Consider the following 137673-nt stretch of genomic DNA (forward strand, 5'->3'; position numbering starts at 1 on the left):
AAGGAAGAATAATATAACTTTCTAGAGTTATTTCTATGAAGGTAAAGGCAGAACGACATATTGTTATATACAGGGGCGTAGCTAATGTCTCCTGGGCCCTGGTGCGAGAGGCCAACTTGGGCCCCCCCCCCCCCCCTCCTTTCACGACCAAGTGATGCTATTGGTGTGTGTATATATATATATATATATATATATATATATACATATATATATATATATATATATATATATATATATATATATACGCACACACACCAAGACAGATATTACCACTAACACCAGCATATTGGAAGAGAAAGTATTATCACCGTACATATTACTGCCATACTGTTACCGACCAAATCCTGTATACTGAGACCTATATTACCAGTAATACCAGTATATAGGAAGGAAACATTACCGCCACACCACAACCACTACCATCACCACCATATTGTTACTGACCAAATCCAGTACACTAAATCACCTCATCCAGTCATATAGAGGTGGCCCCAGCTCTACACAGGCTCTATACACCATATACATTACAGTGCAGTTATATCAGGTGACTCACAGGAGACGTCTTTTCTGATCGGAGTTCTTCCCTTTTCATCTTCTTCTCCATTTGCCCTGGGCCGTTATGAGAACTTCTCCGAGCCACGAATCCACAGAATCTGCCAGACAGACATATTAGTCTCCTCACTCTGGCACCATCCTCATCTATATACACACTGCACATCTGTATTGTCCCCTTTAGTGGGTAGCCTGACTCTATGTGACCCCCTAATAATATATGCCCCCCTCTGTGTATTCCCTCTCCCCCTATGTTGCCCCCCCCCCAAATAGATGGCCCCTCTCCCCCCATGTTGCCCTCCTTATAGATGGCCCCCTCTCCCCCCACCCTCCCTTATAGATGGCCCCCTCTCCCCCTCTCCCCCCCTCCCTTATAGATGGTCCCCTTCCCCCCCTCCCTTATAGATGGTCCCCTTCACCCCCCCTCCCTTATAGATGGTCCCCTTCACCCCCCCTCCCTTATAGATGGTCCCCTTCACCCCCCTCCCTTATAAATGGTCCCCTTTACCCCCCCCCCCTCCCTTATAGATGGTCCCCTTCACACCCCCTCCCTTATAGATGGCCCCCTTCACCCCCCCTCCCTTATAGATGGCCCCCTTCACCCCCCCCCTCCCTTATAGATAGTCCCCTTCACCCCCCCTCCCTTATAGATGGTCCCCTTCACCCCCCCCCCCCTCCTCCCTTATAGATGGTCCCCTTCACCCCCCCCTCCTCCCTTATAGATGGTCCCCTTCACCCCCCCTCCCTTATAGATGGCCCCCTTCACCCCCCCTCCTCCCTTATAGATGGTCCCCTTTCCCCCCACCCTCATAGATGCCCCCCTCTTTCCCCCCACCCGTACAGGCTGATAAAAAACAAAACTTAACTCACCTGACAACGCGCTCCCACGTTGATCCTCACTCCTTCGGTCTGTCCCCGGCTGCTGCTCGGCTGCCGGGGGTGTCGCGTCTTATCCCCGGAAGCGCGCGTATCCCAGAGCTCCCTGCGCGCCGGAAGTCAGGGCCGCAGGGAGCTCTGGGATGCGTGCGCTGCCGGGGATAAGACGCGACATCCCCGGCAGCTGCGCAGCAGCCGGGGGAAGACAGAGTCGGACTCTTGTGACCGCAAGCAAAACAATGCTTTCGGTCACAAGAGTGATTGAAAGGGAGGGCCTTGCGGGGCCCCTTTGTGGCGGGCCCGGTCGCGGCGGCGACCCCCGCGACCACGGTGGCTACGCCACTGGTTATATATTACACTCCCGGACAAAAGAAAGTGGGCAATATGCTCAAAGGGCCCCTGGTGCAATACCCTATGACCTATAGATGTGACCCACTGTTTATTATTGATAAAACAGTCCTGTATAGCTGTGGACAATACACAATTTACATTAGCTGCAGTAATATAAGCTCAGAGCTAGCACTGAGACCAACTGCAGCAGATGTTGGTAAGCTTTAGTATTATATACTGTATTAAATATCCTCAGCTATAGATTTCATAAACTTCCCAATAGCAATTGTCTACTCACTCACAAACCCTGTGGTACATCGGGATCCAGCTTGGGGCTGTAGCATTTCAGTGCAGATGGGGTGAGAGAATTATCTCTTCTTCTCTGGTAGGTGTCGGGGTCTCTTATGTCAGGCCCTAGGGTGGCACTTATGAAACTCTGTAGAGTCTTACAGAGTTTCTTCTTCTTCGCCTAGCCGTGTGGTTCGCACTTCTTCTTTTCTGCGCGACATCTATCCACACCAGCATCAGCTGTAGCATTTACGGCATACAATGACAGTTGGGTTTTTGCCTTTCTATCTGTAGTTCACTAAGGGTGGGTTCACACTGCGTTTTTGCAATCCGTTTAACGGATCAGTTTTTTTTAACGGACAAAAAAATAGTGTCAGCAACGTTTTTATGTCCGTCCAAAAAAAAACGATCTGTTTTGATCCGTTTTTTTTATAATGAAAGTCAATGGAAAAACGGATCAAAACGGATGCACACAAATGCATCCGTTTTTTATCCGTTTTTTTTGCAAAAAATGGATGAAAAAAACGGATTGCAAAAACACAGTGTGAACCCAGCCTTAGTAGCAGGCGGCATTTCTTGACTGAGCTCAGAGAACCAAAGATCCCTAAGTTTCCATAATGCACGGCACAGCCCTAGGAGTTCCTCTAGGGGGGTCTGGGGGACACTTTTGTTTCATGTGCTTTGACAGGTCAGTTGCTTTTTGGTAGACTGTGAGTGCTTGAAAAAAGCATCTGTATAGCTAAATCGTTGCATCTTGGGTGACTAAAAACATCACAATTTTATTGAAACTGCTGTCTTGTACCTTGGATTGTACTACAAAGACCTAGTCCAGTCTGGTGAGGTAGGCATTGTATCTGTTGGTATCATCCACCAAGCAGAGGAGCTCACCAAACTTATCTTCAATACAGCAGTTTATTTACTTCATCAAAACAGGGATACGAACGAGTGAACAGGCAAAAGACTGTTTCGCACTCACCTGCGTGCTTCCTTTTGGCCCTGAAAGGAAGCACGCAGGAACGTGTGAAACAATTAGCCACTCGTTCACCGTTCACTCGTTTGTGTCCTTGTTACCTTTTTTGTTTAAGAAAATAAACTGCTGTATTGAAGATAAGTTTGGTGTGCACCTCATCCTTTAACCCTCTTCTTGGATGGAAAAAAAAAACGGACTGGAAAAACACAGTGTGAACCCAGCCTAGAAGAGCTTGGCTACGCTAGGGTAGGATTTTGAGCAAAAAATAGAACACCCCTTCCCCCTTGCAAACATTGAAAAAAGGTGCAGGCATTGGAAACTGATGTAAAATTGTGCAAAACCCTTAATAAGTCTTGCACAGATATTTAGGAAGGGCACAAAATCTCCTTATTGGCTGGGGGCCTTTTACACTGGGACAACTCTTCAGATGTTTTCATTGTATCTATTAGTATAACTGTCCTGCTAGCCCTTTTTAGAAATACTCAAAGCAGTGACTGTGAGAGCGGCAAGGAGGTCACAGCTGGGACAGGTCAGACCTGACCTCTGCCCCTTGGGTTTTCAATCTTTTATAGTTTATGCTGGAGTCAGAAAGTGCATAACTTGAGGCAGTGGGCCGCAAATACATAGGTAGGGAGACGCCTGGTGGGCAACATTTGCAAAAATACACACAATTAAAGGAAAAGTCTGGCAAAAATTTTTATGAAAGTATTGTATTGCCCCACAAAAGTTATACAAATTACCAATATACATTTATTACGGGAAATGCTTATAAAGTGCTTTATTCCCTGCACTTACTACTGCATAAAGGCTTCACTTCCTGGATAACACGGTGATGTCACGACCCGACTCCCAGAGCTGTGCGGGCTGTGGCTGCTGGAGAGGATGAAGGCAGGGGGACACTGATGGACACAGGGCACTGGAGAGACACTAAGCATCCCTCTGCCATCATCCTCTCCAGCAGCCACAGCCCGCACAGCTCTGGGAATCGGGTCGTGACATCACCATTTTATCTGGGAAGTGACATCACAATTTTATCCAGGAAGTGACATCACCATGTTATCCAGGAAGTGAAGCCTTGATGCAGTAGTAAGTGCAGGGAAAAAGCACTTTATAAGCATTTCCAGTAATAAGTGTATACTGGGAATTTGTATAACTTTTGGGGGGCAATACAATACTTCAATAAAAATTTTCACTGGACTTCTCCTTTAAGTCATTGATACTGAAAAGTGTTTTTAACCTCTGTATTTTATTTTGCAGCACTCATCAAAATGGCAGTAACTGTTTAAACAGGAAACCTGGGCCTGCAAATAATAAAAAAAAAAAACATGTATTCTTACCTACCATGCTCTCTCGGGGGTCCTCCTGTGATGTCTTCGGGTTCCCCACTCAATTCTCTGGCTGCTACTTGCAAGATGGACTTGTCGTAGCAGTGGTGGCTCGCATAGACAATCACTGGGCACTGGGCCTGCTTCAGTCAGTGATTGACAGAGGGAGCATGGTAGATAAGTATGTTTTTTTTATTGTTTTCTTTGCAGCCCCAAAAACAAGTAATGTCTGTGCACCCATGTGATGATATAGTGCTGTAACAGGGAAGCATAACATGGTAAGACACTAACCCCAATACCCTCAACTTGTGGGTGCTAGGTGTAATGTATAGCGAAACAGCTAAATAGTTTGTTCTTAATACTCAGCCAAGTGTCATAGGGGAGCAATATGTAGAAATAAACAGACAGACGGCATTGAAGAGATCCAGAGAATCAGCTCTTCCTTCTCTTCTATATCACTGCAATGACTTTTCCTTCAATACATGGTGCAGGTCCAGATGAGATGTATTCTCTGCAGCAGTTTTTGCAGGAGTGCTACAGATTTTCGATATTTCCCAATGGGTAGTTGCACACTCCCATTGAGATGATATGACACAGTGAGTAAGGCGAATTATGCCTATTTTACTCAGTGTGAACATACTGAATTCTTCACTCACCTGTCTATGACAACTTCTGAATATCGATCAGTAACGCAAAGTAAATGACCCATAGTGCTCACTGGACATTAAACCTCAATACTGACGCCAAATGCAGTTACCAAGCGCCTCACTTTATAGGGGTTCATCAGCTGTAAATCAGTGTTGGTAGGGTCTGACTTTTAAAAAACAAATGACCCTAACACCCTGATGTCGAACCTATGACACGCGTGTCAGCACTGACACGCGTAGCCATAGATGCTGACACGCGGCCGCCATGCGGCAGCATAGAGAAAAGTGTGCTGAACTGCCTTGGAGCTTGTATGCAGCCGCATACAAGCTCCAAGGCAGTTCAGCGTCCTTACAGTGCACCCTGACCCCACCTACTCCCCGCCCCACGTACCGCCCGGACGCAGCTACTGTGACGTCACCCGGCACAATAGCTGCGTACGGCCGGCCGGAGCGGTGTCGCGCTCCAGCCCCGCCTGCTCCTGCCTGCAGTGTCGACTCCTGGTGCCACAGCATGATCCTGGACGGCAGCAGGATTGTAAGTGTGTGTGGGGAGGGATTGGGGTCCGGGGATGGGTCAGGTGATAAGTAAAGTTTGTGTTTGCGTGAGGAGGGATGGGGCCAGGTGGGGTATTGAGTGTGTGGGGGAGGGATAGGGCCAGGTGGGGTATTGTGTGTGTGTGTGGGGGAGGGATAGGGCCAGGTGGGGTATTGTGTGTGTGGGGGAGGGATGGTGCCAGGTGGGGTATTGTGTGTGTGGGGGAGGGATGGGGCCAGGTGGGGTATTGTGTGTGTGTGGGGGAGGGATGGTGCCAGGTGGGGTATTGTGTGTGTGGGGGAGGGATGGGGCCAGGTGGGGTATTTTGTGTGTGTGGGAAGGGATGGGGCCAGGTGGGGTATTGTGTGTGTGAGGGAGGGATGGGGCCAGGTGGGGTATTTTGTGTGTGTGGGAAGGGATAGGGCCAGGTGGGGTATTGTGTGTGTGGGGGAGGGATGGTGCCAGGTGGGGTATTGTGTGTGTGGGGAAGGGATGGGGCCAGGTGGGGTATTGTGTGTGTGGGGGGGAAGGGATGGGGCCAGGTGGGGTATTGTGTGTATGAGTGGGGAGGGATGGGGCCAGGTGGGGTATTGTGTGTATGAGTGGGGAGGGATGGGGCCAGGTGGGGTATTGTGTGTATGAGTGGGGAGGGATGGGGCCAGGTGGGGTATTGTGTGTATGAGTGGGGAGGGATGGGGGTTAGGTAGGGTAGTGTATGGGGAGGAATGAGGGTCAGGTGGGGTAGTGTATGGGGAGGAATGAGGGTCAGGTGGGGTAGTGTATGGGAAGGGATGGGGCCAGGTGGGGTATTGTGTGTGTGTGGGAAGGGATGGGGCCAGGTGGGGTATTGTGTGTGTGGGGGAAGGGATGGGGCCAGGTGGGGTATTGTGTGTATGAGTGGGGAGGGATGGGGCCAGGTGGGGTATTGTGTGTATGAGTGGGGAGGGATGGGGCCAGGTGGGGTATTGTGTGTATGAGTGGGGAGGGATGGGGGTTAGGTAGGGTAGTGTATGGGGAGGAATGAGGGTCAGGTGGGGTAGTGTATGGGGAGGGATGAGGGTCAGGTGGGGTAGTGTATGGGGAGGGATGAGGGTCAGGTGGGGTAGTACGTGTTTGTGGTTTTTAGTTTAGTTAACACAGTAATTATTATAATAGTAGTTATTAATAATAATAGTTATTTAAACTACAAATAACACAAAATTATGGTGTTTTTTTCGCTATACTCGTTTTTTTGCCGAAAACTGACACACCAAGCTCAAAAGGTTGCCCATCACTGCCCTAACATGTACTTTATATTAGCATGAGAACAGAGTGCAGACCATAGCCCTATAGTCACAGTGTAGCCTTCTCATCACTCTTATTTTTTCACACACGGGTAGAACAGAATTATAGAGAGGTCCAGGCAGACTTTGCCTATAGCAGTGCCTCTCAATTCCAGTCCTCAGGCCTCACCAACAGGTCATGTTGAGTATTTCCTTAGTATTTCACAGGTGATATAATTATACTCAGAGCATCGGGTATTATCACCTGTGAAATACTAAGGAAATACTCAACATGACCTGTTGGTGAGGCCTGAGGACTGGAATTGAGAAGCACTGGCCTAGACTGTTCTGCCACCTAGAGGCAAAGACAGGCTTTACAAGTGAAAAGAAAAAAACTGCCCGGGAGCGTGTGGGTGAATAAAAACAACTGGTGGCGTGCTGGTGTGCTCTGTTTCGGTCCCCAGCCACTTCCCGGTCTAGGGACGTGACGTTCCAAGCTCACACAGAAAGTCAGTGGCTGTAGCAGGGTCCTGCCTCATCAGCGCCGATTCTAGGTTTTCTGCTGCCTGAAGAGAAACCTGAAATGGCAACCTATGTCTTAGAACAGGTATGGGGAACCTTCGGCCCTCCAGCTGTTGCAAAACTACAATTCCCATTATGCCTTGACAGCCAAAGCTTTAGCTGTCCGGGCACGATAGGATGTGTGGCTTTGCAACAGCTGGAGGGCCGAAAGTTCCCCATCCCTGTCTTAGAAAATACTTAAATCTAAGGGTGGTATTACACGGGCTGAGCAGGGCCCGATAATACCTGTAAACGAGCGCCGATCTGCTAGATCGTTGCTCGTTTACTGGCTTTATTACATGGTCCGATAATCGTTTGACAAGAGCTGCAAGGACATTGTTACCGATGTCCTTGCAGCCCTTGCTAAACTGGCATACATTACCCATCCACGTTCCAGGGCTGCTCCTGCCGTCCGCTTCTCCCGGGGTCCCGTGCGCGCTCTAGCTTCACAGCGGCCTGTCAGCTGGTAGGCCGCTCAGCCAATCACAGGCCGGGACCGACGCGGCCTGTGATTGGCTGAGCAGCCTATCAGCTGAAAAGCCGCTGTGAAGCTAGAGCGCGCACGGGACCCCGGGAGAAGCGGACGGCAGGAGCAGCCCTGGAACATGGATGGGTAATTTATATCGTTAGTCGCCGGCCACGCACCTCTATTACACGCAGCGGTGCGCAGTCGGCGCCCGACAAAAATAGGGTCTAACCTATATCAACGATCAGCCGATGATCGTTGTCATTGGCTGATAGTTGCATTTATTACATGGAACGATAATCGGCCGAATTGGGCCAATTCGGCCTATTATCGTTCCGTGTAATAGTACCCTAAGACTGTATGCACATGTCCACGATATACGGTCCGCGAGATCACTGCATACCGCGGACTGCTCTCATGACCTCTAATGGAATTCTCGGCATCACAACTTATTAGGATGCCCGAAAAACATATAAAGTTCTGTACTCCTGTATTGATACAGCCATGTCAGTTAAGAATCATAGAGCTTTATGCAGCCTAAGCAGTGTAGCGTTTCGGAGATCCAGGCATAATAATAAATTATGATTCTGAGAGTTCCATAACAGGTCAAGGGTGTAGGCCGTGGTATACAGTCAGCTTACAGACCTCATATCATGTACATATGCATGCCACCTAAAAGTGTTGTCCCCTTCAAAAATAATCTTGGCGTAATGGCAGAGGATGAGAAAAAGAACAATCTACTAAATGTCTGTATTAATCTTGGAAAGTGCATTGACAGATGACATGAGTAAAGATAATGTAAATTCTCCAGCAAATCTCATGTTTAACCTAACCAGAATAAGGACTTGGTGGAAGTTGCCATTGACCTTTTAAATTGTTTTTTTTAAGAAATATGTTTTTTTCATTCTTAGGGTGCGTTCACACCTACAGGATCCACAGCAGATCTGCAGCAGATTTGATGGTGCAGATTTGATGCTGTGTTCAGCTGTTTAAATGAAATCTGCTGCGCATCCGCGGATCCGGTAAGTGTGAAGTACCCTAAAGGTCAGGTAGTGCAATGAGGACACCTGATAGCAGTCGGTCCTCACCCACTATGAAGCAAGCTCAGCTTCTTAGCTCACTTCATAGCACTGTAGCACACAGTGTTGTATTGGTACGGTACGGGTCGTCTGGTCACAGGCACCTATGCCATACCCTTACGCCTAAAGGTTAAACACAGATTGTTTTTACCTACAGTATCTGTACAGCACACCCAGAGAAGTAACTGAAGTATCTGCAGGATCTTTAGTGATGTCCCATGATGGACATCACTCAAGGTCCTTCAGCTACCGGTGTGGGTAGGTTCCCCGGGGCTTTTAAATGCAGGGATCTGGACATCACCTCCAGATTACTCTCCTGCCCGGCAGACAGAATAGTATGCAGCTATGAGTAGCTGCACAGCTGATCCAGCAGCCGGGCATAGTGCTGAATCATCTCTGTGCCCGACCATAAGGGAAGGAGTCAGGGCCGAAAGATCGGCCATCAGTTATCTCTCCCGACCTCCCCATACATGACTGGGCACAGTTAAGCGTTCCAGTGTTCTCTATGAGGAGGGGAAAGAAAGCTCTAAAACAAAGTAGTGACTTTCCTGGCCCCTATTCCCCACCAACGTCATCTGTTAGTGGACGGACAGAAGAGGCCCATACACCTTATACTTATGGCCAAACCCACTGCGGGCAGCGGGCACAGTATAAGGACATGTTCACATGGCATAAGACTCAGGCCAGGTCACAGAAAGGCTGGTGTCAGAGAAGAGAGAAGGGCGCATCCTTGCGTGTCCGCATCCCAATTCCCCACCGCACGCCCCATTGTGTGCACTGTCAGTTTTTGCGGCACTGTCACTATACTATGGGTATACACTCCAGCCGGGATCCCTTAGCCTGTAGCACAATTTAGGTTCAGTAGTAATCACGGCCGTTGTTAAAAATCGTCAACAACGGCCGTGATTACTACTGAACTTACATTGTGTGAACATAGCCTAAAGTATAAAGTGCATGAGGACCTTAAGGCAGGTAAAAGTATCTGAGCAAGAGCACCAAAGTATTGTGTGTGGTCTTACAGGCCATGCACTTCTCTATTAATAAAAATAAATAAACACAAATCCTGAATAACATAATCAAGGTTTATTCCAATTGGACTGAACAGACATGAGAACCACAATTAAAAAGCCATACAAAATGTTAGTTACAATTCTGAGAGAGTTGATTGTTGTTAGGATATTGTACAAACAGTTGGTTTGCATAGAGCCCACCCCTCCACAATGCAGTGTCTGGGGGAGCACCCGTGTGAGAGAAACCTTTGTGATTGAGAAATAACCAGGAACCGATGAATGTGAATAAAGATCCCAATGCACACCAATGATTGTAATATTAAGAAGTAATGGGGTTCTATGTTTCTATGTGTGCACAAACCTGCTAATAAAATTTATTATCCCATGCTTGACTGCTGCTCTATTCACATGGAGGTGGCATGAGGCCTTGTTCCCTGGATTAGTGGGGGTCTCGGACCCCCAAACGTTCAGACAACAGTGGAAGCAAAGTTTAATTCTCTATTGGGCACAGTGATTAGAGTCTATAGAGGACTCAATATATTCTTGCATTACACACAGCACAGTGTTTTTAATGGGAGTTATGCAATACTTAAATTATCCTGCAGTGGCGCTGCAGGGGAACCGAACACTTGTTCCTAGGGATAGCCCAGAGTGAGCAACCCCTTTAACCAAGGGCCTTACACTACTCTGCACAACCCTGTGCTGTAAACTAGCACCCATTGTGTAGATCAGCACTCATTGGCAGAGCCATGGCTTGAGCACCATGTGGGGACGGCCACAAAAACAATTGCCTGAAATGGTCATCGGCCACAAATCCCCTTTTACAAGGGCAGATACATAGCCAATAACATGACAGACAAGCTTGTTTGCTGGCTGTATTACACAGGAGTTATCCGCCTGTTCAGTTGATACTCACCCCATGTAATAGGGTCCTAACCTGTGTATGCATAGAAATGATCTCTGTAACAAAGCAAAGAACCTTATATTAAGCTAATACATATAAACTGATTCTTTCCTGTAAGAAAGTAAAAACCTAATAATGAATAGAAGCAGATCTGTCATACTTTATCATGTAACGTGCCACTCAACCTTTGGAGCAAATGCCCATATCCAATGCACCTCTATCATCTACATCACTATGTACAAGCCAGGGCAATGTAGGTAAAGTACAGGGGCACCCAAACCCTCCTGGGACAGTACGACAGCTATTGGCTCCAAAGGTGGCAACTCGGCAATCCACAGAGAATATGCATTGTTATGTATTGTCCTGGTAACCAAAAGGCATTTTATTACCTTATGAAGGAGGCATAAAAGGCAAAAAATATGGCAGCACAATTAAAGGCGCAAGCTGTAAAGAAAAAAAAATTAAAACACATCATCAAATGATTGTCTATTCCTAAAATCTATAGTAATGGGTTATAAAAATTCCATCGTTCAGTTCCAATAAAGCTGGTATGAAGTAATAGCGACAAGAAATCTTCACTGCCCACCATCATCCAGATAACAAAGGCTGTAAAGCATGTGGCTGAGGTATAGTGGTATCAAGTATTTGTCCAGTAAAGTTCATCATTGCACTGACACATCCATCTACACCTTCTACTTGTAGAAAAAAAAAAAAAAAGAAAAAAAAATACACAAAAAAGTAAAATAAATAAAAAAATAAAAAAATTCTACAAGAACTTTAATAAAATATAAAGATGACAAAATTCACAGATGGGATTGAATATTTTTTTTTTCCAATATGGCTTCTTTTCCTATGTATGTCCATCACAACACATAAGTGGTTATACATTCACAAAAAGTGACCACAGCTTGGAATTTTTTCTTCAATACAGAATATAAATTATCCTTTTTTTTATTATGTCTTATGAGACATATTCTAGATTTTATATATTTTTTTTTGTAGAAAGCATTTTGACACAGAGCTCCTTACAATATACCAATACTGATATTGATAAAGCTATACTGTTCCCAGAGACACCAGCTATACTGCCCATAGCCATTAGGTGGTGCTGTTTCCACATTCACTACAGAAGCAACGTCTACATAAAAAACAGCATACACTGCAATAATAAAGGGATTTTATACAGATAGCATAAAATGAGAAGAGACGGCTGATTTCTTTTAGAAAACGTACCATTTTTGCAATTTTGGGTCCTTAGTTTTTTTTGTTTTGTTTTTTGTGGATCTAGGCTACTTTATTACACAAGTTTCAGATGAATGTCATTTGGCTGGAGTTATGTGACCATATCTGACCACAGGTCCAGATCTAATGGTGCTTTTACACAGAAAGATTATCTGACAGATTATCTGCCAAAGATTTGAAGCCAAAGCCAGGAACAGACTATAAACAGAGATCAGGTCATACAGAAAAGCCTGAAATTGTTCCCCTTTATGAATCCATTCCTGGCTTTGGCTTCAAATCTTTGGCAGATAATCTTTCTGTGTAAATGGACTCTTACTGAGGGTCTGATGAAATATACTGAAAGCAGCTTGGCCAGGACTTTCAGCTTTATTACACTCGTCTACAACCAGCCTTACTTTTCATGCATCTACCTACACAACTGCAAGGCAAGCCTATAAGTTTGTGCGGTTTCACAATGCAAGCACACATTGTACCCCCATATATCTATTACTGTACTACTTCCTAGTCATGGTATGGTAGCTAGCATTATGGGACAGATGGATGCTAGCAAGACATGACTACACTGTAGTCTGTTACCATAGAAATACACAGGAGTTGTAAACAAAAAAAGAGGGGGAGAGGTGTCATTCACAGTGTTTGCAAAGTTGTTTGCATTGGAGCTATGAGTTAATGATAGTGGACAGTGGATAGTTGAAAAACCTACACCCAAACTGGATACAAGAGTGGTGCTGTCTCGCTGGATAACCCCTTTAATGCTGCCTGAAACGCAAGTGATCAGAGCAGTCTCCAGTGAGTTCTCCCCTTCCCTTCATCCGTGACTGATAGATCTCTCCCTCTACCCAAACAGGAGGAGATCTATTGGTGCACAGAGCAGGCAGAAGCCACTGGTGACCACCTAGATGACACACAGTTCAGGCAACACGAAAGTGATGACTGATTCCTTCTGAGCCAAATGTAAATAGCTTTTTTTGTGGATTACAATACATAGTCGTCAGGACATACAAAGGAAAAGCCATTTCACCCTACAACCAGGTATCAACACCTACAAGACTGGCCAGTTTCACATTTGGAGACAGCCATGTCAGAAAGCAGCATTTCACCTTCTACACTCCGGAACCTATGACAACACTGCGTTATGGATACGGACATGCGACGCTGCTTTGAAGCGGTAACCATTTTCCCTTTTCTTAAATAACGGAATTTATCCACTTAAAAAGGTGCAAACTCAGCAAAAAAACAAAACTAATCCAGCAAGCTCGGGACACTGGGGATAGGAGCACATTCCTCCATGACTGTCCTCCCCTCCGACACTGATACCTTTGTTTCTATATATAAAGATGCAGAAAGGGCACAAATTCAAGTATTAAATCAAACAAGGCTTATTAAAACCATTTTAACTATTAAAAAAGGCACATGTTTTAATGTAATAAAAAAAAAAAGGGAGGGAAAATTAAAAATGATCCCAAAACTGGCGCCAGTGGCCACGCAAGAGCTGTTCGGGTGGAGTGTGGTGGAGTCCCTGATGGAAGCACTTGCTTTCAAGCTGTCGTCAATGCTGGAGTAACCGGGGTTAAAGTTTGTGCTTCCGGATGTAAAATACAAGCCTATGAGAGGTTTAGGAAGGCAAGAGAAGTCTTAAGAATATTTCCAGATGGCAACAGTGGCAGTGAGAACACCAGCTAGGAAGACCCCGATGGTTTGCCAGGTAGGTGTGCCAAAGTAAGAGAGAAGTCCCTCCTGTGGAAAGAGGAAAGAAAAGGTGTCAGAGTTAAGGAATAGATGGTTCAAATATTCAGGGATCTTGATGATGTGTAAAAGGAGGTGCCCTGCTGCAAGACATATTATATATAGATTATACATACACAATACTCTGTATAAACCACTACTTTGCTATGCCCAGTCTTTATAAGGCAAGCAGCTGAAGGTAGAAGATGCTAGGCTCCTTTGGGCGGACGGCGGAATTTGCTGGCAAATATCATCAAGTCTATGGAACGGGCAGAACTTCAATTGAAGGCTGCACGGTGGAATCTACTTTAAGTCTCAGCGGAAATCCGTAGTGTGCACGTAGCCTTAATAGGTTATTGGGATTGCAGAAGCCTCTGCTTAGGTGGACTCGATGCTTGTTGCCTTAAAATCTAGTGAACCCTACAACAATCCAGTGTTGTTATTACAAAGGCACATTAATAAGTCACTCACCCATCCTCCTTGATCCCGTATCCACTGGACAACATGGTCTCTAAGGTACTCCATAGTCCAGTCTATGATTGTGCGAATCATTTGTGGAACATGTGAACACAGTGCCTAAAGGAGAGGGACAGTGATCAGCCCTCTCATAACATCCCGAGAAAAAGGGGTCTAACTACCTCATGTAAAATCTGTAACCAGACAGTATAAGAAGCCCATAACACATAAATGTGACCGTCTTGTAGAAGAGTTAACCAGATGAAATAAAACCACAGAAAGACAATCTTGGAGGCCATACTCATGGGGGGGGGGGGCTCTGACCTCCATTCCCCCTGGCTCCTTTGTTTTGTATACATCCGCGAGTACAGCACGGGACACCCGGCTCTATTCATTTTCTATGGAGCCATCGGAAAGACTGTTGTACTCAGCTCTCACCGACAGCTCCCTAAAGAATGAATGGAGCTGCCAGAGAGAGAAGAGTACAGCACTTGGCTCTTTCCGACAGCTACATAGAGAATGAACAGAGCCGCTGGTCACGTGTAAATTCTGCCGGGAGGTAGGGTGCTTGGACCCCCCCACGATCTCTTACTTGTCCCTTATCCTGTTGATAGGGGAAAAGTTAGTTTTAAGAGGAAAACCCCTTTAAGCTTAAGGAGGAAACATTATTTAATATCTCTGCAAATAGCCATCAGGTAGTATTTGTCTTTTCTGGCCATCTGCAACTACGTTCTGTCCATTTCCAGGACATATGCCATGTTTGGGTAGGACTCAAAAAAGTGGAAAACATTTGAGTCCTTCAAACACAAGTATGTGGACAGAAAATGCACAGAACAGTCACAAAATGACTATGCCCAGCCCAATCAAGTCAATGGGACCATCTGCAACAATTTAGACTAGAATAAGTATCAGTATTTTTTTAATAGCCTGGCTTGGAGCAGAAAACAAGGCGTCAACATAGCCTTGCTCTAAGCATTTGTAATGATATACTGACATGACTATAAAAATAAGACGCTCACCTTAAGAACCAGCTTGCAGGCAAAATAGAAGAGAGCTACCACACGTCCCCAGTTAAAATTGCCATCTGCAAACATTTCAGTAGCCACTTGTAAAAAGACTTCCTTAGGAGGTGTGCCGTGGACCTGCTCAATCATCCTACCAGAAAGCAGCAGATAAGAGTGTCAGGTACATGATACATGAAGATAGAAATATGTTGGAGGCAACGAAAAAGAATATAATGGCTGCAGGACCTCAGCTGGGATCAGAGATCACAGTAATTTATATATATATATATATATATATATATATATATATATATATATATATATATATATATATATATATATATGATCGCAATACTCGCACCTTGAGTTAGACATTGACAAAAGGGGCCACCCTGTTGTTTCCCTGTCTATGTTCCAATACTCGCAACCGAGTGGGACTTAAGGGGCTATTTATCAGGGTGGTGTGGTGCTCTCCCCATCATGGAGGCACCCCGTTGGCAACAGGCTAGAGATATCTGGCTATCCCGTGTTTTGAGACTCGTAACTGAGGCTCCACGGACTCTTGTTTTGCATATTTAAATTTTTGGGGGCATCAGTGGAGACTCTTGATTGAGTACTTCATTGGAATTTTTTTCGCTGTTCTCCTTGAGTTCAGTGATTACTGTGTTTTTATATATATATATATATATATATATATATATATATATATATATATATATATATATACACACACACACACACATACATACACACACACACATACGTATATATGTGATATAGACATATCAGATTGCTTACAATGCTATAGTATTGCATAGTACTGATCAGCCAGATCAGTGCTCCACTAGTAGATTTTGCCTAAGCCAGGCTCTACTAGCAGATCCCTGAGTCGGCCACACAAGGGACTCAGTCTACGATGGACAATGATCAACACCCTTGCAGTCACAATGCAGGACTGCAAATCTGTCCTGTCATTGAAACACCTTAATACTGCAATCAGTATTGTTTGTGGCATATGAGGGTTTAAACTCACACCTGTGTGATCGCTGATAACCGTCATTAACCCCTTAAGGTCAAAGCCAATTTTCGTTTATGCACTTTTGCTTTTTCCACTTTATGTTTAAAAGTCCATAGCGCTTGCATTTTTTCACCTAGAGACGTATTTGAGCGCTTTTTTTTTTGCGAAACCAATTGTACTTTGCAATGACAGGCATTAATTTTCCATAACATATGCTGCGAAACCGGAAAAAAATCATTTGCGATGTCAAATTGAAAAAAAAAAAGGAATTTGTTTTGATTTCGGGGAGTTTTGCATTTACGCCGTTCGTCCTATGGTAAAACTGACTGGTTATGCATGTTCCTCAAGTCGTTACGATTACAACGATATGTAACATGTATAACTTTTATATTATCTGATGGCTTGTAAAAAATTCAAACCATTGTTAACAAATATACACTCACCGGCCACTTTATTAGGTACACCTGTCCAACTGCATGTAACTGTGTGATGCCATCATGTCAATATGGACCAAAATCTCTGAGGAAGCTTCCAGCACCTTGTTGAATCTATGCCACCAAGAATTGAGGCAGTTCTGAAGGCAAAAGGGGGTCCAACCCGTTACTAGCATGGTGTACCTAATAAAGAAGCCGGTGAGTGTATGTTCCTTAAAATCGCTCTATTCCCAGGCTTATAGCGCTTTTATCCTTTGGTCTATGGGGCTGTGTGAGGTGTCATTTTTTGCGCTGTGATGTGTTCTTTCTATCGGTACCTTGATTGCGCATATATGACTTTTTGATCACTTTTTATAAAAAATTTTTATTACATTTGATGCAACCAAAAATGCGCAATTTTGCACTTTGGAATCTTTTGGCGCTTACGCAGTTTACCGTACGAGATCAGGAATGTGATTAATTAATAGTTTGGGCGATTAAGCGCGCGGTGTTACCAAACATGATTGTTTGTTTATTTATATTTGTAAAATGGGAAAAGGGGGGTGATTTGGACTTTTAATAGGGGAGGGGATTTTTTTATTAATAAAAAAACATTTTTACTTTTATTTTTACTTTAACTAGAAGTCCCCCTGGGGGACTTGTATATAAACAGCACTGATCTCTCATAGAGATCAATGCTGTGTATATACACAGCAAAGATTGATTAGATCAGTCATAGATTGCTATGGCCTGCTGCAGGCCATAGCAATCTATTGCTGAGCCGGGATCAGCGTCATTCCGACACTGAGGCCCGACACAGGCAGAAGAACGGATCTCCACCCACCCCACCCCCCCACCCTGCACAGCTGCACTTAGAGACTTAATTAGCCGGCGCGGCAACGGGACCCGCGCCGGCTAACAGAGGCACTGCCCGGCTGCACATGTCAGCCAGGATCAGCGCCGTTCAGAGCGGGGTCCCCGTACCAGATATGTCATGGGTTGCTAAGGGGTTAATGGTAGTGTCAACTGCTGGTACTCATAGTCAAGCCCTGAGCTTGTTTTATAGACTTATGGTGCGTTTACACAGACAGATTTATGAAGCCAAAACCAGGAACAGACTATAAACAAATAACAGGTCATAAAGAAAACACCAAGATTTCTCCTCTTTTCTAATCCATTTCTGGCTTTGGCTTAAAAAATCTGTCAGATAAATTTGTCCACTAGGCTATGTCCACACACTGCAAGAGACCGGCCGTTCCGTGACCCGGCTGGGTCACTGAACGGCCAGTCTCTGCAAAGATCATCCCGGCCGTTACTGCAGTACTGACTGGATGATCTTTAGCGCCGATTAGTTCTGATGCGGGCGCATCCATGCGCGCCCACATCAGAACTCCCCACAGCACACTATGGAGTGTGCGGCCGGCGTCGCGCGCTTCATTGTGTGCACTGACGGGTTCTCCTTAGCCTGAACCATAGACAGGTGTACTAGGGAAGGCTGTCCCTGTCTCCGCATGAATCTGATGACAGGTTGCCTTTAAGTACCGCTCAGGGGTTGTGTGACCTGTTCTAGCTTTACTGCTGATTTAGATATAAGTAACAACCCACAAGGGTCAAATCCATACCTCTGCAGCTCCATGTTCCCGTCTAATTCGTCTCCTATCTTTCGCAGGCATTCACACAGTCTTTTTGTGGAAGGATTCACCTGCAGCTGTTCCACCCCACCCAGCTCTGGAACTCTTTCGGTATCCGGAACTGAACTGCGCTGCACACGATCCGATATGAACCTGGCGAGGGAGAGGACATTCCACATAAAGATAGGACAAAACGTGTAAGAGGATACAGCCCTTCAAAATAGATGGAGGAGGAAAAGCACCAACATGGCTACTCACCCGCGCAGAAGTAAGTTGCCGGTCTGCATGATCTGTTCTGTAGAGACGCCTACAATGAAAAAAAAAAATAATTGAATTATATGCAAAGCAGAAATCATTTTGAAGATCTAAGGAAAATGGCCACATCGTCATATGTGGATGAACAGAATATGGACATGAATTACCCCACATCCTGAACAACTTTACAGGTCTAATCTACAGTGATAGAATACTGCAGGCCTTATAATCATCGACACCATAAGGTGGCAAAAAATAATTACACGGGGGGATATCTGCTTGATGGGGGAGGTAATCATCCTATGTAGTAGAATCAATGTAACTGAATCAGCAGTCGATTCCTTAGGGCCTGTTCACACTGAGTAAAACGGACATAATTCTGTGGCAGAGCTCCCCGCCTGCCTCAGTGTCACACAGTGTCTCTATGGGATGGCTTGCATTGCTCCACTTCTGTTGCTATCTGTTTAAAGAATTGACATGTAAACTCTTTCAGCGGAGAGCGGCGCGCAAGCCATCCCCATAGAGACACTGAGGCTGATGGGATTCCGTCTGTTTTGCTCAGCATAATCATACCCTTGAAGTGTAACTAACATTTTCTGCTGACATGTCATAGCATCCCCTTCATTCTAGCTATCAAAGGGGTTCACAGCAACCAGACCCTGACCGATTTACACTTCTGATATGTCAAGTTTTTTTAAATGGTAGTTACACTTTCAATGTGTGTTCTGTGTGTCCTAAAGAGGTATTCCTATCTGAAGTTATCCTCCATTCAGGGGATTACTAGCTCACTGGTTGGGGTCAAACTGCTAGGATCCCCTGAACCTGAAAACAAGAACAAAACTGCCCCCAGCGGACACTCTGCTCATTCTGTATAGGGCTTCAGTAATAATGGAGCGGCACCATTCTGTAGAGGGCTTCAGTAATAATGGAGCGGCACCATTCTGTAGAGGGCTTCAGTAATAATGGAGCGGCACCATTCTGTAGAGGGCTTCAGTAATAATGGAGCGGCACCATTCTGTAGAGGGCTTCAGTAATAATGGAGCGGCACCATTCTGTAGAGGGCTTCAGTAATAATGGAGCGGCACCATTCTGTAGAGGGCTTCAGTAATAATGGAGCGGCACCATTCTGTAGAGGGCTTCAGTAATAATGGAGCGGCACCATTCTGTAGAGGGCTTCAGTAATAATGGAGCGGCACCATTCTGTAGAGGGCTTCAGTAATAATGGAGCGGCACCATTCTGTAGAGGGCTTCAGTAATAATGGAGCGGCACCATTCTGTAGAGGGCTTCAGTAATCATTCAGAAATAATGGAGCTGCAGCTTCCATTCTCAATATCAGATAGGTGTCCCAGCAGATGAACTCCCACCCATGAGCTGGCGATCCCCTATCCTGTGGATGGAGAATATCTTCTTTAGAAAGGAATAACCTTTTATTAATGTAGATGTGCTCAACTCTCTTTGCCGGATCCACAGAATCAACAAAAAAAAAAAATAAATTCTCAGCATTTTATACAGAAACATATCAGTAGAGATGAGCACAGCTCGAGCGTGCCAAGTCAGATCGTTCAGCAATTGGCTGAAGAAGTTGCATGCAGCCCTAGGGAGTCCTGGAAAACATGGATATAGTCTATGTCCTATCCATGTTTCCCTGGGGCAGCATCCAACTTCTTCAGCCACCAGTAATCAACTGCTGGATGAGGGGGCTCCGTATGTTCAAGCTGTGCTCATCTCTAGTCAGCAGAATATTTTTCTGCAGCTGTTGACTAAAAAAAAACATTTAAAACACCAAATACAAGAAGCAACAAAACACACTGCAGACACTGGTTGCTCGGCTGAGTTTCCTGGTATGAGTCACCTTCCTATCTCTCTATGTTGACGTATAGACATCTCGTCTCCAAGACCACAGACTCTACCTGGACCTGACTGCCGACCTCCAGCGCTTACATCTCCAACAACACCGAGCTCAAACTACAGGGACGTCCAGGAGGAGATGCTGCCATCACTGCAAGGGGGAAGGATGAGGACCCGGGACCCCCATAATGAAGGGGCCATAATGGATTTTAAGGCAGAATCTACCTATATATTCACATACACTCACACTACAGATACCACAATAGACATGTAACAACCAAAATGTGCCTAATGGAAAATTACAAATGCCAGTCTAATGATCTAACTTGGGCATACTGGGAGTTACAGTTTTACACCAGTGCCAGGTTAACCGGTGGGTAAGGAGACTCATTCAAAGTAGTATTCCAGTACTATTTAAAAGTTCCTATGTTTTTGGTGCTGTGAAAAAACAAAAAACCCTTATACTTACCCAGCCTGATCCCCCACAGCTCCCATTTGACTGTCCATTCCCCCAGATCTTCTACCAGCTTCCGATATGAGCACTTAGAGAAGGACCTGCCTGCTCAGCCAACCAATGGCTGGGATGGGACACTTCTGCGGCCTATGATTGGCTGAGCTGGCAGGTCCTGCATGGAGTGCTCATCTCAGAAGATGACAGGATAGACAAACCAGGGGTGTAGGGGACCGGGGCCAAGTAGCTTTTTTACCCTAGTTCTGCACTGTCCTAATAGCATTTACATATTTCTAGAAAAATCAGAATACCACTTCAAGTAGACAAACTTCGATTTTATCTGCTGACCAAGGCGATTTGGGAAAAGTGATTTTGAGCACTCCACCCCTTGACAGGAGGTCTCCCGGACTTCAGCCAGTGTCACATTTTCTGCTTTCTACTTGAGCTTTTGGAGTTTCACATTTAAAAACAGCATGGACTAAACTAAAAGATGCAGAGGAACGACTGCCAAGTATAAAACCCGGATTAAGTTTCAATGAAATTCAGTTACATAAGACTTAACGCCAAAGAGACTGAGACAAACATCTCGAGTGTGGGTGACATCACTGCGTGTATGACAACACCCCTGGGTGTAAGCCACAGCGGCCATTTTTGAAGGGAATTTATTGGCCAAGTGTGATATAGCCAGCGGGCCGGGATATTCTGCAGACACCTGACAAATGGGCCCAGTGACCTTACTGGATCATGTCACGTAGCATGTATGATCATCTGTCATATTACATTATGCCGCACAACGTTCATAGGATGGAAATACAAAAAGCAAACACCAATAAAGGCAACTCCAACATCATAAAAAGCACAAACTAAAAAAACTATTAGGAGGTATCAAGAGAAAGACCCCAAAACAAGAGAAGGTCATACTACATAAAGTGGCTTTAAAAATAACAAAATACTTAAAAAAAAAAATCAGTATGCACCTTCTAAACTAAGAAAATAGAGTCCCTACAAATAGTAAGCATTTTAAAAGGGTTTCCAGGTAAAACAGATTGATGCCCTGTCCACGAGATACAGAGGGGCCGGGCTGTGGAGAATCCAATAATATTACATAGAGGAATTCAGAGTTATGCAACCCCCAAAGACTATGACAGGGGAGACCCACACCGGCAGGGCGCTGTACAACTGGTTCTACTTTCAGTATGACTCCTGACTGTATATGACGTGCCCATAACTACAGATAAACACTTATAATATTACACACACACCGTTTCCTTTTTTACAAATAAGAAGTAATGAATGGATTAGAACAAAGCGGACCCACAAGTCTGTTCTCTATCTGGGGGAAATTTAATGCAGTCTATTGTTTCCTGTTATCAGCCATGATGCAAGAATGTGCAAAGTCCTGCAAGTGAGGGTGGTCCCAAGCAGAGGAACGACCCCCCCCACCCCCCCACCCCCACCCCCCCAAACTATATTCAAGTCCTAACAGACACGGGCGAGAAACAGGAAAACTGCAGAGTTACTGCGGGGGTGCAATATGGAGGAACCCCCGTGGACTTCTCTTGAATATTCATGTAGCCATATAGGGGGAGATTTATCAAACATGGTGTAAAGTGAGACTGTCTCAGTTGTCCCTAGCAACCAATCAGATTCCACCTTTCATTTTCCAAAGAGTCTTTGAGGAATGTAAGGTGGAATCTGATTGGTTGCTAGGGGCAACTGAGACAGTCTCACTTTACACCATGTTTGATAAATCTCCCCAATAGACTCCTGGAGAGATGCAGATCACACCAGGGAATCAGCATGCCGAGGTAACACCCCATGAGTTTAGAGCATGAGCCCCATTCTAATAAATAGAGCCGACGCACAGAACCGGTCTGGTATTGGATAGTTGTCTTGTGGCCGCCCATACCCAATCCTCTATGCACCAACATAGACAAAGCAATAGCATAACCCATACACATAAGAGTCACAATGACGTCACAGTGTTCAGCAGACATTGATATGTATATGAGCACCTTAAGGGGGCACTCTGGTCAAATCTAAAAATCTGGTGCAGGCGGAGGATGTATGTGTGTGTGTGTGTGTGTGGTGGGGGGGGGGGGACATAAAAAATCCTCCAGACTGGGAGAGTGGGGATTCCCAAGCTGGGACATGACGTACCAAGAGCTGCAGGAAGCCGGCGGCGGCGGTCTGTGAGCTGGTGACGCTGCAGCTGATAATGTCCAGGCATGATGGGAACTGTAGTTTGGTGACAGCTGGAGGGCCTTGGAGAATCTGAGTATTGATTAACCAGTGACCTATATCCATCAACTTTCCCTCTCCAGCAGGATTTCCCCAGAGCGGCATTCTACTTACGGGAATTCCCTCCTGTATATCCTCAGACTTATTCTTAAAGGGGACCACACATACAAGATAGAAATACACTAAGGGTCCTATTACATAGAGCGATTTTTAACGATTAATGACTAACGATAAACGATCGCAAACGAGATTGTTTATAGTTAACCGGAAATTGTTCACCAAATTACACAAAACGATAATCGTTACGTTACCGTTATTGCGATCGTTACTATGATCGTTTATACCTTCTGATCCCAGCTAAACAATGAACAATGTGCAATTACACTGAACAATTAGTGAACAAATGCGGAACTTGAGCGAACGAGTGTGGAATTACAGCGAACGATTAAGGACAATTTTAGGTCCAGATCTAAATCTACGATTAACGACATACGCACGATTTTTCGATCATTGCCTAAAATTACACAGAACGATTATTGTTTAAATTCGAATTTAACGATTTTTCGCACGATAATCATCCCGTGTAATAGGGCCCTAAGTCTGAGTGAATACAGTAAGAGCGCAAATGGTGGGCTAGTGCTGCAGTCACTCACAATAACCATGACATACGAGTCCCCCACTGATCAGACCCTCATCTATGCTGCGGATAGGGTCACACGAACGCTGATCATAAAGCTGAAGATCACAGCCTGGCACTGGTGGCATTGTACCGCATGGCGGCTCAGGTACGTGAGTGGGGTCACACGTACGCTGATCAGTGTGTCACACTGGTGGTATTGTGCGTGGGGTCACACGGGGACCCACAGATGGCCACCACCCAAGCTGACAGTAACAAGAAATCTTGGATGGATCTCATGTAATTGTGGGGGTCACATGCAATAACTTACATCTGCCGCCATGTGGTGCAATGTTGTCATATCTGGTCACATGACCAGTGTCGCTGCCATAGACGCCATACAGCGCTTACCTATACCTTGGCATAACCTCTTTGGCTGTTCGCCACAGTCTATTTACCCCATTGGGGCAACTATGACAGGTCGGACCCACTCAGTGTCACCAGTGAACCCCATTATGCCACATTTCACCAGCAGGGGCGCTATACAGGCACCAGCCACATCATGTGGCAGCTGGGCATATCAACAGCAGCAGATAACCCCAGTACACTGCCTAATCTGGTGACACTTACCACCTCACTGCCCCCGTGCCATCACCACTCACCAGGCTGATCACTTACATAGGACTGCCTGCCCCCAGGACACTATGCCCCCCCCCCCCCCCAGGACAGAAGCACAGGGGCTGTACCTAATCTGGTGACACTTACCACCTCACTGCCCCGGTGCCATCACCACTCACCAGGCTGATCACTTACATAGGACTGCCTGCCCCCAGGACACTATGCACCCCCCCCCCCTCTAGGATCATAAGCGCCTGTTCACATTACTTGATGTTCAGTACACACCACTGTGCAGCCAGGGGCCCTGCAGGAGGGGCCACACCAGCCTTATCACGTGACCATGTCACCCACCCAATGACCACCAATCTGTAAGACAGGACAAGGCTGGGCCCTGTAGTTCCACAACAACACGTATGACGTCATAAGTAAGATTTACCACCAAGTGACGTAAAGTGGCAGTAGCAGAGGGGAGAGGCCTGGGCATGTTATAGGAGGGACTCCCCCCACCGCTGTATCCATACACCTCACCTGTGCTGCTGCTGCTCCCCCTCCGTCCTCCTCCCGCGGCCCCTCCGCTGGCTCCTTCCTCCTCTTTCCGGGGATAGTCCCCGCCGGCTCCCTGTTCCGCCATCCCCTTCTTCGAATAGCGACTACACAACTACGCTCCTGCCGCCAAGACAGCACAGAGCGGCTAGCTAATGCCCCGCCTCTCGAATGACGTAATGCGGCGCCCTACGTCAGCACGCTTTCCTGAGTACGCGCGGCCGCCATTTTGACTACTGGCAAATTAAGTGTTAGTGCTGTGTCATTGTCTGCGCAGGAGGGCCGCTGCTTTACACCCTCCCTGACCCTGACCCTGACCGTGGTGGTGTTGTTGTTGTGTGCCACCAGATCAGGAAACAGGAAACTAAATAAGCACCTCGGGGCAGGGTAGATGTGTCAGTGCTATGATAGTGATATGGAGTGCGGATATGTGGCTGATACTTTATCAGGGACTCTGGTGGAAAGTCTAGAATAGGATTTTTAGGAAGTTCATAGTTGTCACACAACTTTCCTAGAGTAAAAAAGAAAAAAAAATGTTCCCCATGGCAACCAATCACAGCTCAGCTTTTTATTTTCAAGAGCACTACAAGAGATAAATCGTTGCTATGGCAACAGCAACCAATCACAACACAGCATTTATCTCCTATAGTGTGCTTGAAAACGGAAAGCTGTGCCGTGATTGGTTGCTCTGGGCAGTGGATCAGGGACATGTCACTTGTTCCAGCGGAGGAATTCCGCCTGATTTACTCAGTGTGAACCTACCCTAAGGCATACCTCCCAACTTTTCCAAAGAGCAAAGAGGGACATGTGCGCCGTGGTCCCCATAGCCAACCCTCCATAGCCACGCCCCCATAGCGACCCTCCATAGCCACGTCCCCATAGCAACCCTCCATAGTCACACCCCCATAGCAAACCTCCATAGCCACGTCCCCATAGCAACCCTCCATAGCCACTCCCCTAGTCACCACATGCTGCTGACTGAATAGTGCCTTAGTATCCAATCCCGCCAAAAATGCCCTATATAGTATCCAATCCCCCATTATAGTGCCCCACATAGTATCCAATGCCCCCATATAGTGCCCCACAGTGTCCAATCCCCCACATAGTGCTCCACATAGAATCCAATCCCCCACATAGTATCCAGTGCCCCACATAGTAGCCAATGCCCCCATATAGAGCCCCACATAGTAGCCTATGCCCCCATATAGTGCCCCACATAGTAGCCAATGCCCCCATATAGTGCCCCACATAGTAGCCAATGCCTCCATATAGTGCCCCACATAGTAGCCAATCCCCCATATATGCCCACATAGTAGCCAATCCCCCCATATAGTGCCCCACATAGTAGCCAATCCCCATATAGTGCCCCACATAGTAGCCAATCTCTCCATATAGTGCCCCACATAGTAGCCAATCCCCCATAGAGTGCCCCACATAGTAGCCAAACCTGCATAGAGTGCCCACATAGTAGCCAATCCCCCATATATGCCCCACATAGTAGTCAATCCCCCATATATGCCCCACATAGTAGCCAATCCCCCATATATGCCCCACATAGTAGCCAATCACCCATATAGTGCCCCCCATAGTAGCCAAACCCCCATAGAGTGCCTACATAGTAGCCAATGCCCCCATATATGCCCCACATAGTAGCCAATACCCCATAAAGTGCCCCACATAGTAGCCAATCCCCCATAGAGTGCCCACATAGTAGCCAATGCCCCCATATATGTCCCACATAGTAGCCAATCCACCATAAAGTGCCCGACATAGTAGCCAATCCCCCATATATGCCCCACATAGTAGCCAATGCCCCAATATATGCCCCACATAGTAGCCAATCCCCCATATATGCCCCACATAGTAGCCAATGCCCCCAAATATGCCCCACATAGTAGCCAATCCCCATATAGTGCCCCACATAGTAGCCAATACCCCCCATATAGTGCCCCACATAGTAGCCAATCCCCCATATATGCCCCACATAGTAGCCAATCCCCCATATAGTGCCCCACATAGTAGCCAATGCCCCCAAATATGCCCCACATAGTAGCCAATCCCCATATAGTGCCCCACATAGTAGCCAATCCCCCCCACATAGTAGCCAATACCCCATATAGCGCCCCATAGAGTAGCCAATACCCCCCATTAGTGTGGCCCCAGCGGAAAAAACAATAAACCAGTAACTCACCTGTCCGCCGGTCCCAGCAGCTCCTCTCCCGGCAGAGCGCGCTGTCTCCGCTGTGGAACGCCGCCAGCCTCCCTGGCATAATGAGAGTCTATGGGAGGCTTGCGCGCCTTCTCTCCCCGCGCTGCAGAATGAACGCCACTTTTGCTACGTGTGAACGTAGCCTTAGGGTAGTCATAGACGTAGGATAGCTATCTCTCCCGATCACTCCATAAACATGAACGTGCGCTTCAGCCTATGGACCAGTATGCAACATGGAAAGTCAGATCTGTTCTGGTCATGGTTCCTGACTTGGTGACCACATATGTGATGTGCATGTGGTCTAAGGGTAGCTTCACACATACCGACTCGCAGCGTTAATAACGCTCCGAGTCTGGCAGGTCCTGGCAGATCACTTTCACTACATGCACACAGCGGTCTGAACGACCGCTGCGTGTATGTAATTCTGCGTGGCTCCCGCTCTGTATACATTACCTGTCCTCGCTGCACGGGGTCCCAGCGTACTGCTCTCCCGCCCAGCCAATCAGTGGCTACGGCACGGCAACACACTGATTGGCCGGGCGGGAGAGCAGTACGCTGGGACCCCTTGCAGCAAGGACAGGTAATGTATACAGAGCGGGAGCCGGGCGGCAGCTAAAGGGGTTAAGCGGCCGCCAGAATTACATACACGCAGCGGTCGTTCAGACCGCTGTGTGTATGTAGTGAAAGTGATCTGCCAGGACCTAGCCGACTCGCAGCGTTATTAACGCTGCAAGTCGGTACGTGTGAAGCTGCAAGTCGGTACGTGTGAAGCTACCCTAAGGGTGGGTTCACACTGAGGAATTCTCCAGGAATTGAAGCGCTCATGGACGCACGCCTTTCCGCCGGCTCCATAGACACTATTCTATGGGCCGGTTGATTCCGCATTCCGCTGAAAAAACTGACATGTCAATTCTTTCGGCGGAATGCGGAATCAGACGGCCCATAGAATGGTGTCTATGGAGCCGGCGGAAAGGCGTGCGTACAGACGGTGGAATTCCGCAGAGTTTATCCGTGAGAATTCCTCAATATGAACCCACCCTTCAAGCAGAATTAAAGGCCCATTGACTTCTATAGGATTCCTCTAGCGGAATCCGCTCAAAGAATTGACATGTCAACTCTTGAGGCGGAAAGCGGATCCACAGCGGAATTTTCAGAGCGGAAATTCCGCTGTGTGAACAAATAAGCGTAAAGCCCATTAAAGCCAATGTACATTCACAATGTTCATTCTTTCCGCGCGGATTCCGACCACATTTTGCCAGGGAATCCGCCTGAAAATCAGCGAGAATTCCTCAGTGTGAACCCACCCTAAAAGAGGAAAAAACATCATGGAAAAAGAAAAAAAAACTTTTAAAACTTTTTCATTCAGGAATCTGAAGAACTGGGCGACCAGTCAGCTTTCCAAGAAATAGCTTCATTTACTGTAAGGGGAACTAGAAAATAATGAAACGGAGGCGTTCCGGCTTCTTATTTCCTTTGGCGATGGTTGAGTAACATGCAGGCGGTCAGAAGGGTTTGTTATCACAGATGATAAGCGATGCAGTATAATGCACAGTACAACTTCTCGGGAGCATTCCTTGCATTACTGAGTCACCCTGTCATGACTAATGCTGTTGTTTGTCTCAGTTTCAGGCACAGCCATTAACCCTGTTCATGAGGTAATATTTATATAATACTTCCTAACACGATGATGTATCTGTCTGCGCCGAATAACATTGGGCATAGGAGTGCCTGGGAGGGTGTGCCAGGTGTGCCTAAGGGTCCCTTTATACACAAGTAGATTCAATGCTCCATCTGACAATAAAACATAGTAGTAGCACTTGTTCACATTCATGTCATACATTGAAGAAATTCAGCATTTCCGCAACTGCCCATTTTGTGCCCATTTTGATGCAAATTTGGCCCAAATCTCCCATTTTGCATTTCGGGGATTATTATTTAATTATTTTTTTTTTTACATGGAATAGTTGGTGTATTTCAGATCCGCAGTTACAGGTTTTACAGTATATTGAGGGTCCCACTGACGTCAGGCTGTGTCCACACACTGTTTTGGGCAAACAGAGGAAAACAAATCATCAGTTTTTCAGCTGTTTCAATTCAGTTGAACCTAATAGTAAAAAAAGAAAAAAAGTTTTTTGGCTGTTATTTTCAGCCATAAAAAAATACCAATTTAAAAAAAATAAAAATTTGCCTTTTTTAAATTAGCAAAATTTAGAAAATATTATTTTACCCAAAGTTGAAAAAAAAACCACTACTTAATTCAATGGTTATTGTTATTTTACTTTATTTTAGCATTGAAACTGCTATCACCGCCAATTTTACTTGATGTAAACATACCCATAGACGGGGTTCACACTGCTTTTTTGCAATTTTATTTTTTTTATCTGTTTTATGCAAAGAAAAAAAAAAAGAAAAACGGATGCATTTGTGTGCATCCGCTTTGATGCATTTTTCCATTAAAAATAATAATAATTATTATTTATATAGCGCCAACCGATATCACAGCACTTAAGAATTTTATCCATTATAAAAAAAGGATCAAAACACATCTGTTTTTACATACACAAAAACATGGTCAACCACGTTTTGGTGTACGCTAAAAAAAATGGATGCGTTTTGATCCGTTTTCTGATCTTTTTTTCAATGGAAAAACACATCAAAACGGATTGCAAAAATGCAGTGTGAAGCCAGCCATACAAGCATTTTACTTCTCAAAAAAAAAAAAAAAAAATAGGCGAAATTACTGTTATCGAATATGGCCAACAAAGTTTATATCAGTTGGAGTCTGAGTGTTCAGACCATGGCCGATCAGGGGGGTTAGCAGGGAGAAATCCACACTCCAGCGTGTTCTCTCCCAGCTGTCATCTGACTTAGATGGCTGCATAGTATAATGGTGCGTTTACACTGAGAGATTTATCTGACAGATTTTATCTGAAAGATTAATCAGTACAGTATTATTTCTGGCTAAATTAAATATCTTGAGGAATTGTCTCTCCCCTACTGGTCAATCAAGGCAAGAATGGCTCAACCCTTAAGTGTCTAGAGGGTTGGTCCCATAAGGTATAAGGGAACAAGGTTGCAAAACATCTAAAAAAAAAAAAATGGGACACCTGGTAAGAGCCATAGTAGTTAAAGGGGAACTCCACATAAGGAAAATTAGTTTTCTATTAAAAGTACATTAAAAGTTATATAGATGTGTCTATATAATGTATTACCATATCTGTACGGTTCTGCCACACTGGTAGCTGATAGAAATCCAGGAAGTGAAGAAAAATGGCCTCACATTTACATTGTCTCCTGCTCCCACTGCTCTTCCACCTTAGGAGACAAATATTCCATGCCTTTGTCTCACAATGTGTGTGTTTGCTGAGCACAGGCTGATGATGCAGACAGAGGGCAGGGCGTGATGTCACAGGAGGCGTGGCTGGATCCCCCAATCCCCTGAGTGATCCACCATCTCTGACCGGCAAGAAGCAGCTGCTGCAAGGACTGTGGACTGTGATGAACAACTGAGGGAAAGCATTGCATTCTGGAACCAGTACTGCATTCTGGGATCTGCTCAACCAGGAAGTACAGAAACACAATACAGAACAAAAAACCCCAAAACAAATGGATTTTTGGTAGTTTCAAAACTGGGATAGACAGGTAAGTAATGCGTTTTGTTTCTGCAGAAGTTTCATTTTTTTAACCTCTACCTGCAGTTCCCCTTTAAATATTGATTTTGTTAGGCCTTTAACTTCCCCCCCCCCCCCCCTCCTTCTTTCTCTTTCTTTTCGCTCCTGGCCTGGGTGGGAGAAGGTGGGAATGGTCATGAGGACAAGACGACATAAGCCTTAATGTACTGGTAAAATGTCTTTATTGATGATATGTACTGTATATATATTGTAAACTCATATGATATATGCTAATATGTTAAATTTTTAGTGAAAAGCTGTGCATTTGGAAATCTTTATACAATTTCTTGTCCTCTTTTTATGTAAAACTATAAATAATAAAGAATTTAAAAAAAAAAAAAAAAACAAGCATAGCTGGATCTCAGCAGAGGTCTGTCTCTCTGTGAGGGGGTCTGCAGTGTCCCAGAACATGCAGACTACTACTCCTATTATGGTCATTTCTATTGCTGTGTCCATGCCTGTTCTGGTAAGTGTTTGCACTGCAACTGCTGCTGGTTTTCCCCTAGTATTCTCTGGTAATGTGCATTCTCATGTGTATTCTCATGTATTCCTGTATATTATTACAGTGTACAGTGGTATGCAAGGCTGTTGATCACGTGACCTGTAACCATGGTTCCTCCAATGGCCGACTAGCTCTGGCCAGGAGCAACCATGTGACCTCCCACTTCCTCCTAACAAGTTAGTCTTCCCCCTGCTTCCAAGCAAGGAGGATGTGTGTCGTCCCTCTCCTGCCTCAGAGGAGTTGGGCTTCTTCTCTGCAGCCTTTTCACCATAAGAAGAGTGACTGATTCTGCTGCTGTATTCAAGTCTTCGGCTGTATCTGCCTGCTCAAGTGACCGGATTCTTCTCTCTCATCTGGGTGTCATTCCGTTATTTCTCCTCATCGCTGCAAGGATTCACAGCAAGTATTATTCTCAAGCTAATCCACCCAGCAACGCTATTTCTCTCATACTCCTACTCCCATCATCCGGCACGTATTCTCACAGCCTATGCAGCACCACTCCTGCCTTATTTGTCAAAGCCTGCTATATACCCGGTTGCATCCGGACAGAACTGTTGCTACTAGTTACCTTATCTATAATAAAACCGCTGTTACTGAACCCTGGCATTGGTGTCCACTAACTGGTGCCCTGACTAAGTGCAGCGAAGAATCGCATGCCCATCATCACCCGCAGATTCCTCAGACCGGCCCTACAGCTGTGCCGCCCTCAGGCCTATACCGTGACAAGTATAACCCCGGCAGCTGCACCGGTCATTGCCCGCTCATAACACCAGCACTGCGGAAGTGGCCCCCAGGGGCCAGGGCATCGCATTTGGCGTCACGAACAGGATCTACCCGCCACGCGGTGTACCAGATCTACAGTTTACTATCGTCTCCAGAGACTGTGCTAAAATTGCCATGGGAGTTCTGATAACTGAGTCGCTGCACGGCTGGGACTGTACACAAAATGGCCGCTTCTTGCTGTTATTTCTACCTGCGCCATCCCCCAGTGACGAGGGGGTTAACTGCCATGCGGCCGAGAAGCGGGAATTGTTTGGCGCCATTGATAATGACTGTGTCTCTCCTGATTGGCCGGCCGCTTCCACTGACGTCATTGTTGCTGGGCAGACTTTGGAGCCTGATCCTCCAGCCTGGCGCTCCTCCCCTTCCTGCTACAAGTTCCGGCCAGTGGAACGCAAGATGGCGGCCTATGAGGAGCACCTGCCTGCAGCCCCAGCGCTTGTGATGCCTACACTGCCTGAGAGTCTGCCTCTGCTCAATCCTGTGTGCCTGCTAATGCCGCTACCCTCTGACAGCGATATCAGTTGGGGCTCTACACCAGTCTCCAACGGTCCGGACAAAGAGCCTGTCTCCATCGCCAGCGTCTCACCGGGATCTCGTTGCTCCAGCACTCCAGAGTTTTCCTTCTCCGGAGGGTCCACCTTGCCAAAGAGGGATCTGATCGTAAGTGGACCGACTTCCCTGCCTCCATTCCCTGGCGCTAAAGGGGAGACCTCCGCCAAGGCCTCAGTGTCCCCGGGTCTGTGGCGGCCTCCAGGGCGTGATTCGCCGCCCCTGCCGCAATGGATGCTCGGGCATGGGCCTAAGATTATGCAGCTGATCCAGGACATTCAGCAGGCCCTTGCTGCCCTGTTGCCTGCCACTCCAGCTGCCACGGCTATGCCTAGCGCTGCTCCTGCAGCTTCCACTTTGGCGGGCCCTTCTACTACAGCAGCCCCCTCTACTGCTCCTACTGCCGTTGCTAAAGCCGCTTGTGCCACCACTACTGTCACCTTTAATGTGGCCCCTGTCATTTCACCTATAACTACTGTGACCCCCAGCGATGCTTCTGCTTCAGGCCCTCCACGCTTCTACTACCCGTGGCAGAAGAAGAAAAAGAAGAAGCCTACTCAGGGTCCTCCAGGACATTTCTGTTAAGTATCCGTTACAGAGATGAGTCCTTAACTGTTTCTGTTGTCTAACTGTTTTGTTCCAGTTCCTGCAACGTTCAAGGTTCGTGCCTGGTCCTCCTGACCAAGTTCCCTGTACTAACCAGCCATGAGCTGATGGACACTTACAGTAACAAAAGGTTCTCTAGTGCCTGTCCCAGAGCCTTTTACATGGACGATGTCTAATTGCTTAAAAGAGACTCTACCTCACAGAGACACTTAACCCATTCCTTCCTAATGCACTTTCCTGTGATTGTGTGTTCCACACAGGGTATTATTGCACTTATTTCATTATTGCACTTTTTTCTACTATTGCATTCCAGTGTTATCAAAGTCTTTGTATTTCCTCCTCTGAGTAAGCACAAGGTTACATAGATTGCCTCAGAGTAGAGTGCCTCTTTTGTAAAACAGTATATTTTCCAGGGTCTAAGTCAGATAGCTCCTCCTCTGAGTAAGAGAAGTTAGTTTACATATACCTCAGAGAAAGTCCAGTTTATGTAGGAGTGTATTTTCTCATCCAGTCTCATTATTGTGTATTATTATCATATCTATAGCTGGAAAGATTTAGTTGAGCCAGTTTGTATGCAGATTTTTCTCAGATTTTTTTTCTCAGATTTTCATTCAGATTTCTCTCAGGTTTCATTCAGATTCATGTGAGCCAGTTCTCCTCAAGACCTCGCAGTATTTGTTGTCCCTTGTGTTTCCCTTCCTTTTGGTTCCGGTATTTGTTCACCTCTGTCTTGTCCCAACACAGTAGTTATCACACATAGTCATACCTAACATTCACACTGGTCCATACATATTGCACCTTGGATACCCTTTCGTGTGTTTGGCCTATTGAGTAATTGTGTTGTATGATTGACCGGTATGTAAGGGGCCCCCATGTATGTTTGCTTTTATTATTTTGTTCTTTTCTCTTCCAGGTATCCAAGACACTACTCAGACCCGCCAAGATAGTACACAGGTCTTCACGTTCTCCTCCAGTAGGGTAACACATTTAACAGAAAACCTACTGTCTAACTGGCTGGAATATGGAGGGTCACCCGCCAGCAGTTAAGTTGTCCTGGCTTACACGTCAGATGGTTCACGCACTAGCTACCTGGTCGCCAGAGTACGTTAGGCACCCCTAGGTGAAGTCCTGCCACTAGGGTTTCTCATCTTCTCTCTCTTCTCACCTGTGCCTTGGGCGTGGGAAACACACACCTCATCACACTCACTCTCATCATTCATTCCTGTTGTTTGATTGTCCAGTCTATTCATGTTTGCTGCCTTCTAGATTCGCCGAGGTCGGCTCAAATTTGCTAGGGAGGTATGCAGTGTCCCAGAACATGCAGACTACTACTCCTATTATGGTCATTTCTATTGCTGTGTCCATGCCTGTTCTGGTAAGTGTTTGCACTGCAACTGCTGCTGGTTTTCCCCTAGTATTCTCTGGTAATGTGCATTCTCATGTGTATTCTCATGTATTCCTGTATATTATTACAGTGTACAGTGGTATGCAAGGCTGTTGATCACGTGACCTGTAACCATGGTTCCTCCAATGGCCGACTAGCTCTGGCCAGGAGCAACCATGTGACCTCCCACTTCCTCCTAACAAGTTAGTCTTCCCCCTGCTTCCAAGCAAGGAGGATGTGTGTCGTCCCTCTCCTGCCTCAGAGGAGTTGGGCTTCTTCTCTGCAGCCTTTTCACCATAAGAAGAGTGACTGATTCTGCTGCTGTATTCAAGTCTTCGGCTGTATCTGCCTGCTCAAGTGACCGGATTCTTCTCTCTCATCTGGGTGTCATTCCGTTATTTCTCCTCATCGCTGCAAGGATTCACAGCAAGTATTATTCTCAAGCTAATCCACCCAGCAACGCTATTTCTCTCATACTCCTACTCCCATCATCCGGCACGTATTCTCACAGCCTATGCAGCACCACTCCTGCCTTATTTGTCAAAGCCTGCTATATACCCGGTTGCATCCGGACAGAACTGTTGCTACTAGTTACCTTATCTATAATAAAACCGCTGTTACTGAACCCTGGCATTGGTGTCCACTAACTGGTGCCCTGACTAAGTGCAGCGAAGAATCGCATGCCCATCATCACCCGCAGATTCCTCAGACCGGCCCTACAGCTGTGCCGCCCTCAGGCCTATACCGTGACAAGTATAACCCCGGCAGCTGCACCGGTCATTGCCCGCTCATAACACCAGCACTGCGGAAGTGGCCCCCAGGGGCCAGGGCATCGCAGGTCCTCTCTACTATATTAGTTGTTTTGCAGTGCAGCAGCAGTCAAGATTCACGAGAGCACTAAGTTTTCACGGTGATTAAAGTACTGTCCTACAATTTAAAGGAAAACTAATGGCAGGTTAGAAGGTTAGCACTACCATGTGTAAGAGCACCCTAAAAGACGAAATTTGGGCAGTTTGCTATTACAATACCAAGGTGGAAATAAATCAGCAATGATCTTAGAGAAACAAATGTTGCTGCCCATCATTATGGAAAGGATTGTAAGGCCATTGCCAAACAATCTGAAGTCCATCATTGTACAGTGAGAAAGATTCTTCATAGGTGGAAAACATTCAAAGTGGTAGTTCATCTTCCCAGGAGTGGACGTCCCAGCGTATTCACCTCCAGTCTGTGCAATCATCAAAAAAATTGCAAAAATCCACAAGCTATATCAGACTGTATAGACCTTAGTTATCATGTTACTCGTTCAAGTTCATGACAGTACATTTAGAAAATGATATTTGGCTTTTTTGTCAGGGTTGCCTCTTGTTTCTAAAGAGAACATGGTAGCACAGCTTAAGGCCCCCTTTACACGTCCGGAAAATCTACCCGAATTTCTTATCAGGAATTCCAGACGGATTTCTGGACCCATAGAATTACATTAGTCACGGACACCCTTCAGGATTTTTCCTAAAGAGTGTCCATTCCGTAAAATAGGTCAGGATTTTTTAGATCCTGTCCTATTTTACGGAATGGACGCCCCCATAGAAGTCTATGGGAGCGCCGGAGCTCCGGGCGCTTTCCTGATGCACATCAGGTAAGCGTCCGGACCTCCGGATGGCCTGGAAAAGCCCCCTTCCCTGCTGCCTTAACCGACACCCCCCGGTCCCCGTTTTCCTGCACCGATCGGCCGCAGGGACTCCACAACCGCTCCCCCAACAACTCAACACCCCAGGTTCCCTGCCGCCCCCGGTACTCACCACCTGCTGCCTCTACTGCCAGACTGCTGGGCAGCCCTCTTGGCCACCACCCTGGGCAACGGACACCGGGACAGGTGAGATCACCCATCCCCACCCCAGAACTAAAACTCCCACCATGTCCAGCTAAAAGGCCATGATGGGAGTTGTAGTTCTGCAACCTGTGGCCATTCAGGTTGCAGAACTACCACTGCCATCATGTCCTGTTAATAGTCCATGATGAGAGTTGTAGTTTTGCAACATGTGGCCATTCAGGTTGCAGAACTACCACTCCCATCATGTCCTGCACGGTACACGAGGGGGACATAGTGGCAGGGTACATGAGGGGGACACAGTGGCAGGGTACACAAGGGGGAAGCAGTGGCAGGGTACACTAGGGGGATGCAGTGGCAGAGTACACGAGGGGGACGCAGTGGCAGGGTACACAAGGGGGAAGCAGTGGCAGGGTACACTAGGGGGATGCAGTGGCAGAGTACACGAGGGGGACGCAGTGGCACGATACACGAGTGGGGCGCAGTGGCACGATACACGAGTGGGGCGCAGTGGCAGAATACACGAGGGGGACGCAGTGGCAAGGTACACGAGGGGGACGCAGTGGCAGGTTACACGAGGGGGACGCAGTGGCAGGTTAAACGAGGGGGACGCAGTTGCAGGGTACACAAGGGGTGATGTGGATACTAGTGATGTATGCTGGCATACTAGATCATATTGAAATCATTTTTTTCATCAGGAAATCCTGAAGGCTTTTCCTGATGGTTTCCTGAAGGTAAAAACTGATTACTGTTAGGAAATCCTGATGCTTTCCTAATGCCATTTGACGCCTCCTGATCAGGATTTCGTGTGAAGGGGGCCTGAGTTTGCAAAAATCTAAACAAACCCGAAGACTTCTTGATCAATGTCCTTTGGACAGATGAGACCAGAGAGGTAATGCTTGCTGTAGTGGATAGAAGGACAATGAAATGGGTAATGGTCACAGACCAGCTCTTTTTAGAACATATAGTATATATGAATACATATAGTATATAAAAGACTAAACATATAAATATAAAAGCAAACAATCCAAAGCAATATACAGAAGTCAGTACAAAAAAGTTAAAGTACAGCTGAGGACAATACACCAGCAACCCACAGAGGATATGGGAAGGTTTCACCTTATTACCAGAACCTGTCTAACAGGTTTCTCATTCATAGATATCATCCAGTTTATTGCAAATAAATTATGGTTACTACTGCTCATATTTGACAACTTGTTATCAGCAGTATAGCCAAAGGCCAAAGTGAAAGGAACGGGACAGGAGCCCATATCAAGAGATAATACTGGGGACGGGTCCAAATGAAGGGTGTAGAATGAAGAAGTACAGCACCCCTACTATATCACTACTATCCACATCCAGTGAGGAGTAGCAATAGCACAGCTCTCCAGTGTCCCTTTGTTGGAGGAAAAGTCCCTATATTTCACCTAATATGCAAAAGAGGAGCCCGTGGAGCCTCATTGAAGAGTCTCAAAGCACAGGACTAGCCAGACATCCCTCCGGGAAGGACCCAGCCAAGGGGCAACTCCTGTTAGGAAACTACCAAAGCCACCATATTAAGTGGCCCTATAAGTCAATGTAATGACAAGGGATAAACCAAGGCTAGGTTACCATCCACATACAGCTGTTTCGGGGTGTTGTCCTTCATCAGTGTGGAGCAGGATTCTGGCTAGGTGGGAGCAATGCCTAGTAGAGCCATAAGAGAAACAGATTGCTGAACTCAGGGAGACCAGCCAAACGACAACACTGCCGGCTGCTAGTGAAAGCGCTCAATGCAGTTGAGTCCTAGGTGCATTGCCCCCTGGGAAACATGAATATGCAAAAGAGGAGCCCGTGGAGCCTCATTGAAGAGTCTCAAAACACAGGACTAGCCAGATATCCCTCCGGGAAGGACCCAGCCAAGGGGCAACTCCTGTTAGGAAACTACCAAAACCACCATATTAAGTGGCCCTATAAGTCAATGTAATGACAAGGGATAAACCAAGGCTAGGTTACCATCCACATACAGCTGTTTCGGGGTGTTGCCCCTCATCAGTGTGGAGCAGGATTCTGGCTAGGTGGGAGCAATGCCTAGTAGAGCCATAAGAGAAACAGATTGCTGAACTCAGGGAGACCAGCCAAACGACAACGCTGCCGGCTGCTAGTTCCCAGGATCTTAGCTATATTGGGTCCAGTGGTAGCCATCACACCCAGGCCCTGGTGCCGTTCCTTTTCCTATTAGGACTATTAATGTATGACTAGCCAACTGGGTGTTACCAATTGGGGGCGTGTCCATACACTATCTGACCATTTCCAATCAGAACTGACAGTGTAGGTACACACCCCCAGCTGGTAACACCCAGTTGGTTATTGGGTCATATATTTCTAGTAAGAATAACAGAAGAGCTGCACATCACAGAGCTATAAGTAAAGATGTTCCAAAATTGTTATTTCATAAGACTTGTTATTGTTATTTCACAGTTAGACCCTTTCTTTTCCCCAGACAACCCCTTTAATGGTATGGAGAGGAGGGATCCAGCAGCATCCACACAGGCTTAATTGCTTTTAAGTTTTATTGTAGCATCCATGAAAAATGCAACGTTTTTACTCACTTAGGAGCCTTTTTCAAGTATACTGACATCTGGATACTGACTCCTAAGTGAGTTGAAACGTTGCATTTTCTGCTGTATGCTGCTGGATCCCTCCTTTCCATACGTCTAACTGTGGACCACTACTGGGATTGTGGTCCTACCAGTGTGCTTTCCTTGATTGACTGTAAGGGTATGTTCACACTGAGTAAGTACGGCGGAATTCTGCAGCGGAACTCTCCGTTGCGGAACCCCACCATGCTCAGTGTCCCACTGTCAGTGAATGAGAGGGCGTGCGCTCCTCGGCAACCGCCACTCTCCGCTCGAAGAAGTGACATGTTGGAGCGGAGAGCGGCGGATGCAGAGGAGCGCACGCCCTCTTATTCACTGACAGTGGGACACTGAGCACGGCGGGATTCCGCAACAAAGAGCTCCGCCGCAGAATTCTGCCGTACTTACTCAGTGTGAACATACCCTTAGCCTTGGGTCTATTGGTGCTGCTTAAACTCCCTTTCTTTTCCAACCCCTTTAATGATGGCTTCACACAAAGGGTTTTTTTTTGTGGTATTTTTCTGGCCTCCAAAAAAATACCAGAAAAACGGCCAAAAATTATCTTGGCCTTTTTTTCTGGTGTTTTTGCCTTTGGTAGTTTTTTTTTGAGACAGACAGAAGAAATTGCATTGGGAGGTAAACAAAGAAAAAAAAAGCCAAACCCTCATTTTCTTTTTTTAGTCATTATTCTTAAGAAGAGATTACTGGGTTAATGTATATCTTCCAGTGTACAGATTGGTATAATACTGAAGCGCTGAAAGGAACTTTAGGCAGATTACAATTGCACCATTATGGGTGACTGCCTAGGTTATCACGTGGTAGTGTTTTTCTCCTTTTTTTCCTCTTAAAGGGGTTATCCAGCACTACAAAAACACGGCCACTTTCTTCCAGAGACAGCCCCACTCTTGTCTCCAGCTTGGGCGGGGTTTTGCTGCTCAGTTCCATTGAAGTGAATAGAGCTTAATTGCAAACCGCCTCTGAACTGGAGACAAAGTCATGCTGTCTCTGAAAGAAAGTGGCCATGTTTTTGTAGCACTGGATAACCCCTTTAGGCTACAAACCCACTTGGCGGGTCTGCAGCGAGTCTCCTTGCTGCGTTTTTGCAGCGAGACTCGCTGCAGATCCCGGCCCTATACTTTCATTAGCAGAGAAACTCGCAGCAGGGATGTACATCCCTGCTGCGATTTTGTCTGCAGCCCTTCCCATTAACCCCCTAGCCGCCGGACATTATACATTACCGGGTCCCCGTTCCTGCTTGCTTCGGGGCTCCCGGTGTCTTCACGGCCCGCCCGGCCAATCAGTGCGCTGCGGCAGGGCAGCGCACTGATTGGCCGGGCAGAACGTGTCGGGAGCCGCCAAAGCAAGCAGGAGCGGGGACCTGGTAATGTATATTCTGCCCGCCCCCGGCCGCAGGATCGCCCCCCGCACCCCCCGGCCGCATGATCGCCCCCCGCACCCTCCTGTACATCCCTGCTGCGAGTTTCTCTGCTAATGAAAGTATAGGGCTGGGAACTGCAGCGAGGTTTGTACCCTTAAGGGGTTTCTTCTTTAACACGTTGTAGCTATACACTACTACATTTAATAACCTGCATATCTGCTGGTCCAGCCACTAGCTAATGATTCATAGGAAAGGCAATAAAAAATGATCAGCTAGAGGAGAAGCCTGTAAAATGTCTCCATGGCATGTTAGCAGATGTATTCTGTGGTTTTGGAATACTGTTGTATACCAAGAACGTCCCTATTACTATTGTACTGTCATTTTGTCAATCCTGGAAAGCGATAAAGGCCCTTTATAAAGTAAAGTAAAGTTTTTCATACGTCTTTTATACAAATATTTTTTATTTTTATTTATATTCTTATTTTTATTTTCATATGCTGTATAAGAAATATTTCAATGCACCAACAATGCGTCGCAAACAAATAATGTACACTCCTCTAAAAATATACTGGTATTTATGCATCAGACAATATCCCTCTTGTAATAAAGCTACAAGACTGACACAAATCCGGTCCGTCTATTAGCTAGAACCCGAAGAACTCCAGGTCAGCAATTAACATCATCTTAACATATATTAAAATGCTGGACAAAGGAACAGAAGCCATTTGCAACTCATTACTGAGGAAAGAACAGAGCATTGTTCTGAAACATGTCTAGGAGTTGCAATAACTTGTGGAATACAATATAGAGATGCACTGTGTTTCATATATTATCATTAGTCCTCATTTCTCACCTATTTTGTCCAGATTGGATGCACTGAGAATACCTCCATCTCGGCAGCAGCTATGGGAGAAACACCCAGCAAAGGGTGATTACCTGGCCACACTGGGAGAGGCAGCCAGATTCCAAATACACTGCCTTGAATCTAACAGCTCCCGACATAAGAACTCTGCCGTATACCCTAAGGGTATATTCACACGAACGGGCTCGCAGCGAGATTCTCGCTGCGAGCCCGGCAGGTCCTGGCAGTTCCCATACACTACATACTTGCTGCGGTCTAAACGACCGCAGCGAGTATGTAATTCTGCCGCCCTTAACCCCTTCTGCTCCCTCCCGGCTCCCCCGCTGTAAGCAGCATACTTTACCTGTCCTTGCTGCACGAGTCCGGCGTCCTGCTCTCCCGTCCGGCCAATTAGTGGCTGCAGCTGGGCAACACACTGATTGGCCGGACGGGAGAGCAGGACGCCGGACCCGTGCAGCAAGGACAGGTAAAGTATGCTTACAGCAGGGGAGCCGACCGGGAGCAGAAGGGGTTAAGGGCGGCAGAATTACATATTGTAGTGTATGGCGGCAGAATTACATATGTAGTGTATGGGAACTGCCAGGACCTGCCGGGCTTGCAGCGAGAATCTCGCTGCGAGCCCGTTCGTGTGAATATAACCTAAAAGAGAGCTCCTACCGAGACATCTACTAACGGGGGAAGCTGCAAATTCATCTACATGCTCCCCACAGTCTACGGCCGTAGACAGCGCAGACCTAGAGCCACGGGACTGGTGAGAGGTGGACATCCACCAATTCTTTATATGATATACATCTTATTTATTAAGGGAAACAACAATCATTAACCATTACAATATTCCAGAATATTGAATAGTGGACTGAAAACTAACCCAATACAAACACAGTGGTCATAAACATCGGCGACTTGGCCCTGCAAAGTCGCCAATAGATAAAACTATGTATTTCTCTATGGACATTACAAGAATCATGCTATAGATATTTTATATTTTACAGATACGTACGCTTTTAACCTCATATGTTTTTTAATTATTATCTTGCTCTACGTGATCATTTTTTTTTGGCTCTATGTGATAATTTTTGCATGTATATGGTGTGATATACGTTTTAGTAAATTTTACCGATATTTACCAGTATTGTTTGCATTTATACACTACCATAGTAACGCCATATTGTTTCATAAGATAATATATATTGATCTACGCAATACTAAGAGTTATGGTTTAGCCGTTCTAAGGGGGCATGCTAGAGAGCCTACTAAAAATACATATATTTATTGGTTTTCCGGTGCCAACCAAGTAGTGCACTCGCAATACACCCACAATACCAATTGTACTACTAGGTAGAGTTTTTACTATCCAGATAATTCGATGCCCTTTATAAAGGCTCATTGGGGCCACTTTCAGATGTACATCTTGGTGTGAGATTGGTTATTGCCAGATATGTTTCTACGATGCACTCAACAACAGTTTGCTCAGTTGACAGATTGCAGGGGGCAAATATAGGCTGAGATAGGTAGAATGATTGTTTTAATAAATTGTCCTTCGTCTAGGCCATTCTGACCAAGCTGGTAGGAGAAATTGGAAGCCGTGGTTACATGAGGGCACCCGGAGTGAACAGTCCCTGGATCGCCTAGACGGATCACAAGTAGAGAGGGTGATTTGCCAACAAGCACAAGAAGCTCCTACAATCTCCTTGTCCACCATCCAGCCTCTTCATTACACCCCCTGTCTCTGCCTGGACCTCTTGCCGGCACTTAGCAGAATGAAATTTAAAGTGACTGTACCACCAGGCCCAGGCTGAAGCACTGGAGGCGGGCCGACCCACCCTTAGTGGGAAGAAACCCCAGCCTCTCCATGACGTGACTCCATTAGAATCAATGGAACCCTATCATAGAGGGGCAGGGGTTTCCTCCCACTAAGGGTGGGTCGGCCGCCTCCAGTGCTTCAGCCTGGGCCTGGTGGTACAGTCACTTTAATGTCACTCCCCATTACATGTCCTATGAATGACAGCCATCCCCTTAGTTTGCAGTGGAGTTGTGAATGAGAAACCTGAATTGCTATTGACTAGAACCAAATAATTTGTCCATTAATCCAGGTTGTGTTTGGAATCTGACGACTGTTGGGTTGGAGTATAGAAGCCTCATGGTAATATGAGGACATATGTACATGTTGTCTCTCTTGGCTTCCAGCTAAGGGATAATTCTCCACACCAACAAGCCTTTCCCAGAAATGTCTCCACCAAATTGCAACACTTCTTGGCTGCCTCAACGTCAGATTTATCACAAATCGATCATTTTTTAGCGAGCCAACTTTGGCAACCTACAAGTGTGCAGGATTTACAGACCTAGCTACAACATCTGTGGGCAAATGTACTGCAGGATGCCATACAGAAACTGTATCCTCCATGCCAAATCATATCTCATCTTGTATGCAGGCTAGTGGCATCCAACTTCTATTATACAGTTTTCCCCAACAAACGTATGTTTTGTGTCATGTTTCATGTTCAGTACCAGAGCCAGGAATAATATTTTATCCAATCCTTCCATTCCTACAGATCCCTCGGGAATGTGACATGACGCAATCACAGAAACTGTGGTGTTGAGGTCAGCGGAATCATCCAGAAATAAACCATGATATCAATCACATGGAATGCGGGATTTCTTTTTCTGCTGCGTAATACTACTGCCCTACTTATCCGAAAACCAGTGTATGCCCTGTTACACACAAGGATGACACACAATCTGATGACTAAAGATATTAGTGTGTATGTTATTGTGTTGGAGATGCATTAGATGCTAATAATTGTAAAGGTGTTTCCCTGGTGTCCATAGTCACGGTAATATTACTCATCTAAAACAAGAATGGTGGTCACAGCTGATACAGTGGGTGAGATAAAGATTCAACTGCAATATTCTGCAATGGCTGATGATGGTGTTTGCTTATCCACTGTTATACATTACCTTCTCATCAATCCCACCTATACATATAGGTGGAGATTTATCAAACATGGTGTAAAGTGAGACTGGCCCAATTGCCCCTAGCAACCAATCAGATTCCACCTTTCATTCCTCACAGACTCTTTGGAAAATGAAAGGTGGAATCTGATTGGTTGCTAGGGGCAACTGAGCCAGTTTCACTTTACACCATGTTTGATAAATCGCCCCCATATTGTCTATTGGCAATAAATGAATTAAACTCTATATGACCCCTCTAAGGTTACATAATTTGGGGGCTGCTCCAGCCGAGCTGTTAGAGAGGAATGTTTTCTCCAGCAGAAGTGTGATATGGGATTGTACAAATTTGATCTCCTCACGCTTCTTCTTAATACTTCAGTTCCGCTAGACACACATAGATGTCTGTTCACTATTCTGCCACCAACTCTGAGATACATTGTTTTTTGTAGGGAAGTAAACAAGCAATCCAGTATCCAGAATGTAAAATGTGTTAATGCACCAACATCTATATTAGAAGATGGGTGGAGAAGCCGGGGCAGCTTAGGGTAGTAGCCCTTCAGGCAAAATCTGTTATAACGTCACACATGGCTTTTTGCCAGATCCCCTAAGGACCTTTGCAACTTTTTGCCAGTGGTGGCTGCACAACATAGGAAGTCTGTGACCTTAAATGAGGTGTTTGGAGGTGTACCTGTAATGTTCTTTGTGCGACTGATACAGACTTATAACTTGCAGACAGAGCTAAACTTAAAGGAGAAGTCCGGCAAATTATAAAAGCCAGCAGTAGGGAAATTGATTACAAGTACTAACCTATCTCTTCTCATGCCCGCGGTGAGTGGCAGGACCCCTACCGGGCTTCGGGATTTCCAGAGCTGACACATTGTGACCCAGCTCATGAACTGGCCACTCAGCAAATCAGTGACTGAGGCGGGACACTGCTTCAATTACTGATTGGCTGATCGGCCAGTTCATTAGCCGGGACAGGCCTTTTCCCCTGAGTCTTGACAAACTCTGGGGAAAAACTCCAGCAGGTTCCTACAGCCAGTCCTGCCGCTTATGGTGGGTAAGTTTGTATTTGTAATCAATTTCCCCCCTGATGACTTTTATAATCCACTGAACTTCTCCTTTAATCAAAAGTGGCCATACATCTTCAATAACTGAAGGCCGAATGATCATTCAGCCGTCAGTTATCTCTCACATCCTCCCTTCATATTCCCCATACACAAAAATGTTCGGCACAGTAGATACTTTAAAAGTCTTTACTCCCATGCATATGGCATGATTCTCTATTGCAGGGTTGTGATGTCACAGCCGCACAGCAATTACTCCATCCAGAAGCTCACAAAGAGTTTATTGATAGCAGAAGAGTCCTTGCACAGCTGAATTCTCTCTTCTGACTAGACAAGACTCCCTCTTGGAGCAGTTACAGAATTTTTGAGTTTATGTGTCCTCTTGACATTGACTGGATATATAGTAGTCTTGGGTAAATCTTCCTAACCACTATGGTCTTCTGTCTCACGCTTTATCGACTGGAACAAGATTTTGGTTTCTGGAGCAAACAAGTCTCAGTTACCTTGCTTGCAGCAGGTTTTATCTGGGAATTGGTTTCTAACTAGTCTGAAACTTTATCATAGGTCCTAGAAAACTGGAGTAGATGTTCACACACCTCTGGTCTAACCAGAACTAAGTAAAGTCTACTAAGCTGCAAAGCTGGCTGACACTTCCTTGCACTTCTCTGCATAATGTTAAAGGTTTTTCTTAAAGTGACAGGTACATTTTAAATAAGAATGTGTGAGAACAAACATAGAAGATTGTCGGCAGAAAAAGACCACTGGGTCCATCTAGTCTGCCCTTTTAGTATTTCCTTTCTTATTATCTTAGGATAGATATATGTTTATCCCAGGCATGTATACATTCTGTTATTGTAGACTTACCAACCACATCTCCTGGAAGTTTGTTCCAAGCATCTACTACTCTTTCAGTAAAGTAATATTTTCTAACGTTGCTTCTGAGTTTACCCCAAGTAACCTTTCACTGTGTCCTCTTGTTTGTGAGTTTTTTTTTTATTAAAAAAACCTTCCCTCCTGAACCTTATTTAGTGCTTTAACATACTTAGAGGTTTCCATCATGTCCCCCCTTTCCCTTATTTCCTCCAGATTATATTCACATCCTTAAGTCTTTCCAGATATGGTTTATGCCTGACACCCTCCACCATTTTTGTAGCCCATCTTTGGACCCTTTCTATTTTATCAATGTCCTTTTTTTTGCTGAGGTCTCCAGAACTGGACACAGTATTCCAGATGTGGCCTCACCAGAGCACTATACAGCGGGATCACAATCTCCCTCTTCCTACTGGTTATACCTCTAGCTATACACCCCAGCATACGATTTGTTTCCCCCACTGTCTGGTTGCACTGGTGACTCATTTTTAAGGCTCTCAAAAATCACTACCCCTAAATCCTTCTCTTCTGAAGTCTTTGCAATCATAAAACTTATATGATATGATACTCAGATAGAGGATTCCTCCTCCCCAAGTGCATGATTTTACATTTGGAAACATTGAGAAGGACCATTTTTCCAACAGAACCCATTGGGAATAATGCAGATGATTTCATGGCCCCAAAATGGTCCACTGTGTGAGAACATAGCTTCAGTCATTGTTTTTAAGAGAGAATATATCTGTACTCACAAAATCAGACAGAACGTGTATGATTCCATGCACTGCAATACAGGCCTAAACAGTTCTTTGCTGAAATTCCGACAATATAGTTCTTTAATTTTAACAGATGCCAGATTATTAGAGGGTTGTCTGGATTATCAGATTCCAAACGGAAAAAAATTTACTATATCTCATATAATAAAAATGAAATAGGTGAACAGTTGTGGAAGCTCCCGAACAGATTGACCTCTGAGATTTCCATCCACGTCATAACCGTCTGCATACCAACAGCTGCGTGGTCATATAAACATAGCTAGCCCTGAATTAGATGCATATGTAACTATATATACGGCCTCTACCGTCTAGGCTTGCCTTCTTGATTGACAGTTATACCAGGGAACGTAAAATATGTACTGAAACATGTATTAAACTTCCCCTCCCTACATATATATAGTAAATCAGCTGCTTGCCTGAGTTTTTCCTTGATTATATATTAAAACCAGTAACACGAGATGAATAGCTTTCATTTTTTCTTTTCTTAATTAGATGGAAGGCGACTGACTTCATACACCTCCACAGGAAACCATCACATGTACTGGGCACAATCAAGGCTGTATTATCAGCTGCTGCTGCCCTAGGCACTAAACCTGAAGACGCCCCATCTACACGCACCTATTGGCGATACCAGACCTGACCAATACCACTACACCCCCCACCCCCCTGGAAAAGACACCAGATTTACTGGCAAGTCTGAACGGGAGGAGGGAAACCAAAAAAATAAAAACAAAAAAATTAGATTTTTCTGTCCCCCTGCTCCCTGCTGCTGCCCCCCTGCAAGGTGCTGCCCTAGGCACCGGACCACAAGTGCCTAGTGGTAAATATGGCCCTTGGCACAATGTCTACAGTGGAGGTGGTAAAATATGCAACTATCTCATTAGGAAATGTTCTTGAGTGTTCAGGTGCCTCAAAACAGTGACAGCAACAAGACCCCCATTGCAGCAACTGTTTATAGGACCCCCCCCCCCCGATGGTGATAGTTTACCTAGTAACTCTGACAGCTGCAGGGCCCCCAGTGACAGCTGAATGACCCCCAATAACAGTGACAGCAACAAGACCCCCATTGCAGCAACTGTTTGTAGGACCCCCCCCCCCCAACAGTGATAGAGTACCAGGTAACAGTGACAACTGTAATAGCCGAAGGCCCCCCCCCCATAAAAATATCAGCGACAAGACCCCCATAACAGTAACTATTTGTAGGACTTCCCTGACAGTGAGCGTGTACCAGGTAACAGTGACAGCCTTAGGAACCTTAATAAAAGAGCCACAAGACCCCCATAGCAGCAACTGTAGGACCCTCCTGACTGTGACAGTATACCTAGTAATTGTCAAGAGAATGATGGTTAACCTCAGGGTGACACCATCACAAGCTTCTTAACGTCAGCGAATCTAGGAACATTGCCCCTTTGAAAATCAAATATGCAGAAATACTGCAGACACCATCACATGTTTCTCAACGTCAGTGAGCTAGCCAAAACTTCTCAGGGAAAGAACAACCAAGCCAAGTTGAATCCCTAGACAAGGAGACCACCTTCTAACAAGCCACAATCAAAAAATGACAGTACTTGCGAAATACCTCAGCAAGGCATCCATCCACAGACAGCTGTTTTGGGGTATTTGCCCCTCATCGGTGTGGAGTAGGTTTCTGGCTAGTGGGATCAAAGCCCAGTAAGTGCATTCAAGAGAATGATGGTTGACCTCAGGGAGATCAACCAAAACACCGCAGAGACACCATCACGTGTTTCTCAACTTCAATGAATCTAGGAACATTGCGAAATCAAATATGGTTGTTCCTTCCTGGAGAAAGGTCTGGCTAGCTCACTGATGTTCAGAAACACATGATGGTGTCTCGGCATTTTTGCATACCTAGTAACTGTGACAGCTGCAGGCCCCCCAATAACAGTGACAGCCACAAGACCCCAATAACAGTAATGTTGCAGGACAGCACTGACTGTGAGAGTGTACCAGGTAGCAGTGACAGCCAAAGGACCCCCAATAACAGTGACTGCTGCAAGAGAGCCGTAGACCACCAATAACAAGCAATGGATTTCCAAAGCAGCCAAGGATTCCCAATAATAGGGACAGCCAGTAGCAGTAAAATACACAAAGTACATATAGTATCCTTATAGAAAATGCCGGCATACAAATTATGACGATAATGATGATGACGCAATGATCCATTAACATAACAAAATCATTATAGGCAGTAGCGGATTATAATAGGTCCGTTTCGGCGGTAGCCCGGGGCCCTGAGCTCCTGGGGGGCCCATGGCTACCCAAAAAGACTTAGAATTTCAGTCGTGTATTGTCTCTTGGCTACAGTTCTGCCATGATTTGTAAAAAATTAACTTCTTTTTTACCACAATTTTGAGCAACATGACATTATCTATTCCGTCTTACGAACACCACGCTTGGTGAACAGCCCAGGGCCTATGGTAAAGTTAATCCGCCCCTGATATTACAGCTATCAAATTCTGTACACCACTTTTGGTCTAGTATATCTTCTAGATCCCATCTGTAACAGAATCCTGAGCTATGGTGTCAGGCAGCCTAGCCTTAGCTGGACATGCACATAATATAGCCCCCCCCCCCCCCATACACATGCATGCTCAGCATTGATGCATTTGTTCCCAGTAGATACAGGAGGGGTGGCATTAAGTTCATTATTAGAACCGCATCAAAGTTGTAAGTCATAATATTTTGAGTGATCAATCTTACCTGTCATTCCAAAAGAGTCTTATAAACCTGCCTGGTGGTGTGGTGACAAGGTAATGTTAGTGCTTGAGTCCCTAAGAGTCTTCTACATGGTGCACAGCCATTTTTAGTTTACTTAGGCTGGGCTGCCAGTAGTACACACTCAGTACTTCCCTTCCCTTACTTCTCTAACCAATCACATCCCACACTGCTCTGTGCTATGCCATAGAGAGAGCACTGGACTGAACAGGCTTCTAGGCGCTGGGCTGATGATTTAGACAATACAATACTATAGACGTGGAGGGAGAAGAGGTTATTGATGCACTGGGTTTACTAAATCTGGGTTGTCAATCCTGCTGGGAGTATGTTTTCTCATAGAAACTAACAGGCAAGGGATCTGCAGCGGATTTCGCTGGGAGAAATCCGCTGCAGATGCGGTACATATGTTTGTACCCTAAATAAATGACGCAGAATTTAAGTGAATCAGCTGTAATCTGAAGGAAATCCTTGCTTTAAGTGTTCGATTGCACAATGTCCAGTCAAATCATGTGCTGCCTGTGTAATGTAAGACTGGACAGGTCCTCCAGAGTAAGAGACGCTCTTTATTTTCTAGGTGTGTTTTTTCATTGTGTATCTGTACATCAGCTTTATTAATTCATTTACATCACAACAGAAAACACTGATTGAGTCAGAAGACATGGATCAGGGTGAACCCCATTGACCTTAATAATCATTCACCTTCCCTACATACAGTTCACAATTCATACCCGCTGCTCGGCCTGACCTGTATAACTAGTAGCATTGACAACTTTTAATTCCTTTCCGGGTGACAGACCTAAAGACAAGGCTTTGCTAAGACCGTGTTTTCCAGGGGGTGGAATCTGTAGGTTTTAGTAGGTGGTAATCATCTAGGAACATTAATGGAGGGTATATATATATATATATATATATATATATATATATATATATATATAAATAAAATATGTCAATTGAGAAGACAGAGTCCATTTCCTGCAGCTCCCATGTAACACCTACAGTATATGGTACAGGAAGCTGCTGAGATAACAGAGGAGCACTCACTGATAATACCAGGGCTCAATAACCTTTGGCTCTTCAGCTCTTGCAAAACTACAGTTGCATCTATCAGTGGTAGAGACACAGGTAGGAGACTGCTAAATTGCTTTAACAAAGTCATATTACTTTGTACCGGATACAAAAAATGGTGGCTATGTCGCCCCTTATTGCTGGCAGTCAATGAAAGTATATATGTAAATTAAAAAAAATCTTCATTTTAATAGTTATATTACAAAGAAATATAAATTAATTAAAGAAATGATTTTTTTTCCCTCCAGATTACCCCTTTAAGAGGGTTCAGATGAATGTGCCAATCCATTCTGCCACAGGTTGGGGAACACTGGAAGAACCTAGACGAATTATAGAGAAAATGCAGACTCAGATCCAGTTATCCAGATTACTTTACAGCGCTTGGTGAAACGACTACAACTCCCAGGATATATGTCACCAGGAGATTCCAGCTCTGCAAGCAGCAGAATTGTGAATTCAGCTCTCTACTATAAACAGACTCTGGGACTGTGTTCACACTTACATAAGAGCAGGGATAGGCTCCAGCGCTTCTGCTAAACAAATCCGTAGACCCCATGACCTGACGGAAGCCAATAGAATGCCATTTTGGCTTATGTTCAGGTTGGATCAGTCAGGGCTTCTAATTAGCCGAGTCCCGTTAAAAAAAAAAAATAATAATATGTAATGCTGTACTTTTTTAACATCTAGGACTTCACTGCATTGAGCGCTTTCACTAGCAGCCAGCGTTGTTGTCGTTTGGCTGGTCTCCCTGAGATCAGCAATCTGTTTCTCTTATGGCTCTACTAGGCATTGCTCCCGCCTAGCCAGAATCCTGCTCCACACTGATGAGGGGCAACACCCCGAAACAGCTGTCTGTGGATGGTTACCTGGCCTTGGTTTTTCCCTTGTCATTACATTGACTTATAGGGCCACTTAATATGGTGGTTTCCTTACAGGAGCCACCCCTTGGTTGGGTCCTTCCTGGAGGGATATCTGGCTAGTCTTGTGTTTCGAGACTCTTTGATGAGGATCCACGGGCTCTTCTTTTGCATATTCATGTTTCCCAGGGGGCAATGTACCTAGGACTTTACTGCATTGAGCGCTTTCACTAGCTGCCGGAAGTGTTGTTGTTTGGCTGGTGTCCCTGAGATCAGCGATCTGTTTCACTTTTTTAACATGGCACCCATCATAAGTATACGTTGGATGTGTATGTCAGGAAGCTCGCCCCTCCATATATACATCCAACAGGCACTTATTAACGCAGTTTGAAAGATACACCGAAGGGTATCCGAGAAGAACCCCAGGCCAAACAAAAGGAAGTCTACAAGTTTTAGGAAAGTAAAAAAATCTAACCTACATCTAAGTAAAGGATGAAATCTGCAGTAAAAATCTGTGGCTTTCCCGCACTGGCATGGCCATGCAGCGGACTGGACTATCTGCGGCACATTGATTCCCTGTATGGATTGAGAGCTCCAACCATGTGTACTGTATTAACTTGCTGCTGATCTTGTCGCTGAATCTAGTCCTAGAGAGGAAACAAAAAGACACTGGGAGATGCACACGGCGTAATTCTGCAGCATAGGGACAGAACAATCCACAAATCGCTCACTTTTGGCAGTCATGCTCCAAGAACGGCACTGCCAGTAGCATGTACAGGGTTAAAACCGCCTTCTCCCCTGGATAATGGGTGGTAGTTGCAGGATACAAGATGCTCAAAAGAAACTCTATGGGCAATGAAAATATTAGGAAGCTCGGGTGTTGATTGGCAATGTGGGTCTGTTGAACCTGATAAAGAACGAGACCGCTCAAAACGCATTGTCCGTGTATTAAAGTGTTGTGTGTTGCTCCCATCTCACTCCACACCATACCTGCATTGCCGATCAGCACCCAAGCTTACTGCTATGTTCATTGCTCATGGAGTTTCTCCTTAACATCTTGTCGCTGAATCTGTATCACATATAGTATCTGCCATGTCTGCACATGACCCTATAGTAATATATGGCAGCCAGGACAGAACAGTATTGTTGTATTGCTCTAAAATCTTCTATAAAGTGACTCCAGACAAAACAATTACGCTTCAAAACATATATTCATTTATTTAAAAAAAAAAATGTACATTTATGTCCAGTTCACACTTGAAATCTCAGTCATATCTGAACAGTTTACAGTGTTAGGCCTGGGCTAGACTGGAATCTCCAGGTCACACAGTATATGCACCTATAGGAATGCATTAAGTTGGACAGTATTAGCAATATAAATGGCCAATGTCACTGTAAAAAAATGTTGACACATCATAGAGATGTAAAAAGTTTTGATACCATTGTTCAGTCCCCGACCTCTGTCTCTCGAAGTAGAAAGAAGTAGCACCTCGGTCTTGAGTAGGAAGAAGTGCAAGTTAAGCGCATTCTCGCCTGGTCCTGTGCTGTGTGACCGAGACAGTACCCTAATGGAAGTCAAGGGGACTGTTAAGGTCTAAACACTCAAACCTCAACCAGATCAAAACTTTTGACATGCCAAAGTTTGACAAAGTTTGGTGACAAACACTTTAAAGTGTACCTGTCATTATAAAAAGACATGTCAAAGGTTTTGATTGGTCCAGGTCCGAGAGTTCACACCCATACCGATAGCAAGAACGAGCATTGAGAAGACCGCCCTGAGCGCGATCCTCTCCCGGCTTTGTGTCGTGTGATGAGTTGGGTTCCTAATGTAAGTCTATGGAGCCCGACTCTTTCTTTCTGGCACAGAGTGGGGAGTGAATGCGCTGCAGCATGGTCCACTCCCCACTGGTCCTGACAATCAGTACCGATCAAAACTTTTGGTATGTCTCTATGATATGTCAAAAGTTTTTTATGATGACAGGTACACTTTAAGTAGGTGTTAACTTGCTAGGGTGACCCCATTTCTCCCAGCATATTTTTCGACAATGAGTGCGCTGACTGCCAGGGTTTCAGCTTCTGTGGACAAAGACGCTATATGTATATTGTGTAGAAGCTGCAATTTCACACACAGTAGCTTACTCTTCACCAATCAGGAGACCCCATGACATGCTTATGCCCTACTAGTAAATTTATATGGGGTAGGTATACCGGCTCTTTCAAAGGTTGCAGCCGACTTGGTGAATAACAGCCACAAGAATGTGGTAAAAGTGATTTCAAGGTCCAAAATGCAGCATAAGCTTACATCCAGGAGACATTGCATGAAAGAATTCACAGTGCTGCCTGGGCCTTCATGATGAGAGGTGGACATATCAAGCAGCCAGACTATGAGAACAGAAATGAACCAAAGACATAGGCACCAGCAGCACATTTCTATGCACATCGGCTCCTTAGCTTGGATGACCATAGTGTCTCTGTAAACCCTGTCAGTTACTTCATGATTCTCGTAGAACCGAGGACCCACGTATACAGTAGAGACATGGACGCCCTAATACGACTGAGAACACAATAGCAAGCATTGTATATTACAGTAAGAAAATATATAGCATCCCGGTGGTGTGAGACAAATAAAATAAAGAAAGCTGACTCCATAAAATAGACACATAATTTACTCCTAAAAGCCAAAGCCATAAATAAAAAATAACTACAGGTCCATGTGAACAGACGACTGGCTTAGTACCTGCGTACCGCGATCTCCTGGAATCTGTCCATTTGTTCTTCAGTATTGTCTTTCAAGCATTTGGAAATCACAATAAAATCCAATTAAAAAAATATGTACATATATTACATACGAGCAATACAAAAACTGATGTTGTAACAGGTAGGTCCCTTTCTCATAGGATCAGTAACTACAATCCAGCGGTTATGTATAAAATTGGCTCCGACCGCATTACCGCAATCTGAAAATCACCAGATCTGCTCCGTTTCATCTGCCGCCTGCATTAGGCGAGGACTTCTCAGATCTGTGGCAAGGAAAAGTGCTCAGCGTTGGGGGAACCATATGATAACATGTTATATACCAATCCCCAGATACGATTAGGTAAACCTGTACCATTGGGTGAGAGAGGTAGGAACTGAAAATACTGGCAAAAGCAGCTTGGACCGATTCGGCCTTTGGATAATTGGCACAGTAGGATTTTCAGCATGGCACTGCCAGGCACCAATTTCCCCCTCCTAGGTAATGAAGACTTTGTTCACCAGGCAGACTAAGCCCGCTCATCTGCTTGGCACCACTTGTTTCGGAACCATCTGAAGGTGCTTCAGTGACCTTGATCAACTTCTAAAATCCCATAAACCATCTCCCTGTGTTTTCCTTGTATTTAGGCCGCTACATTGTCATTGTCCTCCTCATCGGTAAGCAGTTTGCCGCTCTCAGCAAGATCTTCCATCTCCACATGTAGGTAGCCATTTGGGCGCCTTGGAATGCCGTCTTCGATGGGCTCCAGCACTTCATCAACCGTACATCCCTGACTGTATTCACACTGTCCGTAAGCCTTTGATCTCCGATTCTGTAACCAGTCTTGCATTGTTTGCTTCAGGAATACTGCTGGGATGGGAAAGGCAGCCAATACGATTAAGCTGATCAGCATGGCCAGAGCCCATGGTGGATACTCCAGCTTTTCTTCAGCTGCCTAAAGGATAGAACAAACAGAAGAAGAAGCATTCATTATTAAAGGGATTATTCCAAGAATAAAACATTTGATCTATTCACTGGATATGTGATATCTGATCATTACAACTGCTAGGACACACACCAATCACGAGTCCCTAGTGTCCTCATGTGAACCATTGAGCAGCCCCTGTTGCTTCAATCATCCTCTCTCATCAGCGCCTCTTCTGTCCTCAGTTTGGATGTGGGTTTTACAGCTCAGTTCTAGTAACGTGAATGAAGCTGAATTGTAATACCACACGCAACCTGAGGACAGGGGTGGTGCTGTTTTTGCAAGAAAGTAGCTGTGATTTTTCTAATGCTGGATATAAAAGGGAGAAAAAAAGAGAAGAGAGCGGGGGCGCCTCCTGGTGCAATAAAAGGTGGCAAGAGTATCTAACACAGAAGGAATGTGTAGCACTCACCTAGAAGAGTTGTGCTAGATTATAGGCACAACTCTATATCAGGCATAGTAGAATGAACACCGCAGCTCCTGCCGGGGTACGTCCAAGGGAGTCGTACGATAAGTGGTATAGTATGCCGGCCACAGCAGGCTTTAGGACCATGTAAAATCCCGGCTTGTATAGGGCGCTGGTGTCCAGTAGACCACAGATTGAAGTGGTTATCTCATAGAAAGGAGTTTTATTAAAATGCAATGTTGCATTTTAATAAAACTCCTTTCTATGAGATAACCACTTCAATCTGTGGTCTACTGGACACCAGTGCCCTATACAAGCCGGGATTTTACATGGTCCTAAAGCCTGCTGTGGCAGGCATACTATACCACTTCTAATGCTGGATAATCCCTTAAAAAAACACACAACTGTGTTCAGCCTGTGAAACATAGCCTGTATGCTGCCCGAATTTCATAGACTGAAACTGATTGCAAGAGGTGGACACCAGAGTCTATGAAGTCCGTCTCCTGCAATGAACCTAAGTGATATGGCTTGTGCCACCCATCAAGATTTTATTTAATGGCAGTAAAGGCTTAACAGAGTTAAAGCTGTATACAGCTCCTGCAGCAGCCTCAGCACGTACCAGCCCCCGGGTGTGTGACAGGCAGTGGCGGGGAGGTAGTCATCTGGGCGGCTCCCCGCCTGTATCTAGTCACCACTCTCTGCCTGTCATCGCGCTAGGAGGGGATGACTGACAGGCAGAGAGGCCAGTAAGGGACCTCTCTGCCTGTCATTCATCTCCTCCGAGCACGCTGACAGGCAGACTAGACACAAGCGAGGAGCTGCCCAGATGACTACCTCCCCGCCGCTGCCTGTCACGCGCCCGGGGGAATAAACAGTTTTTTTTTGTGTGTGTGGGGGGGGGGGGGGGGGGGGGTGTTATACAGCTCCTGCTGCAGCCGCGGACGGAATGTGCTGCGGCTGCTGCAGGAGCTGTTTGCAGCGGTTCAGGGAACCATATCAGCCCGATTGGGATGATTGGTTCCCTTTAAGGGCTTGAGCACAGCTATTCCCAGCATCCACGGCTCAAATCTACCATGAACAGAAGTCTTCTTTTGTGCTAGCTAGGGCTTCCCCTGGATTGTGGTTCATACCACAGATGCTGGGCATACGTGTGGAAACATAAAAAGACAAATTATGGTCCATTGTTGTTATTGTATTTTGTTTTTAAAAATATGAAATAATTTTTTTTTTTTTTTTTAAAAAGGACAAATTATTCAATTATTGGACTTATTTGATATCTTTAGGATCCCAAAAACAAACCGCAACACACAGTCTTACCTCCTCCATGTTCCAGGCCTGGTATGTGGGGTGTGCAATACACATTCTAATCAGGCTGGCAAGTAGGAGACCAATCATAGCCAGGATGCTGAAGTACTGCCACATATACTTGTATAACCCGCAAGGACGGTATCCTAACATTACTTGAATGTCATCCATAAACCTAAACACAGACAAAAAATAAATAAATGTACAGTTGACTTCATATCATGTGCAAAAAAAGTAGGCACACATCAATAGGATTGTCCACCCTTGAATAAATGCTCTGACCCACACGACTTTACTCTGATAAAGTCATAACTGCCCCCCCCCCGTTCCCTAAAATTCTCCCGTTTTATCCTAATGTCTAGCAGATGGGGTGTTTCTTTATATGGGTGACTAGCTGATCGAGGACAATACTGACCAGGTGTTGCCAAGAACCTCAGATATCTATGCAATGTGTGGAATTAGCTTAAAAAGGGTAATTCCTATTAACTGGGTAAAGAACATGACAAAATAAAACATTTATCCTAAAAAAGAATACTGTCCACTTCTAACAGCTCATATGTTTAACTAGTAGCTCAAAAATAGGAGAAGATTGTTATATATGGAAGCGCCATACACCATGGTATTCGTCAAGATGCCAGTATTTTATTGCAAGGAACAGACAATGCGTTTCAGGGACAGCTTAATAGCTTCATCAGGTCATCCTGATGAAGGGGCTGATCCGGCCCTGAAACGCATTATCCTTTTCCTAAAATAAAATACTGATGTCTTGAACAATAGCATGGTGTATGGTGCTTTCATATATAGAGATCTTCTCCAAGTTTGGACTTCTGGTTACATCCTTTCCTTGGATCAGGCTAGGAAGCTGAGGGAGCTGCAAATATGGTATTATATTCATTTCCAAGCTGTGTCTGATTATGCAGAAATACTGTTGAGCGTCATTTTTTTTCAATGCCTGTTAGTTTCTAGTGTAGACTACACATTATTGTCCTTCTATTACAGTAAACTGGAGGCTAGATTTAATTTGGCACTAAGACATTACAAAGTCATCCCCAGCGCCACCTAGTGGTAGTCTTAAAGTACAGGAGCAGATAACTTGAATGGATTACTAAACTGCAGTGAGCTTGCCAGGGGCTGTGACGCATATGATGGATCTGGTATGATCAGGTTATTCCTTTGTTCAATCATAAGGAGTCAGTCAGGTTTTTGTCACATATACAACGCAGTAGCATACTATACTAAACCAGCTAAAGCTATAGAAAAGAACAAATGCTAGTGTGAACAGCGCATGCAAGCTCAGCCCCCACTCCATTCACTGTCTATGGGACACTGCTGAGTTAGAACGGAAATGGATTTGATAGACCAACATCTTACTATATATACTATATACCTAGTGACAACCATTACTGTGATGGGACTGTACAGAAATCAGTGTGGGATCAGGCAAATGACTACAAAAAAAACATCCTTTCTCTGCAGTGTCTTTTCAGTAATATGACAATGATTGAGAAGTAGTACCTGTCTGTCCCGTACACCCAGGCCACAGCCACATTTTCAAATATCACAACAATAATGAGAGGCAAAGTGGCCGAATAGTCATCAAACATGGAGACGAAATAGGATCCAGATCGCTGAACGAAGATCAACCCAATCAGGAGGCCAATGATACAGCAGACAACTGAAACAAAGAATGAACACAACGTGAATGAATATTATTGTTATAGAATTATAATAAAATTCACATTATTATAAATATGTTACAGAATTTGTAGTATTATTCATGATTTTACATGGAATGTAAAGAGCTCCCATAAAGCAATCTATGTGGGGGGGGGGGGGGGGCTAGCTAATAGATCACTGCAAAGTAAACACCTGACACGGCTGTGCAGCCGCATCGCAGGCACAAGCACCGTGACCCCTTCAGACAGCTAATCCTCAGCGCCAGGACTCTGACCCTCACCAGTATAATACTGATGACCTAAATCACTTGGCCTCTTTTCATAAAGAACTGTGTGGTTTTGCCGCTAAATAAAATTCTATATATTTTTTTACATTTCTGTAGTAAAGACATAAAAAATTATAATAATAAAAAATAGAAAAACTATGTATGTGTATATATATATATATATATATATATATATATATATATATATATATATTTTTTTTTTTTATTTTTTTATTATTTATTTATTTTTTTTCATTTAACTGGCAGCAGTAAGGGCCGATTCCCAGAGCTGTGCGGGCTTTGGCTGCTGGAGAGGATGATGGCAGGGGGACACTGAGGGACACAGGGCACTGGAGGGGCACTGAGCATCCATCTGCCATCATCCTCTCCAGCAGCCACAGCCCTCACAGCTCTGGGAGTCGGGTCGTGACATCACCATGTTATCCAGGAAGTGACATCACCATGTTATCCAGGAAGTGACATCACCATGTTATCCAGGAAGTGAAGCCTTGATGCAGTAGTGAGTGCAGGGAAAAAAAACACTTTATAAGTATTTCCCAGGACTTCTCCTTTAATGCAGGGCTAGAGATACGTTGGTCTCAATTAGAGATGAGCGAACCTGGAGCATGCTCGAGTTCATCCGAACCCGAACTTTCAGCATTTGATTAGCGGTGGCTGCTGAACTTGGATAAAGCCCTAAGGCTATGTGGAAATCATGGATATAGTCATTGGCTGTATCCATGTTTTCCAGACAATCTTAGAGCTTTATCCAAGTTCAGCCGCCCCCGCTAATCAAATACCGAACATTCGGGTTCGGATAGACTCGAACCCAAACCCGGTTCGCTCATCTCTAGTCTCTATGTCAGAAGTTGAACCTAAGTAGAAATAAGGATATAGGGCATATGACATCACTTACTGAACAAGGGTTGTCCGACTCCCAGGACCCCCACTAATTCTTAAAATGAAGTAGCTGCAGTGTAGGCAAAAGCTGTTACTAAGATACTTCCTGCACTTTATGATGGCAATAAGTGAGGGGGAATTCCCCACTTCAGTTATCAAGACCGATAGAGGGCGGACCTCAAACAAATATGATATTATGGAAAGACCTTAAGGTTTACCTAGGAGTGGTCGATATGGGTAAAAATAAAAGTAAGATTTTTTTTTTTTTTAACATTATGGATGATAATGGATGATCGCCCAGTCCTAGGTATACCATACCACTATAATGATTGAAATCATGGACAGCATATCCACCATTAACAACAACTTTAGAAGTATAACACCCATCCTGTAAGATGCTACATGAAGGGTGGTAGACATGCTTGTATGACAGGACCCAAACAAAAAACAATCAGCCAGGTGTGAGTATTCTGAGGAGCATGGTGGCTCGTTGGGATCCTGGTTTTGAACTTTTGCTCGGAATTTGTAAGTTCTTTGCGTTTTCCCTGTGTACACAGGTTTCCTTGCACACCCTAACATCATATAGATAGGTTAACAGGCATCCCATATGTATGTGTGTGCCTTTAAGGGGAACCCAACATTACTTTTATGCTGCCTAAATCACAAGTCATTGCGGCAACCCCTGCAAACTTCTCCCCGCACCACCAGCCTTAATGGATAGATCTCTCTCTGCACCCAAACAGCTTTTGAGGTGGGGGAAGGTCACTGGGGACCATCCTAAAGGCCCTATTCCACCAACAGATCTGACGACAGATTATCTGCCAAAGATTTGAAGCCAAACCCGGGAACAGACTATAAACAGAGAACAGGTCATAAAGGAAAGACTGGATTTCTCCTCTTTTCAAATCCACTCCTGGGTTTGGCTTCAAATCTTTGGCAGATAATCTGTCGTCAGATCTGTTGGTGGAATAGGGCCTTTAGGACTTCCAGGTTCTCTTTAAAATCTGGGGACAAGTTTGGATGAAGGGTGACAATTTACATACAGCACTGCAGAATATGTTGGTGTAATATAAACAACATTCATAAATATTCTTCTCACTTGTGAATATGGTTTTCCTCTTGCGTAAACAGGTGAAGTTGTCGAGCAGCGGGGTGATTATTCCTTGCATGGTTCCGAACATAGTGCTGAGACCCAAATTCAGTAACATGAGGAAAAATAATAAAGACCAAAATGGGGAAGCAGGGAAACGAGTCATTGCTTCCGTGAAGGCGATGAATGCCAACCCTGTCCCTTCCACACCCTGCAAGATAGAAGAGTTAAAGTTTTACAGACAGGCAAAAATTTGTAGGAACAATACAGAGAAAGTATCACCAATAGTTCTCACACCTTGTTCATCTCATCTTCTGCCCGGCAATTCGTAATATTATACAGTGTCAGGTTAACCACAGCATCCTCCCTTGTGTACCAGTCGCTGTACTCTTCATTGGTCATGTTGTGCAGCAATGAAGGGGACAAAGTGCCTACCTCAACCAAAGTCTTTATCTTCTCCAGGTTTCTAAAAAAGAAGAGTGATGAAAGGGTGTGTGCAATAAAACATGTCACCGCAAGACTGTTACTTCTGTGTGCCCTCAATCTAGGAGACAATCAGAGTCAGATCTTGCACTGATCTCATGTCAATGGCAGAGGAGGCATGTACCATATTGCAGTTATTGCAATTATTGTATGTAATAGCCAAAAGACTCACAATGTTGTGGCATCCCCTCCCTAGCACCCCACTTCTTCTCTGCATTTGTTTCCTTTCTGAGATGAGTGCAGGAACAACTATTAAGTATGCACACCTTTATGCTTAGGTGGCAAGAGTCTAAGCTGCCAGATGACATATATCCACAGGCTATAGAGATGTAAAATGATTACTGTGAACAACTATACCTCCAGCTTTACTAAATACAGAATCAGAAATAGATGACTTACTCCATAACGCAGTGCTTTGCAATGTCATTGGCACGAAATCCCAGGACAGCGAAAACCACCAGTGTTGCCAGTATAGAGGTCATGAAGTTGATAAATGACACCAGAATGGCATCAAAGTGGCAGTTATTGCCGCGATCGTTGTAACTGGAGTAGGCGATCACGCTTCCAAATCCGAGGCCTAAAGCAAAGAAAACCTGGGTAGCTGCCTGTCGCCAAACCTGTATGTCTCCCCAGATTTCCAGCTGAAAGGAAAATACAATTTTTTTTTTTTAGTAAAAATACATTAAAGGATACTTCTCACTTCACCACTGTGTCAGGACTGTGTATGGAAATGGGCTTTTAACCTCTTAATGACCGATGTCATTGCTTCCCGGATGTCCGGGTCAAATTAATGCAATGTTCCTCCCCGCCTTCTAAGAGCCATAGCGCTTTTATTTTTCCATCTACAGGGCTGGTTGGGGTGCCATTTTCTTGCGCTATGTCTAGTTTTGGTGTAAAAGAAAAATTTTGATTGCTTTTTATTAATTTTTTTTTTTTAAATATGGCTACGGAGGTCCCGGTCAGTGACAGATGCTTAACCCGTCACTGACTTCCTTAAAAGCTGCGATCGCTATAGATTGCAGTGTTTAAGGGGTTAATGACAGGCAGCTGCCTGTCATTATCTCTGGCCACGGACACATTGATGTGTATGGGACCGCTCACACTGCAGTGGTCCTGCATACATCTGAAGCCCCTGAAGGCAGGAACGTTTATATACACTACTGCTGCACAGGGCATCGGCATCAGGAACATATATAAATGTATTGTGGACGCGAAGGGGTTAAAACCCAGACATCCCCTTTAATTCTCAGCACTATACCTTTGGTGTAAACATGATTCGGATCCCATCCAGAGCACCGTCCAGTAGAAGTCCACGTATGAGAAAACAGAACAGGACAACGTAGGGAAAAATTGAGCTGAAATACATCACCTGAAAATACAAATGAGCTGTACATTAGGTTGAGGGTGAAATGCCTCATGCAGTCATCAATATTGCACATACCGTAGTACACGGATTGGGCTCATCAAGTAAAAAGTCCCAAAAATCATGCAGCTACTGGATGTACAAAAAGACCCAGGGGTTGGCTATCAAATACAATCTGTACACAATGTGATTTACTAGTTTAACCCTAACAAGCTATCTTTATGTACAAAGCTTTATCCTGGTACATGACATCAGGGTCAGCGGCCAGCTGGACTGCTGTAACTCCTCAATAGTATGAACATGGGGGCGGCAGGGATAGATGTAATATAGCAGCCTTTTCACTGAGGCACTTCCAACCAGATTGTGTGTAGCGCCCGCCACATTTTCTGTATGATTGTGAGTGGTGCTGTGTTAGAAAAGAGGTATTACTTGGGGGTCCAAAGGTCAGACCCCACTTATGATATTAACAGCATTACCTATTAATATGCCATAACTGTATAAGATGGGAAAACAGATGTCCATCTGCTGCTGCTCTATTTACCTCTATGGGACAAAGGAAGATACAGCAGGCAGTGGACATTCTGGGGGACACGGGAATAACCACACTATGGTCTTACTTTTCCAGAAGACTTAATTCCTTTGATCATTCCTCCACACACAAGAACCCAGGCAAGGACCAGGCATCCAGTCATTGGCCCGTTCATCTCGGAAGCCCCAATGGAGTCGGTGACATCTAAAGCCTTCTTGTACCAGAAGTATGTAGTGGGTGAACTCTTGACGCACTCTGCGTCTATAAGGGATACAAATATAGATAATGAGAAGTTTATTTCCTTAAAGGAGATGGTCATTTTATAGTAAAACTTCTTTAAAAGGAAACTCAGAGGCATCTAACCTGCTGATATCTCACCTATAGTGCACAGGGTGCTGAAGATGAAGGCAATTTTCTTGTAATCCATATGCAAATAAGGCACCTTGGTGCACGGGGGGCGGGATTACCCGCTCTGCTGATATCATTAGGAGGTGCGGGCCAGCTGGGGGCAGATTGGTGCACCAAAAGCCTCATTAGCATATTGATTACAATGCTAATTAAAATATTACAGAAACTGCACCGAGTATACAGGTAAGAAACGTACCTTCATCCTCAGTGCCCCGATTCTTCTAACCTGCTGTTTCCTTTAACCATTTGTACTTTTAGGGTAGCTTCACACGTAACGGATTTGCAATAGATTTCACGCTGCGAGTTTGCAGAGAAATCCGCTGTGAATCCTGCTACTGTTATTTTCAATGGGGTTACATACCCTCACAATTTTCATTCCGCTGCAAGTATGTAGATGCCGGCCCCTTTAACCCGCTGCCGCCCAGAGCATGTGTTACCTGCTCGGCATTGCAGCTGCATCTGAGGCTCCCGGCTTCCATCGGTCCCACTCAGCCAATCAGTGCAATCAGCTGAGCAGGTAACGTACCCGGGCAGTGGCGGGTTAAAGGGGCCAGCGTCTACATACTTGCAGCGGAATGAAAATTGTGGGGGTATGTAACCCCATTAAAATCACAGTAGCAGGATTCACAGCGGATTTCTCTGCAAACTCGCAACGTGAAAAGCGCTGCAAATCCGTAACGCGTGAAGCTACCCTAAAAGCTATTTACCTGGGCATCATCAGACAATTTTTATGTGATCTGTCTCTCCAAAGGAGTAATTGGAATTAACCTATTTTTCCAATTGCTTTACATACTTTTGCTTATCCCACACCTAGGAAGTATTAGAGATGAGAGGGGGCAGGAGTATGCTCTGATCACTGCGTGCAAGCAAAACCATGTCTGTACACAATCACCAATAGCTGCACAATGTTGGGACAACACTGTACAGCTATTGGACATCACATGCGGGTGTGGTTTCGACCACCCCTAATGATTAGGACCTACAACCACCACTTCTTGTCTCGGAGGTAAATGACATAAGCCAGAAAATGACTTTAAAGGGGAAATTAATAGGTGGGAAGACGCTAAACTGCTATTATGTTCCTATAGGGCTTGTCTGGCCTCAGAATAAACCATCAACTGGTCAACTGCCCGGGCTGCCCGCAGTGTCCACATTACCTAGTGAATGGAAAGGTGCACCCTTCATTGTGTAGTGGGTCGCACAAGGCTACCACCTAAGCTCCTATTCACTTCACTGTAGTAACCCGGCACCACCAGCTCACACAGAAAGGTGCATGGATTCTGGGCCTGTTCATGGTGGTGTGCAGGCACTGTGGCTGTCACAAACAGATGAATGGTGTGGGTGTCGGGTGTCAACACAGCACCATACGGCCATCGTTCATTTAAGTCCAAAAAAAAGCCCTTTAATAAAAAGTTGCACGATTAGGTGAACCCTCTTATGCTACTTACCTTTTAGTGTCTGGTTGACCAGGGTGGGGCAGTTTTCCCATGGCAGTGGGTACTGGAAGGAGTTGAACATGTAAAACAGACTCCACCCGATGATGACATTATAGTAAAGTGCCACAAAGGAACACACCTAAGGAGGAACAGACAAGGTATCTTATTCATCTGCATATTTATCTACATATTATTAGTCCATGGTTGAGGTCAAGCAATAACCTGCATACAGCCCCAATTAATACTAAGAACTATATATACTACTGTGTATATACCATTACATGTATTCCAGCACCTATCCTGCAATGCCACACTTCTCCAGCAGAGGCTGCTGCAATGTTATCGAGGGGCCAGATGTGGCATCCTCTGGCGATCACAGCTAATTAGCACAAGGTAGACGAGCCAGATCATAGACAATTACCAGGTCAGTCAGATTTTTTTTTGCAATTGGATACACACCTATATATGGTATATTATAACAGAGAATCTCCGTTAAAAATAATTTTATATAACAGTGTCCCACATGTAATGTTTAAATTTAGAGAAGGAAACAATTGGATAACAGTGTTTACCATTTGTGACCAAGAAGTAAACGTTGGTCCATGAATTATATGCTTCCTGACTTATAGAAGCCATTGTAGAAATGATGTTTAAGTGCCATAGACATAACTACTGATGTCTGGATTAGTGAGGATGATGATGATGCTAATGATGTCTATGACCAGATTTAGTATCTGATATTTCTATGGCTGACTTACCACACAACTAGCAAAGCCAATCCCAGCTAATCGTGGGTGGATGTGCTTCCAGACCCCAATGCTTCCCTGCCTAATACTCTGCCCAGCAGCCAGTTCTAAGAAGAATAGGGGGATGCCGATGATGAGAAGTAACAGAAAGTACAGTAACAAGAAGGCACCTGCAAGACAAAGAATACATATTAGGCATCTTATTGTCATTTACATAGGTCTAGCTAAACATCAAGCCATCAGATGCCCTCTAATAATTTTCCTAGTGTGCACTGTGGACCATAGACCCCTGGCCACTGACAACTACAGACTCCCGGCCAATAATGACTAGGGTCTATGTGAATGTCTCCAGTTAAAAAATTACATATCTGATAGTAAGATTATATTGCACAATGGCAACATATACAATTTCCTGCCTTAGCACCAGTACGTAAAACAGACTGCATAGACTTAGATAGACCACTAGGTGGCAGCATTTTACCTATGCTTGGATGATAAAAGTGTACAATGATGGCAGGAAACATAGCCAACAATGCGGCCAACATACAAGGCATGAGGTCTCCCCTGCAAAGCTGCATTCAGCTGCTAGCCTTGGTCATACAACAATATGTCCTATACACAATTATGTCTGTCCCTTTATGAGGGAATATAGCAATCCGCTATACTTGTCTATGCATCTATTAGGGATGTTTTTTTCTAGAAGGCATCTTTAAAGACCAGGTACATACACAGCGAATGCCCATGGTCATGTAAGGTTTTGGGCATCTGAAAAACAGTGAAGTTCCATCATTGTGAAGAGGATTATCAGAGGTTCCATCATTGTGAAGAGGATTATCAGAGGTCCAGTGACACAATTATACTGAAAGCCTGGGGGTTGAGTGAGTATAAAGTAAGTAGAGGTAGGGTGGTGGGTGTAGATAATAGAGGGGCGCCCTGCAAGTTTAACCACACGGAGAAAATGAAAAATTTTGTACAAAGGCTAGGAATGTCTGGTTGACATTAGACAGGAGTAATTGTTATTTTAGATTGGAGTTGTTGCTTTATGAAGTTCCAAATTGATTGTGGGGTTGGGATAGGGGGGTATTGTTTAGGTTTGTTTTGGATTGTGTAAAATAAAAAAAATATGCAAAACAAAAAAAATAAATACTGAAAGCCACACATAAGGGCATGCTGTCATTTTTCTACCAGGGCTGTGGAGTCGGAGTCGGAGCTAGTTTTGGCTGGAGTCGGAGCCGAAAAAAAAAGCATACCGACTCAGACTCAAGCTTTAAAAAAAAATCTTTAAACAATGTAGAATTTAATTTTGATATGAATTTTACAAGTTTTGCTCATGAATATATATTATGAGCAAGATTCTAATAGGACACTGGCCCTATTACATAAGGGTGGTCCGGGAATATATCAGTAATAGGACACTGGCCCTATTACATAAGGGTGGTCCGGGAATATATTAGTAATAGGACACTGGCCCTATTAGATAAGGGTGGTCGGGGAATATATCAGTAATAGGACACTGGCCCTATTAGATAAGGGTGGTCGGGGAATATATCAGTAATAGGACACTGGCCCTATTACATAAGGGTGGTCAGGGAATATATCAGTAATAGGACACTGGCCCTATTAGATAAGGGTGGTCGGGGAATATATCAGTAATAGCACACTGGCCCTATTAAATAGGGATGGTCTGAGAAAAGTTGTCGGTCACTATTTGGCAGTTTGTTTCTGAGCTGGAAGAGTCCATTGTGTGGGGGAGATCTGTGCTGTTCTCTTCCTGGATGCTGGATGACTGTATATGAGCAGCAGTGTAATATAAAGATATCCTGTGTAATGTAGAGGAGGAGGAGAAGACATAAGTAGTGTAGCAGTAACCTCTGTCCTCAGTGTAGTGTTATCACTATGTGTGACCCCTCTCAATATCACTATGTGTGACCCCTCTCAATATCACTATGTGTGACCCCTCTCTATATCACTATGTGAGACCCCTCTCTATATCACTATGTGAGACCCCTCTCTATATCACTATGTGTGACCCCTCTCTATATCACTATGTGTGACCCCCTGTATATCTCTATATTACAGGTATCTGGCACTGTTAGCAGTGTTTCTGTGTGTATGGTGAATATTTAGTTAGAAACATAAAAGACTGTCAGCAGGAAAAGACCACCTGCTCCATCTAGTCTAGTTGTGAGTAGTTCAGGACATGGAGGCTGGAGACTGGCTGCATCCACTGCACACACAGGAGAAGCTGCTTTATATACAGTATCCCTTTATTCCCTCAGAAGTCGCCCCAGGATCATGTAGGACATTAGGGAGAAGCTGCTGAGCCAGTGTGATAAATAACTCCCCTGGTATCTGACTGGTCATTTATGAAGGAGTCAGAGTCGGTCCTGATAAAATTCAGGAGTCGGAGTCCTGTTTTCTAGACACTGCACTTTTTCTTGACATCATTTCTGGTGATTTTTCTCCTCTAAAAACGAGGAAAATATTTCCTACAGAACAATTGTTGTATGGGATTCAGATGGATAAAGCCCAGGCAGAATGTGCACCAGCCTTTTGTATGTGACCGGTAGTGAACCCGGAACTGATATACTAAATAGGGTATAATATATACATATTTACTCACTGAAACAGAGAGTAAAATAATTGAAGGTTGGAGACTTTAGATAGTGTAAGTCAATAAAGCAGCGTAGATGTAAATGTTTACATGCGTGTTACATCCACACATGTGACTTACTCCTTACTAGATCACACTCAGGCTTATAAGCTTAGATGAACACAGCATACATATTGGTAAGGAAATGAGGGGAGACAGCAGCCAACCAAACAAATATTCAGCTGACAGTTAGCTCACTGTGTATGGCAGGTTTAAAGGGATACTCCAGATAAAAGCTTTTTCTAAGTAATTGAATCACATTACAAAGTTATATAACTTTGTAATATGCTTCAATCACCTATCTGCCCCTCTTCCTTATGTTTCCCCCCCTCAACCTCCCACCAGGAAGTGAAGTAAACTCATTCTTACCTAATGACTGTTGACCTTAGGTTGCTCTGTGAAAGCCATTTTGTGACAATGACATCATCGAGGGAGACGGGTCTAACCGGGTTAGGCCAGCCTCCCTTTGTCAGATGACTCAGGTTGCTCAGCTCTGATTTGCTGAGCAAGCTGTGAGCCATCTAACAGTTTTACAGAGTCAGGTAGACATCACAGGAGACAAAGTGCATCATGGGAAAGCCCAAACCAGGAAGTAAACAAAAAAATGAAGACACCAACTGGAGCTTCAGGGACCTGCAAACAGCAGGAAATTCAAACATATTCAAACAGAAAGACTCCCGAGGGATGGTAAATGTAAAAACTATGTTTATGATTGATTTGTTTTTGTTTTTTTTATTAGCGCCGGAGTACCCCTTTAATGTAAAACCTGTTTCCAACATCTTACATCTATTTAATAGTCAGTATGAATCCTTATAATTGTCTAAATCCCTTCATTTACAAAAAATGACTCCTTAACCTAGAAAAGTCTTGGCCACTAGGGGTCTCCCGTCTTTGCAACCTGCTGTCCACTGCCTGTTGGCAGGGAAAATCTGACTCTAGTAACAGCTAGAGCAGAAGATGACACAAGTAGTGGACATGGGGCTTAGGCTGGTTTCATAGTGCGTTTTTGCAGTCTGTTTAACATATACATTTTATGAAAAAAACGGATGCAAATGCGGATGCAATTGTGTGTAATTTGTTTGGAACAGTTTTTGTATTGACTTCCATTATAAAAACTAACAAAAAAAACATGCATTTTTTTTACCGTACACAAAAACATGGTTGACCACATTTTTGTGTACGTTACAAATAACCATTTAAAAACGGATCCTTTAAAACAGACTGCAGTGTGAACCTAGCCTTAGCAGCTGTCTGTCTCTGATCTTTGTGTGACCACATTAAATATGTCACCAAAAAGGCGACAAGCTACAGCTTTACTCATCCAAGAAGGATTGAGAACATTTACCAGAGATATGTAATACAGAACCAGAGCCGCAGGTCTTACCTCCCCCATTCTGGTGACACAGATATGGAAACCGCCAGACATTTCCAAGACCGACAGAGAAGCCAACCTGGGCGAGGATGTACTGCACTTTACTGCCCCAGGCGGGGCGGGAGGTGGGTTCCGGTAGCAGATCACGGCTGGACTCCCCTGCGACGCTGCCCTCTAAGACATTAAGGGATTTTTCCATTGGGTGATGTCACTATAATGTAGCTTTTGCTAATGTAAGGTTCAAGTTATAGTGTCTTTAAAAACCTGCAAAAAAATAAAACAAATGGTTAGATCGTCTGCTGTGAAGACACATGAAAGAAAGGATGAGGGCTCAGATATGTGGCAACCTAAGGGAGACTCGCCTCTTTGGCCAGGGGGCTCGCCTCCTTGGTTATTATCACAAGTGTCCCTCCATCTATCTAGAGTCCATCCATGCAGGGCCAATACTAGCTTGTCTGCTGTTCTACTGTATACCTCAATGTAATCGTCGTACATCTAATAAATAATTACTGCATTCCCAGTTCTGACTGCTCTGCATCTGTGCCTAGCTGCCATGGGGTCAATGAAGCCAACAGTACAGAACAAGATGGGCAAGGGGAATGGTGTGTAGCAGAAGGTGATTTATGGTCAGCCTATAGAATATGCCACCTCTCAATGAATCTCTAATCTGCCTCCTGAGGCAAGCCACTCATCTCGCCTCACAGCAGATATGGCCCTGCCTCCAGGCATACTTTCCTGTCTAAACAGACATTGGTTGTGAGGAAATGCAACTGCAGATTGGGTGGTTTCTGAGACAATGCTTAGTAAGTATCCTGCATGCGTCCTAGTAGTCTAAATGGTAGGACCAATGCAGAATACTCACTAGGTGTTATATGTTGTCTCAAAAACTAACCTGTACCATGCAGTCACATCTCTCCTTGCTTAATGTCAATTAATCCTCCAGGATACCGATCAGCAAGGTGCCAGACTAAACTAGCAGATCACAGTCGTGCTGTGGCAAGTCGTCCACCTATAATATAATACTACACCAATGATCCAGCCTTGCTCACTTTCATTAGTCTTTCATCTGCAAACAATGGCCCAAACTGCATATGTACAATCCGCTTAATAGTCAGGCTCCACAGATACAGGACTGTCAACAACCTAGGGGAAAATGCAGGATTTCCTAATATGAAATAATTGTGTAAGGGCAAGCCAAGAGGAAGCGGCACTTCCTAATAGAGCAGCTTCTTATATTGGTAATCATCCCCTTGAAGGATAAGGGCACATAAGAGTAGTATTGTCCAGAATATGGCCAATGAATTGTATGTTGGATCAATTCCATCAGACCATCAACATACTGGGCTACACCGGACAACCAGGGAGAGGGCTTAAAATGTCGATCACCACAGTGGGCTTGTGCAAAGTGGCAAATGATCACAGCTGACCAGGTTTTAGCTTCAGCCAACAAGGGGGAGAAATAATCCAACCTGGCTAGTGATGAGCAAACTTCAATTGCTCTCGGGTTTGTCTAAACCAGGGTTGGGGAACCTTCGGCCCTCCAGCTGTTGCAAAACTACAATTCCCATCATGCCTGGACAGCTGAAGCTAAAGCTTCGGCTGTCCAGGCATGATGGGAATTGCAGTTTTGCAACAGCTGGAGGGCCGAAGCTTCCCCATCCCTGGTCTAAACCCAAACTTTTGGCATTTTATTACCGGTGGCTGAAGTCGGATGCAGCGCTAGAGAGGCCTGGAAAATATGGATACAACCTGTATGATAGGCCAGGTCTAGGGATGAGCGAATCTTGAGTGCTCTTGGGTTCGTCTGAACATAAACTTTTGGCATTTGATCACCAGTGACTGAAGTTGTTGGATGCATACAACTAAGGCTAGGGCTGCATCCAACTTCTTCAGCCACTGGTAATCAATAGAGATGAGCGAACCGGCCGAGGTTCGGGTTCGTATGAACCTGAACTCTTAGCTTCTGATCCCCGCTGTCTGCCCGCTCCGTGGAGAGGGTGGATACAACCTTGAGGACCGCCTGGAAAACTGGGTTACAGCCATAGTCATAGGCTATATCCCAGTTTTCTAGGCGGTCCTCAGGCTGTATCCACCCTCTCCACGGAGCGGGCAGACAGCGGGGATCAGAAGCAGAGAGTTCAGGTTCATACGAACCCGAACCTCGGCCGGTTCGCTCGTCTCTAGTAATCAAATGCCGAGATTCAGGCTCGAACCCGAGAGCACTCAAGGCTCACTCATCTTTAGATGACATATCACAATATGCCATCAGCCATCAAACAATGGTCAGCCACATGGTCAATCTTGACCATTTTAGCCAACTTTTATACTATGTACATGGGCAGCTTTAGTGACAGACGCCTACAGGAGAATATATATATATATATATATATATATATATATATATATATATATATATACAGTGAGTCCAAGAAGTATTTGATCCCTTGCTGATTTTCTTTGTTTGCCCACTAATAAAGACATGATCATTCTATACTTTTAATGGTAGATGTATTCTTACATGGAGAGACAGAATATTAAAAAGAAAATCCAGAAAATAAATCTAAGGAATATATATTAATTGATTTGTATTTCATGGAGTGAAATAAGTATTTGATCCCTTAGTATTCATTAGCAGTTCTGGCTTTTACAGACCAGTTAGACACTCCCAATCAACTTGTTACCTGACCTGAAGCCACCTGTTCTCACTAATCACTTGTGTGAAAAACAACTGTCCACAGAATCAGACAGATCACACAGATTTCAAGTCTCCAACATGGGTAAAACCAAAGAGCTGTCACAGGACCTCAGAGTCAGAATTGTTGACCTTCACAAAGCTGGAATGGGCTACAAAAAGATTAGTAAGGTGTTGGATGTGAAAGTAACAACTATTGGTGCAATTATCAGAAAGTTTAAAGAGTATAACATGACAATCAACAGACCTCGGCCCGGTGCTCCAAAGAAGATTTCGCCTGGTGGGGTGGCAATGATGCTGAGAACAGTCAGAAATCGTCCTGCAACCACTCGGCAGGAGTTAGCAAATGACCTGAAGGCAGCTGGGACCACAGTTTGCAAGGAAACAATTGGCAACATTTTGCGCAACAATGGATTCACATCCTGCAGTGCCTGAAAGGTACCCCTGCTGAAGAGAGCACATGTGGAGGCGCGCCTCAAATATGCCAATGATCATTTGAAAGATGAACCAAGTTATTGGGAGAAGGTTTTGTGGTCAGATGAGACCAAAATTGAACTTTTTGGCCTCAACTCCACCCGCCATGTGTGGAGGAAGAAAAATGCTGCCTATGACCCCAAGAACACTGTGCCCACCGTCAAGCATGGAGGTGGAAGCATAATGTTTTGGGGGTGTTTCTCTGCCAAGGGTACAGGGCTACTTCACCGCATCACTGGGAAGATTGATGGAGCCATGTACCGCACAATCCTGAGGGACAACCTCCTCCCCTCTGCCAGGGTTCTGAAAATGGGCCGTGGTTGGGTCTTCCAACATGATAACGACCCTAAACATACAGCAAAGGCAACAAAGGCTCAAGAAAAATCACATTAAGGTCATGGAGTGGCCCAGCCAGTCGCCAGACCTCAATCCGATCGAAAATCTATGGAGGGAGCTGAAGGTCAGAGTTGCCAAGCGACAGCCCACCAACCTTCATGATTTAGAGAGAATCTGCAAAGAAGAGTGGGCCAAAATTCCCCCTGGTGTGTGTGCTAAACTTGTGGTTAACTACAACAAACATCTCACCGCTGTGCTTGCAAACAAAGGCTTTGCCACTAAGTATTGAGTGTGTTTGGCAAGAGGGATCAAATACTTATTTTCCTCATTGAAATACAAATTAATTAAAATATATTCTTTAAAATTATATTCTGGATTTTTTTCTTGATATTCTGTCTCTCCATGTTAGAATATATCTACCATTAAAAGTGCTGAAGGATAGTGTCTTTATTAGTGGGCAAACAAAGAAAATCAGCAAGGGATCAAATACTTCTTGGACTCACTGTATATATATATATGACTCCCTACCTTCCACTACGTGTATACCCATAAAACATCACAATTCCTAATTCCTAATTCAAAATTGTCTCCTATTTGTGGCAAACATCTTTGCTATATTGAAAGCTGCATTATATATAAGGGGACTAATCCAATATACTCTCCACCCAATCCACCTAACACCTATGTAAGGTCATGCCTACAACCACTCCAACCTGATACCAATACTGGGGTGAAGTCCTTACTACTGACTCTGGCACTAACAAGGTTCTTTCCGTCCCAACATGGGAGGGAAGTGGAAAACCCAGGATGACGTTACATGTTGATGGTACTGCCACACAGTTATGCTTGGTGACGGCGCACTGCGACAGTCAGGACACGGTGGGGAAGGTCATAGCAACAGATTCCAGATAAAAGGAATTAGAGGAAGGAGAATGAAAATTCCACATCTGTCCCGCTCTATTTCTAGTACTGTTTCTGGAAGTCACAGCCCGGAATACAGGAAAGGATATCGCTGACTGCTAAAGTGTGGGATTTACAATGACTGGATCCAAGATTAGTAACAGGGATAAAGACCGCAATAAACCAAGTGATGGCCGTGTAAACAGATTTCCTGTTATAACACCACTGCCTCAATATCCCAACCAGATGATATGATCTATAAATGTATAATATATGTAGATTGTAAGCCCTCCTGGGCAGGGTCCTCTACCCCTATGTACCAGGCTGCCATTTACTTATTCTTGTTATATTCATGTTTTCATCTTGTACTGTTCAGTTTGTCACTCCCTATCGCTTGCATAACGCTCTAGAATCAAGGGCGCTTTACGAATAAATAATAATAATAATGAGCAGTAATAAAGAACCTTCATAAAAGAAAACCCAGAATAAGTATTGGCTTAGAGGAGGCAGACTGCTTGGACCCTCACCGATCCCAAAGGAGGCAGGAGCTGTATGGAAATAGTGGGGGGAACACATTATTAGATGATAAATGTAAAGGCCGGAGGTACCCTTTAGGCCATTTTCACACAATCTTAAAGTGTCACAGTTGTTAACATTTTTTTTTTTTTTTTTGCAGAAATCAGTAGTACAGGCGATTTTAAGAAACTTTGTAATTGAGTTTATTAGCCAAAAAAAGCATTTTTATCATGAAAAAGCAGTTTGAAGCTCTCTCCCCTGTCTTCATGGCTCTCTTATGGAGAGGGGAGGGTTGGAGGGAGATGAGGCACCAAAAAAGAACAACAAAGAGTTAATTTACAGCTACATCACCAGGCTATGTCCTCTGACAGTCAGCACTGACCTCTCTGACCTCTGAACAACGGCTTTCACACAGGCCCCACTGTGTAATCATTTATTCTCTGCTGGCGACTAGTCTCCCTCCTCCCCCCTCCCCTCTCCATAGCACAGACAGGATCCGACTGATGAAAAAGAGTCGAGGTTTCCCGGTAATGAGCAGTGGGTGAGAGAGGGGGGGGGGGGGGGGGCTGAGAAAAGTCTTTTTAAATGCAGCTAATGGCATATTTGCCTAATAAACCCAATTAGAAAGTTTCTTAAAATCGCCTGGACTATTGATTTCTGCAAAAGAAATTAACGACAGTGACACTTTCATACAGACACATCTATGAGTCCATATCACGTCAAGTACCATCTCAACCAAAGTAATCATATCATATTATACTTGAGTGACACCAGCTTTAGGATAGGGCCGCATGTGATGTATGTGCTGCAGCTGTATATACTGCTGCATATAACTACTATGTGTATACTGCGGCATATAGCTACTATGTGTATACTGCGGCATATAACTACTATGTATATACTGTGGTATATAACTACTATGTATATACTGTGGTATATAACTAGGCATATAACTACTATGTATAAACTGCTGCATATAACCACTATGTATATACTGCTGCATATAACTACTATGTGTATACTGCGGCATAAAGCTACTATGTGTATACTGCGGCATATAACTACTATGTATATACTGTGGTATATAACTACTATGTATATACTGTGGTATATAACTAGGCATATAACTACTATGTATAAACTGCTGCATATAACCACTATGTATATACTGCTGCATATAACTACTATGTGTATACTGCGGCATATAACTATGCATATAACTACTATGTGTATACTGCGGCATATAACTATGCGTTAGGAGAAGCAGCTTCCCGCTCCATTTCCAGCACAAGACCCAATGCCATAGAATTAGGATTTTCTACACAGAAAGTGAGTTCAAAAATTCCACAACTACCAGGCCGGCTGTGTCCCTGCCCAGAGGCTGGTTTCACACCAGTATAACAGGGTCACATTTTTGAGTTCATGTTAAGTCCACAAGTTCCAGCCCCACAATGGGTCTACTGACTCGGACTGACATTGATCTTTGATGCTTTAGCCAGTTGGGGTCTCTCGACCCCTGGCCGTGTTTACCACTATAACATGCACAGATGAGGTCGTAATCCCTTAGGGTAATCCCATTTGTGGGATAGGACAACCTCCCTGTAATCCAGGGGTGTCAAACTGTGGCCCTCCAGTTCTCATCATGTCAGCCAAAGCTTTAGCTGTTCAGGTATGACCATATGATGGGAATTGTAGTTTGGAACAGCTGAAGGGACTCGAGCTTGACACCCCTGCTGTAACCTGACAACCACACTTCTAACAAAGTATGATCTGCAACTAACACTCCAGAGGCCAAAAATGACAATATACAGAATTTTATGGAGCCAACCCATAGATGTGATGACTTGTAATCCAATATTCCCATCTCCAGAGCCCTGTATAATGTCAGATCGGGGAGAGCAGCTACCCTGCAAACTTCAGACATGACTCCTCAGACATTCAGCTTCTAACGCTGGGACGTCGCCAATGCAAACTAGCAATGGCTGCAAGAGTGTCCCACCCCGCATGGATATATTATATAATATCCACATACAAGAGATTATTCAGCAGCCAGGGAACATCCACCACCTTCCTAGCCCTGCCTTCCCCTTCTCGGCCAGCCACTTAAGACAGGCCCCAACCCGTCCTCTCTAGGAGAGCCAACCGGCTTCCCGTCTCAGGAGGTGTGTGACTCCACGCCTCTATGGAAACTGCATACAGTACATTTCCCATCAATTTAACCCCTTTAGCTTTTAAGTGACATTGCATTCCCAATACACCTTGAGGATCAGACGTCATACGTAAACTAGGGGCACGGGGTTATGATGTATTGATGGATTCATGACTACAAGACTACAACTCCCAGCATGCTAAAAGGGAGCTGCGGGTTAGGGGGCAATGGCATATGATAAAAAATGCAGAGTATGCATCCTGTGCAAATATGACTATAGGATAAATTGCAGCATGCTGGAAGTCAGAAGGCAGGGCATGGTGGGGGTTGTAGTTATGTGACAGAAGCAGTTTTTGCAATATGCTACAAATTTTGCAAAATTTTCTGAAATCAGTGAAAATTTTACAAGATTGTTGCAAATGCAAGAACAAATCCCGATCATCCACCTACAGCTATTGCAAGACTACAACTCCCATGATACTTTTGGCTGTCAGGGCATCATGGGCGTTGTAGTCTTGCAACAGCTATGCAGCCATGGGATGGGGAACAAACTATTAGGGTAGAAAGTAAAGAGCTGAAGACACTGCAGTGTCCTGCTCAACCTTCCTCCACAGTCACCTTGTACTCCTTGGGGTTCTTCTGTCTCCTTGTCCTCCGTCTTTGCACTGGGAGGGAGAAGTCTTGTTTTATACTTGTAGGATTTTGTGGCATCGCTATGAAATTCTCAGCGAGGGCTCAATAGAAACGTCTCAGCAAACTGAGAACTCAATAGGAAGCTCCCATAATGTTACATAACACTAAACCTTCATTCACACATTGCATGTTGCAACAATGACCATGGTGTGAATAAACCCTAAAGAGGATTCATATTAACAGGAAAGCTGCGGCGGCCACACACCCAAAGACTATGTTCACATGTCGCTTTCACATCCACGGGTAGTTCTGCTGCAGGAATATAACATGTATTTCTGCTGCAGGAATAGATTACAAAGGGTTTTGGAGAAGCTGAAGGCTTGGGCAGATAAATGGCAAATAAAGTTTAATGTGGATAAATGTAAGGTTATATACTTGGGCCGTAAAAATAATAAGTACAGTTATGTCCTAAATAATGAAACACTGGATAACACTGCTTCCGAAAAGGACCTGGGGGTAACTTTAGTGATTAGTGCCAGGCAGCAAAAGAGGTATAGATGCTTAAGATGAGAACATAGTTTTGCCTCTTTATAAATCACTGGTCAGACCACACATGGAATACTGTGTACAGTTTTGGGCACCAGTATATAAGAAGGACACAGCTGAACTGGAGCAGGTGCAGAGGAGGGCCACAAAGGTCATTAAGGGAATGGATGGGTTACAGGACCAAGACAGGTTATCACGCTTGGGGTTATTTAAATTAGAAAAAAGACATCTTAAGGGCGATCTGATCACAATGTACAAATATATGAATGGACAGTACAGAGATCTTTGTAGTGATCTTTTTACTCCTAGGTCTGTAACCATGACAAGGGGGCATCCTCTACATCTAGAGGAAAGAAGGTTTTACCACCAGCACAGACGCGGATTCTTTACTGTAAGAGCAGTGAGACTAAAAATATATAACAAGTTATGGCCTCTAGATTTCATGTGATAGGAGGTTGATCCAGGTATTTATTGTGATGTTGTGATCGGGCACAGACAGAAGATTAAAGCAAATGACCCCAGGACGCCATCTTCTTAAGGGTAAACCCAAACAGCAACTTACCTGCCTTCAAGTTAGTACAGTCCTCTTCCACACTGGCTTGTGTTATGGAGCAGGAGTGACTTGGTTGCTGCCATGTTTCACCCCCTAAGGACTATGCACAAGTTGCACCTACCGCTGCATATCTTACAGGGTAAAATGGTAGAATTCCTCTCTGTGCATTGGTGAATAGGGTACAAGACACAGTGGCTACAGGTGCATCATTCCCTGTATATCACTAGTTTGGACACTCCCGCCTCCCTCCTTACCATCAGAGCTCACTCCGTCCACGTGATGGAGAAACAGACAAAGGATCTCTCATGCAACCGCTTGCGGCTTGCCACATTAAATAGGGGAAGTAAAGGAGCAGGCATAGCAGGTGGACCAGAACTCTGCTAAATAACTGGCGAAGAATACAAGACGAGGCCCATGAGGGTGAAAGCTAACAAAGGCTTCAAGAATAGATCGCGTCTGACTGAGCTTGGTGTCAAACAGGAGGCAGAATGTACCAAGTAAATCAGTTCTAATAAAACACGACAAGCGATTAGGCCGACCCATGGTATTTGTATGGAGAAGCGTGCACAGCTGGTACCTTATTTCTCCTGTATTTGCTAAAACAACAATGTGCACACAGTTCCCGAGCATTACAAAAGCAGATGTTTCCTTCCCATTATTGTCTGCCATCTTAACACAATATATAGACCCACACAGGCAGGGGGCCCACTGAAGATTTGGCCAGTTAATGTTGTCCGCAAAAGCTATTGCTTTTGCAGACAGACTTAAAGGACAACTCCCACGAAAATTTTTTTTAACTTATTTAACACACATTACAAAGTTATATAACTTTGTAATGTGGTTAAATACCCGGTCTGGCCCCCTTCCCCCACTTTCGGACCCCCGACCCCCCCCCCCGCCCGGAAGTTAAAGAATATATACATTACCTATTACGATCGTCACGGTCCTCTTCTCCCGGGCGCCATCTGGTGACAACGACGTCAGAGCCGGGGGGCGGTCCGGGTCTTCTTCCTCCTCGGCGTCTTCATACAGAGTGAATGGGACGGAAAAGGCTGCTGGTGCACATGCGCACCAGCAGCCTTTTCATTGGCTGGAGCGCATCACATGGCTTCCAGCTTCGTCAGCCCTGATTGGCTGAGGTTGCTGGAAGCCATGTGATGCGCTCCAGCCAATGAAAAGGCTGCCGGTGCGCAAGCGCACTGGCAGCCTTTTCCATCCCCAGGACCCGGAAATCAGAGACATCGCTGGACGGCGGACGGCGGTGACGGTGAGGCGGCCGGCGGCCGAATGGAGTGGCGATCGTCACCGGAGGGATGGTGAGTATGGTGTCTGTGTGTGTCTGTGTTTTTTTTGGGGGGGGGGTCCCGCGGGAGGTGTCCTTTAACAAATTGGCTGTAGGTGGCCCCTGGCCAGGTACCAGTGCTCCTGGGGGGCCCACACGGCTACCGAATGTTGTGTCTGACCATTTAGCTGTATACGCTTGTATGCGAGGAGAACATACAGTTGAATGCAGCAGGGTGATTGACAAGGCAAGGAAAGCACTGGCTCTCCACCCTGCCAATCACTGCTGTGGCCACAAGAGGCCGTTCCCTCCCTTAGAGCTGCGGGACATGAGTGATGTCACTCGTGCGCTCACAGAGAAGGGAGAGAGTTGACATGAGAAGACTACAGTACTGCAACCGCACAGCAGGTTAAGTATGGCTTTTTTTTTGTTTGTTTTTTTCCTTAGTTAGGAAGAGACCTATGTGGTTGGGTGGGGCTAACTCCTGGGAAGGATGTTATCTATGGGGATTGGGGTATGGGATGTGCTGGCTAACTGAAAAAGGGGGTACCTAATTTGGAGGTACAGTCTACTCACAGTGGTGGTGGTGATGGTGTCTAACCACCAGGAGGATTACCAGGGAGATTACTGCTGGGGAAGAGGGTGGCTGTATGGGAATACATACCAGGGGGATTACCTACATGAGATGGTGCTGGAGGGGATGCCTACATAGAGGATACTACCTTTTGGGGGGGATGTCTGCATAGAGAGGTCTAAATACTAGATAGATGCACAGAGGGGAGTCTAATTTCTATATGAGGGCACAGAGGGCCATAACTACTACTACATGGAAACAGAGGGAAATAATAACTATATTGGGCCACAGAAAGCCTAACCACCATATGGATGCACATAGAAGCTGAATTTCAACAACATCAACAAGGTACAGAGGGGCCTAATTACTATATGGGGGTGCACAGGGTGGGTCTATCTTCTATATGGAGGAACAAGGAGGGGGGGTAATCGACTATGTTAGGGTAAAGATGGTGGCCTTTTTACTATATGAGAGCATAGAGGGACCCTGCGAACTATATGGAGGCTAAAATTTGGTCTAAATACTACATGGAGGCATAAATTGGCTGCTCTCAGAGACCTTGTACACCAGGATTATTGGTGCTGATTTCTGATACATTTTTAATGTATTGTCATATATTGTTTCTATGAATTAGTAAAGTAATTATTTCATTTAGTTATGTTGCAGTAGTCTGGCTTTTTGTATATAGATTATTTAGTATAGTTGCCTTGAGCTCCATGGGACTATTTATTGTTATTACCCAGTATTTGTACTATACATTTACTCTATTGGTACTGCAGGTATCCCCTTTGGGTGTTGCCTATTTGGTCATTGACCATCAGCTATGGTGTAGTCCTCATGCTGCCCAATAGATATTAGACAGATAGATATGAGATAAAGAAATAGCAGAATGGATGGATGGCTAATTAGAAAACGAAAACAGCGCCATAGCTTCCTCTATGTTGTGTGTGGTATTACAACTTGGTTCCATTCTCTTTTAGTAGATCTGAGCTGCACTACCACATCCAAGCTTTGAAGGAGAGTGGCGCTGTTTCTGGAAAAAGACAACTATGTTTTTGCAATGCTGGATAGCCCCTTTAATTTTTACATGTTTATATATGTGAAATGTAGAAAGTCTTTTCCACTGTTCTCAGTGCCTCTTGACTATGAGTAATATAGTAGAAAATACCCTTTATTATTCGGAAAGCATTGTCATCTACTGAGGTTCCCTATGGGTAACATAATCGGTTGAGGGCCCACTGAGACTCACTCGCCCCCCCTAGGCTGAACCCCTAACTACGCCCCTGGGTGATGGACTTTCCTAGTTGCCTTGTAAATTCATTCAGAACATGTCCGAAGACTATTGGGTTTTATAAGCGCTGACCACCAATGATGAGAGGTGAAAGAGTCCTAGCATTTGGCCAAGACTCACAATAGAAAGAACTTCTTCTACAATGAGATTTGGAATAGACTGCCCTCTCTGGCAGGTATACATCAGGGCTTGTGTTACTTTACTATATGAATTCTCACATCTTCACTCTTCCATAAAGCAGAATATAGCCAAAAATACACATACCATGCGGTATAACAGATTCCCGTAAGTGGTCTATGGAAGAGTTGCACAATGAAGGTATATGGTGGGAAATTCCTCTGACGTATACATGAAAAGGGCCCAAAAGCTTCAGCAGGTGACCCAGAGACCCCCCAAGAGTCCTCACATCATGGGAATACCCCTGTAAGAGCAGGCAATAAGCCAACATATGTGAAATTCCACCAGCGTAATGTGTTATCCATCCTTTTTATAAGCTGCCTTCAGCGTGTTCATACATGTTCACTAGTAATAAAGCTGTAATCCCTATAAAATGCAAAATCTGATTACATAAACCAATCTGCATTTCCTATAGCACACAACGTTCTCCTGCTTCATGGACGTAACAGGGAACTGCCTGCGGCACAAAGGTGATACGGGGTAAACAATGAAGATATGGCGCCAACTTGCTGTAAATCTATGCTACGTATGAAAGTATAAGATACCCAAGTGCCACCTGAATCGGGTTCCCAAATGGATGACATTCTCAAATAAAGGAGCCCTGTGTATCTGCCCTGGCCCCTTCTACCTGCACAGCAACATAGAGTCACCAGTAAAAGCGCCCAATGAAATCAATGGGTACCAGGCCGTCCACTGCTTACATTAGGATAAGTGCAACTCTTGGGGGGTAAGAACTATGTGAGTCTCATCTCCAAGACTGGCGCCCACTGAAGCCATAAAGGTGTTGAAACTACCTAAATCCCAAGTAATACAGAAGGTATTGTATACATGTGCAGTATAATTACACAGCTTCCTGAAGTCACACAAGTAGAGAAACCAGAAAAAAAAACATAACAATAAAGATGATAAGTTTGTGAATGGTGTAAGAATACTACCTCTGCAGGCGTCTAATCTCTCCTCCAACCTGGGTGTAAGTGGTATGACCAGACTTACAATGAATGGCATTACATAAGCGGCACTACCTCCCTGACACTCCCCCATAGGTGTACGTTCACACATGACGCCAGATAGGAATGAGCTCCTTCACATCCCATGACAACATGAAACGTATGAGAAAGGTCACATGTGACATATATGAACGCAGAAGAAAATCAGGAACCTTTATAAGTGTTACTTTCCACCTATAGATATCTAGAATACAAGGACACTACATTCATTTTACCTAAATACTCTATATATGTATAAAGCTGTATGTTTCCGGCAGCGAGCCCAGTAACCGCCTGTCACACCCTGGGGAAACTTCTCTATAATAAATAGCCATAAATTACCATGGAAAGAACCTAGAAGGAACCTGGCTGTTGTCATCTTTAGGGCGTAAAGGGTTTCTCCACTTTGGATAAAACCTTGTTATAAAGTAGGGATCCCGATACAATAAGGCGGTCAGAGGGTGCCCTATTACTGGATCCCCCACTATCCTGAGTGTCAGAGATGCTGGAAACAGATCGGCCTTATTGGCTTCCATTATAGAAGTAAAACATGGCAGAAATCTGAAGCTGCCTTCGCTGAGGTAAAATATACCACATGACCATACACTGGGTTCCATCAGTAAGGGTCCTTTTACACGGAGTGATAAATCGCTCAATCGTTTAAAGATTTTGCAGCAACGATTTAGTTTTTAAGTGTTGGCGTTTAGACAAAGCGATAAATTACTAGAAAAAAAAAAAAAATCAAAAAACGTTTTTACGATCGTTTTAAAATCACTTAAGGCCACCTCACACACTAAGGTGAATCTGCAAAAGACTATTTAGACGAAGCGATCTGTAAATTATCTGTAAGCGACCAGCGGTGATTTGAGAACATGTTGAAAGACCCGGATGAACGATTTCTCGCTGGTCGCTTGATTGTTTGCTGTGTTTACACGATAGTCGTTAGTTACAATCGTTACTACGATCATTACTGCGATCGTTTACTCCATTTGATCCCAGCAACAGAAGGAACGACTTATGCTGCATTTACCCGAAGCGATTATTCGCCCGATCGATTAACGATTTTGAAGCAACAAATTGTTTTTTTTATAACAATCAGCGTTTAGATGAATAAATCGTTAGAAAAATTGTTAGAAAATTCGTAATGCGATCGTTTTTAAGATCGCTTAAGCCCATCTTTTACATAGGGTGAATCTTTGAAAGACTGTTTACACAAAGCGATCTGCGAATTTTTAGCGAACGACAATATGAGAACATGAAAGATCAAAATAAACGATTTTTCGCTCGTTGCTTGATCGTTTGCTGTGTTTACACGGAACAATTTTTGCTCAAATGCGATCGTTACTGTGAAAATTCGTTTTGTGTAAACGCAGCATTAGAATTAGGGTCCATTTACACAGAAAGATTATCTGCCAAAGATTTGAAGCCAAAGCCAGAAACAGACTATAAACAGAGATCAGGTCATAAAGGAAAGCCTGAGATTAATTTGTCAGATAATCTTTCTGTGTAAATGGACCCTGAACTTACACTGAACGATTAGTGAACAAATGCGGAATTACAGCGAACAATTAGCAAATGATTAACGAACGATAATCATTACGTATAAATGCGCCATTACATAGGACGATTATAGTTTAAATGATGTAACGGTTTTCCGCAATAATTGTCCCGTGTAATAGGGCCCTAAGGTTTATTTAGCGGTCGGCATGCTTTATTAAAATAACTCTGCAGCAGTCAACACTCCTCAGTGCATTCTCATCTTCTTAAAGGGGTTATCCAGCGCTACAAAAACATGGCCACTTTCCCTGTACTGTTGTCTCCAGTTTGGGTGGGGTTTTGAAACTCAGTTCCATTGAAGTAAATGGAGCTTAATTGCAAACCGCACCTGAACTGGAGACAACAGTAGGGGGAAAAGTGGCCATGTTTTTGTAGCTCTGGATAACCCCTTTAATGCAGCTGGCGCTTACATGGCGACGCCATTACTATAGACCACCAGCAGCTCTATAGCTTTCTTACTCCCGCTAACCCTAGAGATGAAAGGAAGCCTTGTGAAGAAATGCACACAGCAGCATGTCACGTCTTACCTGCTTAGTTATCAATTTAAATCTATTTCACTTCTATACTTCTGACTGCATTTATCCAGATTAGATGTTAATCTTACAAAGCTCCCGTCTTATATATATATAATACCAGGTAAATCACTGCTCATTACACCATATGAACTGCTTAGCTCGAGGACTTAAAGGGGTATTTCAGAGTTCAGACGAAAAACTCAAGCGAAGGCTGCAGGGAAGGCAAACAGATTGCACAAAACAGTTTTTCCCCAATAAAACGTATACCCTTAAATGGAACCCAGCCTAAAGAACATTATGAATAATAAGCAGCCAGGTTTTAGTTAGGGTGGATACCACGTATCTCAGTGTATGTTTGTTGCAAGAAAAAAAAAACTAAAACGACACAGCAGCCATAGAGCTCACCTCTAAATTATTCAGTGATAAAAATAATTCTGTCTCTGTAGCTGCACTTTAAAAATGGATAAAGAATGCCGGGAGCGGAGAAGTGGTCTGTAATTTACATGCAGACAAGTCAGGCGTATACAGCGACTACTTCTCATACATACCTGGTAATTACAGAATAAACCCGTAACCTAAGCTGGCATTTCACGTCAGTGTCACCCTCTCCTCCACCATACAGACTGGCATGTGTATTACTCAGTGGCTGCTATAGAAAGTCATTCCTAAATTGAATGCAGCTCTCTTGTGTAAGAGAAGAACAAATAAAATAAGACAATGGTGCTGGACTAAAGACCAATGGTATGGACCCTATCACATGCGCTAATGTGCAATGTAAACAATCGCTGATCTCACAGATTGGCATCCGCTTACTAAGCCTATTACAAGGTGCAACCATAACAAGTGACCCTTTGATTCCATCATTTGTTGGCCACACATCTTCTATTACACGGGGAGACGTGCAACTGCTGAAAGATGACTTTGTCTGATCGCTGGTTAGTTCTGTTGGGGGTCCAGCATGGCATCTGCCATTTTACTGGGCATAACAGTGCTACATGTTGTGCTATTATATGTGGGATGTTTGATGGAATCTATAGTGGAGGCTCCTAATGGAACATAGATGTGAACTGAGGCCCAAGTCATCTATGGCTAATTTCATACTGCACCATCCAGTGCCCACCAGAGGTGTATGTCCGAGAACTCCCTAATATTTACCGAAGAAGGATCCAATTTGTGAGTTTTCTGCAATTCCATCCAGCCAACGCTAACATATGCCACCTGAACAGAGGCCAAAATGACGCATTGGTGATCTCCTTGGGAGTCTATGCATCTATCTAATAATGTTCTTCTAGTGAGAGTCACATATTACAGCCATGCCATACCAGTAGTATTAGACCTAACAGTCCAGGCCACTTCATGTCCTATGCAGCCATCTACCTCCTTCCTGCCAGCTAATAACACCACTATCTGCTGTGGTCATCCAGGGTGCGAGTACTAGGGATTCTGGAAACTGGGTTACATTTATTAACTGAATAGAGCGTATTTGTTGTGGGGGGTGAATAAAGAGCAGCAGTAGGTTGGGGGGTAATTTATGTGGGTAAAATGTCAATGTCTTATTGGACCATTCCATCACCCTACAGCTATATATTGTTTTTGTTAAGCAACCTGCTGCATCAACACTAATGATCTGTCCCTGTGACAAGTCAAAAGTTTTTAGCATTTTTTTTGGGGGGGGGGTGGGGGTGGGGGTAGTTATTTTTCAGACAGGTACACTTAAATCCTATAGAGCAGGATCTCCATCGTGCCTGATGGGAATTGTAGTTCTGCAACAGCTGAAGAGCCTCAAGTTGGGGAACACTGCTATAGAGCAACTCTGGAAAGAGAGGGAACAGGAGCATGTCAGTACCTACATCTTATGTGCAGCAAATATGAGAAGCAATCCACATGGGGGGATTGCAGAACATCTGCAACCCCTATGCAAGAATTGTACGCCATGATGAAATCTATTATACAAGCTGAAGAAACCTAGAAGTAAAGCAGGAAAGCAATAGTAGTCTATACTCTGCATATATAGATATGCCTGCAGAGCCAAGGACCAGCAGTATACACAAACGTGACTACAAACCTGCTATATACAGAAATGCCCTACAGCGTAGTGTTGACAATTTCAGGTCTGCACCAACCCCTCTTCTTACCTGAAAATGCCCTATGTGTACAGTAACCTAGTGTGTGTGTGTGTGTGTATATATATATATATATATATATATATATACACACACACACACAGGAAGAAAGCAGTGAGTGTGCCATATCAGAACACAACAACAATCACCCTACCATACAGATACCAGGGACTAGGTGACCTTGTCCACATCTCCCATGGACATCGGGTTGAGACTGGAATGTAAATAACGTTTCCTATCAAACTAGGCAATTACGATATCCATGTTACATAATACACGCAGGTCTGATGTTGGTGACCATTCTGCAAGCTGTAGAGAAACTACAACTCCCAGCATGCACTGACAGCTATAGGGTGTTGCCCTCCAGCTATGTAGTGGCTGCTCACTTTATAGGAATCTTCACATAGACGTGAGATTACTGACAGCTTATGCTGCCTGATCAGTCTGACTGTCACCTGACATATAGTGCCGCAAGGAGCGCCAACCAGACAGGCTGGATTTCTACATGTCCGATCCCTCATCTTCCTGGAAATTAGCAGCACTAAGAGATCCTAGGAGCCGATTATCTCCTCTGTCCCTAGAATTACATGTTCACTTATCTGAGCCAAACGGTCGGCTTAAAGGGATTGTCCAGAATCGTAAAATATGGCCTCTTTCTTTCAGAAATAGCACCACACTTGTCCGCAGTGGAGTAATTGCAGATGAGCTGCAATACCGCATCCAACACGTCAACAGGGGTGGTGCTGTTTTTGGAAGGCAGCAGCCATGGCTTCTAATGATAAACAATGAGCTTTTCACCGTACAGTCAGTTACTTTTAGGGATAAATACCAATTTAAAAGACTGCATTTTACTGGACTTCACTAATTTTGAGGTAGAACAATGGGGGAGATTTATCAAACTGGTGTAAAGTAGAACTGGCTCAGTCACCCCTAGCAACCAATCAGATTCCACCTTTCATTTTCCAAAGAGTCTGTGAGGAATGAAAAGTGGAATCTGATTGGTTGCTAGGGGCAACTGAGCCAGTTTCACTTTACACCAGTTTGATAAATCTCCCCCATTATATATAAATATTGGAAATGTATCAAGCAGTGTTGTCCTTTGTTTCTCATAGCAACCAATCACAGCTCAGCTTTCAAATAGTCAAGCACTTTGGTAAAATAAAAGCTGAGCTGTGATTGGTTGCTATGGGCAACAAAGGACATTCAGTAACACTGCCTAATAAATCTCCCTCACATGTTCAGTTACTCTATTTAAATAAAGTTTCCAATGAATTAAGAAACTGCCATATGAAGAGCCCCACTGACAAACATTAGCCCACAAATAAAACTTTATTAAACACTATAAGGACAGCTCGTAACATAGCAACCGCGATAGCAAATACCACAGAGGGGGGCTCAGGACCCCCCTCCCACATACAGAGTGGACCTACCTGCCACGTCACAGTGTCCTTCATAGTGTTATCCTATATATAGAAGTCACTCCTATATATAACACCCATGCCCCTGGTGCCTCTCCCTGGCAGCGCAGCCCCCTGTCCTGTCACCACGTCCCCATGCTTTCTATGACAGATCGGATGAATCAGTTCTGACTGACATCTGGCCGCCTGTCAGCGCCACCCCGCGGTGCCCCCTCCCCTGTCAGCCCGTATCTGGCCCGGTACTTACCTGCCACCCGGTATTACCATCCGCAGTGATGTCTACACAGAACCCACCGGAGCTCCAGAGTACTGTCACTAGAGCAGAACACGCGTGGGGCATTCACTACAAACGCTAGAGATTGAGAACCTCCTCAAAAGTTTTGTCTCCAAGACAGGCGCCATTTTCTTGTTTCCCTTTCCGTCAGTTGTTAGGCGCCGCGGTCTACAGGAAGATGGCGCCCGCTGAAAGACAGGTGATTGCATCAGCCAAATCTTATTGGAGAATGAGCCCTCACTCCAAACATAGCGTGTGTCAGTGTGGCGCGGTGAGGTTTCCTCTCTGTGACAGGAGGGGATGATGGGTTACTGGAGACCCGGACACGGCAGGGGATGGGGCAGAGGACACCTGACTGCTGCAATAGGGACGGGACAATACTGGGGCAATTATTATGGAGTTTTATTGGCAGTATTTTGGGGTTACTTTTTGATCACTTTTTAATACATTTTTTTTGGAACGTGAGGTAAAATAAAAAAAATAAATAAATTGTCACTGGCATATCCAGGGTGGGGGGGCGGAGAAAAGCTCATGGAAACCTTTTCCAATTGATCGTGTGATAAAAATGAAAGAATTTGATGTCAACTATTAAAATATAACAGTAAGAAATCCACAATGCAAAAATTGCTGGTTTTGTCACCTTAAATCTCAATAAAATTTAATATAAAGTATGTACCAACAAAATCTGAAGAAAGTTTACTCAGTTTGACTACAAAGACTCTTAAATGGGTTGTCTTTGGATTTAAAGGGGTTATCCAGCGCTACAAAAACATGGCCACTTTTCCCCCTACTGTTGTCTCCAGGTCAGGTGCGGTTTGCAATTAAGCTCCATTTACTTCAATGGAACTGAGTTTCAAAACTCCACCCAAACTGGAGACAACAGTAGGGGGAAAGTGACCATGTTTTTGTAGCACTGGATAACCCCTTTAAATAGTGTTATTACCTGTTTTGCTTCACTTCCACCAGCTGCAGTATGCCTTCCATGTCCCCACATCACACCAACATCATGCAACTATTTGACATCACGTTGAGGCATTGTTGCACTAAATACCACAACTTGTTACCCCTCTCGCCTTGGAAGGTATACCTCCCAGACAGTTCACACAGAGTAAAAGAGGCAGAATCCCGCCAGCCTCAGTATCATACAGTCTCTCTATGGGAGGGCTTGCGCGCCTCTCTGCTCAAAGAATTGGCATGTCAATTCTTTGAGCGGAGAGAGGAGGCGCATGAGCCCTCCCATGGAGAGATTGTATGATACTGAGGCTGGCGGGATTCTGCCTCTTTTACTCTGTGTGAACTGGCCCTATGGCCTTTCTGCTCCCTGGACAACCCCTTTAAAGAAGGCATACTCAATACACTTGTTTCGCTGCCGTGTCTTGCAGCCCCATTTTTAAAATAAATGTGCTTAAAATTGCCCTATTCTAAATTTTTTTTAATCTTTTGGCCTGTAAAGCTGTGTGATGGATCATTTTTTGCAATGTGATCTGTAATTTTATCAGTACCATGTTTGAATATAGGTGATTTTTTGATCACTTTTGAGCGATCAGAACTTTTATTTTTTTTTTTTTTTATTAAATATTATTTATTTATTTACACCTTTTAAGTTCCCTCTAGGGACCTTTTATAATCAAATAGTACACTGACAATTCTGTATTGCATAGATCAGTAGGATCAGTGCTCAGCTAATAGAGTCTGGCAGTGGCAGAGGATGAGTATTAACCTCCAGCTTGTTAAAGTGAATGTACCATCAGGCCCAGGTTGAAGCACTGGAGGTGGGCCGACCTACCCCCAGTGGGAGGAAACCCCCGACCCTCTATGAATCTGCTCCATTAGAATCAATGGAGCCATATCATAGAGGGGCGGGGGTTTCCTCCCACTGGGGGTAGGTCGGCCCGCCTCCAGTGCTTCAGCTCGGGCCTGATGATGCATTCACTTTAAGTGACCCAGTCATGCTGCAGAGGTGCCGATCAGGCACTTTACAGGTGCAGCACTTGTCAATTATCCATTTAATGGCTGCAATTGCTTAATGGTGTGTTTACACATCAGATTTATCTGACAGATTTTTGAAGCCAAAGCCAGGCACAGACCATAAACAGGGAACAGGTCATAGAGAAAAGACTGAGATTTCTCCTCTTTTGAAATCCATTCCTGGTTTTGGCTTTCAAAATCTGTCAGATAAATCACAGAAAGATTATCTGACAGATTATCTGCCAAAGATTTGCAGCCAAAGCCAGAAACAAACATGTAATGTACTGAACTGGTTTACTATAGATATGGTCCAAGATAAATGAAACAAACTCAATGTAACCAAAGCTGCAGGGCCTGATGGATTGCACCCCAGAGTTCTTAGGGAACTCAGTTCTGTAATTTCTCTACCCTTGTATGAAATATTCCGTGATTCTTTGCTTACTGGTATTTTGCCGAGGGACTGGCGTAAGGCAAATGTAGTGCCGATCTTCAAAAAGGGCTCTCGAACTTCCCCAGGTAACTATAGACCTGTAAGCTTAACGTCCATTGTGGGGAAACTATTTGAGGGGCTTATAAGGGACTACATCCAGGAATATGTAGTGGCTAATAGTATTATAAGTGATAACCAGCATGGTTTTACTAAGGACAGAAGCTGTCAAACCAACCTGATATGTTTCTATGAAAAGGTAAGTAGAAGCCTAGATGGCGGCGCGGCTGTGGATATCGTGTACCTGGATTTTGCAAAAGCGTTTGACACAGTTCCTCATGGACGTCTGATGGGTAAGTTAAAGTCTATCGGTTTGGAAAATTTAATGTGTAACTGGATTGAAAACTGGCTTAATAATCGTACCCAGCGAGTGGTGGTCAATGATTCCTACTCCGAATGGTCCCCGGTAATAAGTGGTGTACCCCAAGGGTCAGTACTGGGCCCTCTTCTGTTTAACTTGTTTATTAATGATATTGAGAATGGAATTAACAGCAATGTTTCTATCTTTGCAGATGACACCAAGCTTTGTAGTACAGTACAGTCTATGGAGGATGTGCAGATATTACAGGATGACTTAGACACACTGAGTGTTTCGGCGTCCACTTGGCAAATGAGGTTCAATGTGGATAAATGTAAAGTTATGCACCTGGGTACTAATAACCCACATGCATCATATGTCCTGGGGGGAGTTACTCTGGGAGAGTCACTGATAGAGAAGGATCTGGGTGTACTTGTAGATAATAGACTACAGAACAGCACACAATGTCAGTCAGCTGCTTCTAAGGCCAGCAGGATATTGTCATGCATTAAAACAGGCATGGACTCACGGGACAGGGATATAATATTACCGCTTTATAAAGCTTTGGTGCGGCCTCATCTGGAGTATGCTGTCCAATTTTGGAACCCGATTCATAAAAAGGATGTTCTAGAGCTGGACAGGGTACAAAGACGGGCAACTAAACTAATAAAGGGAATGGAGCATCTTAGTTATGAGGAGAGATTAAAAGAATTACATTTGTTTAGTCTGGAGAAGAGACGTTTAAGGGGAGATATGATTAACTTATTTAAATATATAAATGGCCCCTACAAGAAATATGGGGAAAAGATGTTCCAGGTAAAACCCCCTCAAAGGACAAGGGGGCACTGCCTCCGCCTGGAGAAAAGAAGGTTCAATCTCCGGAGGCGACAAGTCTTCTTTACCATGAGAACTGTGAATCTGTGGAACAGTCTACCACAGGATCTGGTCACAGCAAAAACAGTAGAGGGCTTCAAAACCGACCTAGACAAGTTCTTAGAGCAAAATAATATAAATGCATATGTATAGAACCTATCACCCCTCCCCCTTCCCTGTATCCATCCCCTCCTTGGTTGAACTTGATGGACATGTGTCTTTTTTCAACCGTATTAACTATGTAACTATGTAAACTATAAACAGAGATCAGGTCATAAAGGAAAGCCTGAGATTTCTCCTCTTTTCAAATCCATTCCTGGCTTTGGCTTCAAATCTTTGGCAGATAATCTGTCAGATAATCTTTCTGTGTAAATAGACCCCTAGGGTGGGTTCATACTACGGAATTCTCGCGGACAATGTCCGCGGAATTTCGCAGTATGTCCGCGCGGCTTTCCGCTGGCTCCATAGACACCATTTTATGGGCCTGTGTATTCCGCTATCTGCCGAAAGAACTGACATGTCAGTTCTTTCGGCGGATAGCGGAATACGCCGGCCTATAGAATGGTGTCTATGGAGCCGGCGAAAAAGGCGCGCGGACAGCCAATGGAATTCCGCTGAGTTTATCAACGAGATTTCCGTAGTGTGAACCCACCCTTATGCAGTGTCCCAGAACACGCTGTCTGTTTCTCACTGTCAGTTTATTTTTGCTATTACAGCCATGCCTGTTCTGGAAACTATTTGCACTGCAACTGTGACTATGTAGTCCCTATTACTCTCAGGTTCATGTATATTGTATATGTTTTTAACTCTGTGCAGTGGTATGCAAAGGCTGAGGATCATGTGACCAAGCCCTGTAACCATGGTTCCTCCAATGGCCGTCGAGCTTTGGCCAGGGGTTACCATGTGACTTCCTGTTCTACCTCAGTCTTGTTCTCCACCTTCAGGAGACAAGTCGTGTGTTTGTGTCTCTCTTCACCTTCAGAAGAGAGGCTGGTGCTCTGCTGTAACAGATCCTGGCTGTCCGTCTGCTCAAGTGCCTGGAGTATCCTCTCATCTGGGTGTGGTTCCTGTTATTCATCTCCTCATCAAGTCAAGATTCATACCGCAAGTACTATAAATCCACCCAGCATCTCTATTCTTCTCTCACTACTACTCCCATCATCCGGCATGTTTCACCTCAGCCTATGCAGCACCACCTTAGCTCTGTCTATATAAGTCTGCTATATACCCGGTTGCATCTGGAAGAGACTGTTGCTACCAGTTACCTCAGTTACAATAAAAGTGTAACCACTGCTGTTGCTGAACCCTGGCATTGGTGTCCGTTTACTGGTGCCCTGACTAGGTACAGCGAAGAATCGCATGCCCAGTAGCAATTATACCACAGAATCCGCAGACCGGTCCCCCAGCTGTGCCATCCTATGGAAGCGGGACCAGCAGGCAGGCTGGGTCCAGCTCGGCAAGGTGACTCGGGAATTCCGGCAGCACAGCAGCACACGTGTCCTCCATGCGAGTCGCCATCTTGCTACTCTCTGACCGGATCTTGTAGCAGGAAGGGGAGGAGCCGAGGGCTGGAGGATCAGGTTCCAGAGTCTGCCCGGCAACAGTGACGTCATCCGGCCCAGGCAGCCAATCAGGAGCAGTCAATGTAAAGTCTATGGCGCTGGGCGATTCCCGCGCTTTGGCGGCATGGCGGTTAACCCTCTCCGGGGTATGGCGCAGCCAGAAATTGAAGAAGACGGCTGCCATCTTGTGTACTGTTTAGGGCCCGAAACACTTCAATCACACCCATAGTATCCATAGCACAACACAGTCTGTATCCTGTTCGTGACGCCAAAATTGCGATGCCCTGACCCGTGAGGGTCATTTCGCAGTGCAGGTGTTGTGAGCGGGCAGGAACCGGGGCAGCTGCAGGGTATAGGATTGTCACAGTTTAGGTCCTGAGGATGGCACAGCTGGGGGACCGGTCTGCAGATTCTGCGGTATAATTGCTACTGGGCATGCGATTCTTCGCTGTACCTAGTCAGGGCACCAGTAAACGGACACCAATGCCAGGGTTCAGTAACAGCGGTGGTTACACTTTTATTGTAACTGAGGTAACTGGTAGCAACAGTCTCTTCCGGATGCAACCGGGTATATATCAGACTTATATAGACAGAGCTAAGGTGGTGCTGCATAAGCTGAGGTGAAACATGCCGGATGATGGGAGTAGTAGTGAGATAAGAATAGAGATGCTGGGTGGATTTAGAGTACTTGCGGTATGAATCTTGACTTGATGAGGAGATGAATAACAGGAACGACACCCAGATGAGAAGATACTCCAGGCACTTGAGCAGACGGACAGCCAGGATCTGTTACAGCAGAGCACCAGCCTCTCTTCTGAAGGTGAAGAGAGACACAAACACACAACCTCCTTGCTTGGGAGCAGGGTCCGGAACTAACTAGCAAGGGGAAGTCACATGGTACTCCTGGCCAAAGCTCGACGGCCATTGGAGGAACCATGGTTACAGGGCTTGGGCACGTGATCCTCAGCCTTTGCATACCACTGCACAGAGTTAAACACATGTACAATATACATGAACCTGAGAGTAATAGGGACTACATAGTCACAGTTGCAGTGCAAATAGTTTCCAGAACAGGCATGGCTGTAATAGCAAAAATAAACTGACAGTGAGAAACAGACAGCGTGTTCTGGGACACTGCACTTACATTGTAGAATTGAAAGATTTAAATAACTGCCACCAGCAGGATCACTGTATGTTGAGTGGACTTGGGAGGGGTTAAATGTCGCTGTCAGTTTCGACAGCGACATGTAAACAGTTAAATTGCTCTATGCCAGCTGTATAAAGTTAGTAGTTCTGTGAGCAGGGGGTGGGTGGGCCAAGTAGCTGACTTTGCCATGTTTTCTGCCGTACACTGGATGTTAAGCTGCTATTGTGCAGCTAAACAAAGTATTAAAAACCAGGGGGTTTATTGAATCAATTTTTTGCAACAATAGTAGTATCAATATTTCAGTACAATGTACATCATGACTTCTTGCAGGACATACAGCGGCTGATAAGTACTGGAAGACTTGAGATATTTAAATAGAAGTAATTTACAAATCTGTACAACTTCTCTGACTCAAGTTTACTTAAAAAAAATTAAAAAAAAGTACCCCTTTAGCAAATACAATGTGCCCCATAAGAAACAACCCCCCACTTACATTAATAGAAAAATACAAAAGTTGATAAAATTCCATCACTTGAAATTGCTGAAGTTGTCAATTTTATGACAAAAGAAAGACGCCGTCTGATTGGTTTCATAATGCAACTTCTCCCATTTGTCCTCCATTAAGTAAATGGTGGATGTGACCTTTCTGTCTGTAATGAACAGTGAATATTGTAACAGACGTCAACAATGTTCTTACTGACGCCATCATACAGGGCTGGCAGATCGCAGAAGAAGTGACCTTAACGTCTTCTAGAACATTTACTTATCGCTCAGCGCAGATCATAGTACAAGCTAATCCTGTATACTGTTTGCTGTATAACACCAGAACATCAAATAGCAGAATAATATCTCCTAATAATGCGGCTTATGCACACAGAGGCTGTACACTCATTGGCACTATCAGTATGGGCGTCCTAAATATTGCTCTCTAGAACAAGGTTTCCAATGTCATGTACAGTGCTTTTACACAGCTGTGGATGGAATATTAATGTATGGTCCAGTTTTACATGCAGTTTTGTAGATTTCAGAGATTTCTTTTTTAATTTAATTTGTTTATTTAATTCCATTTAAATTTTGTTGACCCTGAGATGACTGGCAAACCATTGGATAGAACTTTTTTAAAGGGGACTTCTAGCAAAAAAAAAATTTTTTTTTTTTTCTATTCAACTGGTACCAGAGAGTTATAATTTTTTTTAAAATGATTTCTATTTAAAAATCTCCAGTCTTCCAGAACTTATCAGCTGCTGTATGTGCTGCAGGAAGTGGGGTTTTCCTGCTTTCTGCTGCCACCTCTGTCCATTACACGAACTGTCCAAAGCAATAGAATTTTTTATGGGGATTTGCTACTTATCTGGACAGTTCCTGTCTCGGACAGAGGTGGCAGCAGAGGGCACTGTGTCAGACTGAAAAGAATAGACAACTTCCTGCAGGACATACAGCAGCTGATAAGTACTGGAAGACAAATCTATATAACATTCTTGTACCAGTTGATTTGATTTTTTTTTTGCCAAAGTACCCCTTTAAAGGGGTATTACCATACATAACAAAAAATTTGTAATAGGTTCTATTAACCTTTCTAATACTGTTGCCAAGATCTCACTGTATCCTGAATTATACATGGCTTTTAAATGTCAAATGGATGTTGACAGTTATTTGTATTTGCTCATTTAAATTTTAAATAAACTTTACTGGTTGTTTAGTGAAAATCTAAGGTTCTTCTTAAAAAAAAATGTTGAAATACCACTAGTTTCATCAAAGTAAATGCATATCATTACTGGAGAACTGGTGAAACTGGGAAGGCTTGAAGCCCTGGCAAGTTACGCTGGTTTGTAGGAGACATGTCTGGAGATTAGAATCACAGTCACAATCTAATAATTGATCAGATTGACATGGCCTAGAAGTGTTTTGCCCCCGGTCACCACCGCAGCCACACACCTGTATTGTGCCACCATAACAATATCCTCTGACTTTAGAACAGGGGTCTCAAACTCAATTTACCCAGGGGCCGCTGGAGGTAGAGTCTGGGTGAGGCTGGGCCGCATCAGGGTTTCCACAAGAAAAACAAGATAGCAACCCTCCATAGCCACTCCCCTACAGTCACCACATGCTGCTGACTGAATAGTACCCCATATAGTATCCAATCCCAATTAGGCCCCGTTCCCACTGAGCAAAGCTAGCGGAATTCCGCGGCGGACAATGAACATGTTCATTCTTCAGCGCGGACAGGGCAGGAGCGCGCGCCTCCCATAGAGTCCCATTATGAGCGGGAGGCTAACGGCATTCCGCGGCGGACAATTCCGTCGCGGAATTCCGCTACCTTTGCTCAGTGGGAACGGAGCCTTATAGTGCCCTATATAGTATCCAATCCCCCATATAGTGCCCCACATAGTATCCAATCCCCCCATATAGTGCCCCACATCGTATCCAATTGTAACGCCCGGAGTAGTGGATCCACTGGACCGGCACCAGCGATGGCACAAACCTCACCAGGGAGCGGAGTCTAAGGGGCCGCTGGTTTTCACCAGAGCCCGCCGCAAGGCGGGATGGACTTGCTGCGGCAGGCGACCCCCAGGTCGCTACCCCTGGCTTGGTTGCTGGTGTCGGCAGGCGAGGCGTGGCAGGAGATGGCACAGGCAATAGTCTGCAGATGAGAGAGCACGTGACAGGCTGGACACAGGAACAGGTGGAGTGACAGGGGAACAGGAACCAGGAACAGGGACTAGGGACCAGGTAACGGACAGGACACAGGAACAACAGGGAGCTGGGCCAAACGCTATGGGAAGCATGTAGAGGCTCCAACACAGGGGACAGGGCATGCTGGGATTTATAGGGGAGTGATTGGTGCAACTACCAATTAGGAGCGCACTGCCCCTTTAAATCTGAGACAGCCGGCGCGCGCGCGCCCTAGGAGGCGGGGACGCGCGCGCCGGCCGGCACAGCGAGAGACAGGAGCGTGGAGAGGTGAGGCGCCCCCCGGGGCCGAACGTGTAGCAGCGCCGGGTCCCTGCACCGGGACCCCGGCAGCTGCATGAGATGGGGGGAGGTCGCGGCGGCGGCCCGGAGCATGGGACGCCGCCGCGGCCGTGACAGTACCCCCCCCCTTTGGCCTCCCCCTCTTTCTAACCTGCAGGAACCTTTTGATGAGATCTTGGTCCAGGATGTTAGCCTCGGGTTCCCAGGACCTCTCCTCAGGACCAAATCCTTTCCAGTCCACCAGGAAGAACCTTCTCCCTCTGACAGTCTTCATGGCCAGAATGTCCTTAACAGCGTAGACGTCGTCAGAGACGGCTTGAGGAGCAGAGAACGAAGATCTATCGGAGAACCGGTTCAGGACCACTGGTTTTAAGAGGGAAACATGGAAGGAGTTCGGAATCCGCATAGTGGGGGGTAGGCGGAGTTTGTAGGTGACAGGGTTGATGCGTCTTAGCACCGAGAAAGGACCGAGGAATCGAGGGCCCAACTTGTAGCTGGGGATCTTGAGTCTGACATATTTGGCCGAGAGCCAGACTTTGTCACCTGGGAGAAAATTCGTGGCAGGTCTCCTCTTCTTATCAGCCTGGTCCTTCATGCGTTCAGAGGCTTTGAGTAAGGACTGTCGAGTTTGTTCCCAGATCGATTGCAGGTCAGATAACAACTCCTCCACGGCTGGGACTTCAGAGGATGGAGAGAGAGGCAGAGGAGGACGAGGATGATGCCCGTAGACCACATAGAAAGGGGACTTGCCTGTGGAAGTCGAGTCCAAGTGGTTATAAGAGAATTCTGCCCATGGGAGTAGATCGGACCAGTTGTCTTGGCGGCTTGAAACAAAATGGCGTAGGTAGTTGCCCAGAATCTGATTGACTCTCTCCACTTGCCCGTTGGTTTGAGGATGATAGGCCGATGAGAAGTCCAGCTTCACTTGGAGTTGCGAGCATAGGGCACGCCAAAATTTAGAGACAAATTGAGAGCCTCGGTCGGACACAATGTGAAGAGGAAGTCCATGCAGGCGAAAGATGTGTCGGAAGAACAACTGAGCCAGACGAGGAGCAGAGGGCAGACCAGGAAGGGCCACGAAGTGAGCCATTTTAGAAAAGCGGTCCGTCACCACCCAAATAACTGTATTGCCCGCAGATGGAGGTAGGTCAGTGATGAAATCCATCCCAATGTGGTGCCAGGGATGATCCGGGACTGGCAAGGGCAATAGTAGGCCGGCAGGTCTTAGACGGGGAGATTTATTCCTGGCACAGACTGCACAGGAAGCCACAAAATCCTTGACATCCTGGAGTAGATTGGGCCACCAGTAGTGACGGGAGATCAATTGCCCGGTCTTTTGGGCTCCTGGATGCCCGGCTACCAAAGAGGAATGCCCCCACTTCAAGATGCGTTTACGGAGTGCGGGGCGCACATAAGTCTTCCCGGGAGGCAGACTCTGCAGAGCAGAAGTGGCAACTGGTACTAGGCGGTCGGGAGGTATTATGTGACGAGGAGATTCCTCTTGCCCCATGACATCGGATGCTCGGGATAATGCATCGGCCTTTAGATTCTTCTCGGCTGGACGGAAGTGGATGGTATAGTTGAACCGAGAGAAGAAGAGGGACCACCGAGCCTGCCTGGGATTGAGGCGTTGAGCCGATTGGAGGTAGAGGAGGTTCTTGTGGTCCGTGTAGATGTTAACCGGGTGTTTAGCCCCCTCTAATAGATGACGCCACTCCTCCAGTGCCAACTTAATGGCCAGGAGTTCACGGTCCCCAATGGTATAGTTCCTCTCGGCAGGGGAGAAAGTCTTAGAGAAGAACCCACAGGTTCTGGTCTTGCCTGATGTGTCCCTTTGCGAGAGAACGGCTCCTGCGCCCACAGAAGAAGCATCGACCTCGAGAGAAAACGGCCTGGAGACATCCGGGCGGACTAGGGCAGGAGCGGAGGCAAAGGCAGACTTGAGGCTATTGAAGGCTTGTTCGGCCTCTGGAGGCCAACGTCTGGGGTCCGCCTTCTTTTTAGTGAGAGCCACAATGGGTGCGACCAGGGTAGAGAAGTGAGGGATGAATTGCCGGTAATAGTTGGCGAAGCCCAGGAAACGTTGGATAGCTCTAAGTCCCACCGGGCGTGGCCATTGAAGGACAGCTGCGAGCTTGGCTGGATCCATTTGTAGGCCCTGATCGGAGACGATATAGCCAAGAAATGGAAGACTGCGCTGATGGAAAACACACTTCTCAAGCTTGGCGTATAGATGATTGGCCCGTAGTCTTCGTAGAACCTGACGCACTTGTGCCACATGAGTCTGCTGGTCCGGGGAGAAGACCAAAATGTCGTCCAAATAAACAATGACGCAGACATAGAGGAGGTCTCGGAAGATATCGTTCACGAATTCCTGGAAGACCGCTGGGGCATTGCATAGGCCGAATGGCATGACCAGATATTCGTAGTGCCCATCCCTGGTGTTGAAAGCGGTCTTCCATTCGTCTCCCTTACGAATTCGGACCAAGTTATACGCTCCCCTGAGATCCAGCTTGGAGAAGATCTTTGCTCCACGAAGACGGTCGAATAGTTCCGGAATAAGCGGAAGAGGATAGCGGTTTTTAACGGTCACCTTATTTAAACCCCGATAGTCTATGCATGGGCGGAGGGAACCGTCCTTCTTCTGAACAAAGAAAAATCCGGCGCCAGCTGGAGACGTGGATTTGCGGATGAAGCCCTTTTGTAAGTTCTCCTGGATGTAGGAGGACATGGCCTCAGTCTCGGGCACAGAGAGAGGGTATACTCGACCACGTGGAGGAGAAGCCCCAGGAAGGAGGTCTATAGGGCAATCATAGGCCCGATGAGGTGGTAGTGAGTCCGCCTCCTTGGCCGAGAAAACATCGACAAAGTCTTGGTAGTCCTCCGGTAGCCCGGATAGAGGCTTGACACAAGCAGGTGACCTTGTAGAGCACTTGGGTTGAGGAGATCTCAGACACCGGTTATGACAGTCCTGACCCCAGCTGAGAACCTCCCCAGTTCTCCAGTCCAGCTTAGGGGTATGGATTTGCAGCCAAGGAAGCCCCAGCAGGAGGTTGGAAGAGGAATGGCGCAAGACATAGAAGGAGATCTTCTCCTGATGTAAGGCTCCCACCTGGAGGACTAGGGGTGCCGTCTGGCTGTACACCGCTTCGGTAAGAACCTCCCCCGTAACCGAAGAGATAGACCGGGGTTGGGCTAGCTGGATCACGGGTAGCCGCCATCTTTGGACCAACGAAGCAGAGATGAAACTGCCAGCAGAGCCAGAGTCGATGAGGGCAGTAGTCTGGAAAACTTGCCCAGAGGGTGTCTGGATGGAGACGGGCATAGTCAACCTTGGAGAGGTGGCATTCACACCTAGGGAGGCCTCTCCCACCGGACCTAGGTGCGGGCGTTTCCCGGACGCTGAGGGCGTTGGGGACATCTCTGCCGATAGTGATCCGCGCCACCGCAATAGAGGCAGAGATTCTGGTCCAGTCGACGGTTCCTCTCATCAGTCGTCAGGCGAACACGTTCCACCTGCATAGGAGCCTCTGGAAGCGACTGGGACATAGGAGCAACAGGATTCTGGAACACCGGTGCCAGCCGAGGATGGCGACGGGGCAGACTCAGACGCCGTCCTTGCCGGACCTCCTCCTCTCTCTCGGAAAACCTGGTGTAGACTCTGGTAGCCAGTAGAATAAGATCGTTCAAGGAGGTAGGCAGATCCCGGGCAGCGAGCACATCCTTCACTTGGCTGGACAGGCCCTTTTTAAAGGTGGCAATCAGCGCGGCCTCATTCCAGTCTAGTTCCGCAGCCAGGGTGCGGAACTGGATGGCGTAGTCACCAACGGAGGAAGTCCCTTGGGATAAATTGAGGAGAGCAGTCTCAGCCGAAGACGCACGGGCAGGTTCCTCAAAGACAGAGCGGAACTCGTCCAGGAAGATTCGAAAATTGGCAGCAACCGGATCATTACGGTCCCATAGTGGCGTGGCCCAGGCCAGAGCTCTTCCCTCCAATAGGCTGATAATGAAAGCCACTTTAGAGCGCTCGGTGGCAAACTGACTGCTTAAAAGTTCGATGTACATAGTGCATTGGGTCAGGAACCCTCTGCACAACTTGGGGTCACCTCCATATTTACTTGGGAGAGCCAGTCGTAGTTTTGAAGAGGCTGCCGGAGGTGATGACTGCTGAGCTGTGGTATGCTGTTGAACGGCTGCAGTCAGTTGTTGAATCAGCTGTGACTGTTGCTGAATCTGTTGAGCTTGTAGGGCGACCACTCGGGCTACCTCGCGGATATCAGGCACCTCGCCGGGATCCATGGTTGGAGCCTACTGTAACGCCCGGAGTAGTGGATCCACTGGACCGGCACCAGCGATGGCACAAACCTCACCAGGGAGCGGAGTCTAAGGGGCCGCTGGTTTTCACCAGAGCCCGCCGCAAGGCGGGATGGACTTGCTGCGGCAGGCGACCCCCAGGTCGCTACCCCTGGCTTGGTTGCTGGTGTCGGCAGGCGAGGCGTGGCAGGAGATGGCACAGGCAATAGTCTGCAGATGAGAGAGCACGTGACAGGCTGGACACAGGAACAGGTGGAGTGACAGGGGAACAGGAACAGGGACTAGGGACCAGGTAACGGACAGGACACAGGAACAACAGGGAGCTGGGCCAAACGCTATGGGAAGCATGTAGAGGCTCCAACACAGGGGACAGGGCATGCTGGGATTTATAGGGGAGTGATTGGTGCAACTACCAATTAGGAGCGCACTGCCCCTTTAAATCTGAGACAGCCGGCGCGCGCGCGCCCTAGGAGGCGGGGACGCGCGCGCCGGCCGGCACAGCGAGAGACAGGAGCGTGGAGAGGTGAGGCGCCCCCCGGGGCCGAACGTGTAGCAGCGCCGGGTCCCTGCACCGGGACCCCGGCAGCTGCATGAGATGGGGGGAGGTCGCGGCGGCGGCCCGGAGCATGGGACGCCGCCGCGGCCGTGACACCAATCCCCCCATATAGTGCCCCACATAGTAGCCAATCCCCCATATAGTGCCCCACATAGTAGCAATGCCCCCATATAGTGGCCAATGCCTCCATATAGTGCCCCACATAGTAGCCAATGCCCCCATATAGTGCCCCACATAGTAGCCAATCCCCCCATATAGTGCCCCACATAGTAGCCAATCCCCCATATAGTGCCCCACATAGTAGCCAATGCCTCCATATAGTGCCCCACATAGTAGCCAATGCCCCCATATAGTGCCCCACATAGTAGCCAATCCCCCATACAGTGCACTATATAGTATCCAATGCCCCCATATAGTGCCCACATAGTATCCAATGCCCTCATATAGTGCCCACATAATATCCAATGCCCCATATAGTGCCCACATAGTAGCCAATGCGCCCATATATGCCCCACATAGTACCCAATGCCCCCATATAGTGCCCACATAGTATCCAATGCCCCCATATAGTGCCCACATAGTAGCCAATGCCCTCATATAGTGCCCACACTATCCCACCTGACCCCCCCACACACTACCCCACGTGACCCCCCTAGACACTACCTTACCTTACCCCCCCCCCTACACACACTACCCCACCTGGCCACGATCCCCACACACACACACACACTGCCAACCCCCCAGCCTTCCCACCCCCCGGCCGCCATCCCCTGGGTTACAATATAATACTCACCAGCTTGGATCCGCTATCGCCGGTCGTGGGGCACAACTGCCGGGTGACGTCATTCCAGCCCGTGTAGACTAAAGGCAGGAGAGAAGCGCCGCAGGAGCGTGGAGCCGCCACGGCCGTCCATTCAATGAATGAGGGGCTGGATGACGTCACTGAGCAGCGCGTCCCCGGCGTGCTGTACGTCCGTGGGATCTGGCCTCAGGGGAAAGAGGGGGAGAGAGGGCAGTGCTGACGCAGTGAGTGCCGGGGCGGGGGGGATGTTCTGGGGGGGCGATCGCTGTCGGGCGCCGGCACTGCCTCCTGTAGTTTGACGTAGGTATGCAAAAGATTCGGGGCAGTGACTTTCCTGTCTGGGGCACTGGCCCCGAATCTTATTGCCTAGCAACGTCACTGGGTCGGGCCACATATAATGCGGGACCCTGGGTGAGGTAGGGGCCGCAAACTAGTGTCCTGAGGGCCGCGAGTTTGGGACCCCTGCTTTAGAAAGTGACAAAGCATCTTCTCTAGTCCAAAAGAGAGTGCATGCAATTACAGCACCATGATAGTTCTGGAAAATAAACCAACAAATGTTCCTATGTTTTTCGGGCTATATTTTTTGTCTGCAATCCACAAAAAAAAACGTCTGTAGTGCACTTTCGTATTGTCCGTTTTTTGAGGATCTGCAAAATGTATAAGGTGCTACTTAACAAAGTTGAACTAGTTGAAAAAAAACACTAGTTTTCCCTAAAATGGTCTTATGATCACTTGGCAGCCATTTTCCCTTGCCATTACTGGTTCACTTTGCTGCCAGAAGGAGTTAAAACACACTGATGACACAATTTGCAGATCCGCAAAAAAAACGGATCCCGTTGGCTTCTATTGGTGTGTCTGTGTCACAATTACAGTCCGCAATACGACAGGTCTTTTTTTTATGCGGCACAGATCTGCAAATGTTGCGAACATGTGAATGAGAAACCAGTGGATGTGTGGATGAGGCCTTAGGCTATATTCACATATGCCAGTTTTTGTGTTAATTATGTGTTTTTGATAGCGATTTTACCGCGATTGCTCAATTCACTGCAAACTCAAAGATTTGTAAAGCTTTAGAGACTTTGTATAGCTTTAGAAAGCTCTGTTCAAATGATCTTAAGGGTGCCTTCACACCTACCGGATCCACAGCGGATCTCACTTCTGCGGATTCGAAGCAAGAACCGCTGCGGATCCGGTACCATTCACCTCTAAGATAGCACTTATTCGCAGCGGGATTAACATCCCCCTGTGAATATGTGCTTTAACCCCTCGCTGTCCGCAGCCCCGCCGCCGCATTAGCCCATCCTCGGCCACATCCCCCATCTCCGGCCGCATCCCCCCATCCCCCGCCGCATCCAGCAGCCCGCATCCCCTATCCCTGGCCACATCCTGCAGCCCGCCGCCGAGAGCATAAAGTACCTGCTCGGCGGTGCGGCTGCAGTGAGGCTCCCGTCTCCGGTCCCGCTCATTAGCGGGACCGGAGCCGGGAGCCTCACTGCAGCCGCGCCGCTGAGCAGGTACTTTATGCTCTCGGCGACGGGCTGCAGGATGCGGCCGGGGATGCGGGCTGCGGCGGGGGTTGGGGGGATGCGGCGGGGGATGGGGGGATGCGGACGGAAATGGGGGATGCGGCCGAGGATGGGCTAATGCGGCGGCGGGGCTGCGGACAGCGAGGGGTTAAAGCACATATTCACAGGGGGATTTTAATCCCGCTGCGAATATGTGCTATCATAGGGGTGAATGGTACCGGATCCACAGCGGTTCTTGCTTTGAATCAGCAGAAATGAGATCCGCTGTGGATCCGGTAGGTGTGAAGGCACCCTAAAGGAAAATCGTAACCCCTGCAGATGGGTAACCTCTTCCTCTACAGACATCTCTGGCTTGAGATATGCTGTATCAGTGCAAACTATTATTTTCCTCAATATTTCCCTCAGTTTCAGCTTGGACACAGCTGGTGCTATTGTTTATTGGTATAAATGATATACACCCATCCTTGCCAATTCTATCCTAAATTTCTTATTCTGTTTAAAATAGTTCTAACCAGGTACTGGAAGTCTAATGTACTTCCGACACAACAGGAAGTAATAGCAGCTATTAAAGGAGAAGTCCGGCGACTTAGGTATTATATTGCCCTCCAAAAGTTATACAAATCACCAATATACACTTATTACAGAAAATGCTTTTTTCCGTGCACTTTCTACTGCATCAAGGCTTCACTTCCTGGATAACATGGTGATGTCACTTCCTGGATAACATGGTGATGTCACTTCCTGGATAACATGGTGATGTCACTTCCTGGATAACATGGTGATGTCACGACCCGACTCCCAGAGCTGTGCGGGCTGTGGCTGCTGTAGAGGATGATGGCAGAGGGATGCTCAGTGTCCCTCCCAGTGCCCTGTGTCCCCCTGCCATCATCCTCTCCAGCAGTCGAGTCGGGTCGTGACATCACCATGTTATCCAGGAAGTGACATCACCATGTTATCCAGGAAGTGAAGCCTTGATGCAGTAGTAAGTGCAGGGAAAAGGCACTTTATAAGCATTTCCTGTAATAGGTGTATAGTTGCGATTTGTATAACTTTTAGGGGCAATACGATACTTTAATAAAAATTTCCTACGAACTTATCCTTTAATACAACCTTTGTATATGAGAAATTGATAGCTTTAGGTAGTCAATCTTTTACCTGTTTCACCAATATTTGGGAGCCCTGGACCAAATCTCCCTCATGTATCACTTTTTAACTTTCTAATAGCAGGGGCTTGAAGATGTGGACCAGGGTTATTCCCAATAAAAATTTGTGTTGAGTCTTATGAGTCCGTTGGCTTATTCCTACCATACATTATCTGCATTCTATTTACCAGAGTGATATTTGTACTCCTGGATGGTTGACAGTCTCTTTTATCTTGTTGACATTGTTAACACCTGATGTTTTTCTATATTCTTCATTCTTGTATTTTTTTAAATGAATACTTGATTTGTTCTGTTTTATTTTATTTCTATAGGTCTTGGCACTGTAGTGCTTTGTATTTGTTGCCTTGAAAATGTTGTAAAGAAAATTCAATAAAAACTATTGAACCAGAGATATGCCGTATCCCTAGTCATGTTTTAGTTGGTGTGAGACACTGACTTTAAAGAGGTTTTCCACCTTAAACTAACTTGTCCACAGGATAGGGGACAAGTAAGAAAGTGTGGGGAGTCTGACCTCTGTAACTCCCCCCAGGGATCCTCAGATCAGCCCGCACCTCCTTTGTTTCGAATATAGCCGCAGGTATGGCACGTGACCCGTGGCTCTATGGAGCAGCCATAAAAAACTACTGCTGTACTTGGCTCTCTCTCTCTGATGGCTCCATTTATTCTCTTTGGAGCTGCCGTAGAGAGGCGACTACAGCACTCGGCTCTTTCCGGCAGCTCCATGGAGAATAAAGAGAGCCAGGGGTGACGTGCCATACCCGTAGTTATATTCAATAGAAAGGAGCCGGGAGCCAGTCTGGAGATAGTGGGGGGTATGGAGCTCGGACCCCCTGCAATCTCTTACTTGTCTTCTATCCTCTGGGCAAGTTAGTTTAAGGTGGAAAACCTCTTGAAGAGGTGGTGTGAGATTTGCTTTCTTTCTAGTCTCAGGTTGTGCACAAAGTTGCAAAGGAGACCGCAATGGAAATCAAGTACTGAGTACTGCCATGCCTTCTCCATAGAGAATAAATGGAGCGATGGGTCATGCGCCAACCCATGGCTCCATTTAGAACAAAGGAGTTGGGAGCCTGCCATTCTAGAGAGGGGGCCGAAGGGGCCTGTGGATAGGGGACAAGTAAAAATAACTCTGACATCCCCTTTAAGCAAAAATGTATGTCTTTATATGCTGCACCTTTCCGTCTGTAGGATAATGAATACTAGACCCCTACGATTGCCAAGTGTTCACCCCCCTACCCCAGGTTATACCAAGTACACAATGCAAACTTGGCTCTGCTAAATTACCACAATCCTTTCCACCCCTTGCTGAGGTTTTGTCTCTTTTCCATGTTGTTACATAAGTTGTATAATGTGCTGGCAACGTATGAATATATACAAATACTCTCCATCTCATCATCAGGGCAGGTTCTTCTACATTCCTGTGTCATCAACTAAAAATACATGTCCTAAAAAAGTATTCACAAAAACCTTTTATGTATAGGTAGTTATTACGGTATTAAAGGGGTGGTAATGCACCTCCACTCCATCAATGGGGCTAGAAAGCAATAACCCACATAAACTGGGGACAGGGGTGGGACTGATTTTTATAATCCTGGATAACCCCTTAAAGTGTTACTCGCATAAATATAGAGACAAAAATATTGGTGCCAGTCACTGAATTTACGTGCTATATTTAGTCATATTCCCACAGGTGTATAATATCGAATCCCCACCAGTGCAGTCTGCCTACAAATAATCCACATACAATGGGTTGTAAAGAGCTCACTGGATTGCAGCGTGGTGCTTTAATAGGAGCCACTACTGCAACAAGTCTAGATCTTCCACCATCAGCTGTGAGCAGTAATATTGAGAAATGGAAGCGTTTAGAAACCTCAGTAATGGAGTGAAGGCCACATAAAGTTACAGAGAAGGGCTGCCGTGTACTGAGACATATAGGGGGGAATTTATCAAGACCGGCGTACCTATACACCACTCTTACATAAACTCCTATCCTATGCCCCACACCGGATTTACTAAGAGGTGCATGTCTCTTAGGGCCAGTTCACATGGAGTACAACTGGCGGAATTCTCTGCTGCAAAATCCCGCCAGCCTCTGTGTCTTACTGGCAGTCTATGGAAGGCTCATGCGCCTCCTCTCTCTGCGCCTCTCCCCTTGGAAGAATTGACATGTCAATTCTTCCACACGGAGAGAGGAGGCGCCCGAGCCCTCCCATAGACTGCCATTACGACATGGAGGCTGGCACAGCGGAATCCCGCCAGCCTCCGCGTCATACTGGCAGTATTATGCCATGTGAACATAGTAAGACCAGCAGCTGCCGCGTGACGGACCCTCTACATGTGTTCCGGATTAAAAGTAAATCATAATAAATCAGGCCAGGGGGAGGTCAGTTTCCCCCAATGTGCAAGTCACCAACGTTCTGCTGATAACTTCAGAGCTAACCTCATAAAAGCACAAAAAAACCATGCCCGCCAATGCTTAATAACATGCTCCATGGCTGAGCAGCTGCATGACCCACACTGAGCCCTGACCTCACCACCATCAGACCCTTTGGGAGGATCTAGAACAGAGTACGTCTCTGAATACTTTATATGGTGCACATAGTTGAGTAACATTGGATCAGTTTTAGATTAAAGAACATACATAACAGATTACTGTTTCTGGTGGGCAAGATGGGCAATAATCAATATGGCTTACATACTCTTGTATACAGTAATACATCTCTTTATAATATTAATTGAAAGTATTTTAGGGTATGAACATTATATAGTACCGTATAGGAACTACAATAGCAGCCATTTATTATGATACATAAAGTTTTTATATCTTAATAAGTGGCTGCTATTATAGTTCCTATAAGGTACTATATATTGCTCATACCCTACAATACTTTCCATTTGGGAATCTATGAAAGCTGACCCTTCGTTTGGGTGCGTTAAGATCTGTAATATCAGACCTATTGATGATTCACTGAACTTTCCTGCAAATTAATTTCAATGGGTAAGATGCAATATCCTACACAAGCCCTGAAGCCGACAAGGATTAAAGCGCCACATGGATTTTCACATTCTTTGGAAAGTTTTAGAAGCATTGTCAGTGACCGGAAGGCAATACATGCTGTCAGGTCAGGTGGAATACATATTCATTGTGCTGCCCAAGTCACAGCCAGATCCATAATAAATTTGGGCAAACCATCAAAAGAACCATTGTGGTCACATTCTTGAATTCATCGCATCCAGGGCAAGACACATTGGATGAAATTTTAGGAAAAAATATGTGAAGTTATAGACCAATGAACAGTCCCTATGGTTGCACTCCATATGCAACAGTTTGATGTTTACCTACTTAAAGGAGAAGTCCGGCAAAAATTTTTATTAAAGTATTGTATTGCCTTCCCCCCCCCTCAAAAGTTATACAAATCACCAATATACACTTATTACAGTAAATGCTTATAACGTGCTTTTTTCCCTGCACTTCCTACTGCATCAAGGCTTCACTTCCTGGATAACATGGTGATGTCATTTCCTGGATAAAATTGTGATGTCACGACCCGACTCCCAGAGCTGTGCGGGCTGTGGCTGCTGGATAGGATGATGGCAGAGGGATGCTTAGTGTCCCTCAGTGTCCCCCTGCCATCATCCTCTCCAGCAGCCACAGCTCTGGGAGTCGGGTCGTGACATCACCATTTTATCCAGGAAATGAAGCCTTGATGCAGTAGTAAGTTTAGGGAAAAAAAAGCACTTTATGTGCATTTCCCGTAATAAGTGTATATTGGGGATTTGTATAACTTTTGGGGGGCAAGACAATACTTTAATAAAAATGGGGTTTAAAGATGGGGGTTAACTAGGCCTCCAGGGACATGCCTGATGGGGGTTAACTAGGCCTCCAGGGACATGCCTGATGGGGGTTAACTAGGCCACCAGGGACATGCCTGATGGGGGTTAACTAGGCCACCAGGGACATGCCTGATGGGGGTTAACTAGGCCTCCAGGGACATGCCTGATGGGGGTTAACTAGGCTACCAGGGACATGCCTGATGGGGGTTAACTAGGCTACCAGGGACATGCCTGATGGGGGTTAACTAGGTTACCAGGGACATGCCTGATGGGGGTTAACTAGGATACCAGGGGCATGACTAATGGGGGTTAACTACAATAGCAGCGGCATCACTGGGGGTTAACTACAATAGCAGGGGCACTAGGGGAACAATACTTCGCCTTGCCCTGGGTGCTGCAAACCCACGCTACTAACTGCAGCGCACGGTATGCAGCCCTCAAATGATTTTATTAATGCCCGACCGGCCCTCGACATGGTAAAGGTTCCCCACCCCTGAACTAAAGGAATTAACCACATGCCTCCCGCCTCCCAAGGTTTAGTTAGATTTAAATGTGTATTGACTTATGTTATGTCCTGATGAAGGGGAATCCTAAATTTAATTATTATTAGGTTGAATATGTATGCATATTATGCACTGGAGCGTGGACCAGCCATTCCTTTTTTTCCACCAACTGCATTGACTTTTTTCCATTGATTGTATTATGTCAATACATCCTGTGTGCACCACATATTTCAGCCAACTATTCTCACCTCTAACTTCCAGTAAGTTATTTCCACCTTGGGCGGCAGAATCTATAAGCCCTCATACACATTCAAAAAAGGTTGGCTGAACCGGTTTCAGGAAAACCAGTCCACTGTCCAGTTTGTATCGAGGCCTCCTGGTTCTCTCCTGACAGATGACATTGGGGTTGAGAAGGAGTGAACATATTGGATTTCAGCTGCCAGACCCTTTTGTTCTTGATGGGCTAAGCAGCCACCAGAGCTTGCTGCTCCTCTCTCTATCGAGAACACATAAATGCTTGACCGAGCTGAGTGATCATGTGTATTGGGGGACCAGGAGTACTATAGGTTTTTATATCTGGTCACAGAGCAAAAAAATGTGCAATGATGTCACCAAAGCATCATATTGGTAAAATCTTTGGGGGAGATTTATCAAACATGGTGTAAAGTGAAACTGGCTCAGTTGCCCCTAGCAACCAATCAGATTCCACTTTACATCCTTCACAGACTCTTTAGAAAATGAAAGGTGGAATCTGATTGGTTGCTAGGGGCAACTGAGCCAGTTTCACATTACACCATGTTTGATAAATCTCCCCCTATGTGTCTTGGGTTTTCGATTTTCCATGCACTTGTTGAGCAGGGTCCTCACATGGTTGAGCTTATGGTCACTACTAATTATCTTAATATTTTTTTTTCTTCCTAATCCTGAACATGATTATGTTTATCAATAATTTAATTAGCAGTAAAAAACAGCTGTGCACTGTGGGAAACCTGCCAAACAGGTCCACATGTCTCAGCTTCCTCCATGAGAAGAATATTGCTGAAAATTGAAGTAATACCTGAGTTTACCCTGAGGTCAGACCTTGAAGTTTTCACAAAGTTTGGCCCAGAACCCTTAAGTTCCATTTAATTGATTTTATATGCATTTTGACTAATGTGGACACAGTCAGGGTGAAGGAAATAAACTTGTTATCTTAATCATTTGCTGCATGAAAAGAATCAAAGACCACACTGCTCCATATAAGGCCCGTTCACACTGAGCAAGAACGTCGGAATCCCGCCGTGCTCAGTGTGCTGCTTTGAGTGAAGGAGAGGGCGCAGGCTCCTCCGCTGCCGCCCCTCTCCGCTCAAAGAAATGACATGTCATTTCTTTGAGCGGAGAGCGGCAGCACGCCCTCTCCTTCACTCACAGTAAGACACTGAGCGCCGTTCTTGCTCAGTGTGAACAGGGCCTAAATGTGCAATAATGGCCAAGCTAAAGTCTTAGCTTTCCTATTGTAATGGTTTGCACCAATCAGCAAATGGCTTGTCTTGACATTCACTGCCACTGGGCCGAAATCAGGGCTCTACCTCCCCACTGTCTGAGATGGGCTTCCTCCTCCGTCCTTCTCCTAGTGTTCCATGGAGTGTTGTAATGGAGCCGCATCATAGAGGGGCGGGGGTTTCCATGGATAGAACGTCGCTGTATGCAGGAACCGGGCCGTGGTTCATAAAAGGACTGTGGCACCAGCTTCCCTGCACCGACGCCATTCTACACATGTTCTACACATGTCCCGATAGTGTGTAAGCTGATGCATGCGAGCAGGGACCTCACTCCTCTTGTATGGATAACTATATGTATATCTCTGATTTCTGTCTATGTATGTACCCCCAGAATTGTAAAGTGCTGCGGAATCTGTTGGCGCTATATAAATAAGAATTATTATTATTATTATGTGCTGTACTTAAAGTGAATGTACCGGATGGTACTTTCGCTTTAAGGCTGCTCTGCCTGCTCACCTGTGTCTGAGAAATACAATGGTTTTGCCATAGCAAAGGAGTGTTGTTCCTGATCTATCATGTACCGGACCTGCTCCTGTTTTTTTATGCTGCCTCTGCCTGACCTTTTGGTACTACAGGGATCTTCCTGTGCATGATCTAGATCACTGACCCTAATCCTGTGCCATGGGCCTTCAACCCCCCCCCCCCCCCCCCCCCCAGCGGCATCTGCCTCCTAGATCCCTTAAGCACTTGGCTACAATACTTATTAAAGATAAACACAAACGCCTATGTAAATGTCTAGAAATCTTGTGTGATCGCTATATTTTTCTGTGCAAAGGTAGACTGACTCATACCATATGGTCGGACTCCCTTTTTTTTAATCCACATTTACAGGTGGAACCCAATGGACATATATATTATAGACTTTAACTCTACTAACAAACTGAGCAATGTCTGTCCCCTTCCTATTGAGCATAGGCTTTCTATAGATGACTATATGATCACGTCATCAATCAATGGAATAGTATCTAGTGGGCCCATTGCTGTGAAGTACAAGGGGGGCAACCAGCCATAGTTTCTTACTGTCTGGCCAGTAGCACATCCACAAACTTGGTACCAGCATGGACTATCTGGCAAGACAGTTTTTGCAATTTGGGCCAGATATAGTGTACAGTATCTCTGAAGGGAAGGGGTTGTGTGTTAAAGGGAGCCTGTCACCCCAGTGCCAGGGCAGAGCCCGGCCGACCCCCCGCTAGAGACCCTTATACCTACCCCGTGCGCGAAGTCCTGCTCCTGGACCCGCTCCCGTTGCCGAGATATCACAGTCGGAAGCCCGGCGCCTGTGCATCAGAGATGAGTCCAACGCTCATAGAGCATGACGGCATTCATTCTTTATGAGCGCCGGACTCATCTCTGATGCGCAAGCGCCGGGCTTCCGACCGTGATATCTCGGCTGCAGGAGCGGGACTTCATGCACGGGGTAAGTATAAGGGTCTCTAGTGGGGGGGTCGACTGGGCTCTGCCCCGGCACGGGGGGGTGACAGGTTCCCTTTAAGCATGCGCCACTTATATTTTATATAACTGTTCGGGCCTACCCCTCTTCTTACCTTTCCCGGTCTGGGGTAAATGTAAGATGAGTAGTAGGATGAAGCATCTTAGTGAATAACGGTGGCTATTTATAGTGTTGGGAAAATGTGCTATGAGGATATTCGGTTTCACATATTGTAGTCAGAGTAATGCTATCCCCACAACCATATTAGTATCTTCTTAACACTGGCATATACTGGTTAAACCCAACCTCTTATTCTGTTATGGGTTTGCTATTATTGACAGTTAAGTTTAGGAAAATTCCCCCCCCCCCCCCCCGCCACCCATTACCAATATTGTCAGTACACAAGGGGCACATAATACCGCTATACCATGACCACCAGAAAGCGGCTGAATAATACCACCATACTGTGACTGAACAAAAGCCAGTATATCAAAACCAACCTTACCAATAATACCATACCACTATATAAGGAACAATTGGTGAATTAGTACCACTAGACCACGACCACACAACGTAACATAGTGTCTGACTATTATCTCCATACTGTTACTGAACAAACCTCCCTATACACAGACCTCCATACAGTGACTGTATAATGGCAGATGCACAGACTTTTTCAGTGACTTACAGGCAGGGCCGGGACAAAGAGTAGGCAGGGGTAGGCGATGGCCTAGGGCGCCAAACGTCAGGGGGCGCCATCTGGATGGGTAAGTAATTTATTTACCCATCCATCCTACCCCCGCTCGCCCCCCCTACCTGTCTGCCGGCCCGCCCTGCACTGTAACTGTTACATACAGCAGCAGGAATAGAGTGTCCAGGAGGTGTAAAGGACCTTTGATGACATCATGCCCATGTGACCAGTGTGGGAGGAGCTATCTTCCTTTGCTAGGCTCTATGAGGTAGCTAGTTTCCTAGGCTGTTTATGAGGCAGTGAGGGCAGTGTATAAGATCAGCAGGAGGTAAGCCACACTGAGGGCACTGGTCAGCAGGGGGAGGGGTAGGGGGGGGTGTGTGTGCATAGATATGAGATGTTCTGCAGGAGTGTGTGTGGGCATAGATATGAGATGTTCTGCAGGGGTGTGTGGGTGCATAAATATGAGATGTTCTGCAGGGGTGTGTGGGTGCATAAATATGAGATGTTCTGTAGGGGTGTGTGGGTGCATAAATATGAGATGTTCTGCAGGTATGTGTGGGTGCATAAATATGAGATGTTCTGCAGGGGTGTGTGTGTGCATAGATATGAGATGTTCTGCAGGGGGGTGTGTGTGCATAGATATGAGATGTTCTGCAGGTGTGTGTGTGTGTGCATAGATATGAGATGTTCTGCAGGGGTGTGTGTGTGCATAGATATGAGATGTTCTGCAGGGGTGTGTGGGTGCATAAATATGAGATGTTCTGAAGGGGTGTGTGTGTGCATAGATATGAGATGTTCTGCAGGGGTGTGTGGGTGCATAAATATGAGATGTTCTGCAGGGGTGTGTGGGTGCATAAATATGAGATGTTCTGCAGGGGTGTGTGGGTGCATAAATATGAGATGTTCTGCAGGGGTGTGTGGGTGCATAAATATGAGATGTTCTGCAGGGGTGTGTGGGTGCATAAATATGAGATGTTCTGTAGGGGTGTGTGGGTGCGAGATATGAGATGTTCTGCAGGTCAGGGGTGTGTGGTTGCATAGATATGAGATGTTCTGCAGGTCAGGGGTGTGTGGGTGCATAGATGTGAGATGTTCTGCAGGTCAGGGGTGTGTGGGTGCATAGATGTGAGATGTTCTGCAGGTCAGGGGTGTGTGGGTGCATAGATATAAGATGTTCTGCAGGTCAGGGGTGTGTGGGTGCATAGATGTGAGATGTTCTGCAGGTCAGGGGTGTGTAGGTGCATAGATATGTGATGCTCTGCAGGGTCAGGGATGTGTTGGTGCACTGTTATGCGATGGGGAGAGCGGCCTCTTGTGACCGCAGGTAACTCTGCCACAAGAGTGCAGTGAAGAGAAGACGCATGGCCCAGGTGAGTATAAGTGGGGTTTTTTTTGTCTGTTTTGGAGAATTACTGTTATATGGGAAGGGTTAGGGAGCACACAGGAGTCTATATATAACTGGAAGAGCACACAGGGGTCTATATATAACTGGAGGAGCACACAGGGGTCTATATATAACTGGGGGCAGCACACAGGGGGTCTATGTATAACTGGGGGCAGCACACAGGGGATTTATATATATAACTGGGGGAGCACACGGGGTCTATATACTTCTGGGAGAGCACACAGGGGTTCTATATACTTCTGGGGAGCACACAGGGGGTCTATATACTTCTGGGGGAGCACACAGGAGATCTATATATTTATGGGGGAGCACTCAGGGGGTCTATATATTTCTGGGGAGCACACAGGGGGTCTATATACTTATGGGGGAGCACACAGGGGTTCTATATACTTCTGGGAGAGCACACAGGGGTTCTATATACTTCTGGGGAGCACACAGGGGGTCTATATACTTATGGGGGAGCACTCAGGGGGTCTATATATTTCTGGGGGCAGCACACAGCAGTCTATACTATATTGGGGCTGCACAGAGGGGCTTTACTACAATACTGGGGCACAGGGACACCTTAAAACTATGGGGGCACAGAGGAGTGTAACTACTATATAGGGGTACAGAGGGGGCTAACTACTGTATGTGTTGGAGCCTAAAATGTTTCTCTGACAGATTCTGGAGAGAAGATTCACAGCCAGAAGACGACTTCTAGATGGCCCAGGCTGGAGGGAGGGAAAAAGAAAATGTGACAGATCGGAGAAGACGGCCCATGTGAGTCACTGGATGTAACTGCACAGTTATAGGGTTGTAGTCATAGGGGTCATGATGTGGCGGTATTACGGAATGGTATCATTGGGGATATCTTTCTGTTCTGTTCAGTGCAGTTTTCATGTAATATGTAATCACTGTATGGTGGAAATAGTGTTATAAGGTAACTACTGTATGTATTGGGGCTCTTAATACAGTGTGGGGGTACATTCAGGGCATTATACTGTGCGAGGAGAACCAATTCTAATGTGTGTGGGGGGGGGGGGGCGCCATTTGCCTTCTCTGCCTAGGGCACCAAAACTCCTTGTCCCGGCCCTGCTTACAGGTGATGTGTTATCTGACTGTAGAAATTCTCTTGCAGGGGTTAATCAGATAACTTCAATGTGAGCAGTGAAAAGCAGTGCGGTTCGGGTGGTCACTATCTTTTTCTTTATTTAACACAACCAGTCCTCTGTTTTAAGTAATATGGTGAAGAAACCCTATCCTTTTACACTGTCTTTCTCTCACCCTTAGCGGAGCTCCCGCCCTATAAAGGGTGACCCTGTAGTGCTATCTGCTACTGTGGCCCAATTGCATATCCCTAAATCACAACCCAGCACGTTTCTTCTCATATCGCATGGGAGTCATCAGTGGTTATTTAGGGGTTCAATATTCAATTATCCCGTTTAGGTCCCAGATACTGCACCATTGGCATGGGTAAATGGCTATGTAGAAGATTGCTTGAAAATGAGAGATTATTTTGCTCAGCCTTTGCGGATGACCTTCTTGTCTATGTTACTAATCCGCATGTAGCCCTCCCCGCCCTGATGGCTCGGTTGGAACAGTTTGGAACCTGGTCCAACTTTAAAATCAATCTCTCCAAATCTGAAGCCCTGAACGTGTCCCTGGACCCCACATTGGTTAGTACCATTCAATCCAACTTCCCATTTGCGTGGCCTACGTCTGGCATCACATACCTGGGTATCCGCATCCCCCCCACTCTTTCCCAACTGTTTGAGGTAAATTTCCTCCCCTTGCTGGCCCTCTTTACCAAGGATCTTGACACCTGGAACAAGAAAGAGTTCTCTTGGTTCGGGAGAATCAATATCTTGAAAATGACTTTAATGCCTCAGCTTCTGTATTTGCTGCAGACCATCCCCATCCACATCCCCATTTCCTTCTGGAAACGAGTGCAACGCTGCTTCACCTCTTTCGTGTGGTCCAGGGGTCGTCCCAGGATTAGGCGAGAGACCTTATCTCGCTCTAAGGCTGCGGGCGGGGTTGGTCTGCCAGATTGCCGCTTATACTACCTGGCCTGTGTACATGCTCGTATATTGGACATGGTCCATCATTCTAATTCTAAGCTATGGGTTCAACTAGCGCAGGCACAGTGCCCCAGGCCCCTCTCCACCCTCCCTTGGACCTGGTCACCCTCCCTGCGAGATGACACCGCCTTGTCCTACGTTACTCGACATACGTTAGCCTCCCTACACTTGGCAGGCAAATCCCACCCCCTGCTCCGGAAACACGGACCGTTGACCCCCATAACACACAACCCACAGTTTGCACCGGGACTTTCCTCATCTTTCTTAGGGCTCCCAGCCGACAAGGTCCTCCGTTTCCATCAGGTACTTAAACAAGGCGCCCTATTACCCCTGTCAGCGATCCTGGATACGACCCCACCTACCGTAAAGCACTCGTTTGAATATGCTCAATTGCAACATTTTTACTCCACTACTAAACGCACGCACACTTTGCACCAGGAACTGACAGATTTCGAACATCTATACGTGTCCCCTCCCTGTCCTCCACACATCATCTCTGTGGTATACCAACAGTTACTGTCCTCAGGTTCTCGGCACTTACCGTCTTTCTGCTCGGCCTGGGAGACAGAGTTGGGAAAAAGCTTTACGCCACAGCAATGGTCTAAGGCCTTTTTTCTATCCCACAAGGCAGTACTGGCGTGCAAATCACAAGAAACTAGTTACAAAATCATCTCCCGATGGTATCGTGTCCCCTCTCTTCTCCATAAGTGGTATCCCACGGTACCTGATGTGTGCTGGCGATGTGAAGAGGCTGGGGGGACCATGTCGCACGTATGGTATATGTGCCCGCGGCTACGGGGATACTGGTCGACTATCCTACACACCATACACAATGTCACAGGTGTCCTTATCCCCAACACCCCAGAAGCGGTGATGTTATATATGTTTCCCACTGCCCAATCCCGTTTCAAGAAGTCCTTAGCTAGACATCTCCTGCAGGCAGCGAAGACAGTGCTACCCCGACGGTGGAGATCCACGGAGCCCCCAACATTAGATGATTGGGTCGCTGAAATTGCCCAAATACATGATATGGAGAATCTTATTGCGGTCACCCCGACAGCTGTAAAGAAGTACACAGCCACCTGGAGCCCGTGGTTGCTCTTTCGTTCCACCGATTCTTATAGAACCGTGGCTGTTTGAACAATCCTGCTCTTTTCGACATGGGAGCTATCCTCCCCTCGCGTGGTCCATTCTCATCGCCCTACTGGTAGGCACAACCAAAATGTTTAACATAATGAATGTCATTATAAACGCAAGTTATTCAGCTAACAACATCCCCCCCCCCAGTGTCTGTGTCTTCTTGTCCTTGTCTTTTTGTGTCACTATGTCTAATTTCTCATGACAAAGTTTTTCTTTTTAAGTTATTGCTAAATTCATGCAATTATCACCTTGTAGCCAGGTTTTATGGCCCTGTCAGGTACCAACTATACTTGTTTGGCTATTCGCCTTGATTTATACTGCTTGCATATTGCCTTGTTATTGTGTTTCTACGTGGTTTATGTCTTAAATGGGACTCAACGTCCTTTGTTTGTTGTTCTTATTGAAAATAAAATAAAACTTTAAATTTAAAAAAAAAAGAAAATGAGAGATTATTTTTCACCAAAACCTACACAAAAACACTATTTGCTAAAGTAACAGGATTTGCTCTTCTGTATGGGATGTACAATGTCTTCATTCCCTTTAATGCGTTTATTCGCCTGTGCCACACTCACAGGGGTCCAGGAAGCTGAGCTATAGGGAGCTGTTTGACAAATTCATTACACCCATGAGCTGGTGGGATTTTTACTACCTGAAGAAAATAGAAGCTCGGCAATGCTAAAAGTCTATTTTTACCTTGCGGAGCTGCTATTTTGACCCCTGTGAGTAAAGGAGAATGATATTATAGCAGGGTATCAGGTCTAAGACCATATTCACATGGAAGATATTTGAAATCCTATTGTTTTCATTGCATATCCATTCCATGGTTTATATGTCTCTGAGGATTTCGATATGACTTGTATCTTTTGTGCGAATACTACGTCAGATACCCTGGGTGCAGATTACCCTGATACCCTGAATCCAAAACTTCAGCACAGAAAGGGTTAATCCAAGCACAAATCCATGTCTGAGATTTCTGCCACTGATCCGCAATGGTTTTTTTCTGATAGTCTTCCGTACATTTCCTAAGGCAGCCCATAGACTTTAGGCAGCTGTCAGCCGTACAACTATCCTGAACAGGTATAACATCCCAATAGAGAGAAGAAACAAATGGCCGCCAGACACCTAAGGAGTTGGCCAAGTCACATCTACGGGGCCAAAATCACAGTCCACCAAACCAACATAAATAATAAAGGTTATAGGCAGTATAAAGTTCTTAGGACCTTGCACTTACTAGTATGGCCTCTCCTCTCACCTGCAGCCTTCAGCCAGCTGTGCAGCACGCCACGTGGAGATGTGTTGGCATTTCTCTGTCCACGCCTTCTCTCCTCCTCATCTCACACTCAGGCAAAGTAAACACTTGTTAACTCATGTGGTGCTGCGACATTGCAGCTCCGACAGAACGTTACAGGCAAAGACGGTTTTATCACAATTAGGCTGGGTTCACACTACGTATATTTGAGGCTGTATGTTTGAGGCTGTATGTTTGAGGCTGTATAGCAACCAAAACAAGGAGTGGATTGAAAACACAGAAAGGCTCTGTTCACATAATGTTGTAATTGAGTGGATGGCCGCCATTTAATGGCAAATATTTGCTGTTATTTTAAAACAACGGCTGTTATATTGAAATAATGGAAGTTTTTTACCGTTATATGGCGGCCATCCACTCCATTTCAACATTGTGTGGACAGATCCTTTCTGTGTTTTCAATCCACTCCTGGTTTTGGTTGCTATGAGGACCACAATACTGACTGAAATATACGTAGTGTGAACCCAGCCTAAAAATGGCTGCTTAAAACTTTAAAGATTTGTTTAATGTTCCAGAATAGATTCTAATGTAACTAAAATAAATTTTCTTTTTAATTTCAGTGGAATAGTAAGATATAGATATGGGACAGTTGAATTAGCAATAGAGATGAGTGCAACTCAAGCATGCTTAAAGGGGTAAAATGAAAATCTATTCTATTCAAATCAAGTTATATAGATTTTTTATTTACTTCTATTGAAAAATCTCTTCCAGTACTTATCAACCGTTGTATGTTCTGCAGGAAGTGGTATTCTCTCCAGTCTGACACAGTGCTCTCTGCTGCCACCTCTGGCGGAGACAGGACCTGTCCAGAGCAGGAGAGGTTTTCTATGAGGATTTGCTACTGCTCTGGACAGTTCCTGACATGGACAGAGGTGGCAGCAGAGAGAACTGTGTCAAACTGGAGGGAATACACCACTTCCTGCAGGACATACAGCAGCTGATAAGGAATGGAAGCATGGAGATTTTTAAATAGAAGTAAATTACAAATTTATATAACTTTCTGAAACCAGTTGATTTGAAAGAAATTTTTTTCCGCTTGCATACCCCTTTAAATCCGATTGTTCAGCATTTGTAAAATAATGCACTTGGGGAGGAGGAATCCTCTATCCGAGTATCACATCGGCAGTACTGTGTTGGAAAAGACTTCAGAAGAGAAGGGTTTAGGGGTAGTGATTTCTGACAGCCTTAAAATGAGTCACCAGTGCAACCAGGCGGTGAGGAAAGCAAATCGTATGCTGGGGTGTATAGCTAGAGGTATAACCAGCAGGAAGAGAGAGATTGTGATCCCGCTGTATGGAGCTCTGGTGAGGCCACATCTGGAATACTGTGTCCAGTTCTGGAGACCTCACCTAAAAAAGGACATTGATAAAATAGAATGGGTCCAAAGACGGGCTACAAAAATGGTGGAGGGTGTGAGGCATAAACCAGATGAGGAAAGACTTAAGGATTTGAATCTGTATAGTCTGGAGGAAAGAAGGGAAAGGGGGGACATGATTGAAACCATCACATATGTTAAAGGACTAAATAAGGTTCAGGAGGGAAGTGTTTTTAGTAAAAAACTGAGCTCAAGAACAAAAGGACACAGTGAGGGATTATCTGGGGGAAAGATCAGAAGCAACATGAGAAAATGTTATTTTACTGAAAGAGTAGTAGATACCTGGAACAAACTTCCAGCAGAGTTGGTTGGTAAATCTACAATAACAGAATTTAAACACGCCTGGGATAAACATATATCTATCTTAAGATAATAAGAAAGGAAATACTAAAAGGGCAGACTAGATGGACCCAGTGGTCTTTTTCTGCCGACAATCTTCTATGTTTCTAATACCGGTGGCTGAAGAAGTTGGATACAGACCAAAAGAGTCTGGGAAAAAAATGGATAGCTTAAGCCTTAAAGGGGTACTCCGGCGGGGGGGCACTTTTTTTTGCTGGGAACGGGGAGAAGGTGGCTGAGGGAAAAGATGTCCACTCACCTCCCCGGTTCCAGCGGCGGGTCCTGCATCGCGGCGCTCCGGACCCCGGTTCTCGGACGTCTCCTGGTGTCTGACACCGCCCAAGACGATACGTCTCAGGTCCGCTCAGCCAGTCAGTGACAGAGGCGGGATCTGAGCGGACTTGACACGGATCCCGCCTCCTTCACTGACTGGCTGAGCAGACCTGAGACATATCGTCTCGGGCGGCGTCAGACACCAGGAAGCGACCGGGAACCGGGGACCGGAGCGCCGCGATGTGGGACCCGCCGCTGGAACCGAGGAGGTGAGTGGACGTCGTTTCTCTCAGCCACCTCCTCCCCGGTCCCAGCAAAGAAGTGCCCCCCCCGCTGGAGTACCCCTTTAAGGTCCCTTGTACACTATGGAAATCACACGGATTACATACCGTGGATTCCGGGCGCGCTCCCGCTTGAACATCTGGCCGTCCCATAGGCTTCAATCTAGGCTCAGGCGCACAACAAACACAAAATCATTACACTCTTTCTCATTGTGATCTTTCAGCATGTCGAAATATCATTTTTGGTCTTTCACTAATAATTTGACAATCTCCTAGTGTAAAAAGAAACAACCATTTTCTCTTGCACTATCAATGACCGACCATATAACGACCACAAAAATGATCATTCATAACAGCAATTGGTAAATGCAATAACGTCACAATCGTTCGCTACTATATTGCTAGATATCACTATCATTTTGGCGAGTTTTTGCACGATAATCGTTCTGTGTAACAGGGGCTATAGCCACAAATACCAACCCCCACCACACAGTAGGTGGTCTGTGTGGTGGGGGATGGTGTATGCGGTGGCTTGCTCCTACCTTAGCACGGCTAGGAATTTTTTGCATTTAGACTTATTTCATGCCTGCATTGTATCGTGCTTTATAGGGAGTTTTTTTAAATAAAGGATTTCTTGATGTGCAAACTCTTGCATGCATGTGCTTCTCCTTTTGCCGTTTACATGCATTGGTATTGCACTCCTACTGCATGAGTACATGCCTGGTATTGTTTCTGGTGATCCCACAATATCGGCAGATGAAAGTTACATTGCTAGTCATTGCCAAGAACAAATACTGCCACCTAGTGTAAGAATGCAAATTACCACGCTAAGAAATGGTAAATACAGTGGTACCTTGGATTACGAGCATAATTCATTCCGGGACTGTGCTGGTAATCCAAATTCACTCTTAAACCAAAGCAAATTTTCCCATAAGAAATCGCTGAAATGCAGACAATTAGTTCCACACCCCAAAAATAATGATTTTTTATTCTGAATAACATGTAAAACAGATGAAACAAACATTCAGAAGAATATGCAGATATTATACGTTACTGTACAGTAATGGAGAGGATGGGAAACACAAGGGCTGACTGACTGCAGGGAGTATGAAGGAATGAACAGGGCAGATGTGGGCACAGTATAGCAGCAATCTCTGTCCGGGGAGAGGGGTGTTACATGGCACTTTATGATGTTGTAGTTTGTGCACTGTATGACACCACAGCAGGGCCTAACTGGCCATCTGGCAAGTCAGGCAAATGCCAGATGAGCCGATGTGCCAAGTGGGCCAGTCCATGAACAGATTGATGCCTGGTTTTCCTCAGCACTGCACCCTCCCTACACTTACAACATAGTAAGACGTCCGTCAGATTGGAGTCCTGTATCCGGCTTATTGATGGACAGGAATCTTAGGTGAAGGGGTCCTGCCATCTCCTGCTTGCCTATTACAAGGTTCATCAGTCAACAACAACAAAAGCAGATGAGAATAGCAATGTGTGTGGTGTGTCCTGCTGACTGATATGTGTAGTGAGAGTGCTAGATGTATTGTCAATAGTATATGTCCATTGTATTTAAAATGTTTTACAATTTCTAGAATACCAGCCCTTTCTTCCGGGTGCCTTGCTTAGTCTGGCCTCTCCCCAATGACCTGTCTGGCACGGGTGGCCCCACCAGGAGTATTACTCCCGCCAGCTTAGCTCATTGGATCATCAAAGCACGCAAGCTCCCTCACCACGTCAAGGTGAAGGCACCATGAGGGAGCCCCTCCACCCTATCCCGATTACCCATCCCAACCCTTAATTTACCTGTCCTTTGCCAATGTGGACCCTTCCGGTGCCCTTCTCAATGCAGGCCCACCCAGTCTTCTACCTCCTCTTCCTTCTCTTCTTCTATTTCTCCTTTTCTTCTTCTTCTCCTCTTCTTTCCAGCCCAGGCCCGCCCCAGCCCCCTAAAACGGATCCTCCTGGCACCTTCCCAGCCCAGGCTCGCCCCTCCTCCTGCCCCATATGAGGCAAATAATCCTCCAGATGTAAAGGGCACCCTATTTGCCTCTAGATTTTAAAGGGGTCATCTTGGGAGGTAAAAAGGTTTTACCTCTCCTTGCCAACAAGTGGCTCACTTCCAGTTTGGTCACATTTTATCCTGACACCAATTCAGCAGACTTGAAGGAGGTGGGCTGAAACGGATGGGACGGCACTATGCTGTAGTCACTACATGTGGGTGAAACCAGGCCTCCATAGGTGGCCAGTGTGCACACAATATTGCAACATCAGCAATGTTATCCACACATTGGCTGCCACTGGTTTTGCCTGCATGTGGCAATTGCAACATAGTACCTGCCCCACCAGTAATTCAGCTCAACCTCTTCATGCTATTTGGAAAGATGTTGGGATGAGACGAGCCAATACTGGAGGTGAGCCTCCGGGGACAGAAGAAAGGTTCTACCTTCTCAGCTCCCTGGATAACCCCTCTATGGGCGCCTCCTCCATACTCCTAGTTGCTATTGGAGTGTAATCCTCCTATTTAAGATGGTAAAGCGGGCCTCCTCCTGCCCTATATGAGGCAAATAAATCCTCCAGATGTAAAGGGCACCCTATTTGCCTCTCGATTTTAAAGGGGTCATCTGGGGAGGTAAGAAGGTTTTACCTCTCCTTGCCCACAGGTGGCTCACTGCCAGCGTGGTCACATTTTATCCTGACACCAATTCAGCCGGCTTGCGGGAGGTGGCCTGAAAGGGATGGGACGGTACTATGCTGTAATCACTGCATGTGGGCGATACCAGGCCTCCTGGTGGCCCATGTGCACACAATATTGCAACATCTGCAGTTTTGTCCACACATTGACTGCCACTGGTTTTGCCTGCATGTGGCGATTGCAGCATTGTACCTTCCCCATCACCAATTCAGTCTGCCTTCTTCATGCTAGTTGGAAAGGTATTAGAATGAGACGAGCCAATACTGGAGGTGAGCCTCCGGAGACAGAAGAAAGGTTCTACCTTCTCAGCTCCCTGGATAACCCCTCTATGGGCGCCTCCTCCATACTCCTAGGTGTTATGGGAGTCTAATCCTCCTATTTAAGATGGTAAAGGGGGGCTCCTCCTGCCCTATATGAGGCAAATAGATCCTCCAGATGTAAAGGGCACCCTATTTGCCTCTAGATTTTAAAGGGGTCATCTAGGTAGGCAAGAAGGTTTTACCTCTCCTTGCCAACAAGTGGCTCACTTCCAGTTTGGTTACATTTTATCCTAACGCCAATTAAGCTGGCTTGAAGGGGGTGGGCTAAAAGGAATGGGAGGGCACTATGTTGTAATCACTGCATGTGGGCGAAACCAGGCCTCCATAGGTGGCCAGTGTGCACACAATATTGCAACATCAGCAATGTTATCCACACATTGGCTGCCACTGGTTTTGCCTGCATGTGGCGATTGCAGCATTGTACCTTCCCCATCACAGATTCAGTCTGCCTTCTTCATGCTAGTTGGAAAGATGTTGGGATGAGACGAGCCAAGCTATTTATGATGGTGAAGGGGGCCTCCTCCTGCCCTATATGAGGCAAATAGATCCTCCAGATGTAAAGGGCACCCTATTTGCCTCTAGATTCTGAAGGGGCCATCTGGGGAGGTAAAAATGTTTTACCTCTCCTTGCCAACAAGTGGCTCACTTCCAGTTTGGTCACATTTTATCCTGACACCAATTCGGCAGGCTTAAAGAGGGTGGACTGAAACATCCGGGACGGCACTATGCTGTAATCACTGCATGTGGGCGAAACCAGGCCCCGTTAGGTGGCCAGTGTGCACACAATGTTGCAGCGGTGGTAATATTGTGTACACATTGGCTGCCTCTGGTTTTGCCTGCATGTGGCGATTACAGCATTGTACCTACCCCATCATTGATTCAGTCTGCCCTCTTTATGCTAGTTGAAAAAGTATTGGGATGAGACGAGCCAATACTGGAGGTGAGCCTCCGGGGACAGAAGAGAGGTCCTACGTCCTCAGCTCCCTGGACAACCCCTTGAAAGGTGCCTCCTCCCTACTCCTAGGTGTTATAAGAGTAACTTCCTCCTATTTAAGATGTTAAAGGGGGCCTCCTCCTGACCCATATGAGGCAAATAGATCCTCCAGATGTAAAGGGCACCCTATTTGCCTCTACATTATGAAGGGGTTATCTGGGGAGGTAAAAATGTCTTACCTCTCCTTGTCCACAGGTGGCTCACTTCCAGTTTGGTTACATTTTATCCTGACACCAATTCGGCAGGCTTGAAGAGGGTGGACTGAAACATCCGGGATGGCACTATGCTGTAATCACTGCATGTGGGCGAGACCAGGCCTCCATAGGTGGCCAGTGTGTACACAATGTTGCAGCGGTGGTAATATTGTGCACACATTGGCTGCCACTGGTTTTGCCTGCATGTGGCGATTGCAGCATTATACCTGCCCCATCATTGTTTCAGTCTGCCTTCTTCATGCTTGTTGAAAAGGTGTTGGGATGAGACGAGCCAATACTGGAGGTGAGCCTCCGGAGACAGAAGAAAGGTCCTACGTCCTCAGCTCCCTGGACAACCCCTTGAAAGGTGCCTCCTCCCTACTCCTAGGTGTTATAAGAGTAACTTCCTCCTAGTTTGATGGAAATGGGGGCCTCCTCCTGACCCATATGAGGCAAATGATTCCCACCGATGTTTAAGGCGCCTTCATTTTACCTCTTGATGTCATTGGCGCCACCTCTCCAAGGAACCTCTGATGGTATGAAGTCCTCCCCTCATGCTGTGACCTAGACAGGAGATATACCAAACAAACTGTTATAAATAAGGAAAATATAATAAATACATAAACATAGTCATACTAAGTACAATCAGGAAAACAGTGGGAATATGGATACTCACTTTTCAGTTGTCCTCGATGTCACAGCAGCAGCAAAATAGAGAGCGTAGTCTACAAAAGAAAGAGAAATCATTAAGAATTTCCATAGATCAGACATATCTTCTGGTAACATATAGGGACGGGTGGAGAGACCTTACACTGGATAGAAGGGGGTCACAGATGTCCTAGGGGGTGGGATGTAGAAGTGGGTAGTGGGCACAGGGCAGCTGTTTTATACACACAGGGTTAGGTATGTTCAGTGCTGTGCTGGGTACAAGACATGTGTCCATACATGGACTATGGCTGGTACCATTTATACACGTACATCAGGTCTTTATTGGGTTAATATTTGTTACTCATAATATTATTTGTATTGATCAAATTCACTATTCAGTTCAGCAGTATATCACACAGTAGAACCTAAAAAAGACCATTCTTTTTTGGGTGTAATGCCTAGGAAATGCTAAGGTGATCCTGCCAATGTGTGATTTCTACTCTGTTAGGCCGCACCTGAATCGCATTGTTCCCAAATAATAAGGGTAAAAAAGGGTGACAATGCTGGAGCGCTGTTCATCCCATAAGGGTGCATTCACACCTACAGGATCTGCAGCAGATTTGATGCTGTGTTCAGTTATTTAAATGAAATCTGCTGCAGAAAATCAGCTGCAGATCCTGTAGGTGTGAACGCACCATAACAGTGTATTGTCATGAAAATGCATTATCACTTGTACCAACCTGGAAAGGATACGGCTTCTTCGGCTGCTGCTTCTTCTGGAAAGGAGAAATAACAAAGCAATGGTCAGAAATATATATTATACGGCAAAGCCTTTGCTTGTATGTAAGTTATGGCTATTTGTATTCTAGTTATATCCCTACATTTATTACTAGCTCCATTTACTGCTACAGTAAAACAATATTCACTATTCACTATAATCACAACAGAACCGCAGCCTTTACTTCTTCCATCCGGGCCATGTAGAAGGTGTTATAAGAACTCAGCACTATACATGCTGCTAACAAAAAGTTACAATACATATTCGTTGTTATTACGTTTTTATAAAGTAGGGATTGCACAACCAATATAAAAAAGCTATACAATAAGCGCTGACCATAATGTACCACGTGTGTAAGTGTAATAGCTTAGGAAAGCCTGTTTACATCAGATCTCTCCATTCTTCAGTGTTCTAAGTAGCTTTAGGAAAAAGCCAACATAAAATGATCGCTATCATTAAAATATTACATTTTAATTACAAGTTCTTTAAATGAAGAAATGTGGAGCCCCCTGTTCTCTTAGTGATTCTCTCTATGCACAGAAACAAAGCAATTCCATGCAGACACAAACTTATAGGCTTTGATTGCTCACCTGGGCACGATGACGACAACGGCCTCCTCTTCGTCCTCCTCTTCATCCACTTCCCTGTATATGTAATGTAAAGCCGCTCATAGCACTATATAAATATTAGGGCAAAACACTGAACAGATTGCAATGGACTCCAGGTGCAGATTGGTGAATGCCAGTTATAAGCTTCGCTCACCTGATGAGAGAGGGGGGAGGGGGACGACAAGGTGGGAAGCAGGCTGGCCCAGAGCCCAGGGGGTCTATGTCCGGCTCATTGGGGCTCCTGGGCGAATGGGTCTCTACCCCTCCAGCGCTGCTGTTGTTGTTTCTGTGGTGGTCGCCGTGTGGGGCTGCACCATATAATAGTTAGGTACCCACACGTGTCAGGAACCTTAAATTGGTGTGTGGGCTTATCAACCTCCTGATGTTAGTAGTGTATAGTGCTTAGTGCATGTGTTAGTAGGGTGTATAGTGCGGCCATGTCTGTTTTTTCTCCAGAGAATTGTCTGTATGTTTTCAGCTGTGCTGCTTCTTCATACTTACCAGATGGTCTCCAGGCTGGGGCGCCATTCAGAAGGTGGGAACTTGAATGGTCTGTAACATAGAACATATGTTTGGTTAGGATTATTTGTTAGGAGTATTTAAAACTTACAAAAAAAATGTAATCTATTGTGATATATCAGTAACATGATCTTTAACCCTCAGATTAGTTCCTCCTAAATTCCTGGTAACAGAGAATTGTCCTTTATGTATTAAGGGGATAGCCCCTTTAAGGTTTTTTTTTTTTTTTTTTAAATGGTGTCATAAAGTTATACAGATTTGTAAATTATTTTTATAGAAGAATCTAAACTCTTCCAGTATTTATCCTCTGATGTATGCCCTGCAGGAAGTGGTGTATTCTTTCTGATCTGACATAATACTCTCTGCTGCAGCCGCTGTCCATGTTAAGAACTGTCTATAGCAGTAGTAAATCCCTGTAAAAAACTTCTCCTGCTCTGGACAGTTCCTCAGAATGGACAGAGGTGGCAGCGGAGAGCCCCGTTAATATTGACATATGTCCCAGACTATTCTCATGTCCCTTTGCCAAATGTATGTGAGCTAGTTACCTGAATGCCCGCGGTGCCGTCTTCACTGCCTTCTTCCATCTATCACAAAACATGAACAATACAGGATTATTACTTATTATGAGGGGTCACGGTCATTTATTCAGGGGCAGCATGCTCTAGGTATGTTATTTTTTTTAGATGCAAATGTTTATGGCATTGTAATAGTACATTTGTAACGAATTGTGTGAATAGCAGAGGAACTGTTGAATCATATGATTTGTTAGGGGAGACACACTACAAAAATTAGCAACCAAAAATTGCTGGTATTAAAACACATGATATGGAATCAGAAAATACATGTAATTTCATGAAATAATGAAAATTATAATATTTTCAGGGCCTTTGTAAAAGGTACTCCGGAGGAAAAAAAAATAGTTTTTAAATCAGCTGGTACCAAAATGTTATACAGATTTGTAAATTACTTCTATTTTTTTTTTAAAAAACAAGTCTTCAGGTACTTATAAGCTGCTGTATGTCCTACAGGAAGTAGTGTTTTCTATCCAGTTTGACTCTTTGCTGTCACCTCTGTCCTCTTCTCCAGGAACCGTGCATGGCAGTAGTACATCCAAATAGAAAACCTCTCCTGTTCTGGACAGTTCCGATTGCAGACAGAGGTGGCAGCAGACAGCCGTGTGTTAGACTGAAAAGAATATATTACTTCCTGCAGGACATACAGTAGCTGATAAGTACTGGAAGTACTTGAGTCTTTTTTTTTTTGTACTAGAAGTAATTTACAAATCTGTATAACTTTCTAGCACCAGTTGATTTGAAAATAAAAAAATTTAAAAAAAAATAATTCTCTGGAGTACCTCTTTAAGGCAAAAAAGCCACACAAAAAATATATGTGAATCAGATAAATCTCCCCAATTACTTAATTACTTTACAACAATGTACTTACGCTCGGTCCGGAAGGTCTTCCTCGATGTCGTCAATGGTCCTGTTAGCCACGGAACAGAGAGGACAGTGAGAACACAACTATAGGGAATCATTTACACCTGAATACAATTAATACACGTCATGCCAGACGGGGAACGGATCCATTACTTACATTCCCCGTCCGTAAGGTTTGCAAAATTGTGTACGTGTGAATGTAGCCTTAACAGTTCTACAGTCATGATTGGTATCTATGAGGGTGAATATACACTGTGTTTGGTGTTAGCTGTTGTGGTATAGATCCCAATGTATCCTGGTCAGATGTATGATAATAGGAAGCCCCTCTTATGTGTTGGCTCTTAAATGTCTATGGGCATTTGGGTATAGACATTGACAATATACTACCATCATGGGGGGAAGTCACACACAAGTGTACATTCACAGTAAAGTAATACTAACCAAACTTCTGGTTCTTCATCTAAAAAAAGGGGAAAAAAGAAAAGGAAAAAAATGTTTAAAAATAGTTGTATAAAATAGGATTAAAACTATAAGTCTCTGATCATGTTGGATGACATAATCTACATAGCACAGTGTCATAGTACAGAGATCAGTCACTTTCCTGCATCTGATGACCATAATATAACTGCATTTCAGTGTCTGCATTGTGGAGGCGAGACAAGACCCCCTATGCAGTCATATATCTCTCTGTGTAAATGCACCCTAAGGAAAGCTCATGTTGCTCTATGCAGGATCTATACTGGCATGAGGCTTAAAGGGGTTATCCAGCGCTACAAAAACATGGCCACTTTTTTCCCAGTCTCCAGTTCAGGTGCGGTTTGCAATTAAGTTCCAATTACTTAAAGGGGTACTCCAGCGGGGGGCATTTTTTCCCTGGGACCGGGGAGGAGGTGGCTGAGGGAAACGACGTCCACTCACCTCCCCAGTTCCAGCGGCAGGTCCCGCACTGCACCGCGGCGCTCCGTTTCCCGTTTTCCGGCCGCTTCCTGATGTCTGACGCGGGCCCGAAACGTGATGTCTCAGGTCCGCTCAGCCAGTCAGTGACGGAGGCGGGATCTGTTTCAACTACACCTGTCTTCAGTTCAGGTGCAGTTTACAATTAAGCTCCATTCACTTCAATGGAACTGAACAGCAAAACCCCGCCCAAGCTGGAGACAAGATTGGGGCTGTCTCTGGAAGAAAGTGGCCATGTTTTTGTAGCGCTGGATAACCCCTTTAAATGGAACTGAGCAGTAAAACCCCGCCCAAGCTGGAGACAAGCATGGGGTCGTCTCTGGAAGAAAGTGGCCATGTTTTTGTAGCGCTGGATAACCCCTTTAGGGGTTTGTGATCTTAAGGGTACAAACCCACTTGACGTATTTGCTGCGTTAATCAGTCTTAAAAATAAGCAGGCAAAACGCAGGTTGGCCTTATACAATTGTTCTGCGTTAAAATACGCAATTGCGTATTTTTGAAGCGTGAAGCTACATGCGTTTTTCGCATAGGTTGTTAACAACTGATGCTTTGCTAACAACAAGCTTCACGCTTCAAAAATAGGCAATTGCGTATTTTAACGCAGAACAATTGTATAAAGCCAACCTGCGTTTTGCATGCTTATTTTTAAGACTGATTCACGAAGCAAATACGTCAAGTGGGTTTGTACCCTAAATGAGTATCTTTTCTTTCACCTTAAAATATGTGTACCTAAGAAAAATGTGCTGTGTGTGGGACTTTAGGACGCAATTGCTTGTACAAAAATATCATGGAATGGATGAACTCACCCTCCTTGTCGACATCCTTGGCTGCCTGCAATAGGAAACACGGGGTAAGTACAGTATAGAAATATGTCGCTTGGAGTATTATAGAAAGGTACCATTTACCTTGACATATTCCGGTGTCTGCAGCTCCTTGATGAACAACGATGCAGGAACCTGTAAAAGAAATAAGAACAAAAACAAAAAAGGATAAAGATGAGCGAGCTCCAAAATACTCAAGTACTTGTTACTTTGGTCAAGTATTTTTCAATGCTCGAGTGCTTGACTTGACTGACGAGCCAGAGGCCCATTAAAAAATTTTTAGACTTTAGTACTTAACCAGGTGCCCCCGCTCAGCAGAATAGAGGGTATCTGGTTAATCTGAGAGGGACAGTCTGGCCCCTAGGAGGTTAAAAGTGACTCTGTACCCACAATCTGACCCCCCCCAACCACTTGTACCTTCAGATAGCTGCTTTTAATCCAAGATCTGTCCTGGGGTCCATTCGGCAGGTGATGCAGCTATTGTCCTAAAAAACAACTTTTAAACTGGCAGCCCTGTGTCAAACAGCCGTGGCTTACAGTATCTGTGCCCTAACTTTGCGCCACCCCTCCGTTCCTCCTCCCCACCCTCTTTATCATTAGGAATGCCCCTAGAACATTTTCTCCTGTCTGAACACTGCACAGGTACCTTAACGATCCAGCCCATGTGCCGTGCTGACACAGGTGATGAATAGAAGACAATCTGCCTGGAGCATTCCTAATGATGAGGAGGGTGGGGAGGAGGGACAGAGAGGTTGTGCCAGCCTAATGCATACACAATCTAAGCCACGGTCGTTGGGCACGGGGCTGCCAGTTTAAAAGGTGTTTTTCAGGACAATAACTACATCACCTGCCGAACAGACCCTAGGACAGATCTTGGATTAAAAGCAGCTATCCGAAGGTACAAGTGGTTTGGGGGGTCAGATTGTGGGTACAGAGTCGCTTTAAGTTAATTGCCGCTTCGGTCTTTCCTCTGTCTTTATTATCGCCAAACATCGGATCGGCTGAGCGAAGTCTGTGCAGCCAATCAGCAGCTGCTGCGGCGATAGGGAAGATAGATACAAGACCAAAGTAGAAAGCCTACTTCCCCGCTCCGACCCCCCCCCCCTCCCAATGCAGTTTAAAGTGTGCCTGCACAGTGGCTCTTCCAGATTAGAGCAAGATCCTCTGTTAATATCATCTTCCAGATTAGCAGAGGATCTTGCCGCTGATTTGGGATGGCCGATTGTGTCAGGTAAACTTTGAGACTATGCTCACACACACAGTATTTTTGCACAGTATTTTGATCAGTATTTTTCAACCAAAACCAGGAGTGGATTGAAAACACAGAAAGGCCACGTTCACACACTGCTGAGTGGATGACTGCGATTTAATGGCAAATAATTGGAAAAAATAATGGCAAAAATACTGTTTTGGAACAGAGCCTTAGGCTGTGAAAATGCAATACGCTCAGCAGATGGGTAGCCCAATACTCTAGTGATTACTATACTTATAAGAGTGTAGTCGCTTTAAAAAAAGAACGTTTGTGATTTGTTATTTGCTGGGCATCAAATGTTTTTACACTTTGTTCTTTTATCACTTATAAGAAATGTCCTGCTTTATAAATGTCCTGAATTATAGATATTTGTTATTATGGATGAGTATCGGGTGATTGTCCCATGCTGGAGCATTGTTCCACTGATCTAGCAGATCGGTGCTCGTTTACATCGTTGATCAGGCCCTGCTCAACCCGTGAAATAGGACCCTAAGGCCCCGTTCCCACTGAGCAAAAGTAGCGGAATGCCGTTAGCCTCCCGCTCACAATGGGAGTCTATGGGAGGCGCGCGTTCTTGCTTTGTCCGCGCTGAAGAATGAACATGTTCATCCTTCAGCGCGTACAGAGCAGGAGCACGCGCCTCCTATAGACTCCCATTATGAGCGGGAGGCTAACGGCATTCCGCTACTTTTGCTCAGTGGGAACGGGGCCTTAGGGTGTGTTTACACAGACAGATTTATCTGACAGATTTTTGAAGCCATAGCGAGGAACAGACTATAAACAGGGAACAGGTCATAAAGGAAAGATTGAGATTTCTCCTCTTTTCAAATCCATTCCTGGCTTTGGCTTCAAGAATCTGTCAGATAAATCTGTCTGTGTAATTACAGCATAAGCCAGACCACTGAAGTGAAGGACACAGAGACAGTGACAGCTGCTGCTGCTGATCCCTGTCTCCCTCCCGCCCCTGAGCTCACCTGCCACCCCCACACTGTGCGCTCACCCACAGCCCCCACACACACAGTGCTCACCCGCACCCCTCGCACTGTGCGCCCCCCCTTCTCACCCACGCCTCATCCGAAGAGTGCGGCCCCCCTGTGTCCCACTTGCAGCCCGTGTGCCCCCCCTTGCAGAGTGCGGCCCCCCTTTTCCCTGTGAACCCTCCCCCCAAAACAGTGCGACCCCCGCTCACCCGCGCCCCCCCTTCCTGCTCATGTTGGCCCCCTGCTCACCTGTGCCCCCCCCCCTCACCTGCGGCACCCACTCCCCCCCTGCTCAAGTGCAGCCCCCCCCAATCACCTGCGGCTCCCCCCCTCCAAAAATTCTGCAGCCAGATGTCAGCTGAGAGATTTTTTAAAATTGCAGCCTTGCTTTAGTGTCCCCCAATAAACAGTGACATTTTATCCTTATTTATACTTTTATGTTGAAGGGGTGGGCAGAAAGAACGCCATAGCCCTATGCATGTTGGTGTTTTTCAGACATTTTTCCCCAGTTCTTTATTATAAACCCTAAAATCATATGATGAATCACATGCCGCAGGGGATAAATGCCAGAAAAAAAACGTAGTTCTTCAAGAGAACTGTAAAATAGCAGTAATAACGCTTGAAGCTTTTTGAAGTATTTTGTGTAAGACCTTACCTATTGACATCCAACATAAAAAATATTTTTTTGTAACTAACAATTATCCAGCGTAAATCTTTTTCTTATAAATCAACTGGTGTCAGAAAGTTATATAGAGTTGTAATTCACTTCTATTTAAAAATCTCAAGTCTTCCCATACTTATCAGCTGCCGTATGTGCTGCGGAAAGTGGTGTTTTTTTTTCTAGTGTGACATAGTGCTCTCTGCTGCCACCTGCTGTCCAGAGCAGGAGAGGTTTTCTATAGGGATTTGCTACTACCCTGGACAGTTCCTGTCTCGGCCAGAGATGTCAGTAGAGAGCACTGTGTCAGACAAAGGGGTACTCCAGCGGGGGGCACTTTTTTGCTGGGACCGGGGAGGAGGTGGCCGAGGGAAAAGACGTCCACTCACCTCCCCAGTTCCAGCGGTGGGTCCCGCATTGTGGCGCTCCGGTGCCTGGCTCCCGGCCACTTCCGGGTGTCTGATGCGGGCCTGAGACGTGACGTCTCAGGTCCGCTCAGCCAGTCAGTGAAGGAGGCGGTATCCGTTTCAAGTCCGCTCAGATCCCGCCTCTGAGTGGCTGAGCGGACCTGAGACGTATCGTCTCGGGCCTGTGTCAGACATCCGGAATCGGTCGGGAACTGGGCACCGGAGCACCGCAATGCGGGACCCGCCGCTGGAACTGGGTAGGTGAGTGGACGTCTTTTCCCTCGGCCACCTCTTCCCCGGTCCCAGCAAAAAAGTCCTCCCCGCTTTACCCCTTTAAAAGAAAACAACATTTACTGCAGGACATACAGCAGCTGATAAATATGGGACAACTTGAGATTTTTAAATAGAAGTAAACTACAAATCTATATAACTTTCTGAAACCAGTTTATTTGAAAGAAAAAGATTTTCACCAGAGTACCTCTTTACTCCAGCGAAATAGATTTTTTTTTTCTTTCAAATTAACTGGTGTCATAAAGTTATATAGAATTAAAATTTCTATTTAAAAATCCCATGTCTTCCAGTACTTATCAGCTGCTGTCTGTCCTGCAGGAAGTGGTATATTCTTTGCTGCCTGGATCCTTTTTTTTTTTAGTACACAAAAATGTAGCTGACCTTACTTTTGTGTCCGTTATCCGTGATCCATTTTATAATGGAAATCAATGGAAAAACATCAAAACGGATGCACGCAAATGCATCCATTTTTTTCATCAGTTTTTTTGAAAAAAAAAAAAAAAAAAACGGATTGCAAAAACGTAGTGTGAACTTATAGAAGCCTTATAGAAGAGAAGTCAATAGAGGAAAAACCTAACTACTTTCTAAAAAAAAAATCCCCAAACACAGAACATTGCCAAAAAGCAGAAAAATACCAAACCCACAAATGTCCTGTGTATATTAGTGTTTCATATTCCCCAAATGACTCTCAGGTAACATCTGATTTTTGAGCCAATAAATCACCATACACAATTTTGGCACTTTTATTGGAGTTTTTTCCCCCCAGAAACCCCCAGTGTGACACCGCCCTAAGTAGGTTGTTCTTTTTTGTTGGAAAAACTCAAAAAAAAAAAATTTTAAACGGTGTAAAATAGAAAGTGGTGTAAAATACAAATTTTTAGCTCATTTTTAGTCTGTGAATGGTTGTGATTGTGTCAGGGTATTTTTTCTGTGTTTTTTTTTTTTTTGTATCTTTTTACACAGACACTTTTGAGAGACTTTTTTGTCAATTTTTTTTATTATTATTAATTTTTATAGATGTGGAGGAACACATAACAAAGACTCCATACCCCGTGTGATAATATTTAAAGCCACAGATTCATTAAAGAATTTAAAGTGTTACTGTAAAAAAAAAAAAAAAACTTTGACAAATTACATAGACACTCCAAAAGTATGGATTTGTCAGGATCTTAAAGGGGTTGTTCACCAAAATGCTTTTTTCTTTCAAATCAACTGCTGCCATAAAGTACCAGAGATTTGTAATTTACTTCTATAAAAAAATAAAATCGCAAGTCTTCCAGTACTTATCAGCTGCTGTATGTGGTGTATTCTCTCCAGTCTGACACAGTGCTCTCTGCTGCCATCTCTGTC

General features: G+C 45.4%; 2 protein-coding genes and 2 long non-coding RNA genes across 8 annotated transcripts; 1 reads left to right on the forward strand and 3 right to left on the reverse strand.

The window, feature by feature from the left end:
- Window positions 1–10390: 10390 nt before the first annotated feature.
- BAX (BCL2 associated X, apoptosis regulator) lies at window positions 10391–25023 on the reverse strand. The gene is made up of 6 exons (XM_069947727.1): window positions 24853–25023; window positions 18553–18601; window positions 18286–18447; window positions 15248–15383; window positions 14244–14348; window positions 10391–13784 (listed from the first exon to the last, which is right to left on the reverse strand). Exons 1-6 carry the CDS (start codon window positions 24953–24955, stop codon window positions 13683–13685), a joined length of 657 nt encoding a protein of 218 aa, XP_069803828.1. The 5' UTR covers window positions 24956–25023; the 3' UTR covers window positions 10391–13682.
- LOC138769328 (uncharacterized) lies at window positions 14857–21322 on the forward strand. The gene is made up of 3 exons (XR_011359236.1): window positions 14857–14923; window positions 18333–18562; window positions 20431–21322. It is a non-coding gene; the product is annotated as an uncharacterized lncRNA (long non-coding RNA).
- Window positions 25024–52766: 27743 nt separating the features above from the next.
- On the reverse strand, window positions 52767–120490 carry LOC138770064 (sodium-dependent neutral amino acid transporter B(0)AT2-like). 5 transcript variants are annotated; one of them, XM_069948964.1, is made up of 12 exons: window positions 120429–120490; window positions 69939–70190; window positions 65914–66071; window positions 65168–65294; window positions 63400–63572; window positions 62678–62788; window positions 61819–62060; window positions 61234–61402; window positions 60946–61147; window positions 58520–58679; window positions 57017–57179; window positions 52767–55263 (listed from the first exon to the last, which is right to left on the reverse strand). In XM_069948964.1, the coding sequence occupies exons 2-12, from the start codon at window positions 70123–70125 to the stop codon at window positions 54952–54954; spliced, it is 2004 nt and encodes a 667-aa protein (XP_069805065.1). In that variant the 5' UTR covers window positions 70126–70190; window positions 120429–120490; the 3' UTR covers window positions 52767–54951. The 5 variants fall into 5 exon arrangements, with proteins under 5 accessions (XP_069805065.1, XP_069805067.1, XP_069805063.1 ...); XM_069948966.1 differs by lacking the exon at window positions 120429–120490 and adding an exon at window positions 111174–111338; XM_069948962.1 differs by lacking the exon at window positions 120429–120490 and adding an exon at window positions 88896–89207.
- Window positions 120491–128987: 8497 nt separating this feature from the next.
- On the reverse strand, window positions 128988–131005 carry LOC138769385 (uncharacterized). The gene is made up of 4 exons (XR_011359243.1): window positions 130968–131005; window positions 130070–130108; window positions 129507–129557; window positions 128988–129041 (listed from the first exon to the last, which is right to left on the reverse strand). It is a non-coding gene; the product is annotated as an uncharacterized lncRNA (long non-coding RNA).
- Window positions 131006–137673: the final 6668 nt, after the last annotated feature.

Source organism: Dendropsophus ebraccatus, chromosome 12 (genome assembly GCF_027789765.1).
Source record: "Dendropsophus ebraccatus isolate aDenEbr1 chromosome 12, aDenEbr1.pat, whole genome shotgun sequence".
Classification (NCBI taxonomy): Eukaryota; Metazoa; Chordata; class Amphibia; order Anura; family Hylidae; genus Dendropsophus; species Dendropsophus ebraccatus.

What these genes read in the sequence shown, in the direction of transcription:
- LOC138770064 (XM_069948964.1), bottom strand. Translation starts at nt 70,125, where the DNA reads ATGGAAAAATCCCTTAATGTCTTAGAGGGCAGCGTCGCAGGGGAGTCC. An exon ending in GAATTAAGTCTTCTGGAAAA is followed by an intron (nt 62,789 to 63,399) that starts GTAAGACCATAG and finishes TTGTATTTTCAG; the next exon opens with GTGATGTATTTCAGCTCAAT. An exon ending in CAGAAGATGAGATGAACAAG is followed by an intron (nt 61,148 to 61,233) that starts GTGTGAGAACTA and finishes TCTATCTTGCAG; the next exon opens with GGTGTGGAAGGGACAGGGTT.
- BAX (XM_069947727.1), bottom strand. Translation starts at nt 24,955, where the DNA reads ATGGCGGAACAGGGAGCCGGCGGGGACTATCCCCGGAAAGAGGAGGAA. An exon ending in GGGGAGCAGCAGCAGCACAG is followed by an intron (nt 18,602 to 24,852) that starts GTGAGGTGTATG and finishes TTTTCATTGTAG; the next exon opens with GCGTCTCTACAGAACAGATC. An exon ending in CCTGCAAGCTGGTTCTTAAG is followed by an intron (nt 14,349 to 15,247) that starts GTGAGCGTCTTA and finishes CCTCTCCTTTAG; the next exon opens with GCACTGTGTTCACATGTTCC.